Source organism: Acomys minous (genome assembly GCF_964271855.1).
Source record: "Acomys minous genome assembly, chromosome: 12".
Lineage (NCBI taxonomy): Eukaryota > Metazoa > Chordata > Mammalia > Rodentia > Muridae > Acomys > Acomys minous.
In genome coordinates, this window is record NC_140493.1 from 91,920,509 (window position 1) to 92,064,687 (window position 144,179).

The 144,179-nt window shown below is 43.2% G+C and overlaps 6 protein-coding genes and 1 long non-coding RNA gene across 14 annotated transcripts; 1 reads left to right on the forward strand and 6 right to left on the reverse strand.

Annotated features, from left to right (window-relative positions):
- Window positions 1-4,329: 4,329 nt before the first annotated feature.
- Window positions 4,330-14,867, forward strand: LOC311578856. The gene is made up of 3 exons (XR_014772977.1): window positions 4,330-4,454; window positions 13,106-13,269; window positions 14,839-14,867. It is a non-coding gene; the product is annotated as an uncharacterized lncRNA (long non-coding RNA).
- Window positions 4,702-5,490, reverse strand: LOC311578832 (keratin-associated protein 2-1-like). Its single transcript, XM_084748900.1, has one exon. It carries the CDS (start codon window positions 5,451-5,453, stop codon window positions 4,953-4,955), a length of 501 nt encoding a protein of 166 aa, XP_084605026.1. The 5' UTR covers window positions 5,454-5,490; the 3' UTR covers window positions 4,702-4,952.
- LOC311578835 (keratin-associated protein 2-1) lies at window positions 8,387-9,227 on the reverse strand. Its single transcript, XM_084748902.1, has one exon. It carries the CDS (start codon window positions 9,148-9,150, stop codon window positions 8,755-8,757), a length of 396 nt encoding a protein of 131 aa, XP_084605028.1. The 5' UTR covers window positions 9,151-9,227; the 3' UTR covers window positions 8,387-8,754.
- Window positions 14,868-15,716: 849 nt separating the features above from the next.
- On the reverse strand, window positions 15,717-16,586 carry LOC311578830 (keratin-associated protein 2-1-like). Its single transcript, XM_084748898.1, has one exon. It carries the CDS (start codon window positions 16,569-16,571, stop codon window positions 16,071-16,073), a length of 501 nt encoding a protein of 166 aa, XP_084605024.1. The 5' UTR covers window positions 16,572-16,586; the 3' UTR covers window positions 15,717-16,070.
- A 7,415-nt stretch (window positions 16,587-24,001) lies between these two features.
- On the reverse strand, window positions 24,002-38,724 carry LOC311578847 (uncharacterized protein). Of its 6 annotated transcripts, none has more exons than XM_084748924.1 (2): window positions 31,199-31,553; window positions 24,002-24,790 (listed from the first exon to the last, which is right to left on the reverse strand). In XM_084748924.1, the coding sequence occupies exons 1-2, from the start codon at window positions 31,504-31,506 to the stop codon at window positions 24,454-24,456; spliced, it is 645 nt and encodes a 214-aa protein (XP_084605050.1). In that variant the 5' UTR covers window positions 31,507-31,553; the 3' UTR covers window positions 24,002-24,453. The 6 variants fall into 6 exon arrangements, with proteins under 6 accessions (XP_084605050.1, XP_084605052.1, XP_084605053.1 ...); XM_084748926.1 differs by having other exon boundaries at window positions 24,002-24,900; window positions 31,174-31,553; XM_084748927.1 differs by having other exon boundaries at window positions 24,002-24,911; window positions 31,119-31,553.
- Window positions 38,725-43,731: 5,007 nt separating this feature from the next.
- LOC311578805 (uncharacterized protein) lies at window positions 43,732-70,496 on the reverse strand. Of its 3 annotated transcripts, XM_084748862.1 has the most exons (3): window positions 70,118-70,496; window positions 69,692-70,027; window positions 52,026-52,862 (listed from the first exon to the last, which is right to left on the reverse strand). In XM_084748862.1, the coding sequence occupies exons 1-3, from the start codon at window positions 70,432-70,434 to the stop codon at window positions 52,529-52,531; spliced, it is 987 nt and encodes a 328-aa protein (XP_084604988.1). In that variant the 5' UTR covers window positions 70,435-70,496; the 3' UTR covers window positions 52,026-52,528. The 3 variants fall into 3 exon arrangements, with proteins under 3 accessions (XP_084604989.1, XP_084604988.1, XP_084604987.1); XM_084748863.1 differs by lacking the exons at window positions 69,692-70,027; window positions 70,118-70,496 and adding an exon at window positions 43,732-44,494 and having other exon boundaries at window positions 52,628-53,144; XM_084748861.1 differs by having other exon boundaries at window positions 69,692-70,496.
- A 9,811-nt stretch (window positions 70,497-80,307) lies between these two features.
- LOC311578398 (uncharacterized protein) lies at window positions 80,308-87,599 on the reverse strand (the record flags this gene model as incomplete). The annotated part of the gene is made up of 3 exons (XM_084748222.1): window positions 80,308-80,904; window positions 83,510-83,594; window positions 87,482-87,599. 3 exons carry the CDS (start codon window positions 87,597-87,599, stop codon window positions 80,622-80,624), a joined length of 486 nt encoding a protein of 161 aa, XP_084604348.1. The 3' UTR covers window positions 80,308-80,621.
- Between the last annotated feature and the right edge of the window lie 56,580 nt (window positions 87,600-144,179).

The following is a 144,179-nucleotide window of genomic DNA, read 5'->3' on the forward strand; positions in this document are numbered from 1 at the left end:
AGTCACCTCAGTGGCAATTAAAACATAATTTAACGACTTTAACAGGAACTGTGGTGCAGTTGGTAGCATGCTTGCCTAGTACTCACAAAGCCCTAGGTTGGATCCCCAGGGCCACATATACTGGGCATAATGGGGCAAAAGTTATATTCCCAGGGCTTGGGTGGTGGAGACAAAAGGATCTTGAGTACAAGGTAATTTTCTGCTACGTAGCAAGTTCAAGGTCAGCATGGGCTACATGAGACACCACCTCAAAGTTAAAAAGTGTGTATTGACTGAATACCTTGCCATAGCCAGGGAGATAGAAGAGGGCGGGGAATGTACACAGGTCCCATGGCTAACGGTGTTTCACAATCTTTCGTTTGTTCCTATGTGTGAAGTGTCACCTTCTCTTCCTCCTCCTCCTCCTGTTCTTCTTTCTCCTCTCCTTCCTCCTCCCCTCCTCCTTCTCCATCTCTTCCTCCCCCATCTCTTTGTCCTTCTCCTCCTCCTTCTCCTCTTTCTTCTCCCTTCCCTCCTCCTCCTTTCCCCTCCCCCTCCTCCCCTCCCTCCTCCTCCTTCTCCCTCCTTCTTCTCCTCCCCTCCCTCCTCCTCCTTCTCCCTCCTTCTTCTCCTCCCCTACCTCCTCCTGCTTCTCCCTCCTTCTCCCCCTCCTCCCCTCCCTCCTCCTCTTCCTTGTCAAAACAGCAACTCAAACAGACAGTTGTATCCCTGGTGCACTTTAATAATCATATTTCATGTTGCTGTGGAATCTCATGGTTAAATTATTATTGTTTTCTTTTTTGCGGTGTGAGTCTCCTCCAAAGATGCAAAACACCAACTTCACCAGACAGTTTTTTTTCTGGTACATATACTTCTCATCAGTCATCCCATAGGGAATTTTTTTTCTCACTTTTATATAAAGAGACCCACAAGGATAGAGTCTGAGAATAGTTCAGTTAAACTCTTCAGATGATCTCCTGGCTCCCTAGCCCATCCTCACTGTGAGGCAGAGGACATATGGTTCATGATGCCATTATCCATGATGCAGGACTGCGAGGACTCAACTGCTTGCTCTGGCATTGGTATCAAGACAGAGGGTGTTTTTCTGAAACCACTTACCTGTAACACTCAGCACTCCCATGATGCTCCGCCACTTATTGGCTTTGTGTCCTTGGGTCACATAATTGTGCATGTCTGGGTTAGCGTGGTGATTAAATGAGCTAATACCAGTCATGGACCAAGAGCAGAGTCAGACACTTAGTGTCTTATTCTTGTTAGATGACTGAATGTATTTTAGCTAGCTTTGTTGGCCTGTAATCCTAGTACTCTGGATGCCGAAGCAAGAGCATTTCCAGTTTGAGAAGAGCCTGAACTGTGTAGTGAGACAGTATCTAAAAAATGTATTTTCTACATAATAAAATGAAAGGTGAAGTCATTACACTATTGGCATTATATCATTATATACATATATCTATATATATGACTCTTCATGACATTTCTGTTTTAAACACTAGAGGGATTTAATGGGCAGTCCAGTTTTTAAAAATCCTGGGATAATATAATGTTTCAATTTATTTAGATAAATTCAAATCTTATACAACAAAATATTAAAATCCATGTAAAGCATAAAAAGTGTATTTTAAAAGATTACATTATTGGAAAGGGAGATGGCTTAATGGGTAAAATGCTTTGCTTTGTAAGCATCAGGACCTTGGCTAAATTGCCAGAACCACCGTTTTTTTTTTTTAAAGCAAAGTGGGATAGCATATGATCATAATCCTGTGCTGGGGAGGAAGAGATGGGCAGATGCCCTGGGCTACCTGGCCATCCAGCCTGCTTTAACCAGTGGTGGACGGCACCTAAGAAGTCACATCCAAGGCTGATCTCTGGTCTACTTGTGCATGGACACACATGTTCATGCTCCACATAATACACATATGAGTGCATGCTCAGGCAAATACACACACACACACACACACACACACACACACTTTTTCTCTTTCATCAGGAATGGAAGAATGGCAGGGTCTTATGTAGCCCAGGCAGACCTCAAACCACGCAGCCAACGCTGGCTTCACACTGATCCTCCTGTTTCCAATTCCACAGTGCTGGCATTACAGGTGTGCACCACACCACCATGCTTAGTTTCTTTTTCTCTCCCTCTCTTTCTTTTTCTTCATCCTTGTCTCTCACAGGATCTCACTATATAGCCCAGGCTGTCCTCAAAGTTTTGGTGGTCCTCCTGCCTCCACCTCCCAAGTTCTGGGATTATAAGCCTGAATCACCTTGCTTATATTTTGTTGCCTATGGTATATAGTTTGGCTGTTTAGGTTTTTACACATCATCTCCTAAGTAGGGTCTCTTGTTTCATCCGTGGTGTGTCCTTTAGTGTGGTGAGCTCAGGGCTCATTGTAATAGTTGTACAGTAAAAGCATGCCAATTGACAGTGATTAGCTTGAAGAATGTCAATATCATGCGATGTCTGAGCACAAAGGTAAACAGGCCCAGAAGTTTACTACAGACTTCACATCCAGCACGGTCAGTAACATTTTGAATGTCACATCTGAAGCTTGTAGAAGGAGATTCATCATTGAAAGCAGCAGCCACATTGGCAACAAACAAAAGAGACAAAAAAACTTTGTCATGAAATGGAAAAAGCTTCTGTAAAGCGAAGGACACAGTCAGTAAAACAAAGTGACAGCCTACAGACTGGGAAAAGATCTTCACCAACCCTACATCCGATATTTGATATATATATATCTGATATATATATATATATATATATATATATATATATATATATATATATAACTTAAGAAATTAAACACCAAAACCCCAAATAATCCAATTAAAAAGGAGGTACAGAGCAAAACAAAGAATTCTCAACAGAGGAATATCAAATGGCTGAGAAGCACTTAAAGAAATGCTCAGCGTCCTTAGTCATCAGGGAAATGCAAATCAAAACAACTCTGAGATTCCATCTTACACCCCTCAGAATGCCTAAGATCAAAAATTCAAGTGACAGCACATGCTGGTGAGGATGTGGAGAAAGGGGAACACTCTTCCATTGCTGGTCGGAGTGCAAACTTGTACAACCACTTTGGAAACCAATCTGGTACTTTCTCAGAAAATTAGGAACAGCTCTACCTCAAGACCTGGGCATTTACTCAAAAGATGTTCCTCCATACAACGAGGACATTTGCCCAATGATGTTTATAGCAACACTATTCATAACAGCTAGAAACTGGGAACAACCCAGATCTCCCTCAACCTAAGAATGGATAAAGAAATTGTGGTATATCTACATAATGAAGTACTGTTTAGTTATATATATAAAAAAATAAGAACACCATGCAATTTGCAGGCAAATGGATGGAGCTGGAAAAGATCATCTTGAATGAATTAACCCGGATAAAGAAGGACATACATGGTATATACTCACTTATAAGCAGATATTGGCCATATAATACAAGATGACCACACTACAATCCGCAGACCTAAAGAAGCTAAGTAACAAGGAGGGCCCAAGGGAGGATGCTTACCTCTCATTCAGAAGGGCAAATAGAACAGACCCTGGAAGCTGTTGAAGAGAGCTACAGGACAAGAGCCTACCATAGCTGTCCTCTGAAAGACTCCACTCAGCAGGGGATAGAAGCAGATGCTGCATCTTGCACCCACACTTTGGGCAGAGCATAAGGAGTCTCATGGCAGAGCGGGGAGATAGAAGGACCTGGAGGGGACATGAGCTCCACAAGGAGACCAAAGGAGCCAACAGATCCACCAAACAAGGACCATGCATGGAGAGGACCTAGGCCCCCTGCTCAGATGTAGCCGACAGGCAGCTCTGTCTCCATGTGGGCTCCCTAGTAAGGGAAGCAGGGGCTGTCTCTGCCACGGACTCTGTTGCCTGTTCTTTGACCACTTCTCCCTGGCAGTGTGCCTTTCATGCCACAGAGGAAGAGGATGCAGGCAGTCCTGATGAGACTTGGTAGGCTGGGGTCAGTTGCTAGGGGAGAAGGGCTCCCCATCTCTGAGGACTAGGGGAGGGGTATAGGGGGAGAAGGAGGGAGGGTGGGGCTGGGAGGAGAGGAAGGAGGGGGCTGTGATTGGAATGTAAAGTGAATAAATTTAAAAATAAATAAATAAAACAACTTTGGCATGATGAATAAATTTCTACTATTCTACCATATGGAGAACAAGTGTTGACTTCAAGGTTGAGTTTTGGGAGATGCCTATCCTCTGGGGTAATTTATTGGCATCTCTAACTATAATTACATTCCATCTCTAGTAGTAATCAACTCATTTCACAGCCATTTACTAATTTTCTTTTTCAGAAGCAGAGGCGGTTCACCAGATGCAGTGTGAGGTTTCCCCCACCTCTGTGCTGCAGACTTCCATGAGGTACCAACAGGTGTCCTCCACAAGCCACCAGGCTGGCATGCGGAGGTCACCCAGACACAGCTCCTAACAGGCTGGTCAGTGCGAGCAGGTTCTAACTTGGCTGGGGAGGGCAGAATTTGGATTATGTGATGAACAGGTGGGGACTGGGTAGCAGCAGTCTCATCAGCTGGCATGCCCAGTATGTCATTTACAGTGGACCCAAGAGACCAACTCAGACATGTATCTCAGAACAATTGAAAACAATTCTGAATCTTGTCTTGAAAAAAAATGTCTCTGGTAATTGAGACAATAGACCTAAGGAAAATATCACAATACCCATGATTTCTGTGCTGAGAATGCTGAGTTTATTAGAAAACAGACAATATGACATAAGTTAGATCACAGTTCAAAGAGGGGACAGTGTTTTCTAGCAGAAAGGGACCTTACAGGTCCTTTCGTATATAGGCTGAAATAGTTTGAAGAAGAGACTTTTCAAGAAGAAATAGTATATCTATATGTTTTATGATGTCCCAAGTGGCAGCAGGATAAACCTGGCCATCTCCCAGGGATCCTTAGTGTTAAGGTTTGTTGGCTCAGCAGCAGGTGTTGCATGGGGAGGTCCTGCAGGTGGTGCGGCAGGGGGCAGGCTGGCAGCAGGGGGGCCTGCAGCAGGGAGCCTGAACAGAGATGGGCTGGCAGCAGGTGGAGGCCCAGCAGCAGGGCCTGCAGACCACAGCTGTGCAAGAGGTGGGGCAGCAGGTGATGGGGCGACAGCAGCCCTGCTGCAGGCTGCAAGGGTCACAGCAGATGGGGCGGCGGCAGGGCTCACAGATGGGCCTGGTGTAGTGGGGCACACAGGTCACAGGGCGACACACTGTGGTCTGGCAGGACACTGGGCGGCAGCAGCAGGGGTCGCGGCAGCAGCAGGGGTGGAAGCAGCCTCCTCCACAGCTGTGGGAGGAGAAGGATCCGCAGCAGGAGCCAGTCATGGTGAGGTCTGGGCTGGAGGAGTGGGGCTGAGAAGTGAAGAGTGCTTGGGTGTTCTCAGGTGTGATGTGTCCCTTGGTTCGGGGTCCCTTTATATACCTGGCCATGTCTGATGACCCCTAGGACAAGCAGCCATTTCCTTGTTTTGGTTTATCCCTCCTGTAATGGCATTGATGGGTTAGTAAGTTCTCTTGACATGTCTTAGGTGCTCAGGTCCTTGTAAAAGATTATTTGTGTCCTTTATTTAATGACAGCTCATTATATTTTGCTATTTATGGTTCAAATATGGACTTAATGACTCTAACTTCAAAGTCAACAATTACCATCGTAGTTTGATGATGCTTTTGCCAAGTGGAATTTTGATGGCACAAGAGAGCCGCCATGCCTTTGGGTTTACTTACTAATAGTGGAAGTGAAGTCAGCAAACCATTGTGCAGGTTCACCTCCACTGCTCAACTTTCTGGACAAAACAAGGCAAGAATGTTGTAAGAATCTGTCAAAATGCGTTAATAAGAAAGGAATTTTCCCTCTCCCTTGAGAGCTCTAGGAACACATCTTAATAGGCCTCATTTTCAGTGGCTTTTTCTTTGGATACACATTCAATGATTTTTCAGGGTCTTACCTTTTTAAGTCAATGGGAATTTCATTTTTTTCTATCTTAATTTATTATCACCAAATTCCAACTGTTTCAAACATCATGCTTAACTAATAAATACATGAAATTATTCTTTATACATTCCTCCAAGGTAGGGATCATTATAAGCTTCAATTTCCCTATACCAGACCAGATGAGTGATTTTCCCAATGTCACACACTAGTAGATGCTGCAGCCAATCCTCAGCCCCCAAATATTGCCACAGTATTGTCCATAGTTATATGAAGGCCACATGACCAAATCTTATGGAGTATTTGCTTTATTTAGGAATTTTAATGGGGAGTTGACTTTTACGACTGTTATTTTTGACCTTCCCAGAGTCATCTGCACACATTCTCTCTTACCAAATATCCCCAGGAGGCTGAGTTCCACATAATTTAGGAATTCTAAAAATTCCAAAACATTCCTCCAAACATAGTGTCACAACTGAGCATAATTTTATAAAAAAAATGGCCATGGAACACTCTAAACAAAGCCACCAAAAGGGCGAGGAAGACAAAGAGCCTGAGCCCATGCCGGGAGGCGTCCATCTTCTGGTGTAACAGTCCTAGGTGGCTCAACACAAAGTGGCCTTAGGTCCTCACTTGTCTGTATCCAGCACCTCCAGCACAGCCCTGTGTATTAGGCTTCATGAAGTTCGTTCGCACCAATAGGACCAATTGTGGCATTCAGATGCCTCAAGCTATCAGGATTTCTAAAAGAGTTACATCACTGTTCTGTAGCTGTTGTGTCTGCCCCTTTCTTCATAATGATATCTGCTCTAGATCTGTGTTTGAAGGCCCTGTCACCCCTTTTCATTCGTCATGCCACTCGCAAAGTTCCTACTAGGGGTACCCAGCACCATGGCCGTCTCTGTAGCTGACACGGGCATAAGGGGTTACCACAGCAACAGGCAAGTGCCAATAAAAATAATGTGCTTGGAAGAAAACAACATGTTGTTGATCTAAGAAAACACAGTAAGATTTTAAAAAAAGTTCCTATAAGTCTAAAAGGGAAAATGCTGAGGGGAGTAAAGTAGAGGTAATTTAGAGGTTATTTTTAAAAGGATCGGTAAAGAAACACAGAAAGAAATCTGACTAATAAGCAGGGGTCTAGCTTAGTGGTAGAGCTTTGCTTACTGTTCAGAGGGCCCCATGCACAGCACTGCAAAAGCAAAACAAAGAAGCGGCATTTGTAAACCAAAGGTCTGCCGGGGGAACGATTACCCTCCCTAACAATAATTTTTTTTTAAAAAAATCCATTGTACGCATGCTAAGAATGTATTGCTATCAAATGATCCCCGGAAGTCCTTAGCCCCTTCTTGGGGCAGCACTGCGTGATGATGAGGCAGCTTGGTGGTGTAAGAATTCACGTGACAGAAATGAGGAGCACGGGGCTGGGAAGATGTCGTCCTTCTTCGTGTTTATTTATTTTCAATATAATTCACTATATTCTATGTGCCACACATATATTGTGCAGGCGAATCACTATCCATCCTTGACCTTCCCCTCACAAAGCTGCCTTACCTGTCTTCTCTCTACATACAGCTGGCAGGACAAGCAGCACGTCCCAGAGACTCATTTAGATTAGAGTCCAGGCACTCAAAAGTCTTACATCACTGGTTTTTTTTTTTTTTTTAGCCCTTGTTCTGTAGTTTGTCTATGTCCTTTCTCTATAATGACTTCTGCTGTGAATGACATTTTTTTCTTTTGAGGGAGGAAAGAAAAGCAAAACAATAAAAAGTAAACCCAAACCCAATGGTTACTGTTTCTGACTGGCCTAACACATACCTGACCGCAGTGAAGCCGTGCCATAAAGGCTGACCGTAGTCACCTGATTGCATTATTTATTAGTGATTAATGTATCCCGTCTGAAGCCACGCGGACACTGTTCTAGGGACCCTGCATGCGAGGTTCTAACACAGGCTGTATTCCTCGGTCACAACCACATTGGAAACTTAGCTGCTGTGGTGATGCTGGTTGGGGGAGACGAGAGAGTGGCTGATTCAGTAAATAAAAAGGAATTCAATAACGAGGAGCGCCTGGTTACCAGGTAATATGATCGTTTCATAGTTTCCTATCTTGGGAAACTAATGGGCCTGTAACGTGGACTTTCTTCCTTTTCTCATGTGTATGGACCATTCCTGAGTCAAAGACCTGCCTCACTGTTTTTGTCTTATTACCACGAAAGTCTGTGTCTTTAAATATGAAAACCTACCAGAGAGATGATCTGAACTGTTTGAATTCTATTCACAATTATGGACCGTGCACCTCAGATGCTCTTGCGAGCAGGAATTCAAAATACAGCCCTTAGGAACATTTTTTTTTCTTGATTCTCCTCATTCTGAACACAGCCACTTATTCACAAAGAGGCTGTAATATCAAGAAAGACAACAAAATGCCTATGTGTGCTTCATCAGAAATAAAATTTTATTTTTTATCATGCAAAACCACAGCATAAAAATGTCATGCTGAAAATATATCCCGGCTAACCCTTGAAAGGGGAAATAAAAACTGAAGTGACTCCATGGGATCAAGCATCATTAAGGAACTTGATCATTGCTTACACGTGGTTTTGAAGGCAAGAATTCATCTGAGGAGAACTAGAATAAATCTAGAGCTATGCAGATAACCAGCTGCATATACATGTGGACATTTTCATAGGCTTGAGTGAGCTGTGGAAGAACAGATGGGTTGCGAAAGTGTCGTCTCTCTTCTGCTCCAGAAGAAGTAGGAAGAGTTGCGTCCACCTGGCAAAGTTACGCACTAGAAGACTCAGCAGCAGGTGTTGCATGGGGAGGTCCTGCAGGTGGTGCGGCAGGGGGCAGGCTGGCAGCAGGGGGGCCTGCAGCAGGGAGCCTGCACAGAGATGGGCTGGCAGCAGGTGGAGGCCCAGCAGCAGGGCCTGCAGACCACAGCTGTGCAAGAGGTGGGGCAGCAGGTGATGGGGCGACAGCAGCCCTGCTGCAGGCTGCAGGGGTCACAGCAGATGGGGCGGCGGCAGGGCTCACAGATGGGCCTGGTGTAGTGGGGCACACAGGTCACAGGGCGGCACACTGTGGTCTGGCAGGACACTGGGCGGCAGCAGCAGGGGTCGCGGCAGCAGCAGGGGTGGAAGCAGCCTCCTCCACAGCTGTGGGAGGAGAAGGATCCGCAGCAGGAGCCGGTCATGGTGAGGTCTGGGCTGGAGGAGTGGGGCTGAGGAGTGAAGAGCAGTTGGGTGTTCTCAGGTGTGAAGTCTCATTTGGTTTGGGGTCCCTTTATATACCTGGCCATGTCTGATGACCCCTAGGACAGGCAGCCATTTCCTGGACTTGTGGTTACCCAATTAGAAGAGAGTCCTGGATTCAGTTGCCAGGCAACAGTTCCAGTATCGGCAAGGATGCTTTTCTTCTACTCTTTCCCTTGGAATGAACACCTGATAGTTTGTATCATCAGAACTATTGCTCACCGGTCCACCAATTTCCCAGGGCTAGGCCATGTGACAGACTGAAAGTCTGGAGGGCACACTGCTGATGTCACTTTCCCTTCGTTCACAGTCTCTGAGGAGGTGTGATGCTGTAATACCCATGAGTCACGAGCCTCGTTTCTGATTGCCGTCTAGACAGAGCGACGAATGCCGAAGAGCCAAGATGGCTCATAAAAGTGGATGTGTGTCTATTCTGTTATGGAAAATATGACCCAAGGCCTTTGGGAAACAGACTGTTGCCTTGCCTTGCCCATGGAGAGATAATCACCAAAGCATCAGAGTGGCGTTTGAGAAAGGATCCTAAATTGTCCTGTAATTCACAACCTCTCATGAGACACTTATTATGTAAACAGGGCAATTAGGAAGGCAGAGAAGGAAAACTAAACCCTGACATTTCTTACCACATAGTAGCTACAATTTGTAGGGGACAAGCTAAAACTAAAGGGGATTATAGGTGAAGAGCTTTTTTTTTCTTTCTAAAAAATATTTAATCACTTTGTGCAGGCCCTGTCGGTCTTGATAGTCTTCTTGTGGAGCGACCGACAACTCCCCCTGGTCCTTTCACCACGCCTCCCAAGGCTTCCATATAGCTCACAGGGCTTTTCCTAGAGTCTGGCTGCAAGTCCTAGTATCTGTCCCAATCCGTCACTGGTGGAGTCTCTCAGAAGACATCTATGTTGGCCTAATATCCACTTATAAGTGAGTATATACCCTGTGTGTCTTTCTGGATCTGGGTTATCTCACTCAGGATGATCTTTTCCAGTTTCATTCATTTGTCTGCAAATTCCCTTGCTTTTTTTTTTTTTTGGATAGCTGAATAACATTCCATTGTGTAAATGTGCCACAGTTTCTTTATCTATTCTTTGGTTGAGGGACATCTAAGCTGTTTCCAGATTCTAGCTATTATGAATAAAGCTGCCAAGGACATTGCAAGCAGAGAACCTTAGACCCTCTGTTTAGATGTAGCCAATGAGCAGCTCATTTTCCTCGTGCCTGAGATTTGACCACTGCCCCTTGGCGGAGAGGCGCTGTGGGAAAACAGAGGAAGGGGATGCAGGGGAGGAGGACCCCACCTGTCAGAGGTCTAGGGGAGGGAAAGAGGGAGGGCGGGAGGGAGGAAGGGTGGGGGAACAGAAAGATAGGAACAAGGGTATTACAATCAGGATGTAATGTGAATAAATTATAATAGAGGAAAAAATGTAATCACTATACGGTCTGATACCAGCACCCTCTCCCCCTCACCACCCAGTCCCACCCTCACACGCTGTCCCCATTCCTTCTTCTACTTCTTTTCAGAGAAGTGGTGGGGGGGTCCTTAAGGGGTACCAACCCATCCTGGCACCTTAAGTCACAGCAGGACTAAGCACATCCTCTCCCACTGAGGCCAGATAAGGCAGCCCAGCTAGGGGAGAGGGATCCAAAGGCAGGGAACAAAGTCAGGGACAGACCCTACTCCCATTACTAGGGGACCCACATGATGGCCTTGCTGCACATCTGTTACATGTGTTATGTGCTGAAGGACCTTTTAAGCGCTGGTCAGATTAAACCAAATGAAGATTCCATACATGTCTGTCTGTTGAATTCATTTCTCGATCGCTGTATTTCTTGCTTTCTAAGTATGACATGAGCACCACATGTTAAACTCTTTAAAAATCTATCGTAGGGCTGGTGAGATGGCTCATGGGGCAAATGCTCCTAGGCCACCAAGCCTAACAACCTGAGTAGTCAGGGGCCATATGGTGGTAGGAGAAGACAGACTCCTACAAATTGTGCTCTAAACTACACACACACACACACACACACACACACCCCATAACACAGCTGCACCCACAGACATGTGTGCGCACCCAAACACAAAAGAAAAACATGATAAAAATCTGTTGGAAATATCCGAGAAGGAATTAATCTACCAATACTTTGGGTTGGTGGCTGAAAAATTTGATTGTTTACAACATATGAGATAAGATTATTAAAAAGTGGAAGGAAGCTTAGCGGGGTGGTGGCTGAATGAAGAACTTTGGGTGTCACCACCAGAACAAGGGGATAGAGGAGACAAATGAAGGTTTGAGAGGCGGCTGTAAGCATTGGGCAAGGATTGCTGAGGACTTTGGGGTCATATTTGCCTCTGAGTGTGTGCGATGCTTAGTTTCCATCGTCAAAGAGTCAGTGATGGGGAATCAACCTGGGAAGGGGTCACAGTGAGGCATTGTCTAGATTAGGTCAGCCTGTGCCTATGCCTGCGGGTCGGTTCCTTAACTGAGTTAACTGTGGTGGGAAGACGGACCTTGAATGTGGTAGACTGACCCTGACTGTGGGGAGACTGACCCTGAATGTGGGGATACCAACTCTGAATGTGGGGAGACTGACCCTGACTGTGGGGAGACTGACCCTGACTGTGGGGAGACTGACCCTGACTGTGGAGAGACTGACCCTGACTGTGGGGAGACTGACCCTGACTGTGGGGAGACTGACCCTGACTGTGAGGAGACTGACTCTGACTGTGGGGAGACTGACCCTGACTGTGGGGAGACTGACCCTGACTGTGGGGAGACTGACCCTGACTGTGGGGAGACTGACCCTGACTGTGGGGAGACTGACCCTGACTGTGGGGAGACTGACCCTGACTGTGGGGAGACTGACCCTGACTGTGGGGAGACTGACCCTGACTGTGGAGAGACTGACCCTGACTGTGGGGAGACTGACCCTGACTGTGGGGAGACTGACCCTGACTGTGGGGAGACTGACCCTGACTGTGGGGAGACTGACCCTGACTGTGCGGAGACTGACCCTGACTGTGGGGAGACTGACCTTGACTGTGGGGAGACTGACCCTGACTGTGAGGAGACTGACCTTGACTGTGAGGAGACTGACCCTGACTGTGAGGAGACTGACTCTGACTGTGGGGAGACTGACCCTGACTGTGGGGAGACTGACCCTGACTGTGGGGAGACTGACCTTGACTGTGGGGAGACTGACCCTGACTGTGAGGAGACTGACCTTGACTGTGAGGAGACTGACCCTGACTGTGAGGAGACTGACCCTGACTGTGAGGAGACTGATCTGACTGTGAGGAGACTGACCCTGACTGTGGGGAGACTGACCCTGACTCTGGGGAGACTGACCCTGACTGTGGGGAGACTGACCCTGACTGTGGAGAGACTGACCCTGACTGTGGAAAGACTGACCCTGACTCTGGGGAGACTGACCCTGACTGTGGGGAGACTGACCCTGACTGTGAGGAGACTGACCCTGACTGTGGGGAGACTGACCCTGACTGTGGAAAGACTGACCCTGACTCTGGGGAGACTGACCCTGACTGTGGGGAGACTGACCCTGACTGTGAGGAGACTGACCCTGACTGTGGGGAGACTGACCCTGACTGTGGGGAGACTGACCCTGACTGTGAGGAGACTGACCCTGACTGTGAGGAGACTGACCCTGACTGTGAGGAGACTGACCCTGACTGTGGAGAGACTGACCCTGACTGTGAGGAGACTGACCCTGACTGTGGGGAGACTGACTCTGACTCTGGGGAGACAGATCTGAATGTGGGTGGCACCACTTCATAGGCTGGGCCCTGGAGTGAAAGAAAAGGAGACGGTGAGCTGGGCACCACCCTGTGTACCCTAACTCATTGCTCTTTAATCTTGACCGCAGATGTACTACGACCAGGTGCTCCAACTTCCTGCCACCTTGACTTCCCCACCATGATGCACTGGAGCCTGGAACTGTGCTCCAAAATAAACCTCTGCTTCCTCAAATGCCATAGTCGAGAATATTGTCACGGCATAAAGTAACTAACACAAGACCCCAAATTTCAGGTAGGAGATGTACAGTTGTAATAGTGCCCTGGATATGCACCACATCATGTCCTGTGGAAGAGGGGTCTTATGTCTGTTCCACAGCCCATGTTAGCGTTGGATCTTTTGTAAACAGTCATGCTCAGTTTACCCAGACACTGCAATGATGGCAGAATGCCACCACCACCAGTTCCTGTGACGACTCTTGGTGTTTTGTTGTGTGGCGGCACCCTTGCTGACACACACTCAGAGACAGATTTGTTGAAAGGAAGTGTCCCTGAACTTTATGACAGGAGCTTTTTTTTTTTTAAATACTTATTTATTATGTATACAGTATGCATCAGATCACATTATAGATGGTTGTGAGCCACCATGTGGTTGCTGGGAATTGAACTTAAGACCTTTGGTAGCACAGTCAGTGCCCCTAACCTCTGAGCCATCTCTCCAGCCCTAACAGGAGCTTTTAATGTCATATTATTCCCGTTCCAAGCACTCTGCGAGAGCATACTGAACATTTTAACAATGATGATATTTAATTGTGGGACTTCTGTGGTTCGATTAGAAAAGAACATAATGATTGATGGTGGCTGTCGGTCCCGTGGCCATGTCCTCATCATGATGGGCTTATGATTGTGTTTTGTTAGGAACTAGTTTGGAGGTCTCTAGATGTCAGGAGGTGTCTAAAAGTCTGAAAGCAGAATATGCTTTTCATTTGCAATCCATGCTTGGTAGCAATCCTTAAAAACACCCTCCAGTCATATGAGCCAGACTTGAGCATGGGGAGGGCTGAGGGAAAAGGGAGCTGTGTATCTCAGGAAAATGGCATCTTCACAGTCTTGATTTCCTCATCTTTGAAATGGAGTCATCAGTATCTGGGGGCTCTTCATGGGCTGTTTTATGATAACATCCACACAAACACAGAAGACAGAGAGATGCATACAAATAAGCAAAAAGAGAAAATAGTCAAATTGGAAAATACAGAAAAGCGGTGTCATGGAACTGGCGGAATTTGTGAATTTATTTCTGTAACTAATATGTGAGTGTGAGTGAGTGTGTGTGTGTGTACAATATACACACAATATTATAGCTATATATGTGTACATACATATATATATTACACTATAGAAGTATAATCTATCTACCATATATCTAACGAATCTCCCTTAAGTGTAACTATTCATTTGTCAAAAGTCAGGACAATTAAACCAATCTCTTGCTGCTTTTAGATTTGAAGTTCCCTTGAATTGGTAAGTACAAGAAAAAAAAAAAGCTTTCAGATACACGCAGTGCGTACTGCTCTTTGCTCTTGTTATTAAATTCACCGTGGAAGTCCTAGAGTCTAGAGCTCATTTCTGTTGATTTTAAAACTGTAATAAGATTTAAATATTTCTTTCATTCTGAGGCCATATTAATCTGTTATCAATGTATATGGACATCAATTAGAAAACTATTTCTTTTGGTGACTGTGAGGTATCTCAGAAAAAAAAAATATTTTGAAACATGTGAATGAAGTCTTCCCCTGAATCCTCTCTGACCCTTGATGACTTGATTAGAACTTGAGAACATTTTTGTTTTAACTTTCCTTGACAGAGAGATGCTCAGACACAGTAAAACCAGCACAAGTAATGGCAATGGGCACTTAAAGTGTGACCCGTAGGAGTTCATCTTTTCTGGAGATGTATACTGAGAAGTGGTAAATTTCCCGTTTTACGGTTCCATCCTGGGTAGGTGGAAAGGTAGGTGCGGAAGCCAGAGGGAGCCGGCCAGTAAGCAGCACTCCACCATGGTCTCCGTTTCAGGTCTCGCCTGGAGCACCCGCCCCTCGATGGAGACTAACCTGGATGAGGAAACAATCACTTTCTTCTTCAAGTTGTTTTTGGTCATAGTGTTTGAAGCCAATTAGAGCAAAAACTCAAAGGTATAGAAGATAAGTTCTATACGATGGTAACTTCTTTTATATATGACGGGGGCTGCTTTTGCTTTAAGTAAATATCTCCTTGTTTTGTTTTGTTTTTTAAATTTTTGTAAAGACAATTCCTTTGGCAGCTTAGTTTCGTTTAACCGATGGGTGTCAAGCCCTAGCTCTGTACTGGACACTGAGCTGTATCTGTGCAGCCAAAGATAATAAATGGCAGTCTCCTCCTCACTGGCAGAGAAACGGATGACCTCAATGCAGGTCTTTTTTGGGGAGTGAGATAGCAAGGATGCTACAGGAATACACTGGGACACCTAATGTAGCCTGATTTCCTGCAAGCGGATGTGCACATGCACCTGCGTGGTATGAGGTTCAGGACACATCTTCTGGGGAGCCTAGAAATGAGTCAGAGCTAAATACATGAAAAGAGATGCAAGAATATTTGAGACAAATATACTTTTTTTTGGTGGTTGTTGTTATTGTTCAGAGTCTAGACTCCTGACATCTACACACACTAATAGCACATACTAACGAATGAATCAGGAGCATGGCATTTGTTATGTCAGGAAAGTAATTTTTATTCAAACAGTGAGCAATACATGGCAAAGATACTAGTGAGAATTTGATCTTCTGAATCAAAAGAGCTCAAGGTGAACTTGTCCAGTCCACTCTTGGGACCTCTGAAGGTGATTTACCATCCAGGATGAATGACGTCTGCTGATACAGATGTCTGGGAATTTGGCATCAGCAAGAGTAACAATCTCCTTATTTCACACAGTATCCAGTTTGTAGGCTGTTAAATTGTTACCACCTTTGGGGGGAGGGGATATTTTCTTTCAGTTTGATTAAAAGACCAAATAAATAGGTGTGTAGGTGATGGCACATCCTTGGTGGGAATACCAGGAGCTCAGCAGCAGGTGTTGCATGGGGAGGTCCTGCAGGTGGTGCGGCAGGGAGCAGGCTGGCAGCAGGGGGGCCTGCAGCAGGGAGCCTGAACAGAGATGGGCTGGCAGCAGGTGGAGGCCCAGCAGCAGGGTCTGCAGACCACAGCTGTGCAAGAGGTGGGGCAGCAGGTGATGGGGCGACAGCAGCCCTGCTGCAGGCTGCAGGGGTCACAGCAGATGGGGCGGCGGCAGGGCTCACAGATGGGCCTGGTGTAGTGGGGCACACAGGTCACAGGGCGACACACTGTGGTCTGGCAGGACACTGGGCGGCAGCAGCAGGGGTCTCGGCAGCAGCAGGGGTGGAAGCAGCCTCCTCCACAGCTGTGGGAGGAGAAGGATCCGCAGCAGGAGCCGGTCATGGTGAGGTCTGGGCTGGAGGAGTGGGGCTGAGGAGTGAAGAGCGCTTGGGTGTTCTCAGGTGTGATGTCCTCTTTGGTTCGGGGTCCCTTTATATACCTGGCCATGTCTGATGATCCCCAGGCACATGATCATTCTCGTAAATCCTCTGGCTAATTAACAGAAGAATTAGCATCGACTAATGGTATTTTTTGTCCCTACCCATTTACATATCATGCATATATATCACAAATATCTCTACATTTTCTTCTGTGGTTCATGCTTACAGAATCTAAACACTGGATTCAATTGTGATGAGTTTGAAATATTTCTAAACCATCAAAGAGGAAAAATTTTGTTTTCCAAACAAGATATGATCTAACCACTCTCCCTTTGGCTGTGATGTCATCATTTTGCCTTCAAAGACTCCCTGGGTTGCCACCCAAGAAGCCTCTTATATCATTAGTGCACATGGACATGACAGCAGCTGATTATTAGCACCACTATAAGCAGGCCATCCTCATCTGCTTCCCAGAGAACTTCCAGGATGCATCTCTGATAGGCCTGTGGTTTCATGGGTGATAAAGGACCACATAGACATTTCCAACTTGTCACACTGGTTTGGTCACTCTCTCTTCTGCTAATGGTCAGGGCTGTCCAGTCCTGGCTATTGTTTTACTGACCTGGAATGCCCTTCTTGTCCTTAGAACCTGAAGTCAACTTCCACCTCGACTGTAAAACATACTTCAAAGACTTATTTAGGATTTATTTAGGATTAGTCATTGCATCTGTAGAGTCCAGGAAAGGATTGTGGAGAGTCTGTGGGCCCATCCCTTCCCTCATTTTTGCAGCTGAAGTTGTCCGGTTTATTGAGGTCGCCCAGTGAGGTTGCAGTGTGAGCACTGAGCTCTGAGTTTCCCCTTACTCATCAGTAAATTGTCTCTGCCCTGGGTCTGTGCTTACTCCTTTGTAAACCATGATTTTATCGGAGTAAGTAGGAAGTTTAATTTTATCTTAGTAGCATTACTAGCTGATGCCATAGACGGAGGAGGGAACTTTCGACCACAGAATAGAACCATAGACCTTCTAGGTGAGGACCAAGCCCAGAAATTTCTCTCTGAAGGTCATCAAAGCACAATGTCTTTTTGGTACTTTATTTCCTGGGTTTTAGCCTCAAATGTAGTTCAATTGCCCTTGCTGGAGACATTAAGAAGCTGGGAGCTCTGCCCTGGTCACAGTCCTTCTCTGCAGTTAATGATGGGCTCTGTTACCTTTGCTTTTGAACTAGCTTTATCCTCCTCCTTTGTAAATGATTAAAAGTATCCTATTCCATCAACCTTCTTACATTTTGGGAGCATCAAGGGGTCGTGGGTGGGAAGAAGGACAAATAGCCTTTAAAACCTAACTCAAGAGCCAGCAAGATGGCTCAGCAGATAAAGATGCCAACATCAAAGCCCAAAGGCCAGAGTTCTAGTCTCAGGCCCCACGTGGTGAAAGGAGTAACTCAACTTCTACAGCTGTCTTCTGACTTACACACACACACACACACACACACACACACACCCGATAAATGTTAAAAATGAGAAACAACCTGACTCAAATGTTCTTTAAGTGTACTTTATTCCGTAATGACTCCTCTCATGTTTTAATGGTGAGGATTTTTTTTTGACATCGTGAGGATATTAGCTTTATCGTACATGAAAGACATCATGGAAACATAGCTGTGAGTTTTATCAAGTCTATTGCCTTGGTCTTTCCTTGTGCAAAGCTTTTTCTCTCTACGATCTGGTAGAAGAAAAAACAGTTCCCAGTTTGTTTACAAGTCATCTTTTTATTTGTGACCAGCTTGTATGGACATTTTTGTTGGCCTTCCTTAGTCATCTGAACTGATGACTCACATCATAGTATTGTAGGGAATCCCATTTTTCTTTTATAACAGGTTTTTACCCAAAGCTTCCACTTTAAGCACAGCTTATGACAGTTACCCTCTTCAATGTACTCCATCCACTGGTGTCGGTTTTAGCAGCTGTTTTCCTGCCTACCACATGAGGTTTTAAGTTATCATTTAGCCAATACTTCGTCTGCCCTATGGGTTGCAACAGACGTTTTCATAACTGATTAACTGCCGTGATAATCAGTGGAGGTGGGTATTATTACCTCCACCCTTAAGAAGAGTAAACTGAAGCTTAGAGGGGTTGACTAACTTGCCTGAGATCACACAGCTGTTTATCAATAGAGTCTGTGTACAAAGTCGGATGTGCCTCACCTGGTAAGTTTATGTTTAAGCAAAGGTGCCTACAAACGAACGGAATTGTCCTACAACTTAACATTAGTAAGTTGACTTTACACTACTCCTATAAGCTCGATTTTTATCTATTACCCTCCAAACTTAATAATTTTTGGTCACAAAATTTAGCAAGCCTCCAAATATAACCAGTCTTGGCGCATCTCCTTAGACATCACTTAATTTGTACTGTCTTTGTGGAACACCGGCTTCTCATCTTTGCACCCTGGCGGGCGTACTAGGTTAGTTTACTATTACCATGTTTGTGGGACTGTAATGGCCCAGGACTAATGGGGGAAAGATTGAGGAGAGTTTCAACCCTGGATACCTCATGAGGACTGCAGATGTTGGCTCCCTCCCTTCTCTCTCAACTTGGTACCAGAAAGTGAGCTGCCCCGCCATCAACCCTCATAAAAATGTGTTACCTTGACAGCTGTCAGGATCCACTCCATGTTTGGTCTTATAAGGTTTTCCCCCTTGGTAGGGGTACCTACAAGGTACAGCCCTATTCTGGCCCCTGAGACTCTGCCCATCTCCCCAGGGCCATAAAGACTTCCCCCTTCACCTACAGTAAACTGAGCCAGTCTCCGAAGCTGTTCCTGGGTGGGTGTACTATGCCTTTGCACTCACTGCCGACGGAGGCCCTCCACGGCATTCACACTCCTGGGTTAAGTTTCACTCGCTCCGGCCCAGGCCGGTGTGCAAAGGGGAGAAGTGAACCCAGAGGAGAGGCACATGATTGAGTTAGTTACATTCAAATGTGGTGTATAGCAAGCAGCCACAAACTAACTCTTAAGTACAATAATAAGTGTTTATTTCCTCATCACCAGTCTGCAGGTCGGTTTGGCTGATATAAAACTAGACGTGGCTTCTGGTTACAGGTTAGAGTGAGACTTCTTTAGGAATTAAGGGAGCCACATTTCAAAAATGAAATTATGTGTTTTCTAGATACACACGAATGTAGGATAAAGTATAAATGATTTTATAATAATTGTATCTGAGTGTAAATGACCTATATTTACATTTTAAAGCATCTGTTGTTTACTTGAAGTTAAAACCTAACAAGCTGTCTTGTATTTTAGGGGCCAGCCCTACTTCTGCTAGCAGAGAGGAGCCCGCGGACACATGTCAAGTCTTTGAATGGGAGAGGAAAGAGAGCAGAGTCAGTGTGAATGACAGAGGATCTAATAAATTTGAGAATCGACCACTTTAGTGATCTCTGCTGTGATGCTTAGACAAGGCCTTTTAGAGAGTGAGCGCCTCCTTCCAGACAGTCAAGAACCCTCAGTTATTGACCAGACACTGCGTAACTCCTCTTTGAAGTTCATATTGTCTATCTCCTGTTAGTCTGGATTTATTTGTGATCTGAAAAACAGAACAAAATGCAAAATAATGGGAAGAATTCAATTTTATGAAAGCAGATATCTCCCTCCTGCCTTCTCTCTCTCTCTCTCTCTCTCTCTCTCTCTCTCCCTCTCTCTCTCTCTCTGTGTGCGCTCGCACACGCGTGTACACATGCATTGAGGCAGAAGGACAACTTTGACTGTTGTTCCTCAGGTACCGTCTACCTTTTGCCCTTTTGATGTTCTCTCACTGGCCTAGAACTTGTCAAACCAGATAGACCAACTGGCCAGTGTGGACCAGGGATCTTCCTGTCTCCACCTGCTACTGGGATTACAAGTGGGTTCCACTACACCAAGCTTTTTCTCCATGGGTTCTGGAAGCTGAACTCAGGTCCTTGTGCGCCTAGCAGTTTCTCCATTGTGCTTTCTCCTTTACCCCCAAAGTAGATGTTTTCTTAACATTACGTTCGAACTTCTATTTCATTGCTTAAATTAAATATAAATGGTTCCAAAGATGGACAGGTGAAGTTTTCTCTTGGGAAAATCATAGTTGAGAGATGGGTTAATAGTTTCTGCTTGCCAGCGGAATTAAAGAAAGTACGTGTGTGACTTGTAAAGGATACTTTTCTGAGCTGAAAGGAAAGACAATCAGGAAAGCAGAAGGAAGAAGAAAGTCAACCTCTGTTCTACGGGCTGTGTAGCGAACTGGAGATCAGACTGTTGGGCTGGTGTGAGCTGGTCTTCCAGCTTCTCGGTGGGAGTTGTCCGCTCAGGGCTGGGATTTTGCCAGCTTCTTATGAAGCCATATAACATTACTTCAAGCCTACGAAAAGCTGGGACTTTGATGTGAATCATCTGTCACAGACAGGAGAACTAGAAAAGTTAAACCCTGCTCTATGGAGAAAGTAAATAAAAGAAGAGTAAGCCGTGTGCTTATACTGAGATCCAGAAGCTAATATGGGTTTCAGATCCATCTAAGACAGTTGTAATGTCAGCATCTTAAGCTGAGACATTCATTTGTCTCAGGCCAGAGAGCCTGCAGCAAACTGAAAGCCATTATCAATCATGATTTAATACTCTACAGGGCTTTATCCACTACAGGAGTTTCATATTTCTTTGTTACAGAACTATACTTATGTTTTAATTTTTGTTAATCAATGAATTGCTGACCTCAGTTATGACTGAAGTTTAAGATGTTCCCTCCAGTTAGTGTGCTTGGTGTTATAGTGGTGGACACGACTTCCCCCTCTTACCCTCACAGCCACACAGATCATGTAGGTGGCATCCAACACCAAGGCTTGGGCACTCCTTAGTGAAAGCACTTTTTAGAGAGAAAAGGGTCCTTTTAAGCCATAGCAACCAATGGGCTTTGGTGGGAGTTATTTGTCCAGTTTCAGTAAATCTCAGTTAAATAGCTATTCCAGGCTTTCTGTCCTTGCCGGCCTGAGAGCTGTGCTACATCCTTCATCTTTTAGGCTTGCTTGAGTTTCTCGTACAAAATCTCAAGCTATCATCCGTAGATCAAGGAAGCAGAGAAGACAGTGCAATTTCTATGTTTATTCATGGTTATTTTGTGTCGTGCCACATCCTCAGTGTGTGGGGCAGTCCAGATTCTAACTGACAAGACGTTCCCACCTCCCATGAGCAGCTGGTCTCAGGTGCTCAAATCTATAGTCAATCTGGGGCTCTCACTGTCCCCATTTCGTCTTTCTTCAATGTGAAAAGCATTTGATACCTGCGATCTCTCCTGCATGAGCAACCACAGCTACAGTTTTCTGATCACAGCTCTTACAAGTGAGGATCCAACTCACCCACACGAAGAGCTGCTGTTAGTTACTTTCATAAGCAAGACAGAAAGGAAAGGTCCAGAAGGACTATCTTCAGCTTAGCACAAGTGCCAGCTGGCTAGAGGTATCTCATCTGCTCTTGTTTAACAGTTTGCTGTGACCAAAAGCACATGGCAGAAGTGATGGCAGGTGAGTTATGGGACCTGAGCCTTAGGTGTTGAAGTGTCATCCTTCTTGTTGGAACAACTGCGGCAACCCACAAAGAAGCTTGGGAAAATCCACGAGGAGATGAAAGGACAAGCATCCAGGTACCAAATGGTTTGGGCGTGTATCCCTCAAAGACCCATGTGTAAAATAGAGTGAGTGCCACTCATAAAAGGCTCATGGGTTAGGAGTTGGTCCCCAGCTGTGGTGCTATTAAAGCATAAATTGACCATGAGAATAAAGTGCATCACTACGTGTCTTAGTTAGGGTTTCTACTGTTGTGAAGAGACACCAGGACCATGGTAACTCTTATAAAAGAAAACATGTAATTGGGAGTGGCTTACGGTTCAGGGATCTAGTCCATTATCAACATGGCTGGAAGCATGGTGGTACGCAGGCAGACATGGTGCTGGGGAAGGAGCTCAGAGTTCTACATCTGGGCAGGCAGGAAACAGGAAGAGAGAAAGCCACTGGGCTTGGCTTGACCTTCTGAAATGTCAACGCCCATTCCTAGTGACACACTTCCTCCAACAAGGCCACACCTCCTAACAGTGTCACTCCTTATGAGGCCCTGGGAACCATTTTCAAAGCGCCACACTGGGCTAACTCATTGATGAGCTCTGTGTCTTAAAGAGCTCAAGTTAAAATAGGGCCTGGGTGGAATAGATGTGCACTACCACACCTGGCTACTATGACCTAATAGATAAACTCCTCAAAAAGAGAGTAGAAATGTAAGAATCCCAGCACTGAAGGATGTGTTCCTGTTAATATATTAAGAATGAAAATGCTTGGGATACCAAGAAGATACCGAAAGACCATGTTCAGAAACATTAGCCAGATGAGTCATTTGTCCATAAAAACACAACAAAACAAAATGTGAATTTCTTCACAGTGAAATTCAATGAGTAATACAAGTCAACTGTGGTTATACATTCTGAAATTCTACTTTAGTAAATGAAATAAATCGAGCACATTATTTTTATAGTAACTGGTCAATTAATTAATTGAGGCATGGCCTTGCTATGTAGTGATGCTTGGTCTAATACTCATTGTGTAGCCCAGTTGCCTTAAACTTACTATGATTCTTCTGCCTCAGCTATCCTGAATACTGGCATTAAAAACATTTACTACCACACATGGGTCACAAAATTCTTAAAGGAATATTTCCTTGATTTCATTAGTATGTACTTTTTTTCCCCTCAGAAATTTGGTTTTACATTCATCGACAAAATTGAGCCAATGGGATTAAAAAATATAGTATAACAAGAGCATAAGTATTTTAATTAAGAATGAAGATGTATGTTAAAAAATTGCTAATTTTAAATATTAAGACCCACACATATAGACAAATGCACACAAACACAGACATACCATTTTCATGCTTACTTCTCACATAGCATTTATTTTTAAAATGATTTGGATATGGTTTAAATTTCCAGTGTTTTGATATAAATTGCAAATCTTCAACCATTATGTGATGATTTATTTTATTTTTAGTTATGTATCTGTGTGTGGGTACATACATGTGAGTGTAAGTGTTCACTGAGGCCAGAGGCATCAGATCCTCTGGAGCTAGAGTTGCAAGTAGTTGTGAACCGTCCAGTGTGTTTGGAGGGGATCAAGCTTGGGTCCTCTATGAAAGCAGCATATGCTCTCAATAACTGAGCTGTTTCTTCAGTCCTCTCAATTATTTTTTAAAGGTTGATTTTTTTGTTTTAAGTGTGTGTGTGTGTGTGTGTGTGTGTGTGTGTGCAGTTACCTATGGAGGCCAAAGGAGGGCAGCAGCCAGTTCCCTGGAGCCATACTGCAAGTAGTCATATGCTGCTCCGCATAAACTCAGGCCCTTTGCAAGAGCAGTAATTGCTCTGAATCATCCAGACCTAAGTGCTCAATTATTGAGTAAAATTGTTTTGGAAGACACAGAGGCCAGAACTACTGAATTCTTATATGCAAGAAAGTTTATTAGAAAGAAGAGAAGCAACAAAACAAAAATTTCATTTTACAAAAAGAAACATACAGCATATCCCCCAAACCCCCAGATCTGGAGTTCTAAAGCCAATACTAAGACAGGGGCTGTAGAAAATGTCTAATTTATGGAGGAAGAATAGTTTAGAGTCACAAAGTTAATCAATTTGGATAATTCAGCTAAGTTCTTAGACCCTGAAGTACAGATTAATTTCTACCTAGTACTAACATTAGAAATACATGGTAGCAAAAGAGAGAACGTAAAGTGAGCCAGATGTGCTGACTGAGTCCAGGGAGGATGGCAGGCTCACTGGAACTGTGCAGTCCATCCTGCTAAATGACGTCAAACAGATTCCACAGGTCTTAAGGGTTCACATGAGAGAATGATATACATCTGCTGAGGGGAGATGAGCATAGAGCAGGCATCTTAGCAGCAGGGGATGGCACAGCACATGGGGCGGGGCCAGGTGGAGATGACACAGGTGGGGCGGTAGCAAGTGGTTTGGCAGCCGACCTGACCACAGACTGGACGCAGGCAGCAGCAAGGGCGGCAGCAGGGGCGGCAACAACCGGAACCACCACAGGAGGGTTGACAGCAGCTGGAAATGCAGCAGCTTGGGCGGCAGCAAGTTGGCTGGCAGCACAGAGACTGGCAGCACTGGGGCCTGCAGCAGCTAGACACACAGCAGCTGGGTCTGCAGCAGCTGGGTCTGCAGCAGCTGGACACACAGCAGCTGGGTCTGCAGCACTGGGGCCTGCAGCAGCTAGACACACAGCAGCTGGGGCGGCAGCAAGAAGGCCTGCAGCAGCTGGACACACAGCAGCTGGGGCGGCAGCAGGTGGTCCTGCAGCAGGTGGTCTGGCAGCAGCTGGGCTGGCAGCAGCCTTGGCCACAGCCCTCCTCAGAGCAGACAGAGCCACAACAAGAGTTGACCATGGTGTTAGAGTGGAGGTTCTGGGTGAGTTTTCAAGAGAGTGAAGGTATTGGGTTTGGAAGTCTCCTTGCCACACAGCCCCTTTTATACCCCAAATGAACATTTCATATGACTACGTCATTATTTCCTTGTTCGTATTTACCTTCTTGGAAAACTTAATCATTTAATTACATAATTGAAATGTTTCTAGTTAAATACCCCAAAGGAAAGAAAACAAGACATTTTCTTTTCCTGGTGGCCCCCATGTTTGCAACTGAAACACTGGTCACATATTTTTCATAGTGGGTCACCCTTGTCCCTTTTACCAATAACATTCTGGCATTTTGTTTTCTAAATGTGACACTCCCTCCTAGATGTGCACTGCTCCTTGCAAATTATAGAAATGTTTTGACCACAAATTCCAGCCTGTCTTTTGCTGTCAAGGAATGTTCTATCCCACTGAGATTCAGTAAAGGAATTAGAAAGAGTTCCAAGGGGGGCTGTCCCGTGTCTTCTGGGATGATGGTGGTTGTGTGTGTGTCCATTAGAGGATCAGGGAGATGGTCAGACCTGGGAAAGTCCTAAGTTGTCAGATCTCAATCCAAACCGAAGAGCCTGGCAGTGCTTCAACCACTTAGAAATAATAGAAACTCAGGGTGTGTGTATGTGTGTTCCCAGAGAACGATTAAGAGTGGGGACATTTTTATTTATCTTTTAATTATGAAACTGCACAGTAGACAGTCACTAAGGCATTCAAAAATTTACAGAGAAGGTACTATACTTTATTAGCATTTAATCACATCTATCTATCTATCTATCAATCATCTATCTAGCCATCAATTATCTATCTACCATCTATCAATTATTTACCTAGCTATATATCTATCTATTTATCTATCATCTATCTATTTATCTATCATCTATCAATCAATTATCTATCTATTTATCACCTATCTACCATCTATCAATTATCTCTCTCTATCTATTTATCTATCTATCATCTATCTACCTACCTACCTATTTATTTGTTTAGTTATAGAGTGCTTGCGTGTGGGTGTATCTACCATGTAGATCCCAGGGATGGAACTCAGGTCATTCAGCTTGGCAGCAAAACATAAATATTTTGAGTTTTAACTTTGGCAATATATAAGGAAGAGTTTCTTCTGTCTGTTCTAGGCACAGAATGGGCAACTTCTCCCTCCTTTCTTTAAGTGGTTAGAAAAGACACAGGCAGACTCACCTTGACCATGTCCCCTGGAGGGGGAGGCCTGGTGGCACTCAGAGGAAGGACAGCAGGTTACCAAGAAGAGACTTGATACCCTATGAGCATATACAGGGGGAGGTAGTCCCCCTCAGGGACAGTCATAGGGGAGGGGAATAAGGGGAAAATGGGAGGGAGGGAAGAATGGGAGGATACAAGGGATGGGATAACCATTGAGATGTAACAAGAATAAATTAATAAAAAAAGAAAAAAATCAAATAAAGGACTAAAGAAATAAAAAATGAAATAAAATAAAGACCTCCCCCAAAAAGACACAGGCAGAGGGAGTCATCTGGCACAAAATAAAGATTCCCAATGACTTTAATGAAACAATCAAAATCAAAATATGGAGTGCATGGATGTGTTGCACACACACTTGGTGGGGGGTATAGTCTGTAAAATGTTGTTGTGTATCAGACACTGTGTGGGTTGTGTGTGTGGAGGGTGCAGTTTGTGACATGTCACTATGGGGCAGACATTATGTAGGTTGTATCGTCGTTGTTTTGTTTTTAATGCAGTTCTATGAGGTTCCATTCATTTCTTCTTCTTGTTCTTGTTCTTCTTCTTCTTCATCTTCTTTTTGAGATAGAGTTTATCTGTGTAGTCTTGGCTGTCCTGGACTTTGTAGACCAGGCTGGCCTCAAACTCACAGAGATCCGCCTGCCTCTGCCTCCCGAGTGCTGGGATCACAGGCATGCACCATGTCACTTGGCCATTCATTCTTCTTTTGATGGAAGGGCTTAAAAGAACACAGAGAGACTAAAACCAAATTATATGCCCAAGAGGAAACACAAAGTGAGTCAAACCTGCCTCTGAGTAACAGAGGAAGTGCGAAGAGTGAAGCTTGCAAGCCTTTGCTGGACATGTTTCATCTTCTCGGCATGCTACGTCCAACAGGACTCTGTGGTGATGTTTCCTCCTGCCTGCTGTCTGTCCTGATAAAGGACCCTCTTCATATGTCACAGCTCCCTGCATCATGCTTCTGGCTTGGCACATTCTACTTTGTGATAGTGGTTTGTGGAGTGGACACAAGTGTCGGAGCAGGCCATTGTACATAGTGGGGAAAAACAGAAAACAGTTTAAAAGTGAATCACTCACTGTCTTCTTTGAGGAAAAAATTACATTTATCTAATCTGCTATTTAGTCAAATAGTCATATTATTTATGAGGCATTTAGAGTGGTGTGTTGCCAGATGAAAGATTTGTAGAAAGCTGCAGAAGACTGAATTTGCAGAGAGAGACTTGTTGGCAGATGTCCACTAACACCGTGTTCAACTCACACGTCTATGGCCACAGAGAGGAGGGGAGGCAAGAAGAAGACACTTATTAAAACATTACACATATTCTCCTTTGCTCCTAGACTTCACAGTCTTATTCTTAGTGCTAGGAAAACTATCAATTTGCTTGAATTTTACACACTACAGAACACTGGACAAAGACTCCATCCCACGAGGTATGAGAGAGGAATTGGGGAAAATGGTCAGAAGAGAAGAAAAAAAATCCAAAGTATTTGTATTAATGGCATTGTAATAATGTATTAATGTGCAAAAGCTAGGCATGTGAGGGAATGATGTTTATTCACCATGTTTACAAATGTCTTTAATAAGGCTGTAATGCATGCCGATGGATCTTGGATGAGATTAGCAATGACTCACAAAGGGGAATTTAGTTTTGGCCACAGACTCTTTAGCTGTTTTAAATTTTAAAGACTGTGTGTGTGTGTGAGAGAGAGAGAGAGAGTGGGAGTGGAGAGAAGAGAATTTACTAGAAAGGAATAAATATTTATATAAACTTTACAATTTTCTTCCTCGAGGTGTGTGCAACATGTTTCTACCATTGTGTTTATATTCTTATTTCTTCTAGGCATCGAAAGATTGAACATTCCTTTTTTCTTTATTTTTTTTCAAGACAGGGTTTCTTTGTGTATCCTTGACTGTCCTGAACTCTCTCTCTGTAGACCAACCTGACCTCAAACTCACAGAGATCCGCCTGCCCCTGTCTCCCAAGTGCTGGGAATAAAAGCGTGCACTACCACCACCTGGATGAACACTCCTTTTAATGATGGTTCCAGCTCTCAAGTCATCTACCATGAATGGGTTTTGGGAACAGGTGGAACTCTCCAGGAAGCATGTGCTGAGACAGAGATCAGTGTGTTGGAGGCTCACAGAGAGAAGCTCTGGGGATCAACTCTCACATAAGGGAAGGGAAGAGAGTGGGATTTGGAGGCTGGGGGAAAAAACCAACAAACTGAAAGGCTACCTCATGGGCAGGCTTAGTCGGTCTTCTGGGAAGTTAAGAACATGGAATGACATGTTTGCAACATCTCCAAATGGAGGAAGAGAGTGTGACTTCCTATCATGCCATCCTGGAAAGACACAGCCTTGGGGAAAAAGCCACCACCTCCAGCAATAGTAATGGGCTTCAGCCAGCCCTCATCTGCAGCAGCACCTGCCTGCCTCAGAAGTGGTCTCTCCATACAGGAGTATGAATGCCCTGTTGACAGTCTGCCCCCATGAAGCATGCATGTGGAAAAAAGGTTCACCTTACTTGACTCTGGAGTGTAATGTATACGTAAAGATTTTGCTAAGGCATTTTCTTGGCTGTTTTTATTCTTCCCCAAAGAATCTTAAAGTGGTGTGAATTGTGTTCGGTCTTCCCAAATAATTTCCCCTGGTATATATTCTTGACGGTGCCATCATTTTTATTTTAATTTTCCATAACAACCACAAAGTGATTAATTTGCCTGAGACAAAAGAGACTTTCTAGAGAAAGCTAGGCAATGATTGATGCCATTTCACTTCTGTCAGAAGTTTGACTGACGTATGTTGTCTGCTTTTTAAGTGTAGTCAAAACACAATTCACATTTAGGAAGTCATCTTCATGAGATTTATGGGTGTAGTTTTTAAAATGAATTTATTTATTAATTCCCTTTATATCCTGGTAGTAGCCCCATCTTTCCTCACCTCCAAGTCCCACCTCCCTTCCTGTCCCCCACCTACCTCCCCTATTCCTCAGAAAAGGGGAACTCCCTCTTCCCATTTATCCCAGCTCATCAAGTCATATCAGGGCTGAGCATGTCCTCTTCCCCTGCAGCCTGGTACAGGATAAACATACTACAACACACAGACCCAAAGAAGATACGTAACAAACAGGATCCAAGGAGGGATGCTTGTATCTTACTCAGAAGGGGAAATAGAATAGACAGAGGTCATAGTTGAAGAGAGGGAAAAAAGTAGGAGAGGAAACACAGAGAGATATGAAGGTGGAGATCAGACCTTGGCAGGGCTTGGGAGAGGAGGACAAAAGGCCTGTAGCGAAAAGAGAAATTGTGTGTGTGTGTGTGTGTTGGGGGGGCATCTCTGTGAGAAGCTAGAGACCTAAGTCAGGGTAGGAATGCTGGCAGGGACTCCTAGTAGCAGGGGTCATAGAGACTGAAGAGGACATTGTAACTAGACAAGTCCTCTAGGAGAGAGAGGGAGGGAGGGAGGGAGAGAGACAGAGGGGGAGAGAGAGAGAGAGAGAGAGAGAGGGAGAGAGAGAGAGAGAGAGAGAGAGAGACTTTGAAACCTTTGCATATGCTTCCTGGGTAAGTGTGTGTGTGTGTGTGTGTGTGTGTGTGTGTGTGTGTGTGTGTGTTTATCTTCAGTTAGCTGGTTAGTTCAGTTTGGGGATTGTATATTCATTATGCCATTTCTCCTTCCAAATCCTTCCATACACCCCTCCCTACTCTTCAAATCCATGGCCCCTTTTTTTCATCAGTTGTTACCTCACGCATATATTCCCAGATATAATCTGTTGAGTCTACTACAGAAAACCACAATCAATCACTATTCAGAGTTGTGGAGCCCAGTCTCAATCGTTACAGCTATAAAAACTCTCCCATACCCAAGGCTCAGGGAACGCTGTGGAAGAGAGGATGGAAAGATTTTTAGGAGTCAGAGGATCAGGGAATTTGCAGTTAGATTGTGTCTCCTAATAAAGTTAAAAACTACTTTCCATATCTTGTAGGCAGGGTGAATTTTGAGCCGGAGATTTTGTAGATGGGTTGCTGTTCCCCTCTCTCTCTGTACATATGTGTATGTATGTATGTATGTACACACATATGCATGCATGTATGTAAGTGCATATATGTGTGTTCACAGTTGCCATACCATACATGTAGTCAGAGAACAACCTGTGGAAGTCAGTCTCCTCTTACCATGTGGATAGCAGGTTTGGAACTCTGATTTTCAAGTTTACTAATTAAATGCCTTTTTATCTACTCAACCACTTTGTTTGTCCCCTTTTTATTTACCTGTTTACATAGCTTAAAAAAGAAAGTAACGACCACATTCAATTTTCAGCATCCATGTGTTGGATATTTATTTTTGTTACACAGAAATAGCAAAGCATGAAAACCTTTGCAAAGGCTATAAAAGACACTTTATTGGATTTTTATTCAGAAGGGTTAAAAATGTGTGCATGTCTACAAATGCCAGGGATAATTTAAATTCCTCCAGCATGAATAATAGATAAAAAATACAAGGTGAGACATGTTGAGGGAGACTTGCTAAGGTATTGGGAAGTTTTTGATAAATTCATTCTAAGAGGAAGAACTTTGGACAGAAGTCAGAATGTGCACACAGAACAAATGCAAATGGGACTGACTTCTGGGACTCTGGAAATCAAGTTCCTAGAACATTACACCTTTTTCTAGAAGGACAGACTTCATCTGCAGAGACTGAGGAGAAAAATGGTGTATTCAAAGAGAAAATTTAGCAGCAGGGGGTGGCACAGCACATGGGGCGGGGGCAGGTGGAGATGACACAGGTGGGGCGGTAGCAAGTAGTGTGGCAGCCGACCTGACCACAGACTGGACGCAGGCAGCAGCAGGGGCGGCAGCAGGGGCGACAGCAGGGGCGGCAGCAGCTGGAGCCACAGCAGCTGGAACCACCGCAAGAGGGTTGGCAGCAACTGGAAATACAGCAACTGGGGCGGCAGCAGGTGGGCTGGCAGCACACAGACTGACAGCACTGGGGTCTGCAGCAGCTGGACACACAGCAGCTTGGCCTGCAGCAGGTGGGGCGGCAGCAGGTGGGCTGGCAGCACACAGACTGGCAGCACTGGGGCCTGCAGCAGCTGGGTCTGCAGCAGCTGGACACACAGCAGCTGGGCCTACAGCAGGTGGTCCTGCAGCAGGTGGTCTGGCAGCAGCTGGGCTGGCAGCAGGTGGTCCTGCAGCAGGTGGGCTGGCAGCAGCTAGGCTGGCAACAGCCTTGGCCACAGCCCTCCTCAGAGCTGACAGAGCCACAACAGGAGCTGACCATGGTGTTGGAGGTGGAGGTTTGGGGTTGGCTTACAAGAGGTTGAGAGTTCCTAGTCTGGTTTCTTCCTTTACTGTCTCTTGCTTTTTATACCCTGCTAGGGGCTAACCACATGACTCTTGTTTATACTACAGAAGATCAATTAGCGTTAGTTAATTAGTTATGTTTATTTATATAGAGAAAAGGCACTTCTTCCTTTTCCTGCTTTATTTTGAGCTATCTAATTTGGCAAAGCCAAGGGAATCAGCTTTCATTTTCTCCCTTTGATAAATTCCCCAAAAGTACACACAGTTCATGATTTGTCCCCTTGGGTTGAGTGTTAATTCTTTATTTCTGGCCTTATCCTGGGGTCATATGTTCAGAATGGACTTTATGGTGACTATATCTCTAGCAGCAATAGGATAGAAGCAAGTCTTATGGGACACTGGTGGGACAACAGAATGAAATCTTGGTATTTTGGCAGTGGGAGGAAGGTAACTCACACACACACACACACACACACACACACACACACACACACACAAAAAGAATATTGAATTTCTCAAATGGTGGGTCTGGTTTGAGCAAGCTTAGTGATGGTCCTAGCAGACTTGTCTTATTTAATCTCTCAAAGGTAAAACAATTTTGCAGTGATAATTACTTTTGAACAGCAAAAGCATGTTGGCATGATGGGGCCTTAAACATTATTAAATTATTAGTGTCCTGTTCTTCACAGTAGAGTGACTTAAAGGCACATTTTGATCAACCTTTTGGTAAGTCGGCACACCCAATGAGTATGTGCAAACAATAATCTTAATACATTGTCTACCTGCATGAAATTCCCAAAGAATAAATCAAACATAATTTTAAAAGCTATGTCCTTTCTATATTGTGAGCTATTTTTCCTCAATAATGTATACTGGAGACAGTTTTGCTTGAGATAAGATAGAAATAAAGACTTAAACTTTCATCTGCATTCTACAAATGGTTAAGGGAACAGGCTATAAACATCAGAAAGGGCTGGTCTGGTATTCCCAGGGTTGTTAGACTTAGTCAATAAAGTAACAATTACGTATTTAAATCTGTGCACTCCCATTGGAAGGAGAGATAACACTGACAGTTAAAAATGCTGAACAGCTACAGTGTGCCAGGAGTTTCTGGAGTGCTGTGTAATTGTTACCTTATTTACATTTCTCAAGGGCTCTGTAAGGCGGGTGCAATTCTTGTTAATTCCTTACACATGAGGTAACCGAGGCCCCAAAGGGACTGAAGAGTCACAGGCAGTCTCTCATGGCATATGAAGAATGACAATCCGCTGTCACTTCCTTTTCCTAGATTGTTTTCTTCTTCGTCAAATTAGCAAGCTCTCACCCAGCTCACTTCTAATCCTTTTTTTTTTTTTTTTTTTTTTTTTTTGCGTTTACTACGCTCCATGGCCCTTCCTTTCCCTATTGCCTCTGTCCTAGAGCATCACGTCATATCAGAACTGTTTGGTTTTCAATCCCCTTTTCCAAGGTAAAGCCTAAAAGGTCTCAGTCTCAAGGAAAAGTCTCGATTGCTCGCATTGTTAGTGTGGTGCCAGTCACGGGTGAGAGGCCACTGGAGTGAGTGCGGGGACTGATTAAATGCAAAGGCGGTTGCCATTGACAGAGATAACCTAGTTGAGTGGAGAAGGGAGGGAGGACCAGTCAGATGATGAACATGAGCTTGGATGGCCCTATGCTTCAGACTTTGATGGGCTTCCCTAGCCTGCCCAACCCTGGGTGGAGACTGCAGAGGAAGACAATACTCAGTGAGTGCGACGGAGAAAAACCTAAGGCCTTACTTGACTTTTATACTGAATGTTGTGCCATCGCTCAGCGGGGAGAAAAAGCGGGAGCACCATGCAGGCCTTGCAAACATTTGGGAGTGTGAGGATGACAGGAAGCAGGGGGAACGCTGAGGTGGTGGTTGTAACACGGGGGCGAGAGGTGAGTGCCTGAGTAGGGCTGTGGGAAGAAATGCAGAGAGGAAAGCCTCGAGGCACTAGGTACTTCAGTGAAGTTGGCTGGAACTGTTTACAAAGCCAACGGAGATGGGGAAGAGTCTCAGTTTAACGCCCTCCTATCTCCTACACGTGAACTCACACACTTTCACAGTCAAACCCTTTCCCGATAGTTTTGGCATGAAAAATGTACACTAGCAATCAGTAATACGTATTATACATCTATCACATTGTCAAAGAGCAAAGCCAATAAAAAGTTTTAAAAATACTGCATACTAAGCCATCAAAAACAAGATAAAAACAGAAATGGCAAGGAAAAAAGCCACACACACACACACACACACACACACACACACACACACACAGCGAGAGAGACAGAGAAAAGGAGAGAGACAGAGATGGAGACAGAGACGGTGAGACAGAGGGAAAGACAGAGACAGAGATAGGCAGGCAGACAGACAGACAGACAGAGAGACAGACAGACAGACAGACAGAGGGGATAAGTACAATATTGTTTAGCTAAATTGATGTAGACACAAACTGTTGCCTCGGTGTGTGTAAGCATACCTGTAGACAATTGCTTAAGCGGAGAAACTTCTCTTGTAGCCAATAGCAACACAGGCAGAGAGGTACAGCTGAGGATTGGTGACAGCTCGGTGCTCAGCCTTAAGTGTGATTCTTACACCACACCCTCTAAGGCTCAGGGAACACCGCCAAAGAGGGAACTAGAATGTAAGATCAGGAAGACAGAGAGGAGGCTATTGACCTTCATCCTCTACACAAGGCACAGCCTTTGCCAATACAGACGCCCCCCCCCCCAGCAGTGGTTTTTATCCGTTCTGATCTTGCACAGGACTGCCCCTCCTTTCAGCAGTCAGTCATGGGCTCTGATCATTCCTGCTGAGCTATTGACCACTGGTAGATCCTGGGCGAGATGGGGGTCCTAGCCTTTTTTCTTTTCTTTCTTTTTCTTTTCTTCAACTTTTTATTGCCTCTTTGTGACTTTGACATGATGCACCCCAATCCCACTCATCCCGCTCTCCCCTCGTACCCACCCTCCGCCTTCGCAAGTGCTCCCAACAAAGAAGAAAAATTCTCGAGCGGAAACCGTAGTGTGTCACAATATGTTCCACAGTTTACCTCTTTGTTCATGCTTCTGTCTTTACAAATGTTCACTGCAATGACTTGTTGCTCTGGTATGAGGCCTCTGGCTTCTGCTGTTCTATCAATACTGAAACTTACTGGGTCTCCTCTTGGATATCGTGCTATTGCCCTGTGTCGTGGAGATCCTGTAGTTTGGGATCTGTAGGATCGGCTCCTTTGCGCACCCCAGCAGTTCTTCAATAGGGTAGATGTTCATGTGGGGCAACTCAGAGCCCTGGATCTAGGCCTGAGAGGTACCTGAGCTGCTCAGCCCACTGTCTCACCTGCTCTCTCACTCTTGGGGGAGGCTCACCCTGCAAGCTCTGCAAGCAGGGCCAATTCTACCCTGCTGCCCTGTGTTGCAGCTGGTGAGGGACAGGGCCAGTTCTCCCATTCTCACCATCCCCGGGGCCCACCTGCTATTGGTGGCAAGGGATGAGGGAGGGGTGGAGGGCATTTCTCCATCATCCACACTTCTGTACAGCAGACAAAAGGCAGGGATGGCTCTTCTGTGCTCACACATTCAGGCCGGCTCACTTGAAACCCCCATGCCTAGTGCCAGCTCTACTGTGCTGCTCAGGCAAAGTGCAGGACATGCTCTCCTGAATGTTACAGCAGGTGAGGGGCAAGGCCAGTTCTCCCTATGTCATGACCTTGGGGCTAGCTCTACCATGATGCCCAGGAAACAGATAGGGACAGTTCTGCACAGACCTCAAATATCAACATGGGCCTGCCTAGGCATCAGCCCAGAGCAGGGTCGTCTGCATGGCCTTTGGTGGTAACATCCCCCTACGGTAACAGACCTTGGCTGCTGCAGAGCCATGGACCCAGACATAGCCTTAAGTAGCATCACTGGCTACTACATCAGGCTGTTTCTACCCTCAAGTCTCCAGTTCCTCCTCTCTTCATTGTGTGCACATCCTTCTGGTTCTCTTTATCTTCCATCTCTCCACAACTTACTCTCTTATCTTAGTGCCTTTCCAGGCCTCTGGGTGTCTTGGGTCACCTTAGGAGTGCTATGCCCTCCTGTGCCATGTGGCACCAGGCAGAGGCTGTCTTGGGTGTGGTCTGCTAACCCTGACCATGGGAGCATTTTTTTCTTCTTTAAAGAGAGGGAGGACCCAAAGTGGAAAGGGAAATGAGGAGGATCTGTGAGGAGCAAAAAGAGAGGAAAACTTCAAACTATTTTGAATGAAAAAAATTAAATAAGGGGAGAGAGAGAGAGAGAGAGAGAGAGAGAGAGAGAGAGAGAGAGAGAGAGAGAGACAAAGACAGAGAGAGAGAGAGACAGAGAGAGAGACAGGGAGAGAGAGAGACAGAGTGAGCGAGCCAGTAACTAAACAAAACTCACTGATTTCTGAGGTGGAGGAATTAATTCTAATTAAATAGAATCAATTATTTAAAGTTAAAAATATACTAGGAAAAGATCAGCTGCTTATGCATTTTGCATGAAAACGAGAAGAAGAAAAGTGTGAACAACATCAAGACCTTGCAAATATTTGGAGGTGGCAGAATAACAGGAAGTGGGGTACACCATACTCCCCTTCATGCATAATAAAAGAAATAAAATAGTAAGAGATGCAACTTTTCATCGTTAGGTGGTTCAAAACTCAAAACCTGACAATATAGAAATAAGCATGTTCATGATTTTCTTGTGAAGATTTGCCAGTGAATAACATCATCATTCTTAGGCTTAGCTATCCCAAATCTATAAACTATCTCCATATATAATCCAGAAAAATATGATGGTAATTTTTACAAGATTATTTTTACCAGTTCTATTCATAGTGGGAGATAAAATAACAAGACAAGTGGACACAGCCTTGGCATCCGTTAATAGTATGCTAGGGAAGAAATGCTGGCATTTGTCTATAATATAGACTACACAGGCCTAAAAGTGAATAGGGTGCCCCTCTCTGTGCTACTGTGAGGTAGTATGTTGTTAAGTAATGGTAAAGCAAGTGTAGTAAGTGAGCATCACACTCTATAGCATTTCTTAACAGCCCAGATGCAAATATAGAAACACACGTGGGCTGGGGAGATGGCTCAGAGGCTACAAGCACTTGCTGCTCTTCCAGAGGACCTGGGTTTGATCCTTAGCACCCACATGGTACCTCACAACCATCACCAGAAACTCCAGTTCCAGCAGACCTGATGGCGCCAGGAACACTTGTGGTACACAGACATACAGGCAGACCACATATCCCCCAACACACCAAACAAATACATAAGAATGAAAGCATTGAACTCACACATATTTGCTTACATTTTCAGATGAGAAAATAGAGGAAGGGAGGACATAAGAAAGAAAGAACCTCTGCTCAAAGCCAATACAGAGTACTAGCGATGTGCTTGCTTGCTTGTCTGAGGCAACTGAAAAGCCAAACAGAAAGGGAACATGGCCTTGAAGACATTGGCTGTTAGGTAGGGCAGGAGACAAGGCCTTTTGGTGTGTGGCCAAGAGAAGAGGCCAAGAGGAGAGGGAAAGGATGTTGCGTTATCTGTCAAGACTGGGCACCTACGTCGTCTTTAAACAAAAAGTTATCTTGCCCTTCGACAACAACAATAAAGCCTTTTCTGCTCCAGAGAGCTCAGGGACATTCGGAGACCTAAGAGCTTTAGTTGCATGACAAGGATGCTACCATTGCATATCTTGGTGTCTTCCCTTCTCCTTAGGGACTCTGTCTTGGTGTGGCAGAACAGTTTAAACCAGGAGAAGAAGCATCCTGGAGCCTGGTTACTTTAAGTCACAGAATCATTTTTTGGCTTCATCTTTTCACTGTTTGCAAAGGAGAGTTTGCACCCTAATGTAAACCACTCTCTCTCTCTCTCTCTCTCTCTCTCTCTCTCTCTCTCTCTCTCTCTCTCTGTCTCTCTCTCTCTTTCTCTCTCTCTGCCTCTCTCTCTCTCTCTCTCTCTCTCTCTCTCTCTCTCTGTCATTCTCTGATTCCACATTTGTCACTCTTAGCTTCCGTTGAATTTTTAAAGCCACTTGCCCCTCAGCTACCTCAATTCTACTACCCTTGTAGTGGGCTGGTGAGATGGCTCAGTGGTTAAGAAAAAAGCAAATGTAGTTAAGTTTTTTTTTTTCACCCAAAATACCTTGTCATTCATCCTATATATCTATATACGGACAAAAGGCAAGGTTTCCCGGAGGAAGGAGAATAATCTTAGAGACTGACACAATCACACTGGGTTTTCTATGTGAGCATAATGGTTTATTGTGACACAACACAGCAGGAGGAGTAGGAATGACCAAATTACATCTGCATTGAAATATTGAAATCTACCTGTGAGCCATCGAGCTTTGGGACCTGGACCTAAAAGTTAAGAAGAATGTGGTGAGCATTCCGTCCAACAGCTGGCACAGTACAGGCAAATTCACCCTTTGATGGGAAGGAAAGGCCCACATAAGGAGGTTTGAATTGAAACCAAAATAGCTTTTGTTGGGCCAATAAAATACAAAGATGTAACTCAACAAACGAATATTGAACCCATTCTGTATGTCCTTGTGGTTAGCTGTGAGGGCAGAGGTGAAACAGATGCTGGATCAAGGGATGAAGGCTCAGCAGCAGGGGGTGGCACAGCACATGGGGCGGGGGCAGGTGGAGATGACACAGGTGGGGCGGTAGCAAGTGGTTTGGCAGCCAACCTGACCACAGACTGGTCTCAAACAGCAGCAGGGGCGGCAGCAGGGGCGGCAGCAGGGGCGGCAACAGGTGGGCTGGCAGCAGCTGGAGCCACAGCAGCTAGAACCACCACAAGAGGGCTGACAGCAGCGGGAGATACAGCAGGTGGGGCGGCAGCAGGTGGGCTGGCAGCACACAGACTGGCAGCACTGGGGCCTGCAGCAGGTGGGTCTGCAGCAGCTGGACACACAGCAGCTTGGCCTGCAGCAGGTGGGGTGGCAGCAGGTGGGCTGGCAGCACACAGACTGGCAGCACTGAGGCCTGCAGCAGCTGGACACACAGCAGCTGGGCCTGCAGCAGGTGGTCCTGCAGCAGGTGGGCTGGCAGCAGCCTTGGCCACAGCTCTCCTCAGAGCAGACAGAGCCACAACAGGAGCTGACCATGGTGTCGGAGGTGGAGGTTCTGAGTGGGTTTACAAGTGAGTGGGTTTTGAGAAATTGAAGGTCTCCTGGTTGGTGTTCTCTTTTATACTCTGCTCAGCAACTGGTGTCACTGTGAGCAAAGCTCCTTTCCTTGTTTTTCTTTCCAGGACATTAATTGGAGTTATTAAGACATAATTATGTTTGCAAGGTTCAATATTCCAACATGTAGACAAGGCATCATTTTCTCCTTCTGTAGTGTCATGATTCATTGAATGAGGGCATGTGAAGTGACATTTGTGCTTCTATTTCTGCCTGTGTACCTTCTAAACTGGGAGTAGCACATGATAAAATGGGTCACTCTATGCTTACCTGATAATATTTTGAGAATGGCTCACAAAATGTTGTCTCCTTTTCTGTGTATAAGCCTCGGCTATTGACTGGTAAAATGCTGGCAAAGAAAGAGACAGGAGGAAAGATCCATCCATGCAGTTACTTGTGCACAATTAGGGACAACTGCATTCATAGCTTGCTGTAATGATTGTACTGGATGGTTAGCTTTATATGAGTGTTTTTCAATGCCAAAGACTCATTTAAGAAGTCTAGGGATCCTCTGTGTATGATATATGAAATGCGGATAGGTTTGATCCATCTTCTGATAAGCCAACTGGCATGTACGGCGGCGGCCTCTGCTTTCTATAAAAAGTCTTGTGTGAAGCATCCTTCCCTCAATAATTATGGGTTCGAGACATCCTGCTTGGATAATGAGGGCATAGTAGACTCAGCTCTTTCTCCTGGAAACACTAATGTATGGCATGTTGTTACAAAGGAGATTCCGACAGAAGTTTAAATCTCTTAAAACCAAATCAAGACCAAATCAAGAATTATATATATATATATATATACATCCTAGGTACTTTTCAGTGAAAAAGTGAGATCACAGAGACTGTCACTGTTAGTGAGTGCTGGCCACGCTCCAGATCTCTTGCTTCTGCTGTGTGGTTAAGTGGTGAGTGGCCGTGGCCTGAGTTTACTCTTCATAGAACCCACAAAGCACCCAGTTGCTATAGCTCATGCAGGAATGAGTTAAGGTTGTTGTAGCCTTCAGTAGTCTACAAAGCAGAAACATTAATCATTTCCATGCCTCTGGTTGTCCTGTTTAGTCTTAGAATGTACCTGCTTCGGCTTCTTTCCAGAAAGTTCTTTTGCTTCAAGTCAATCACCACACTCAGCCTTTCTTCCCTGGTGTTTTCCTTGGCATTATTTTATTAGTTTATGGGAGGTCCATCTGCTGCTTTTGCTTGTCTTTGTGCTTGGGATATCCCTATATGAGCCCAAAGGATGAACCTAAAAGTGTTCAATCATCTCATCCCAGACAGTAGACTCTTGACATGAGTAACTATAACAACGCGTTACCACATCATCACCATTCTTGGCGTGACATCAGTTTTCATTGACAACTTGATGGGCTTCAGCATCTCCATGGCAACTCACATCTGGGTGTATCAGAGAGAGTGTCCAGAAAACATTAACAAAGCAATGAGGATCCTGCCTCAATGTTGGTGACATGCACCATAGCTTGTGGTCCCATACAGAATAAAGGGAGAAAGGCATGGGAGAAGCATCGTTCATCTCTCTCTGCTTCCTGACTGCAGATGCAATGTGACCAGCAACTTCATACCCTCACCACGAGTCTTTCCCATCACAACGGACCCAAGCTTACACTCTTCCTTAAAAGGTTTTCCTTAAGTTGTGTTTGCAGGTATGAAGAAAAAACCCTTGAAACTGATTACACATTCCATGTTTGTTTCTTATAGTCCTAAAAATTACTTCAAAAATTTAATTGTTTTACAACTATGTAAATTATTTTGGGGTTGCAAAATAATTTTTGCAAAATGAGACATCCAAGGAAGTCTTGTTTCTGTCTTCTCTGCACACACTCTTTCTCTCATCTATGAATAGAACTTGCTTTTGATTGACTCATGCTATTTGTGTGTATTTATGAGGTACAGTGCAATTTCTTGGTTCCTGTGTATGTTGGTTAGTGGTTAATTCAGACTAATTGGCATATTTACCAACTAAAATATTTATCTTTTTTTTTAATTGAAGGGTGTCTTCACATGATTGTCTTGTTGTAAGTTCACATTTACTGCCGGCTCTGTTTGATAACTGGTCTTATTCTGGGCACACTTGGTTGCAGATTGCTTTGGTTCACTCTGCACCACAGCAGTGGCATCTTACTGTGTGTTCTACAGTAGTGGCTCCAGATTTTTCTCACTGCATTTCGGCTATACAGGACCCAATTTTGTGTATACAATATAGTCTATTTGGCTAGTCTTTTGCTCAGAAATATTTGGGTTATTCCAGGTTTTTGTTATAAAAATGATACTCTATATTTGCGAACAATGAGTATAAGCTCTGCCTTACAGATTATTTAGTTATTTTAAATCCATTCAACCTTCCTTTGTGTTCTATCTTTAGATGCACAGTATATTGACCTTTATTCTGACCTTGCATTGCCTAGAGCTGTGGTTCTCAACCTTCCTAATGCTGTGACCCTTTGATACTATTCCTCATGTCTTCATGTTCCCCCAATCACACAAAATTATCTTTGCTGTTGCTTCATAACTGTAATTTTGCTACTGTTTTGAACTGTAATGCAAATAGTTGTGTTTTCTAACTCTCTTCAGTGATGACTGTAAAAACGTCATTTAACTCACAATGGGGTCATGACCCACAGGCTGAGAATCACCATCCTAGCGTTTCAGCTGTGAGGTTTTTATCTATTCTTATATATTTTTTATCACCATCAGCATAATGGTGCATCTCACTTTGTTTCCTGCAATGCCTTTTGGGTTAAGTTCAGCCCATTTAGTTTTTATGCTAAGCAAATCCGCCGAGGGTTTATCTCCATTTTGTCCCTTGTCCGTGGCCTGCACTTCCGGCTTCCTCTCCAAGCTATGAGATTTCAGGATCTCATAGAATGGAGAGGTAGGGACACGACATTAGTAAAAATATTGTTTTGGAGGGAACATTTCCCATTTTTATCTAAAGTAGAACCCTAAAGTTTAATTTCATCCCCATGAACAGAATTACAAGCAAAAATATTATGTACAAACTGCAGAGGACAAAGGCTTTATGTTTTATTTGTTTTGTTATGATGTGTACATGGGTCTTCTGGCAGCCCTTATGTCCGTGAACTATGTGTGTACCTAGTGCCCACGGAGGCCAGAAGAAGATGTTGGATTCCCTGCAACTGGAGCTACAGTCCGTTGTGAGCCACCATGTGGGTGCTGGGAATCTGGAAGAGCAGCCCATGCTCCTAACCACTGAACCATGTCTCCAGGCCCTGGACAAACACTGGAAAGGGAACACATCAGGCACTTTATTGAGAAACTCCGCCATGAGGTAGACTCAAGAGCTGAGTCTCCTGTACGCCGGCTCCTGTGGTTGCCTCATCACTTAGGACGAGCTGGGTGCTGGAAACATTCAGTAAATGTATGAAGAGACTGGAATCAGAGAGGACCAACGGCAACACACTCCACATGTCTAAGGGACACAGAAACACTCCCCAGGAGCCCTGTGGGACTTTCCCATGTGGGCACGCAGCCTGCTGTTGGCCACAGTTTACAACAGACCACGTTTTGCTCCTGTGTTTTTCTGACAGCATCTCCTCCCTCCACTAGGTGACGTTTTCATCCTCTGACTGTATTTGGATTTGAAAACTTTCTATCAAAAGTAAAGGCGAGTCACGGATAAAACCCTCCCCTATTTCAAATACATTTTTAATCTGATTAAATGGGCTATGCCTGCTGTATTCCTTTTAAGCCAATATGTGAGGTTAGCACACAAACCATTGAGTTTCATCTTGGCGTGTGTCCATGCAGTTTGTTCGCACAGTGAAGCCTTGTTCCACATGGAGCCGGAAGTGGTACTGGCTTGCAGCATCTGGATCCCAAAGATGCAGGCAGCCTGGTACGAAGGGTGAAGCACCAAATTGTGTTTTTCATGCTCTTGCATTCATGGAGTCATGCAAGCATTGGTGCTTTTCCCAGCTTTTCTTCCCACCCCCACCAAACTGACTCATGGTGTTAGGTAGTTCGATTGTGAAATAGCAAGCCACCAGGGAAAAAGTCAGGCAGTGACTTTTTAGCAAAAAAAATTTTTCCTTGTGTGCTCTATAGGTAAAAATACACTTGCAGTGTGTGTGTGTGTGTGTGTGTGTGTGTGTGTGTGTGTGTGTGTGTGTGTGAGAGAGAGAGAGAGAGAGAGAGAGAGAGAGAGAGAGAGAGAGAGAGAGAGAGAGAAGGCCAGAGGTCAGTCTCTGATGTCATTCATCAGGGTCTGCACATTTTAGTTTTTGAAACACAGTCTCTCCCTGAGACCTGGGGTTCACCAGTTAGGCTAACCTGGCTAGCCCAGGAGCAACAAGGGACTCACTCATTCTGTCTCCCCGACACTGAGTTTACGAGCATGTCCCACCACAGCTGGACTGATTGATTGATTGATTGTCTAATCACTTTGCAGCCTCATCCCAGCCCCCTCCCTCCTCTGCTCCCACCCCCACCCTACACACTCCTCCTGCCATTCTCCTCTTCCTCCTCCTCCTCCTCCTCCTCCTCCTCCTCCTCCTCCTCCTCCTCCTCCTCTTCTTCTTCTTCTTCTTCTTCTTCTTCTTCTTCTTCTTCTTCTTCTTCTTCGAGAAGGGGAGGCTCCCAATGGGTATCAACCCACCTTGGGATCTCAAGTCCCATCAGGACTAAGTACATCCTCTCTCAGTGAGGCCTGGCAAGACAGCCCAGCTAGGGGAAAGGGATGCAGTGGCAGGCAACAGAGTCTGAGACAGCCTCTATTCCCATGCTAGCTGCCCCAGATGTTGAGCATGCTGTGCATCTACTCCATATGTGTAGGGCGTCTCGGCCCAGTCTATGCTTGCTCTCTGATTGCACCCCTGGATTTTTACATCAGTTCTGACTCTAGAACTCAGACCCTCGTGCTTTGCTTCACGTGCTTCACTGACAGAACTTTCTTACAACCTCCCCCACACACTTGTTAAAGAAGAGCAGACGCTACCTTAAAAGAGTAACAGTTACACTGAGTTTTTATTGCATAGAAATGTGAGGTTTCCTTTGGTCCACAAGTATATTAGGTTACTGCAACTGCAAAGTCCTGTGGGGAGGGCACGAGAAGAAGTATTTTTCCAGTTGTCTGCTGGCTGAGTAAAATCTGTTGCCCCGGTCAGATCCAGATTTCAGACACCATCCATGGCCTGGCTAAATTATCAAACCACTTGGTGTGTTTCCAGTTGAAACACATGCACAAAAGATCTGAATTTATAGAGAGGAAAGTGGATCCATGCAAGAGGCTCAGCAGCAGGGGGTGGCACAGCACATGGGGCGGGGGCAGGTAGAGATGACACAGGTGGGGCGGTAGCAAGTGGTTTGGCAGCCGACCTGACCACAGACTGGTCTCAAACAGCAGCAGGGGCGGCAGCAGGGGCGGCAGCAGGTGGGCTGGCAGCAGCTGGAGCCACAGCAGCTAGAACCACCACAAGAGGGCTGACAGCAGCTGGAGATGCAGCAGCTGGGGCGGCAGCAGGTGGGCTGGCAGCACACAGACTGGCAGCACTGAGGCCTGCAGCAGCTGGACACACAGCAGCTTGGCCTGCAGCAGGTGGGGCGGCAGCAGGTGGGCTGGCAGCACACAGACTGGCAGCACTGGGGCCTGCAGCAGCTAGACACACAGCAGCTGGGCCTGCAGCAGCTGGACACACAGCAACTTGGCCTGCAGCAGGTGGGGCGGCAGCAGGTGGGCTGGCAGCACACAGACTGGCAGCACTGGGGCCTGCAGCAGCTGGACACACAGCAGCTGGGGCGGCAGCAGGTGGTCCTGCAGCAGGTGGGCTGGCAGCAGCTGGGCTGGCAGCAGCCTTGACCACAGCTCTCCTCAGAGCAGACAGAGCCACAACAGGAGTTGACCATGGTGTCAGAGGTGGAGGTTCTGATTAGGATGGGAGTGAGTGTAGTGAATCTGAAAATCCTCATTCTGCATGTCTCCTTTTATACTCTGCTGAAAATGCTGTGACCACAGCCTAGAGGATTTCCTAGTTGTTTTTCTTTTCCCTAGAGAAATAGTCATCATTACGCCAGACCACTGGTTTTCCTTTTTACATACTTGAGGAAAAGATTTGCGTTTCCTTGTGCATTAAGGTTATTTAGTCTGGACTTTGTCAGGGAATTACCCTCCTGGCTTCCTTGTTTGTCCATGGGTGGGTTCATCCCATGGAGTCGGTCACTGGTGTATGCCTGTGGTTTGTGTATCACTCGTGATGCTATTTAAGCCAATTTGTCTTGTGATGCGCACATCCCTTTTGATGTCTAAAGAGAAACACAATTATAGTAGGGAGACGGGGAGGAAAGCTTATCTTTGTGAGATAGTTCCCTGTGAGCTATGAGGAAGAGTCTTGTCTGTGAATCATGGGTGTTCATTGGATGGTGTGCTGCCCAGACTACTCCAAGGTTTGCAGCAGAAACAAGACTTCCTTTACCCAGTTTCAAACTGGCACTAATGACTCACTGTTCTAAATATGGAAAGTCACTTTGTGCCACCTTGGCCACCTTGAAGGGACTCTCACTGGCCCAGTAGGGAACCACCTGAACACCAAAACAGTGACAGCAATGGACTGCCACACATCAAGTAAAATTAAAAAAAAAATAACCAGTCTATACTAAGGTGAAGTAGAGAAATAAAAAAGAAGGCAAAGATCTAGTCACAACAGTGGAATGATGCTTAGTTAAATCATGGCTTTGACTAGGAACATGATATTCATATATTTTGAAATATGTCTTTATCAATAATTTGTTCATTTCAAAATGGAAAACTACTAACTCACTGGGAACAAACTCTTAATCTGGGGATGAGATTGGTTTCAGGGCTGTGTAGGTGGCTCAGTGGGTAAAGCGCTTGCCCTGCTGGCCTGAGGGCCTGAGCTCAAGCCTCAGAAGCTATTACAAGCACAGTGGCTTGCACTTGTTATCTACACACTGGGGAGGCAGAGAGAACCAGTCAGGCCAGTGACTGATTTTTCTCTCAAAAAAACAGAGTGGCAGATGGAGCCTGAGGCATGGCATCTGAGGTTACCCTCATCCCCACAACCATAAGCATACACTTCCATCTGTACACACATGGGTGTGCAGGCACACACACACATACATTCACACACACACACACACACACACACACACACACACACACACACACCATAAATGCAGTCACTTTCTGAGAAGACACCTTGTTTATTATTCCTGTAGGTGGCATACCTTGACTGTAGCTATAGGAAAACAGAAGAAAAACGAAGGCTGAGTAATTCTCCACACAATGACTGGCTCACCCTCTTTAACATATAGTGACAGGATCAATGAATGTTTTAGATTTAAGGAAATCAGAGATGCACTATGGAAATGTAATGTGTAGGTATGCATAGAAATTCCTGTTTAGGACAATATTTAACAATATTTGGATCTGGAATGCACATTAGACAATAGACAATAGTATTCTTTAAACACAATTTAAGTGCATATCTCTACTGCAGTTATATAAAAATGTCCCTAGTCCATAACAATGAGTCATGACTCATTGGAGTCTGTACAGGATATAACCAGACACTAAATTCTTAGCACAAAGGAGATGGATTATTCTGGAGGGGAAATCCAGGGGTCAGACAAAGGTAGACAGAAAGCAGCAACAGGCGTTGTTGTTGCTGTTGTTGTTGTTCAGGAGTGAATTTTTCAGGAGAAAAAAGGAGTCTGTGCTAGAGTAGGTTGGTGAGTCCCAATTGGACATGCTAGCCAGTGTAGCCAAATAACAAATTTTGATTGCTGGACATTGGCCTTTAGTCTTAGGAATGAGGCAGTGGCTATAAGGGAACGGGTTGGAGGCTTAGGGATGTGATATAACAGTTTTTAGCAAGGGAAAGAGAAGGGTAATGGGAAAAACCTGTCAGTGTCACATTTGCCATGCTTGGGCCTGCCAGAGAGCACTTCTTGCCCTCCTTTTTGTTTTATTATTGGGGCACTGGGTGCTGAGCTCTCTGTCTGCTTACTGATGATATTGGGATGTTGTTCTTAGGGACCCAAGGAAGCTGGAATGTTGGCCAAGGACAGAAAGTATAGGCTGTGTCAGTTGATGTCCAGGCTCTGCGGAACCATCTGGGGCTAGGGAAGCAAGGAAGCATTGGAGCAGTTTGTGGGGCAGAATCAGTTGGGTCCAGCCACTTTGACATTGTCTAGGATGCAGATTCTGAGGCAACATCTGGGGCTGGTGAGTTGCTGGAATAGTCTGCAGTTGATTTGAAATCTGTTGGGACAAATAGACTAGGAAGGTAAAGTTAAGGAATTTAGGGAACATTTTTTTCATCTTGGATGTACATTTGAAATGTTTAGGCCCATGGTCCAGGTAAATGGGGGAGGGAAGTCTCAAGACAAGGGAAATGAGAAAGGACCAGGAAAAGGAGGAGAGGCATCACTGTCAGGAATAGACAGATGAGGAAATTTAGGGTGTTGGTTGACAGGAGTTACTTGTCAACCTTACCTGGAGTCCACTTAACTTGTGACTGGTAGATTTAAGTTGATTTCCTAAAAATTATAAAAATGTTTTAAGCTTATATCTTTCTATAAAAAAGTTTTAGATATGTTAGCACTGAAATTTACGTGGTAGAAAGGGCAGTCTATTCATGTAACACAGAGAGAGGGAGGGAATCTGAAACAACTTTTCATCTGCCTTAAATAATTTTCTCAGACTCATTCCTTAAATCACATTCTCAGACCCTCACAATTTACTTAAGCTTTCATACCCTTAGACCTTAACACATTTTCTTAACTTGCATTTACAGGTGTTTACAACTGAGTTTTTTTTTTTTAAGCATTCTTGGACCTTCATAACTTGTGGCTGCATACCTAAAAATGTTCTTAAACTCTTACAATTTCAGGCATTTACAACTTGGAGAGTGGGAAAGATAGAGGGTTGTATAGTGGCGGTGGGGTTAGTTTGCTGATACGCATCGTAGGTTTAGGTTCCATTCTATAAAATAGTCTAATCTGCTGCAGTGAGAGACAGGTGCGTTTGGAGAAAGGATTTAGTATCAGAGTGAAATAAGTAAATAATGATGCTCTGGGTTGAAGGAGGGTTAGGTATGGTGATATCTGGGTTATGTAGTAGGGTATCCTGTAGAGAAGTGGGGTGAGTCTTGAGGGATGAAAAGGCAGCTTGACAGGTGATCATGTCAGCACAGTTATTGTTTCACTGACAATGGAGGAGTCAGTCTGATGTGCATTACAATGCACCATGTCAATTTGACAGGGTGGAAGAGAGGCCTTAGGATGTTATGAATATATGAAGAATTAATAATTGAGTTTTCTTTCATGTTTAGAAACCCTTGTTCCTTCTAGATGGCTACATATGTTATCAAGGTATGGAAAGCATATTTGGAATCTGTGAACACCATTAATGGTGTAATTTTAGCAAGTTGGAAAGCTCTTGTGTCTGCTGATTGGTAGAGTGTGGGATCAGGAGGAGGCCTTGGTGATGGCATCATCTGAGACTACACACAACATGGTGGCCATCTGACAGGAAGGAGCTGCCATCTGTATAAAAGGTATAGGCAGAAATAGCTAGAGGACCCCTCTTGTATGTGAGAGGGATGGGGAAGGAGGTCTTCTAATGTCTCTGGGCAAGAGTGAAGAGTGCCTGGAGAATGTTGGGGTAAAGGGATAACTGTGAAGGAGTTGAGGGGATGACAGATAAAGAGTGTGAGTGATGAGTTTTTGACAAGAGAAAGGGATTGGGAGTCCTCTGTAAGTTAAGAGGAGAGAGAGAGAGAGAGAGAGAGAGAGAGAGAGAGAGAGAGAGAGAGAGAGAGAGAGAGAGAAATAAATTGCGAGGGAGAAATCCCAGAGTTAACTGTTAGATTTAGAGATAAGCAGAAAAACTGTGTCAAGAGAGTGTAGACAGGGAGGTCAGCCACAGAAGGTTTTGGAGAGGTAAGTGACAGGAACAAAGGCGAGTCCTAGAAAGTGTTCTGAGACCTCAGAAGCATGGTTTGTTTTGTTTTGAAGCGTAAAGATGGAAAGGACTACATAGATTTGGGAGGCGAAAGGCCAGGGCTAAAAGGAGAGGGAGAGTAGGTTTTGTTGTTGTTGCTGTTTTGTTTTTTCCATTTAAAGAATTATTTGTCGGCTGGAGAGGTGGCTCAGTGGTTAAGAGCACTGAATGTTCCTCCAAAGGTTCAGAGTTCAATTCCCAGCAACCATCTGGTGGCTCACAACCATCAATAATAAGATCTGGTGCCCTCTCTTCTGGCCTGCAGGCACAAGTGCCGGCAGAATACTGTATAAACAATAAGTAAATAAAAATCTTAAAAAAAAAAAAAGAATTGTTTGTCACTAGAGGAGGAGGCTCATGGGAGATCCAAAGGCAGCTTGGTGTACAGGATATACTAGGAGTGAATACCCAGGGAGTGGAGGAGGCTGGCCAGCCCAGAAAAGGAAAGCGGTTTGGATTTTGTTGAAGGTGGAGATGAGGAATGGAGATGGGCGAGGTGGTCCAAGGTGAGGTGTGTATGGATTGGCGTGGGAGAGAATCCTGGATAAACGAGTTAAAGAGAGGAGAACTGGACTCCAGAAGATGACATCTGGTAACCATTGGAGCTGAAGAAACTGAGGAGTGAGGCGGGGTCAGATTGGCTCTCGGAGAGGGAAGGACTGCAAAAGAGGAGGTCATCTACACACTGAAGCAGGCAGAGGGGCAAAAGGGAGAGGCCAGGCCAGGTCCATGGTGAGTGCCTGGCTGAAAGGGGGGCATGGGGGGGGGAAGCGGAAGCTGTCATTGAATCCCTGGAGATGGTGGTGCAAGTCAGTTGTCAGGATTGTCGAGTACGGGGTCTGTCCAAGTGAAGGCGAAGAGATCTTGAGAATGACTATCTAGGGGTGTTGAGAAGAAAGCATCTCTAAGGTCTAGGACTAAGACATGAGTAGTGTTTCCAGGGATATCAGATAGGATGGTGTAAGGGCTGGGGACCACCAGGTGGAGAGAAGCAATGACAGTGATAATGGAGTGAAGGTCTTGAACTAGGGGGAGGTTTTGTTAGTTTTTTTTTTTTGACTGTTGATATGGGGGTATTGTAGGGTGAAGACCTGGGGCATAGAAACCACATGATTAAAGGGATTGAATGATGTGTTTGCTGCCTGGCTAAGGATAAGGGGTATAGGAGTGTGAAGATGTAGGCAAAGGGATCTTTGAATGTAAGAGGAAGAGTTTTGAGATGTTTAGGAAGGCCAGGAGAGAGAGGGGGCTTTGGGATTTTGGAGTGTGTGAGAGTGCACATACAAACGGAGGCCAAAGAAAGGAGGAGGATGTAGGGGTGGTTTTGGAGCTATTGTTGGGGTAGAAGGTGAAATGTGTATTAGTCTTGGGAAGAGCATCCCTTTTTAGTAAGGGAGTAGGATATGAGACCATGAGGAGAAAGGAGGGGGGAGGAAATACCTTTAAAGGAGCAATTCAAGGGTGGGGGGTTTGGAGAGGTCTGAGGGACTGGCTCTGTACACATTTCATGAATGTTGTCCATTTTACGCTATCTGGAAACACCCCAGAATGGCAAGTTTGTCCTCCAGGGAAGGTAATTTTCCTATGAATGGATGGGAGCAAAACTGAGTGGAAGAATGTGGGGAAGATAAGTCTAGAAAGTTGGAGTCTGTGACTCTGCTTCTTCACACCCGAAAATTAGTCTTCCCAGGGTTTTATGTTTTGGGAAAATGCCATGCATCGGCTTTTTAAAAATGGATTTTCCTCCATGTTTCCATGTCACCTCACTCACTTTGAAGTCCATGCAGATGTTTTTGATATTCAAAGAGATGACAGGCTTGAAAGCGTTATCGTGACTACTTTGGCAAGCTGGCTACAAGTAGTTTTAATACTTGGGTTCTATATTATTATATATAATATCATATATTATTGTCATAATTCTTTTTGTCAGTTAAAGTATTCTTTTACTTTTGTTTATCTCTTATTCTTTGTCAGGTTCAGTCCAGTGTGTAGCGGGATTTAGTTTCTCTCATTTCCTGTCACCCAGTCTCTTCCCCTCCTCAGACCCAGAGCTGTCTCCTGATAAGCCAGCTTCCTTCTTTCATGCCTTTGTCTGTGGGTGTGACCTGCTGGGTGTAAGCAGGGCTGCCTGCAGGAGCATGGCTAGGAGGCCAGTTCTTAGGATGTGGGCAACTTATTAGCGACTGTGTCTCTGAAGAAAGTAGGTACCTCTCAGCCCTCATCAGAGAAGCTTCTTTTTTGCAGTTGACATGGGCAGTTAATGCAGACTCACAAACACCAAGGTAGAGAATAAGGGACTGTGAAGAACTCAGGCCTAAACAGAACATTTTATCAGGCATGCACGTGTGCAGGCACACACACACACACACACACACACACACACACACACACACACACACGCACACACATGCACACATACACATGTACACCCCCACACATGCACACACTGCTCAGGAAACATTATGAAAAAGAAAGTGATAGGACTGCAAAAGCCAGTGTCTTCTAGACATAGCAGGTTGATGTGCTCATGAGCTCCCTGAGACCAACTATAATGACTTCCTTTTTGTAAAAAAAAAAAAATTAATGATTTATTTTATTTTCAATGTGTTCACTTTACATCTTGATTGCAGTCCCTTCCCTTGTTGCCTCCTGGTCCCACTCTCTCTCCCTCCCTCCCTCCTTCTTCCCCTTCTCCTCCCCCCTAGTCCTCAGAAAGAGGGAGCCCCCCTTCCCTAACATCTGACTTCAGCCTATCCAGTCTCATTTGGACTGCCTGTATCCTCTTCCTCTGTGTCCTGGGAAGGCTGCCCTACCAGGGGGAAATGATCTACGAGTGGGTACCAGAGACCATGTCAGAGGTAGTCCCTACTCACCCTATTATGGGACCCACAAGGAGACTGTGCTGCCTATCTACTACATATGAGCAGAGGTTCCAGGTCCTCACCATGCATAGTCTTTGGTTGGTGCATCAGTCTCTGCAGCACCCCCTCCTCCACCTGGATTTGTTGGCTCCATTGATCTCCTTGTGGAGCTCCTGACCCCTCCAGGTCCCTCTATTCCTCAACTCTTCACTCTTCCATTAGACTCTCTGCGCTTCACCCCAGAGTTTGTCTGTGAGTCTCAGCATCTGCTTTGATTTTGAACTCACCATGTTGGAAATCTTCTGAAGCTTTGAGAGCAAGATCCGGAAAGTTTGGGGGGCAGTTGTGCTTTGTATATGATTTCCATTTAATGAAGACAGTCACTATAAAGCAACAGATGCAAGAGATGTGTATTTCTGTTCCAATTAAATGAGGTTTATTTAGAAGTAGCAGTGGCAAAGGTACAGAAATGTCATAGTTAAAGGGAAAACAAGATGACACCATGAGACTTTCAGCTCTGAAGGTTTGATCTAACTCTATAGGTGCTGAACGTATTTCTATCTGTGAGTCGAGAAGCCCTGCACTCTTACTAATTTCTTTTTAAAACATTTTGTATGAATTATTTCAGAATTTCATACATGCATGCAATGTATTTGATCATTTTAACACCCGCATTCCTCCCTCATAACTCTTTCAAGATCCACTCCCACCCTCCTCTATACTAATTCCTTACCCTCCAATTCCACATTTTGTCATGAGATGACGTAGAAATTACCAGAGGCAGCTTTCCTAAGTCTGGGGTATAAACACCCAATCAAAAGGAAAGGCCTCTCTCAAGATGGTTCTGAGGTACATAAGGTGTATTTTCATAACAAAGGATGTGGGAAAAAGTGGGCATGTTCAGGAAAGGTCTCAGCAGCAAGGTGTAGCACAGCACATGGGGCGGGGGCAAGTGGAGATGACACAGGTGGGGCGGTAGCAAGTGGTTTGGCAGCCGATCTGACCACAGACTGGTCTCAAACAGCAGCAGGGGCGGCAGCAGGGGCGGCAGCAGGGGCGGCAGCAGGTGGGCTGGCAGCAGCTGGAGCCACAGCAGCTAGAACCACCACAGGAAGGTTGACAGCAGCTGGAGATGCAGCAGTTTGGCCTGCAGCAGCTGGGGCGACAGCAGGTGGGTTGGCAGCACACAGACTGACAACAGCTGGGTCTGCAGCAGCTGGGGCGGCAGCAGCTGGACACACAGCAGCTGGGGCGACAGCAGGTGGGCTGGCAGCACACAGACTGGCAGCACTGGGGCCTGCAGCAGCTGGGTCTGCAGCAGCTGGACACACAGCAACTTGGCCTGCAGCAACTGGACACACAGCAGCTGGGGCGGCAGCAGGTGGTCCTGCAGCAGGTGGGCTGGCAGCAGGTGGGCTGGCAGCAGCCTTGGCCACAGCCCTCCTCAGAGCAGACAGAGCCACAACAGGAGCTGACCATGGTGTCAGAGGTGGAGATTCTGGGTGGGTTTACAAGTGAGTGAGTTTTATGTTTTGGAGTCTCCTTGCTGCAGGTCTCCTTTTATACTCAGCTAAGTCGTTTCTGTAATTATGAAAATAAATACTATTTCCTTGTTTTTGTTTATATGATACAAATGCCACTTAGTAAGTTGTAGTATTCTAGTAATTACTACCACTGTGTAGGAAATAATTACTTCACTTTTCTCATGCTTCCTGGTATTCTCCGTGAATCATCTCTTGAATTTTCCTCTTACTTGGAGTATTACATGCCCTCAGTCCCTGCTTGTCATATGACATGTGAGAGTCATCATCCGTGCTGCAGTTGTCATCCTGACATGATTTCAAGAGAGCTTCTGAGAGATTTGGAATTTGCACTGAATAAATGCTGCTTTCAGTCAGGTGTACCACTGGAAAGAAAACAGGAAGCTGCCCTTTTGTCAAGTGTGGGAATTCAGGTTGCCTAGGACCCATGTATGCATCCCAGATACTCACTGAGCTAGTGAAATTCTTAGGACATTCCACCATGTGGTCAGTCTCAGGACCTCTGTGCACTGAGAAATGTGTTGAAGGATTATTAGTATTTAATATTGAATTAGCATTTTAGTAATATCAGCAGTTACTCCTTAACCAGCTTTATACCCAAATAACCACCTAGAGAGACCAGGATCTATTTAAGTAGCCTATAGCACAAAGCTGAGCAATAATTACTTCACCCTAAACCTCCATGCTAGGATAGCTTCTTCCCATTCAGATTTCCCACATTATACTTGCTTTTACATCATCTCCTAGGCCCAGGTCATTTCTCTTGATGTTGCCTGGTCTTCTCCTCATGGCTCCATCCTCTTCTTTCTTCCCTTTCTTCTCCTCTCCCTTGATCAGGTTGTCCTACCCTATTCTCTGTTATTGCTCAGCATTTGGCTAGTTTGTTTTATTGGCAATACAGAGAAGAAATGGTGACATGCTCACACAAACTTGAAACAGGAGATACTTAGAATAAACATCACAATGTGATGTCCTGATTGAGACCGAAGAGTGGGGTTGACAAATCAACAGTTGAATGAACAAGGGTAAACTGTACACAGTCCACAAGAGCATTATGCCAATAGAAATGGCTAAGAAGGACTCAGTATTTTGATGTTTCCCAGATCTGTGGGATTGAGATCTGTTTTTAGAGTTGCCTCCAGGCTGAGATATAATAATATACCCAATAGTTTAAAATGCATTTTCTGGAACATTAAGCCTTCTCGTTGCTGTGCTTTATTGACATTCTACCAAATATTTTCATATGTTCTAAAAGTTTTGTAATCTGGTTTATGCTTAATTTTTATAAACATTTAGATGAATACAAGACTTATTCCCAACCTTACATGCGCTTATAGAGAAATTACATACATAGAATTTACACCAGACACCAGAATTCCAGACAAATGCTGCTTTCAACCTTGGTGTGGTGGTTTGAATAGGACTGGCCTTCATAGACTCATGTATATGAATGCTTGTCCCACAGGGAGTGACACTAGTAAGAAACATGGCCTTGTTGGGGGTAGTATGTCACTGGGGGTGGGCTTGGAGGTCTTCTGTGCTCAAGATACACCCAGTGTGGTTCACAGTCTCCTTCTGCTGCCTGCTATCAAAATGTAGAACTCTCAGCTCTTCCTCTAGCACCATGTCTGCCTGCACACTGCCATGTTTCCCACCATGACTATAATGGACTTAACCTCTAAAACTGTAAGCCAGCCCCCAATGAAATGTTTTCCTTTATAAGAGCTGCAGGTCATGGTGTCTCTTCACAGCAATCAAACCCTAGCTAAGACACTTGGAAGGAGAAGCTTCTCAATAATGGGTGACAGTTAATGCAATGACTCATAGCTCCAAATAGGACATTCATATTACCACATCCAAGCCCCAAGGAACATCCTGGAAGAGGAGATGGAGAGAATGTGACAGCTGAAAGAAGGAATGGAGGACGATAGTCACTGTCTTCTGTACATGACATAGCCGTTGCACTCATGAACCCACAGTGGCCATGATTGCCTGCACAAGACTCATACAGCCCACTGTGGATGAGGGAAGGGCATCATGAGGCCTCACCCCTCCCGAAAGATCCACTCACAGTTAAAGGCTGCTGGAGGAGGCAGAGTCATTTTCTGTTAGTGGCATAACCATTGACAAGTTTTCCATGCTCCAGTAAATAACCTCCACACTCAAGCTTACGCAAGCCACCCTAATGAAGCTCAGTGGTGGGTCACAAAAACAGATAAGAAACTATGAGAGGCGCTAAGGAAGAAAGAAGCATCAGGTTAGTGGGTGTAGGTGGATATAAGAGAGGACAACAAGCGGTGAACATATGATCAAAATACAGCTAGATGTGTATGAAAGTATTAAAGAATAAATAAAAAGTTAATAACTCATGGGTCTGACTTAGGTCCCCTGCATAGATGCTATGGTTGTGTAGGTGGGTGTTCTTATGGGACTGCTAACAGTGGGAGTAGGAGGGCGTCTCTGACTCTTTCGCCTGCTCTTGGGACCCTTTTTCTATGAGGATGCCTTGTCTGGCCTGGATGTGAGGGCTTATGCCTAGTCTTGTTGTAACTTGTTATGTCATGTCCAGTTGATATCACTGGGAGGCCTGCTATTTTCTGAAAGAGAAGTGCATCTGAAGGGGAGGGGAGGTATATATGTGGCAGGGACTAGGAGTAGAGGGAAACTGTGGTCTGGACATAGTATATGTTGGAATAAAAACAAACAACAAAGTAATGAGGTTCAAGGCAAAGCTTCATATTATGATGTTATCTTTTCTGATGCTACAAGAATTCATGTTTAAAGTTACTTAAGGGGCCAGTAGATTGCTCATCTGACTACCACAGGTGGCTCTTCTTACATCAATTAAAACAATCAAGACAATTTCCCACAGACACATCCACAGGCCAATTTGATCTAGATAGTCCCTCATGCAGACTGTCTTCCTAGATGATTCTAGACTAGAGTATAAAGTTGACAATTAAAATAGATTATTATAGCCACCACTAAAAGAAGAGTAAGTTAAAAAATATTATTCTGGTATATCTCTGGAATTGATTTTCAGTCCACTAATACTTTTCATGTACCAGTGTCACAGCAGTTAATGTATAGAATTAACTTGCTTGTCATGGTTCTCAAATCCAGCCTGCTGTTATGGCAACATGCTAGTGAACTCAAAATAATATGGGCAAAAATAAGAAGCACAGTAAGGCCTTTGCCCTGAGAATGTGACTGGCCCCTGGCTTGGCTCTACCGACACAGCAGTTTCTCTAGGATTACAATTCTTATAAAGTCTTACACATTAGGGCTAGTGAAGTAACCATGGGAACCACCTTGATTGTTGACAGAGAATATTTCCTTAATCTTCAGGAGCTGTCTTTGTTACATTCTGACTACTCCAGAGAAAAAGGATTTAGGGAGGATTAAAACTCCCCTTCCAGAGAGGATGCCAAGATGGCAGTGCCTAGTGAGCACAGTGTCTGGGTTTCTGGAGCTCATTGACTGCGGAACAAATGAGTGGCATGCTGCTGACTGCAAAATGCCAACATCTGTGTTTTCCCCAGAGAACACTGGGACTATCCACCTTCCTGAGGAGGACACCCCAAGGCTACAGGGACACAAAGTTCCAGCCTCCTGCCCCCATCCCCCCCCAGTGCTACCCCCTATACCAAGGAGGCCTCCTGGGCTCTAGGGACAAAGGGTTCCAGTGCTCTTCTCTCCCAACCCAAGCATTATCTGCCTTTCTGAGGAGGACTCCAAGGCTCCAGAGGCACACTTCTTGATGAGACCTGCCAGGACCCCAGGGACATACAGCTCTAGCCTCTAACTCACAGACTTACCCACCTTCCTGGGGTGACCAGCAGAACCTCAGGATCATACAGGTTAGACACCTCCACCCCAATCCCCTGCATGTGGGTCCAACCAGGACACAGACAGCAGAGAAAAGTGGAGGGCTAATCCCTGAGATCCAGCCTCTGGCCCACAGATCTCAGGAACAACCAGCCTCTGGTTTTCAGATCAGGGCTCTTCCTGCCTTCCTAGGAGGTCTGGTGGGCAACAGAGACAACCAGCCAACACTAAAGACAACCAGATGGCTAAAGGCCAGTGTAAGAACACAATCAACAAGAGCCAGGGTGATATGGCACCACTGGAAGCCACTATCCTAATACATCAAGCCCTGGATATACTAACAAAGCTGAAACACAATAAAAATGACCTTAAATCTATTCTTATGAAGATGATAGAAGCCTTTAAAGAGGAAATGAATAATCCCCTTAAAGAAATAGAGGGAAATACAATCAAACAGGTGAAAGGAATGAATAAAATGGTTCAAGACCTGAAAATAGAAATGGAAACAACAAAGAAAACACAAAATGAGGAAACCCTGGAGATGGAAAACTTAAGGAAGAAAATGGGAACTACAGAGATAAACATCACCAACAGAATATAAGAGATGGAGAACAGATTATCAGACATAAAAGATACGATTGAAGAAATCAATATATCTGACAAAGAAAATGTTACATCTAAAACATTCCTGACACAAAACATGAAGGGGAGATAAACATGAATTTTATTTAGATCACAGGTGGTGGATGAGAAAAGACTTGTGAGACAGCAGATGATGTTTATCCCCTTAGAAGTCGGACCACAATTGGTGTAGATTGGTTATTAACCAGCTGAAAAACATCCTTGAATAAATTCTGAGAGGAGGTATAAAAATGAGCCAAGAACAAGAGGCTGGGCCTTTGGAGACTTTAGGTAGTTTTGGCTGTTCATCACTCCACTTTGAGACGCTCCTAGAGAGAACCACTTAAGGGAAGGCTTGGGGCTCCTGGCTCCAACTGAGACTCTGGGTTCTGGCTGCTCCAGGTTCCAGCAGAAGAAATCCAGCTGATTATGCCAGGAGAATCATTCCTAAGAACTGATATCCTTATGGTTTCATTATTCTATTCTTTAATCTTATTTTCCTATTGTTTAAGTTAGTCGGATTATAAGTAAGGTACTCTCAGTTAATAACTTCCTAATAAAATATATATGATAAGAAAATTGAGCCTACAAAAACATCCAGGAAGTCAAGAACACTATGAAAAGACAAAACCTAAGAATAACAGGAATAGAAGAAAAAGAAAATTTCTAATTCTAAAGACTAGAAAATATTTTCAAAAAATCATAGAAGAAAATTTCCTCAAATTAAAAAAAGAGATATCTGGCCAGTGCAGTGACACATGCCTGTAATCCCACCATTGGGAAGATAAAGACAGGTAGGTCTCTGTGAGTTCAAAGTTAGCCTGGTCTACAAAGTAAGTCTAGAGCAGCCAAGGATACACATAAAAACCGTGTATCAGAAAAAAACAAAAACAAAAACAAAAGAAAGAGATGCCTATAAATACACACAGGGCTTACAGAACACCAAATAGATTATACCAGAAAAGAAATTCTTCCTGTCACATAATAATTAAAACACTAAGTGTACAGAAAAATGAAAGAATATTAAAAGGTGCAAGATGAAATGGCCAAATAACATATAAAGGCAGACCTATTAGAATTATATTTGACTTCTCAACAGAGACTCTAAAAGCCAGAAGGGCCTGGGCAGACATCTTGCAGATATTAAGAGATCACACATGATATCCCAGACTACTACACCCAGCAAAACTTTCAATCACCAGAGATAGAGAAAATGAGATGTCTCATGGCAAAATCAAATTTAAACAATATCTATGCACAAATATACTCCTACAGAAGATACTAGAAGGAAAAGCCCAACCCAAGGACGTCAGCTACACCCAAGAGTACATAGGAAATAAGTAACACCATTACAGCAAAGCCAAAAGAAGAGAAGCACACACTCTATCACCAACATTTAAATTACAGGAACTAAGGAGCATTGATCATTAATATATCTCATCATCAAGTGACTCAATTCTCCAATAAAAAGACACAGATTAACAGAATAGTTGCATAATCAGGGCCCATCATTCTGCTCCATATAAGAAACACACCTCAACAACAAAGATAGACATTACCTTAGTGTTGGAGGAAGGTCCAACTGTGTTTTCAAATGCTGAGTTCAGTGCTTTGAGGTCTGGTTACTGCCCTGTCATGGGCATTGTTATGAATGTTGAACTATCTCGTGTAGCCTTGTAATGATAAGGAATGTTTCCCAATGATCTCTGATTGGCTAAATAAAGACACTGTAGCCTATGACTGGGTAGAAGAGAGGGAGGTGCAGTTTTAGGTGCCTGGTCTTGGGGTTGAGGAAGGAGAAAGCAGCAGAGGAAGAGGAGAGAGAGGAGTCACCATAAGGAAAGATGGCACTGATCATAAGGCTGAGGAACAGACTGATGGAGCAGAAGCTGCGCAGGAGCCATCAGATTGGCAAGTATTTTATTTTTATGTGGGTTTTAAAGGTACTAGGATGAGAGTAGCTCAGGATCTTCCCAGGATAGCAGTTACAGCTTAAAAATAAATCATAGTCTTTCTGTGTCAGTCAATAGAAAACTATTGCTGTAATAATTTACTGTGTTATTTAATATAGAAATAATAATTTATCCTTCTACAACACCTGAGAATAAAGAGGTAGAAAAAAAGATTTTCCAAGCAGATAGACCCAAGAAACAAGCTGAAGTAGCCATTCTAATGTCTAATAAACTAGGCTTTCTGACAGAAATTAATCAAAGGAGATAGGGAAGGACACTTCATACTCATCAAAGGATAAATCCACGAAGACGACACTTCAATTCTGAATACCTATGTCCCCAATACAAGGGCAACCACGTTTGTAAGAGAAACATTACTAAAGCTTAAATCACACATTGATTGCCCACACATTAATAGAGGGAGACTTTACCATCCACCTTTCACCAATAAACAGGTCATCAAGACAGAAAGTAAACAGAGAAGTAATGAAACTAACAAATGTCATGAATCAAATGGACATAACAGATATCTACAGAACTTTTTACCCAAACACAAAAGAATACACCTTCTCAGAACCTCATGAAACATTCTCCAAAATTGACTGTATAGTCTGTCACAAAGTAAGCCTCAACCAATACAAGAATATTGAAATAACCCCTTATATTTTATTAGATCACCATGGATTAAAGCTCAACTTCAACAACAACAGAAATAATAAAAAGCCTACATAGTCATGGAAACTGAATGACTCTCTACTCAACGACCAGTGGGCCTGGAAATTAATTAATTGATTGATTAAAGACTTCCTAGAATTCAATAAAAATTAAGATACAACATGCCCAAACTTATGGGCATGGACAAAAGGAAAACAATGCTAAGAGGAAATTTCATAGCATTAAATGCATTCATAAAGAAATTATTGAGATATCATACTAGTTACTTGACACACCTGAATGCTCTTGAACAAAAAGAAGTAAACACACCGAAGAGGAGTAGATGGCAGAAAATAATCATACTCAGGGCTGAAATCAATAAATTAGAAACCAAAGGGAACAATACAAAGAATCAACAAAACCAAGAGCTAGTTCTTTCAGAAAACCAACAAACAAACACCTAACCAAACTAACCAAAAGGCAGAAAGACAATATTCATATCAAAATCAGAAATGAAAAATGGGGACATTACAATTAACACTGAAGAAATCTAAAGAATTTTTAGGTCTTACCTCAAAAGCTTGTACTCCACAAAATTGGAAATCTAAGTGAAATGGACAATTTTCTTGATAGATTTTACTTACCAAAGTTAAATCAAGATCAGGTAAACAAGTTAAATAATACTATAACCCCTAAAGAAATAGAAGCAGTCACTAAAATTTTCCCAACCAAAAAAGGCACAGGGACAGATGGTTTCAGCACAGCGTTCTACCAGACTTTCAAAGAAGAGCTAATACCAATACTCCTTAAGCTATTCCACAAAATAGAAACAGAAGAAACATTGCCAAAGTCCTTTGATAAGGCCACAGTAACCCTGATAACTAAATCACACAGAGATCCAACAAAATAAGAGAATTTCAGACTAATTTCCCTTATGAACATCGATACAAAAATACTCAACAAAATACTCACCAACCAAATTCAAGAACACATAAAAAATATCATCCAGCACAATCAAGTAGGCTTCATCCCAGGGATGCAGGGATGGTTCAACATATGAAAATCCATCAATGTAATCCATCATATAAACAAACTGAAAGAAAAAACCCACATGATCATTTCATTAGATGCAAAAAAGCATTTGACAAAAACCCAACACCCCTCATGTTAAAAGTCTTAGCTTAACTAAACAAAATAAAGGCAGTATACAGCAAGCCTATATAGCCAACATAAAATTAAATAGAGAAACATAAAGCAATTCCACTAAAATCAAGGACAAGACAATGCTGCCATTCTCCCCGTATTTATTCCATATAGTACTTGAATTCCTAGCTAGCACAATAAGACAAATATAGGAAATCAAGGGGATAAAAATTGGAGAGGAAGAAGTCAAAGTATCACTATTGACAGATCATATGATATTTTATATATACGACCCAAAGATTCTACCAGAGAACCCTCCCATCTGAAAAACACCTTCAGCAAAGTGGCTGGATACATTAACTAAAAAAGAAAGAAGGAAAGAAAGAAAGAAAGAAAGAAAGAAAGAAAGAAAGAAGGAAGGAAAATCAAGAGAGGCCCCCTGTATACCAATGACAAATGGGCTGAGAAAGAAATTAGGGAAACAACACCCTTCACAATAGCCACAAATAATTTAAAGTATCTTGGTCTAACTTTAGCCAAGCAAGTCAAAGACCTGTAAGAAAAGAACTTCAAATCTCCAAGGAAAGAAATTAAAGAAGATATCAGAAGATGGAAAGATCTCCCATGCTCATGTATCTGTAGGGTTAACAGTAAAAATGGCCATCTTATAAAAAGTAATCTACAGATTCAACACAATTCCCATAAAATTACCAACATGATTCATTACAGACTTTGAAATAACAATTCTCAACTTCATATAGAATAAACCCAAAATATATAAAACAATCTTTTACAATAAAAGAACTTCTGGAGGAATCACCATTCCTTATTTCAAGCTGTACCACAGAGCAATAATAATAAAATACTCATGGTATTGGTCTAGAAACAGACTGGTTGATCAGTGGAATTGAATTGAAGACTCAGAAGTAAACCCACAGAACTACAGACACTTGGTTTTGGACAAAGAGGTCAAAACCATAGAATGGAAGAAGTAAAGCATCTTCAGCAAATGGTGCTGGTCTAACTGGATGTCTGCATGTAGCAAATAGATCCATATTTATCACCCTGTACAAAACTCAAGCTTAAGTAGATCAAAGACTTCTACAGAAAGCCAGATATACTAAATCTATTGGAATAGAAAGTGGGGAACAGCCTTGAACTCATTGGCACAGGAGACAACTTCCTGAATAGTAAACCACAATTCAGGTTCTAAGATCAACAATTAATAAATGGGACCTCATGAAACTGAAAAGCTTCTCTAAGGCAAAGGACACTATCAATAGAACAAAATGACAGCCTACAGATTGGGAAAAGATCTTCACCAACCTACATCCAACAGAAGGCTAACATCCAAAATATATAAAGAATTCAAGAAACTAGACACCAATAAACAAAATAATCCATTTTTAAAAATGAGGTACAGAGCTAAACCAAGAGTTCTCAATAGAGGAATCTCTAATGACCAAAAATCACTTAAAGAAATGTCCAACATTCTTATTCACCAGGGAAATGAAAATCAAAACAAGATTCTATCTTACAATTGTCATATTGGCTAACATAAAATATTCAAGTGACAGCACATGCTGGCAAGGTTGTGGAGAAAGAGGAACACTACTCTATTGCTGGTGGGAATGTAAACTTATACAACCACTTTGGAAATAAATCTGGCACTTTATCAAAATATTGGGAATAGTTTTGTCTTAGAACCCAGCTATATAATTCTTGGGCATATACCAAAAGATGCTCCACCATATGGCAAGGATATATTCTCAACTGTGGTCATAGCATCTTTATTCATAATAGCCAGAAACTGGAAACAACCTAGATGTTCCTCAACAGAAAAATGGATAAAGAGAATGTGGTGCATTTACACAACAGAATACTGCTCTGCTATTGAATACAAGTAAATCATGAAATTTGAAGGCAAATTGATGGAACTAGAAAAGATCATCCTGAGTGAGGTAACCAAGACCCAGAAAGACACACATGGTATGTACTCATTTATAAGTGGATATTATCCATATAGTACAGGATAACCACACTACAATGCACAGACTGAAAGAAGCTAAGTAACAAGGAGGCCCTAAGGAAGGACGCTTAATCTCACTCAGAAGAGGAAGTAGAATAGACAGCAGAAGTGGATGAAGAGAGGAAACTGAGTAGGAGGTGTGTGGGTGGGAAGGGAAACTAGGGTAGGCATCAGATGTGGGGAGAGCAGGGAGGACGGTGAGAAGGCTGGGAGAGAGAAGGTATACTGAATGGGGGAATCTCTTGCAAACGCTGGAGGCCTGAGATGTTGTAGGTATGAGGGTGACTCTACTTGAGACTCCCGGCAGTGGAGGACATGGAGACTGAAGGGGACACCTTCTAGCCTGGCAATACTTCTAATGCAGAGAGGGGAACACAAATCCACCCACAAAACTTTTGTCCCAAAAGTTTACCCTGCACACAAGATGTGCGGGGATAAAGATGGTGCAGAGATTGAGGGAAAGTCCAACCTACGACTGGCCCACCCTGAGAGCCACGCCATGGGAGAGAGCCACTGCTAATGATACTCTGCTATGTTTGCAGACAGGAACCTAGAATAACTATTCTCTGAGAAGCTCCACCCAGCAGAAAATGGAAACAGATGCTGAGACTCACAGCCAAACATTGGGTGGAGCTTGGGGAGTCCTGTGAAAGAGTGGGAGGTGGGAGATAGAGGGACCCATAGGAGACAAGAACTCAACAAGAAGACCAATAAAGTCAACTAACCTAGGCACATGGGGATTTATAGAGATTAAAGCACTAACCAAAAAGCATGTATGGACTGTTCCTATGGTCCCCTAAACATATTCAACTGATGGACAGCTTGATCTTCAAGTGGGTTCCCTAGCAAGTGGAGTAGAAGCTGTCTCTGTCATGGACTCTATTGCCTGCTTTTGAGTCACTTTCCCCTAGCTGGGCTGACTTGTTTGGAAGAGGATGCTCTTAGTTCTGATGTGACTTGATATGCAGGGGGGGTTGGTTTGTGGGTGTGCCCCTTTTCTGAGAAGAAGGGGAGGGGAAAAGGGTAGGAGAATGGGACTGGGATGAGAGGAGGGAGGGGGCTGAAAGAAGGATGTAAAGTGAATTTTAAAAAATCCATTTTCAGTTATTGATCAGAACATCTTTTGTTGCCCTTTATAACTTACTGTTTATTATCTAGATGGACTTGAAAAACCCCAGATGTACTTATTAAGAATTACAAATTAAACAAAATGATAGCTAGGGATAGTTAACATTTTATTAATTTATGAAACATTCTTAGTATACATTTAGGCAAAGCTGATGTGGCCCATGACAATAAATGGACTCAGTAGGTTGTATCTATCTATGTATCTATCTATCATCTCTCTCTCTCTCTCTCTCTCTCTCTCTCTCTCTCTCTCTCTCTCTCTCTCTGTGTGTGTGTGTGTGTGTGTGTGTGTGTGTGTGTAAAGAAAAAAAACATCGATTTGAAAGAGTGGGAGGGCATGAAATGGTTTGGAGGAAGAAAACATTGATTGGAGAGGAGGGAGGAAAAGCAAAGGGGAAATGATTCAATTACATTTAAACTAAAAGTTAAAATTTGCCTGTTTTTGTTTGTTTGTTTGTTTTGTTTTTTTGGGTTTTCGAGCCAAGGTTTCTCTGTGTAGCCTTGGCTGTCCTAGACTCACTTTGTAGACCAGGCTGGCCTTGAACTCACAGCGATCTACCTGCCTCTGCCTCCTGAGTGCTGGGATTAAAGGTGTGCACCAGCACTGCCCAGCTTAAAAGTTAAAATTTAAAAACCAAAATAAAATTGAAATAATCTTGAAAAATAAAATTGAAGAAAAGAAATAAAATAAATATAGTTTCATTTGTTGTTTGTAAATAGAACATCGCCAACTGCATAATGCACAGAAACTTTGAGCTTAAAATGTTTTTTATATATTTTTATGAACCAACAGTTATAAATCTTTTTGCAAACATGCAACTTATGTACATGCTGTAAGGGACATAACCATGGTCATTTTGTGGTTTTGTGGTGAGAAATATGAATGGGCAAAAACGCCCATTCCTGATCATCCTCAGAAAAACAGAGGGAGTGAGAAAAGGTCTTAGGAGACTATAAAAATGCACAGGCTTTGGCAGCATGATTGTCTGAAGCAATGAAGGCATTTCTCTCTGGAGGAACTAGGCTTTTCCTTATCTGCTGATGGTCATTTTATTTTCATGAGGAAGTTGGCATAAAACTCACGCATCTCCAGAGATTTGGGGTTAAGAAGTCATCTTTGGATTCCAAATGAGAGTTATGTGTTTAAAGGGGAAGATAAAACAGGAAAGATATGAGGAAAGATGCTCAGATTTTATGCAGCCAATAATAGATGATACTGGGACAAGAAATAACAAGTCAGGTGGAATTTCCATAACTTCATGATTTTGAATCCACTGCAACCATTAGAGGACACTTGAGATGCTGAGCAATGCTTCATTTTAAATTATACAGGAACAATCAAAGAGTGACACGTATTTTCCTAATATTTACCAAGGAGGATGTTATGATAAGATATTGTTTTTAGTCCTAGGAAGTACTTCAATAACATTAAATACACTTTCAGAGAGCCTATATTATGTGTCAGGCCCTGTGATAAGCATGTTACAGGTCTTTAAATCTTTGAGAGTTATAGTGCATCACCCATATTTTTTTCTTTTTTCTTTTTAAAAATTTTTATTAATTTATTCTTGTTACATCTCAATGGTTATCCCATCCCTTGTATCCTCCCATTCTTCCTTCCCTCATATTTTCCCCTTATTCCCCTCCCCTATGACTGTTCCTGAGGGGGATTTCCTCCCTCTGTATATGCTCATAGGGTATCAAGTCTCTTCTTGGTAACCTGCTGTCCTTCCTCTGAGTGCCACCAGGTCTCCCCCTCTAGGGGACATGGTCAAGTATGAGGCATCAGAGTACGTGTGAAAGTCATACCCCAGTCTCCACTCAACTGTGGAGAATGTTCTGCCCATTGGTTAGATCTGGGTAGGGGTTTAAAGTTTACCACCTGTATTGTCCTTGGCTGGGCATCACCCATATTTTACAGACAGTCTGGACCTGAAGATGCCAATGGCTTCTTCTGGGTCACACTGCAAATGCCTTGGGCTGTTCTGACTCCAGCCCAGGTAAGAGGGACAAAGAGCCCATGATTCTAAGCATGTACTTCTACATTGGTAATGAGAAAAGCGGTCTTGGTATGACGTGAGAGCTAAACACACACACACACACACACACACACACACACACACACACACACACACATTTATTTAACACATCAGGAGATTTTCATCCGATGGGAAATAGCTCTTAATTGAGAACTGGAAACAAGGCTTTATGAAACCATTATAATAAGCCAGCACTCAGGATGAAAATATGACCTGTCTAAAAATAGACACATTGAGCTTGGGTTAAAATATCTTGACATTTATATTGACTCTTGCTATTCCCCGTAGGAACTGAACTTAACTCTGAATGTTATACCAAACAGGACTTAGCAGCTGAGAATCCATCTTTCCAGCCACTGTGTAGCTAAATTGCATTTTATGTGACTAGTGAAAGCAGACATTGGTGTGACAAGTATTCCAAGCAGTGTAGTGTTGTGCAGGGTGGGGGTGAGGGGGGCAGATGATGTAGGTTGGGCAGTGGTAAGGAGTCTAACAGGAGATTTGGTCATATGCTTCACAGAGCAGCAGGGTAGCAGCAGCTGAGCCATAGCAACTGGAGCCACCACAGGTAGCTTGGCAGCAGCTGGAGATGCAGCAGCTCCCCTGTCGGCAGCTTCCATGCTACAACGCCACACCAAGCACACAGAGGAACCACAGCAGGAGTTGACCACAGTGTCTATGGCTGGGACCTGGCATGGTTTCTAAAAGAACCAGGCTCTGGGGTTTAGAAGCCTCCTGCATCACAGACAGCCTCTTACACACTGTGTGAGTATGCTTTCCTTATTTTTTTATTTGCTGCCTAGATGAGTAATTATCACTTTGAGTAACAGCATTTACCCACTTAATGGCTTAGTTTGTTAGAAACAACATTTTTCTTGTCCACTTGTAATAAATTCTACTGGTCTGGTCTGGTCTCCTCCTGACTCATTTTGGATTCTGATTGCTTCTGGAGTGTGTTCTTTCCATCTCCCTCACAGAGGGCTGTCACACAAGTCTCTGCATTTGAGATTACAGCCTTTACCCTCTCCTGCAGTATCTTTTACCATAATGATCGCTGTCCAGAAATATTTATTATCATGTAATTGATTTCCCTAACCAATGGGAATGATGCCCATTGTTGTGGCATTGTGTGAGGCAAGAGGAAAAGGTCTTCATACTTCAGGTCATTTTTCAGTAATTAGCATATTGATGTATACATGTGTAATGATGACACATGAGCTACTGAAGCAGATGTTTGCCTGATGTTGCAGGTTTTGCCTGGCAAGCAATTCATTTGTATAGCTAGCTTTGTGGGAATGTCCTATCATCTTTCTCTCTGTCTTTCAAGCATTGTTTGACAATGTTTTGTTTTTACTTAAATACTTTTTTAAAAAAAGATTTATTTATTTAGTACACAGTGTTCTGCCTGCGTGTAACACCTGCAGTCCAGGAGAGGACACCATATCTCACTGTAGATGGTTGTGAGCCATCATGTGGTTGCTGGGAATTGAACTCAGGACCTTTGGAAGAGCAGGCAGTGCTCTTAACCACTGTGCCATCTCTCCAGCCCCTTAAATACTTCCATATCATGTATTTGGAGCTTATTCTTCCCCCTCCTCCCAAATCTTCCCTGGTACCTCCCGTCTCCCTAAATCCTCAGCTTCATTCTCTCTTTGTCTCTTGTCCACATGCTAGCATAAGGCACAATGCAAGTGGCTTTTTGCTTTCCCGGTGCTTGTCCTCAGTGGATGGAAGCACCATCATAGAAGCTACGTGCTGCATAGGTACCTCTACCCACATACTGTGGAGGCCTAAGCAGTGACACTGAGGAACAGAGCAAAAGCCACTTTGTGTGCAGGAAAAGCATGCCATTCCCGAGCCTGCTGGAGACTGGAAAGGTGGGTGTCACTGAAGTCAGATTTGGGCTTCTCAGTTTCTAGGATTCTGACTTGTTTCCATGACTGTCTTCCGGGATGCATTTGAAAGGATGTCCTTATTCTATTTTTTTCTCTGTGTCTGGCTGTGCTTTTAGTGACTCCCACTTAGCTCTGATGCCATGAGGTGGCATCCCCTTTAAACACAGCCTCTTTTAGAGTGTTACTGACATGGATATTGCTTTCTAGGGCACAGGTACAGTAATGGGACAAAGCGGACAAATAAAGACTAGTATATAAAACAATGGTGCAAAACTTGTAAAGAAGAAAGAGAAAAATGTTAGAAGATTTGCAGTTAAGTGGAAGCAATCCGAAGGTGACACCATTCAGGGTGACCATGTGTTTGGATAAAAGTGTGTGGAAAGTCAGCAACACTGACACTGGGAAGACAAGGCCTGAGATGAGGTAGCTGTCTTGAGAAAATTGCTCTAGGATGGAAAGAGAACCAGTGCAGAGCACATGTGAGCAGGACACTGCTGATTGGGGCTGGCTTCCATTTCCACCCAAGAACATGGGACTGAGACATGTTCGGTGGCAGGTGCTAATGGGAGCATGTGCTCACTAACATCTACTGCTCACTCTGGGTCCCAGGCTTCAGCTTCTGTGCCCAGCTCTTCTCTGTGTGCCAGAGAGAGACCCAGTAAAGGGAACCACATGACTGCTCCAAGGAACACCTCCCTGTTCTCTCAGAAGAACAGAGGAAACAAAGGGCACAGATAAACTCATCCACCATGGGATTTTCATTATTTTGAGAGGGGCTAAAAAAAAAAGTTGAGAGCTGCAGGCAATTAAAGGAGATATAAGGAGATGGATATATTTTCATTTGGATATCTAAAATTCAGATTTATTTGATGTATAGAAACATTTCTACTATAGAAAAATGACAGAAAATAAACATCAGTGTGGGAATGGCATGATAGATTACAAAGAAAACCCATTTTTATTATTTATTTATTTATTTTTATTTGAGAGAGAAAGACCTGGTTGGGGGAAAAACAGTGAGTGTTTAGGAGGCCAAAAATCATGTTCAAAGATAGGCTTTGATTGACCTCTTGGGGTTCAGCTCACACATGGTCTACATCATGAATGGTGAGTGATGAAGGACAGGAGACTGTAGGTGACAGTGCTCAGCAGCAAGAACCACTAGAACAAGCTGGGCGGCAGCAGGTAGTCCTGCAGCAGGTGGTCTGGCAACAGGTGGGGCGACAGCAGCTAGAGATGCAGCACTGGGGCCTGCAGCAGCTGGACACACAGCAGCTGGGGCGGCAGCAGCTGGAGATGCAGCAAGAGGGCCTGCAGCAGCTAGGGCGGCAGCAGCTGGAGATGCAGCAAGAGGGCCTGCAGCAACTGGGGCGGCAACAGCTGGAGATGCAGCAAGAGGGTCTGCAGCAGCTGGGGCGGCAACAGCTGGAGATGCAGCAAGAGGGTCTGCAGCAGCTGGGCCGGCAGCAGGAAGGCCTGCAGCAGCTAGAAATGCAACAGCTGGGCCGGCAGCAGCTGGAGATGCAGCAAGAGGGCCTGCAGCAGCTAGGGCGGCAGCAGCTGGAGATGCAGCAAGAGGGCCTGCAGCAACTGGGGCGGCAACAGCTGGAGATGCAGCAAGAGGGTCTGCAGCAGCTGGGGCGGCAACAGCTGGAGATGCAGCAAGAGGGCCTGCAGCAGCTTGGGCGGCAGCAGGTAGGCTGGCAGCACACAGACTGACAGCAGCTGGGTCTGCAACAGCTGGACACACAGCAGCTGGGGCGGCAGCAAGAAGGCCTGCAGCAGCTAGAAATGCAACAGGAAGGGCGACAGCAGCTGGGTCTGCAGCAACTGGACACACAGCAGCTGGGCCTGCAGCAGCTGGACACACAGCAGCTGGGGCGGCAGCAGGTGGGCCTGCAGCAGGTGGTCTGGCAGCAGCTGGGTTGGCAGCAGCCTTGGCCACAGCCTTCCTCAGAGCAGACAGAGCCACAACAGGAGCTGACCATGGTGTTAGAGGTGGAGGTTATAGGTGGGTTTACAAGAAGGTAAGTTGGACAGTTTGGCAGTGGGGGTCTCCCCACCCACATCCCCTTTTATACCCTGCTGAGGGGCTGTTATCCTCATATGCAACATTCCTTCCTTGTCATTGCTTATGGTAATTAATAGGTCACTATCAAGTTATGTAAGTTTATTTTCCTGATTACATTTTCAAGGTGAATGGAAAATATTAATTTCTTCCTGGTGTGTTAGGGCTCACTGACAGTTCTTGATGAACCATCTCCTAAATAGCTTTTTTGTTGTTTTAATTCCTTCCAAGAGAGCTGTCACCTGACATTCTGTGTCCTGGTCCCACACATTTTAGTGTCATTTGGGTGGCACTTCTTACCTTCCTGTATATAGTCACATTCCTACTTGATTATAATTGCTTCTGGTGACCCTGGAAGAGAACGTGCTTTAGACTGATGGCTCATACATAATGGGTCAGGTGAGCACAAAAGGTCTGGTTGTGGGAGACCACTAGCTTGAGAATAGGAAAACATCAGAACAGTGTCTGTCCTTATTGGCTGTTGTTAATGGGGAAGGTGTTGCAGACGTCAGCTCTCTAGGGATGATGGCAGTGATGAGACCGTAGAGAATCACAGCCCAGATGACATCATTTAACCAGAACGAATGTATAATGACTTATGTATATATAGTAATTACTGTACAGCATTGTGCCATAGGCTAATTAAATATATCCTGGTCTTTCTGTGTAGTTATTTGGGTATAAAGCTGATTAAGGAGTACTGGTAATTTCACTAAAATAATAATTCATATATATACACATTTAAATATATTAGTAGTATCAGAAAACCAATTAGTATGCTCTTCCCTGGGAAAAAAAAACTATTTCCCTCACTCCCAGCATTCCTTTGTTTTCTGTAGTTCTTTGTGTAGGGTTGAGGCCCCATGCACATTCCCTTATGCACTTAAATGTGTCAAATATGTCTACTAGTGTTGTCTTTGTTCATCTCATGTTCAGGTAGCTATGCTGGTAAGACCTGAAAATATCCATACAAGTAACATTATGCATGCTGAGCAGATTGTACTTATGTGTGCTACACACATACAAAGTACATGTAACAACAATAATGAAAAAAGGGGCCATGAATTTGAAAAGGGGAAAGGGATGGTATAAGAGACGGTTTGGAGGGAGGAAAATGTTGAATGACTATTAATATTGAATCTTAAATTATTATTTTAGTGAAATCAGCAGTACTCCTTGACAGCTTTATACCCAAATAACCACCCAGAGAGACCAGGATCTATTTAAGTAGCCTATCGCACAATGCTGTGCAATAATTACTCCACCCTAAGCCTCCACGCTAGGATAGCTTCTTCCCATTCAGATTTCCCACATTATACTTGCTTTTAAATCATCTCTTAGGCCCAGTTCATTTCTCTTGATGTTGCCTGGTCTTCTCCTTATAGCTCCATCCTCTTCTTCCTTCTCTTTCTCCTCCCCTCACTCGATCAGGATGTCCCACCCTATTCTCTGTTATTGCTCAGCATTGGCTAGTTTGTTTTTATTGACAACACAGAGAACAAATGGTGATATGTTTACACAAATCTGGAACTGGGGATACTTAGAATAAACATCACAATGCAATCTCTGGATTGATCCAGAGAGTGGGGTGGAGAAATCAGCATTTGATTGAGCAAGGGTAAACACAGTACACAAGAACATTATGCCAATAGGAAAGGGAAGGGGGAAATTCTGTAATAATATCAAGGGGCATGTCCCAGGAAAGCCTTCACTTACCAGGAAACTGGGACAGAGGGGAGGACATCCTATTGGGACTCTAGATGAGAGAAGCATGGGAGAATAGCAAAGTAGAAGGATCCAGAGGGTCCTAGAAACCTACAAATAGAACATTATAATAGGCAGATTTGTGCCCAGGGGTCCCGCTCAAACTAAGGCACCAGCCAAGGACAATACAGGCCGTAAACTTTAAACCCCTACCCAGATCTAGCCAATGGGCAGAACATTCTCCACAGTTGAGTGGAGAGTGGGGTATGACTTTCACACGAACTCTGGTGCCTCATATTTGACCATATCCCCTGGAGGGGGAGACCTGGTGGCAGTCAGAGGAAGGACAGCAGGTTACCAAGAAGAGACTTGATACCCTATGAGCATATACAGGGGGAGGTAATCCCCCTCAGGAACAGTCATGGGGGAGGGGAATAAGGGGAAAATGGGAGGGAGGGAAGAATGGGAGGATACAAGGGATGGGATAACCATTGAGATGTAACAAGAATAAATTAATAAAATTTTAAAAAAGAAAAAATTTTTAAAAAGAAAATCTAAAAAAAAAAATCTCAAAAAATAAAATACATAATTTTAAAACAGAAAACTGAAGGAGAGTTAAATCTGTTTTTGTTATGATCCTAAGTGTGGGATGGAGAACGGTCTCGTGAGGGAACAGGTGAGGTTAATCCACTAGAAGGCAAACCACCTCGTGTGGAAGCTTGATTGTTGCCAGCTGAAAAGATCTTATGAACAAACTCTGGGAGGAGATATATAAATGAGCCCAAAACTGGAGGCGGGGCCTTTGGAGACTTGGGATAGTTTTGGCTGTTCATCGATCGAGCTCAGCTTCAAGAAGCTGCTAGAGAGAACCCCTAGAGGGAAGGCTTTGGGGCTCCTGGCTCCTGCTGAGGTTCCAGGTTCTGGTTACTCCAGGTTCCAGCAGAAGAAATCCTGCTAGCAATGCCAGGAGAATTGTTCCTTGGAACTGATATCCTTACGGTTTTGTTATTCTTTAATCCTCTTTTTCTATTGTTTCGGTTAGTTGGGTTATAAGGGACATGCGCTCAGTTAATAAGTTCGTAGTAAAATATATTTGTGAAGAAAACTGAACCTACGGAAAACATCCTAACAGTAAGTAAAAAAGTGGATGAGATGAGTTGTTGCAATGAAGGGAATCCAGTCTTGACATAGTACTTAGACCTGTGACACATCAACTATAAAAAGGGTTAGTTCTCTGAGTTGAAAGTCCTCAGCTAGTGCATACAACAAGAACTTCTTCACTCCTTTATTATAAATGTGCATTTAGATGCTGTTAGATAGTAGATCAGAGCTGAAACTTGGTCTGAGAATGCTAACATGGACCCCATTACAACCTGTCAGTGATGATCAGAAAAGGAACGCGGTTTTCCCCAAGTCAGTCTCACAGTCTGTTCACTGTGTCAACAGGTGAGCCTGAGGGTCACTTACTCAGTCTTCACGTATGAATGTCAGCAACTTCTTTTCCCTGAGACACGGGGTAAAAAGTATGCAACACAAAGGCCACTTGAGACCCTTGAAACAACCTTAACCCTCATCGTCATACTGCAGCTGAGGTAGAAAATCATGACCAGATACAACAGCTATTTTAAAGACATAAAAATGTAGGGACTGTTAATCTCGTCTATGTCCCTGTACTTAAGTCCTATGTACAGAAGATGGCGGAAGACAGACAACAATGGACGAGCCCATGGCCTAGCAATAGCAGTGCATGTGCTGTGTGGCTTAAAACAAATTCTTGATGTCTAGACTGAGAAGTAGAAAGTGGACTGGCAGAGGAATGTCTTAAACTACCCAAGCAAGGAGAGGCAGAGGTACAGCCACTGCCGTCATACGCATTCACTGCCTAAACTCAGGGCAGTGTTACGTCTCCTCTCCATCATAGCATGTCTCAGTGGCCTCTGAACCTCCGGACACCTACAGAACTCTACATTGTCCCATGATATCAACGGGATCATTTTGGTCCGATCTAATGAAGAAGAAGCTGAATATTCTGGACATCTCCCGGAGACGCAGGGAAATCTGACAGAGACTTTGGGGGTGTTCAACCCAGGTGCTGTGTTTTGTGTGTGTGCTAATTTTCTACTATTGGTAATATGAACAGACAGTGCTATCATTATTGAAAACCAAATCACCAAAATATTGATGATAACAAAATAATCTAAACTTTACAGAAACTGAAATGAAGATACAAGAGCATACGCTACAAACGTGTCCTTTTAAGGGGGCAGGAAATACAAGATGAATATCTGTAGCATGGCAACCCTCATATAGAAGGGAAAAATGTGTTCAGTGTCAGCAATATTTAAGGTTAGGGCAGTGAGTGTCTGGGGATGTGTGGTCCCTGGAGTACACACAGTACTAAGTAAACAAGTCTATGCAGGAAATAATTGGAGAACATGTTGTGAGGATAGAGTTATTGAGGGCAGGGACCGAAGCCAGTAGAGAATGCTATAATGAACTGGGCAGATTTGCATGTGGCAGGGTTCCAAGCAACTCATGATCTATGGGACACTGGGAGGATTTTTTTTTTGCATTCAAGGGCAAAGGAGCAAGTACTCACCCACCCTCTCCCTGCTTGGGTGCTCTGCCCCAGGGACTTCTACCTAAGCTTCATCTTTAGTCAAAGAGTGTCATTAGGGAGTGAGTTTCATGCCTGGGGACCATAAAACCCCCGTTGCATATTAGGAGGGGGGATACAGAAGATACAAAGCTAGCATCTCAGAAGTCAACTGCCAGAGTCTGTTCATTGTGTATAGAGGAAATAAAAATAAAATACTGGCAGACGAGAGCAACCATTGGAGCAGAAGACATGGCAGACTACTATTTATACACTTGAAAATTCAGATTTATTTGTGAATGGCAAATGTTCCCGATTTGAAAACATGGCAAAGAACAAATTGTTCAATGGCATGAAGGAAGAGTATAAAGATTCCAGAGAAGATTCACGCTAGTGCACATTTTAAAGGTAGCAAGAAGGCAGGAGTGCAGGCAGCATGAGTGATGTCCCAACTAATGTCAATTGTATTGGGGGCTTTAGGGTAGGCTGTGCAGGATTCATCTCACGGGAGTGGTGGTTGATGAAGAACAAGTGACTGGGTGAGAGTGCTCAGCATCAAGGACCACCAGAACTCCAGCATGCTGGTGGCAGGAGGTGGGCAGCCAGCCTTGGTCACAGCGGTGAGACTCAACCATAGTTGACCTTGGTTTTACAGGTTGGAGCTTCTAGACTGGCTTTGTAGAAGGTGGATTGGAAGGTTTGGGAGTCTCCCTGCCCACATCAGCTTTTACACCCTCATGGGGCACTGTTTTCCTCACATGCAGCATTCTTTCCTTGTTACTGTTTGTGTTAACAAACAAATTGTAAAATTAGGTAAGGTTCTTTTCCAGAATAAATGCTCAAGGCGGGTGGGAAAAACACTGCGCAATGAACCTTTTTGCCATGAAGATTCATGGTAAATGCTGGATAAACAATATCCCAAGCAGCTTTTGTGTTTACATGTCCTTCCAGAGTTCTCAACAGGCTAGAGAAGCCACCAAAACAAATAAACAAAACCACTGAGATTGATTGGAACATGACACAGAATGCCCCGCTGAAACTATCCAACTCATGTTTGATTGCTCCCTATTCCCTGTAACTCTCCATCTATGGGATAGGACCCTCTAATATGGACTCAGAGGGACCTGTATTCGTTTCTGCCACAGACAGAATTCTGCCTAAAAATGGACAAGTTTAGATGCACATAGAGTCAACAGCCAAACTCTGCCAAGACAGGGTAAGCAAGTCCTCAATAGTTCCTGCCTCACAAATATGTCTGTCAGATATATTGGGCCAGAAGGCTTAAGATGATGCTCCAACGTTATAGAGAGTGTTAGGTGACTGCCCAGGCAGTAAACTGTCTCAGTCTTTTTTTTTTTTTTTAAATTTTGGAAGCTGCTAACCTGCACTCTGGGTTCACTCAGGCATTTAAGTTGTATTCCTTCTCAAGTCTCTGATGGGTTTGAAGACTAGATAGTTTAGTCTTTCAATTAAGCTTAGGAGGTTAGGGGTTAAGATGTTTTTAGATCAAGATAGATGTTTTAAGTTAATAGAGGTGAGATATGATAGATATTAATCTCCATTCAAAAATTTAAACCCAAGAAGATAGGAAAGATGTTTACTTCAAGTTTGTCCAATATAAATAGCCAAATCACTATGAATGTAACATTTATATAATTCCTGATTGTCTTATGGTTCTTCCTGCTGTATGTAGTTTATTTTAGTCATGTGTAATAATATAAATGTATATGTTAGAAAAGAAACATAATAAAAATATTTTAAAGAGAAGGGACCTGTACTAATATGTGCATTAACATCAACAATCACACATGTATGAATGAAAATTGTGTGAGATAATGAAACATCAAAACCTACCTTGATTTACAAAACTCCTCCAACTGGTACAAACATCAACATCTTTTTCCAAATAGCCAAATTTATTTAAATAACCATAATATCTCCAGTTTTCAAAACATGGGAAAGGATGAATTGTGTCATGAGGACAATAAGAGAGCTCTCAGTGTATGGAGAAACATTCAGGGATGCCTACATTTTAGAGATGGGAAAAGAAGTGTAGGGCAGCGTATGTTTTGGACAAAACCAGTATCATCTGGGACAGACGATTTGGAATAGCTTTTCAGGACTTCATAAGCTGTTGACGGATATCATTATATTTGTTGAGTTATATGAGAGGAGTGGGTGAAAACCTTCAGATGCATTAAGTAGGAGAGCAGGCTGGCCAGAATAGGTGTGTCTATGGTAGATGTTCTTGCAACAGGTGCTCTAACAGCAGCCAGAATGGCAGCAGTTGGGCCCACAGCAGCAGGGACGGCAGCAGGTGGTCCTGCAGCAGGTGGTCTGGCAGCAACAGGGTTGGCAGCTGCATGGCTTGCAGCAGCATGGGCCACAACAGCACTTCATGGTGTCAGAGGCTGGAGGGTTGGTCTGAGTTTCTAAGAAGATGGGGTGGATGATTTGGAAGCCTCCATGCCCAGATGTGCTTTTATACCCTGCTGAAGAGACTCTGTCCTAACGCGCAGCATTCCTGGTGGTTAGTAATTTAATTATCAAGTGATGCGAGGATTTGCATGAATCAATATTCAAGGTGAATGCAAATCATTTCTTCTTACTCGTGATGTGTTAGCAAGCAATGGCAATGGCCACTGAGGCTTATGGGAAGTGCTTTCTTGGAAGTTTGCTTCCAAGAGAGAAGTCAGCTGATGTTCTCTGGTATTGAGCCATAACTTGCCTCCTTTCCAGAATGTTGGGTCTCATTAGTCTGATGGCTCAGATATAATGTATCAGGTACATATACAGAGTGTATATGTGCAAGTTATTGGCATAACAACACAGTGGCCTTCAAGATCTTGCCCAGTCCTGTTTGGCTGCTGTTAATGAAAATACTGTGCAATGTAGCTATGGTGGGGTCATGGTAATGACAAGATTGTTGAGAACTAAAATCCATGTGAGACCTGTTAACAAAGAGAATTTCTCCCCATTAAAGCTGAAGGAACATGACTGGCTAGGGCAGATGACTACAGATAATCATTTCACCTCTCATACATAAATAACATACAGTATGCGTGCTTACACCAGATGTTCAGTCTGTGGCATGAATGTAAAAACAAAAACAACAAAGCAAGCCCCGTGGATCCTTCATCAGTGAGTGGACCAGCTATATCTATAGGGTGTCCCTCTTGAAGAAGTATACACCAGCAATTTTCTCTCAAGCATGTGCAACACCTCCTCTAATTCACCCATTTGAAGTGTGAAATCTCTTCTTGGTAACCTGCTGTCCTTCCTCTGGGTGCCACCAGGACTCTAACCACAGATAGCTAAAGGGTATTGGATCAAGGAACGGTCCTTAGCACATGGTTTCCCTTAGGTCTCTGAAATCAGAAGCTAGAGAGCCATGTGTAAGATGCACTTGCTGAGGAAGATATGGCAGGCAAATATGTTAAAAAATATTAGGTTTGTCTTATGCTGAAGAGTCCAGCCAAGGGAAACTAGGACACTTTCTGTGGACGACAGTGTCTGCTGCCAAGGAATAAACACTGGATCTCTAAGGACTTGTCCTTCCTCAAGAGCATTAACCAGATTCTTACCTTAGCACTAGATGATGCTCTGTCTCTGGAATTACCTGCCTGCTTTGTTCTGAAATCAGCTACTCAGCTTCATTAAACAAAATCTCTCCCGTGCTGGAACTCAATAGTAAAAAGACCAAAGTACAGACAAGTTGCATGGAGTGGAAAATATTTCCATGATACCTAATAGTCCCCCTTAAGTGCTGCATAAAAACCTGGGTGATTCAGCAGTGTAGTGACTTCCATTTGATTCATTGGGAATGGGTGTCCAGACAGTATAGGTTTGAGTGTGGGAGCATGGGCTGAATACATTAAACTTCCGGCTGCTCTTCTTGAGCATGCAAGTTCTGCTCACAGAGCATTTATCTGTTTCTTTAGTTAGCCATCAAGTTCTCTAGACCCTTAAATATGGAATATATGAATGTCTGTATTCACTTCTGAAAAGACACACACACACACACACACACACAAATCCATTTTCAAAAAGAAGATACAGCACCATTTGTGGCAGGTTGGAGTGTCTCTCCCTAAAGTACAACACTCTAATACCGGAAATTAATGTGTCCAATGATAAAGGACAATACTGAGCCACTCTTTCCCTGATACACCATGTATATAGGGGTTCTATGGATGTGGATGTTTTGGATTCCATGAGAAGAGTATCTACCTGTGTTCGGATTGTAGCCCCTGAAAGGATATACCCCTTGTTGTCTTAATACAGGTGTTGGGTGATTAGAGGGACAGTGTTTAAAATACATTGATGAATAAAGCAAAGCATTCAATGGGGAAAGGGCCTATTGTGCCATTTGAATTTATATTCTAATATGACTATTCCTAATTAAGAAGAAGGTAGTGAAAACAAGTAGGTGAAATTGTATTGTGCACACATTGATGAGAGAAATATGGTCCATGTTCTTCCACCACAAGAGTTGACAGAAAAGTCACAGGTGACAAGTTGACATGGGGCTGCACAGCAATAAGTGCATTGTGTTGAATGGCAGCAATACAGAGATAAGGGGCGTGATATTGTGGCTCCTCATGATTTTTTGGGTCGTTGGCACTTGGTCTTAAGGAAAAAGGGTATAGAAGCTATGAATGGGGGCTTAGATTGCCTGCAAATTGGACTGAAAGACCAAAGGAGCTCCTCCAACAAGAGACCTCACATGTATTCAGTGTGAACAAATGTTATATTTTCGTGGGGGTGGGAGTAGGGATTCAATAGTATAGGTGTATATTACTGGTGAGGCTATGAATATCAGGGATGACTTATTTGCATTTGGCAGCAGGGTTCTATCATATGAATGGGAACACAGTGCCTTGTTATATTATAGGCTCATGGAAGATAACAATAACATAGTATTGAAGCACGGACACATGCAAGCACATCTCTATTCCCCAGATAAGACCTCGTCACCAAATCACCTAAGAGAATAAGTCATTTATTGAGAGATATGATTTCAGAGGATTAGAAGTTGTGTCCCTATCATTGTAGCAGTGGATGCAGGCAGCTGAGCATGGCTCTGGAGGAAGAACTGAGGCTGCAAATCTTAAGCTGACTCAATAAGGCTGGACACCAATTGAGAATGTCTTGTGCTTATGACAATCCAAAACCTGTCCCCGATGTATACCCAATTAGTGAGATTCCCTCCCCTTAATCATTCCCAGACATTTCTAGCATTTGAGATCAAGCCTTCCACATATGTCTGTTGTGACATGTTGTTCATTCAAACCGACAGATGTGGCATTATGGGAAGGGACGCAACAGCAACATTTGTAGTTCTAGAGCCAATACATTACAGTTTCCCATAAAAGGGTAACTAGAAAAAGAAGAAATGAAGATTCATGACACTCATAGCTGTGTGTTTGTTCCAAGATCACATTTATTTAATTAGCACTAAATTCCCACATCTCAAAACTATGGCAAAAGTCATAAGATTTCTTTGTTCCCAAATGAGAGTGCCCAGTGCAGAGACACATTCTGTGTTGTATAGAAATCAGAGATGGAAACTAAGTTGTGGGGCAACACATTTGTTGCACAAAAGAATAATAGTTAGAACAGACTCTTTGGAATAGCCTACTCGGTATGAACAAGAATTGACCTTCACGATATCTATTTGAGGCTTTAGGGCAGAGGAGTAGGGAAAGACACTCCACTCAAGATCATGAACAAGTAGAGCAGGCTGGTTTTAAGCAGGTGGATTCATGGCAGCTGGTCTTGCCCCAGTTTGTCTAGCATCATCCAGATTAGCAGCAGTTGGACCCACAGCAAGAAGGTTGACAGCAACAGGGGCGGCAGCAGGTGGTCCTGCAGCAGGTGGTCTGGCAGCAGCATGGCTGGCAGCAGCATGGCTGGCAACAGCATGGCTGGCAACAGCATGGGCTACAACCGCACTGCATGGTGTCAGAGGCTGGAGGGTTGGTCTGGGTTAGCAAGATGGTGGGGTGAATGGTTTGGAAGCCTCCATTCCCAGATGTGCTTTTATACCCAGCTGGGGAGACTCTGTCTTCACGTGCAGCATTCCTACCTCTTGATGGTTTGTTAGGCATTCAATTATCAAATCAGGTGAGAGTCTTTGCTTGACTCAATAGTCAACGTGAGTCTAAATCATGCCTTCCCAAAGTGATGTGTTTGCAGTCAATTCAATGGCAACTGAAACCTGTTGGAAGTGCTATAGGTGTTATTTTCGACCAATGGAGCACTCAGCTGATGTTCTCTGGGCTCATATCCCATGCTTTTGAGTGGGTTTTCTGGCATCTCTTGCCTCCCTTCAAGGGCGTCATGTGTTATTAGCCTTATGGCTCATACATAATGGGTCATGTGGGAACAGAAAGTATGAATAGGAAAGGTCATTGGTTTGATATCACAGAGGCCTTCAGAATCTTCCGTGTTCTGTATGGCTGTTCTTAATGCCAAAGCTGTGCGATGTAGCTCTGCTGGGCCAGTGGTTATGAAAAGACTGTGGAGAAACAGAATCCGATGAGACCTGTAACCCATTAGAATCTATCCCAACTGAAGTTGAAGGGACATGACAAGCTCCGGCAGATGACTACAGACATTCATTTCACTGGCTATTTGATTCATAAGAATCTCAGGTTACACGATATTTTTGGTCTATTGAGTGAAATGTAAAGCAAATAAATCACAAATAAAGTTCTCCAGACCTTTGGCCATTGAGAGGATGTGGTGTGTGTAGAAGTTGATCCTTCTGCACAAGTATAAACTGGCCATTTCCTATCAGTGATGTGTCACAGCTCCACTTAGGCCTCAAGTTCAAATGTGGCTTCAGGACTCTAACTTTAAGTTATCTAGAGAGCCTTTGACAAAGAAATGATCCTGAGCCCATGGTTTTCCTCCGTTCTATGAAACAAGGAGCTAGAGAGCCATGTGTAAGATGCACTTCCTGAGGAGGACGTTGCATGCAAATCACTTACAGAATATCAGGACTATCTTATATCTGTTATGCTGAAGATTCCAGCCAAGAGAAACTAGGACATATTCTGTGGACCGAAGTGTCTGCTGTCAAGGAATAAACACTGGATCTCTAAGGACTTGTCCTTCCTCAAGAGCATTAACCAGATTCTTACTTTAGCACTAGATGACGCTCTGTCTCTGGGACTGCCAGTTGCCTTTGTTCTGAAAACAGCTACTCAGGTTCATTAAATAAAGTCTCTCTAGTGCTGGAACTCAATAGTAAAAAGGTCAACGTACAGACAAGATGCAATGCATGGAAAGCTTTGCCATCTTAGCTAAACTCTCACCCTCAAAAGCTGTATTCCAACCTGGGTGATTCAACAGTGTAGTGGCATCCAGTTTGATCCTTTAGCAATGGGGGTTTGGACAGTATATGTTTAAGTGTGGGAGCATCAGTTAAACACATAAAACTTCATGCTGGCCTCCCTGAATATGCAAGTCCAGCCCACAGAACACATATTTGTTTCTTGAATCTCCCACCAAGTTCTTTAGACTCTTAGATATAGAATATATGAATGTCTATATTCACTTGTGTAAACACACAGACACACATACACACACATTGAAGAGAGAAATATGGCCCATGCTCTTCCACCACAGGAGTTGACAGAAAATTCAGAGCTGACAAATTGACATGAGGCTGCACAGCAATACGTGCACTGGCACCAATGGGCAGAAGAGGAGCATGGCATTGTGGCTCTCCACGGTTTCTTGGGTCATTGGCCACTGGTATTAAGGATCAAAGGGGTGGAAGCTATCAATGCAGGACTAGATTGCCAGCAACTCAGAGTGAAAGACCAAAGAAGATTCTTCAGGAAGAGATCTCAAATCTATTCCGTGTGAACAAAACTTATATCTTGTTTGCAGTGGGAGTGGGAATTTCAAGCACATCTCTATTCCACAGAGAAGAACTCATCACCAAATCACCGAAGAGAAGAAGTCATCTATTGCGAGATATGCTTTCAGAGAATTAGAAAGTGTGTCCCTATCATGGTGAGAGAGGATGGAGGCAGCTGAGGATGGCTCTGGAGGAAGAAATGAGGCTGCAAATTTTGACTTCCTCAATGAGGTGGGGCACCGATTGAGAAGGTCCTGTGCTTCTGACAATCCAAATCCTGCCTCAGGTGTATATCTAAATAGAGAGTTTCCCTTCTCTTAATCCTTCCCAAACAATTCCAGGGCTTGAGATCAAGGCTTCCCACATATGTCTGTTCTGTCACATGGTTCATTCACACTGACAGATTGGCATTGTTGGAAAGGATGCTACAGCTACAGCTGTACTTCTAGAGGAGATATATAACAGTTTCCCATATTATGGCAACTAGAAAAAGAAGAAATGAAGATTCATGACACTCGTAGCTGTGTATTTGCTTCAAAGTCACATTTATTTAAGTAGCACAAAATTCCCACATCTCAAAGTGATGGCAATGGTCACAAGGTTTCTTAGTTCCTAGATGAGATTGCTAAGTGTGGAGATGCATTCTGGGATGTATACATTTCAGAGATGGGAACTAAGCTGTGGGGCAACAGATTTGTTGCTCAAAGCATATTAGTTCGCCTTAACTAGTAGAGCAGTCCGGTCTTAAGCAGGTGGATCCATGGCAGCTGGTCTTGCCACAGTTTGTCTAGCATCATCCAGATTAGCAGCAATTGGACCCACAGCAGCAAGGTTGACAGCAACAGGGGCGGCAGCAGGTGGTCCTGCAGCAGGTGGTCTGGCAGCAGCATGGCTGGCAGCAGCATGGCTGGCAACAGCATGGGCTACAACCGCACTGCATGGTGTGAGAGGCTGGAGGGTTGGTCTGAGTTGTCAAGAAGGTGGGTTGAATGGTTTGGAAGCTTCCATTCCCAGATGTGCTTTTATACCCAGCCAAAAGGACTCTGTCCTCACGTGCAGCATTCCTACCTCTTGATGGTTTGTTAGGCATTCAATTATCAAATGAGGTGAGAGTCTTTGCCTGACTCAATAGTCAATATGAGTCTACATCATGCCTTCCCAATGTGATGTGTTTACAGTCAATTCAGTGGCAACTGAAACCTGTTGGAAGTGCTTTAGGGTGTTATTTTCTACCAACACAGCACTCAGCTGATGTTCTCTGGAATCTTATCCTTTGCTTTTGAGTGGGTTTGTGGCATACCTTGCCTTCCTTCAGGAGTCACAGGTCTCCTTAGTCTTTTGCCTCACATATAATGGGTCATGTGGGTATAGAGAGTATGTATGGGAAAGGCCCTTGGCTTGAATCACAGAGGCCTTCAGAACTTTCCCCGTCCTGTATGGCTGCTCTTAGTGGCAAAGCTGTGTGTTGTAGCTCTGCTGGGCTGGTGGTTATGGAAAGACTGTGGAGAAACAGATTCCAATGAGACCTGTAACCCATGAGAATTTATCTCACTTGAAATTGAAAGGACATGAGACGCTCAGGCTGATGACTACAGACATTCATTCCGCTGCCAATTTGAATCATATAGAATCTTGGCGTATACTAGGTTTTTTGTTTTGTTTTGTTTTTTGTTTTTGTTTTTTTTTGTAAGTTGAGTGAAATGTAAAACAAATAAATCACATATGAAGCCCTCCAAACCCTTGATTATTGAGGGGACATGGTTTGCGTAGAAGCTGATCCTTCTGCACAAGTATAAACTGGCCATTTCCGCTCAAGGATGTGTCACATCTACTCTCAGCCCTTCATTTCAAATGTAGAATCAGGACTCTAACTTTAAGTTATCTAGAGAGTCTTGTGCAGAGAAATGATCCTGAGTCCATGGTTTTCCTCAGTCTATGAAACAAGGAGCTAGAGAGCCATGTGTAAGATGCACTTGATGAGGAAGACATGGTGCGCAAATATGTTACAGAATGTCAGGAATATCTTATGTCTGTTATGCTGAAAAATCCAATCAAGGGAAACTAGGACATTTTCAAGGACTGCAGTGTCTGCTGTCAAGGAATAAAGACTGGATCTCTAAGGACTTGTCCTTCCCCAAGAGCATTAACCAGATTCCAACTTTAGCACTAGAGGATGCTCTATCTCTGGGACTGCCAGTCTGCTTTGCTCTGAAATCAGCTACTCAGCTTCATTAAATAAAGTGTCATCAGTGCTGCAGCTCAATATTCAAAAGGACAAAGTACAGACAAGTTGCATGAAGTGGAAAATCTTGCCACGGTACCTAATTGTGCCCCTCAAATGCTGCATTTCAACCCAGGAGATTCAAAAGTGTAATGACATCCAGTTTGATCCTTTAGTAATGGGGGTTTCAACATTTTGTGTTTAAATGTGGCAGCATGGGTTGAACACGTTAAACTTGTGGTGGTCTCCATAAACATGCAAGTCCTGCACAAAGAACACATATCTGGTCAAATGTGAGGCACCAGAGTATGTGAGAAAGCCATATCCCACTCTCCACTCAAGTGTGGAGACTGTTCTGATCATTGGCTAGATCTGGGTAGGGGTTTAAATTTTACCACCTGTATTGTCCTTGGCTGGTGCCTTAGTTTGAGTGGGACCCCTGGGCCCAAATCTGCCTTTCATAATGTTCTACTTGTAGCTTTTTAGGGCCCTCTGGATCCTTCTACTTTGCTATTCTCCCATGCTTCTCTCATCTAGAGTCCCAATAGGATGTCCCCTGGAGGGGGAGACCTGGTGGCACTCAGTGGAAGGACAGCAGGTTACCTAGAATGGACTTGATACCCTATGAGCATATACAGTGGGAGGTAATCCCCAACAGGAACAGTCATAGTGGAGGGGAATAAGGGGAAAATGGGAGGGAGGGAAGAATGGGAGGATACAAGGGATGGGATAACCATGAGATGTAACAAGAATAAATTAATAATAAAAAAGTATATGAAAAAAAGAAAAGAAAAAGGAATGACAAATCTGAAAAAAAAAGAACACATATCTGTTTCTTAACTCTACCACCAAGCTCTCAAGGCCCTTAAATATAGAATATATGAATGTCTATATTTACTAGTGTAAACGCACACACACATCCATTTTAAAGAAGAAGATACAGCATCATTTATGGCAGGTAGGAGTGCTTCTCCCTAAAGTACAACACTCTGAACTAGGATCTAATGTTTCCTATGATAAGGGACAGTACTGAGCCATACTTTCCCTAATCCACCCTGTACATAAAGGTTCTATGAATATGGATGTTGTGGTTTCCATGAGAGGAGTATCTACCTGTATTCATATTGTACCCCCTGAATGGATATATTGGGTGATTACAGGGACAACATTTGAAATTCGTGGACAAATAAAGAAAAGCCATTCAAAGGTGAAAGGGCCTATTCTGTCATTTGAATTCATATTCCTAATAAGACTATTCTTAACTAAGTAGGAAAAGGTAGTGAAAAGAAGTTGGTGAAACTCTATTGAGTACACACTGAAGAGAGAAATATGGCCCATGCTCTTCCACCACAGGTGTTGACAGAAAATTCACAGGTGAGAAGTTGACATGGGGCTGCACAGTAATCAGTGCACTGTGTTGAATGGCAGCAATACGCAGATGAAGAGCATGGCATTGTGGCTCTCCATGGTTTCTTGGGTCATTGGCCACTGGTCTTAAGGATCAAAGGAGTGGAAGGTATCAATGGAGGACTAGATTGCTGGCAACTCAGAGTGAAAGACCAAAGAGGATTCTTTAGGAAGATATCTCAAATCTATTCTGTGTGAACAAGTGTTGCTCAGGGTGGGAGTAGGGATTTCAAAGGATAGGTGTGTATTACAGGTGAGGCTATGAATTTCAGGGATGATTTGTTTGCATTTGGCAGCAGGGTCCTATCATATGAATGGGAACACAGTGCCTCATTGTAGTATAGGCTCATGGAAGGTAACGTTAGCAGAGAACAGAAGCATGAACTCCTACAAGCACACCTCTATTCCCCAGATGAGACCTCATCACCAAATAACCGAAGAGAAGTCATCTATTGAGAGATATGCTTTCAGAGGATTTGTAAGTGTGTCCCTATCATGGTGGCAGAGGATGGAGGCAGCTGAGCATGGCTCTGGAGGAAGAAATGAGGCTGCAAATCTTGGGCTTCCTCAATGAGGCAGGGCACCAATTGAGAAGGTCCTGTGCGTCTGTCAATCCAAACCCTGCCCCAGGTGTATATCTAATTAGAGAGATTCCCTTCTCTTAATCCTTCCCAGACAATTCCATGGCTTGAGATCATGGCTTCCCTCTTATGTTAGTTCTGCCACGTTGTTCTTTCAAACCAACAGATTGGTGTTGTGGGAAAGGATGCTACAGATACAGTTGTACTTCTAGAGGAGATATATAACAGTTTCCCATATTATGGCAACTAGAAAAAGAAGAAATGAAGACTCATGACACTCGTAGCTGTGTGTTTGTTCCAATGTCACATTTATTTAAGTAGCACAAAATCCCCACATCTCAAAGCGATGGCAAAAGTCACAAGGTTTCTTAGTTCCCAGGTGAGATTGCTCAGTGCAGAGATGCATTCTGGGATGTATACATTTCAGAGATGGGAACTAAGCTGTGGGGCAACAGATTTGTTGCCCAAAGCATATTAGTTCGCCTTAACTAGTAGAGCAGTCCGGTCTTAAGCAGGTGGATCCATGGCAGCTGGTCTTGCCACAGTTTGTCTAGCATCATCCAGATTAGCAGCAATTGGACCCACAGCAGCAAGGTTGGCAGCAACAGGGGCGGCAGCAGGTGGTCCTGCAGCAGGTGGTCTGGCAGCAACATGGCTGGCAGCAGCATGGCTGGCAGCAGCATGGGCTACAACTGCATTGCATGGTGTGAGAGGCTGGAGGGTTTGTCTGAGTTGTCAAGAAGGTGGGTTGAATGGTTTGGGAACCTCCTTTCCCAGATGTGCTTTTATACCCTGCTGAGGGGACTCTGTTCTCATGTGCAGCATTCCTACCTCTTGATGGTTTGCTAGGCATTAAATTATCAAATGAGGTGAGAGTCTTTGCCTGACTCAATAGTCAACGTGAGTCTAAATCATGCCTTCCCAATGTGATGTGTGTGCAGTCAATTCAATGGCAACTGAAACCTGTTGGAAGTGCTTTAGGGTGTTATTTTCTACCAATAGAGCACTCAGCTGGTGTTCTCTTGACTCACATCCTATGCGTTTGAGTGGGTTTGTGGCATATGTTGCCTTCATTCAGGAATGCCAGGTTTCATAGTCTAATTGGTCACACATAATGAATGGGCCATGTGGGTACAGAGATTATGAATGGGAAAGGCCATTGGGTTGATATCACAGAGGCCTCTTGAACCTTCCCTGTCCTGTATGGCTGTTCTTAGTGCATATGCCGCATGATGTAGCTCTGCTGGGCTGGTGGTTATGAAATCACTGTGGAGAAACAGAATACAGTGAGCCCTGTAACCCATGAAAATTTATCCCAATTGAAGATGAAGGGCCATGACAAGCTCGCACAGATGACTACAGACATTCATTTCGCTGCCTATTTGAATCATATAGAATCTTGGCATACACTAGTTTTTTTTTGTTTTTTGTTTTTTGTTTGTTTTGTTTTGTTTTGTTGATCAATTGAGTGAAATGTAAAACAAATAAATCACAAATCAAGCCTCCAAACCCTTGATCATTTAGGGGATGTTGTGTGTGTAGAAGTTAATCCTTCTGCACAAATATAAACTGGCCATTTCCTCTCAGGAATGTGCCACTTCTCCTCTTTGTCATCAATTTCAAATGTGACTTATGGACTCTAACTTTAAATTATCCAGAAATTTTTTGACTCAGAAATGATGCAGAGCTCATGATTTTCCTCTGTTCTGTTAAACTAGGAACTAGAGAGCTATGTATGTACTTGATGTACTTGATGAGGAAGACATCGAACGCAAATCACTTAGAGAATGTCAGGACTGTCTTATCTGTTATGCTGAAGATTCCAGCCAAGAGAAACTAGGACATATTCTGTGGACCGAAGTGTCTGCTGTCAAGGAATAAACACTGGATCTCTAAGGACTTGTCCTTCCTCAAGAGCATTAACCAGATTCTTACTTTAGCACTAGATGATGATCTGTCTCTGGGACTGCCAGTCCACTTTGTTCTGAAATCAGCTACTCAGTTTCTTTAAGTAAAATCTCTCCAGCGCTGGAGTTCAATAGTAAAAAGACAAAAGTACAGACAAGTTGCAATGCATGAAAAATCTTGCTATCTTATCTAACTGTCACCCTGACATGATCCATTCCAACCCGGGTGATTCAACAGTGTAGTGGCATCCAGTTTGATCCTTTAGCAATGGGGGTTTTGACAGCACGTGTTTAAGTGTGGGAGCATCAGTTAAACACATAAAACTTGATGCTGGCCTCCCTGAATATGCAAGTTCAGCCCACAGGACATATATCTATTTCTTGAATCTGCCTCCAAGTTCTTTAGACCCTTAAATATACAATATATGAATGTCTATATTCACTTGTGTAAACACACACACACACACATACAGACACTCACAAACACATACATTTTCAAAAGGAAGACACAGCACTATTTGTGGCAGTTGGAGTGCCTCTCCCTAAGGTGTGATACTCTGATAACATGTTTCCAATGATAAGGGACAGTACTGAGATACACTTCCCTAATCCACCCTGTAGATAAAGGTTCCCTGGACATGGATATTTTGATTTCGATGAGAGGAGTATCTACCAGTAATCAGCATATATCCCCTGAATGGATATATTCCTTTCTGTTTTACTACAAGTTGTGTTGGGTGATTACAGGGACAATGTTTAAAATATGTGGATAAATAAAGCAAAGCCATTCGATGGTGAAAGGGCCTGTTATGTCATTTGAATTCATATTCCTAATAAGACTATGTATAACCAAGAAGAAGAAGGTAGTGACATCAAGTTGGTGAAACTATATAGTGCCCAGGGTGAAGAACATATATGGCCCGTGCTCTTCCATGACATGAGTTGACATAAACGTCAGCGGTGACAAGTTGACATCGGGCTCACAGAACTAAGAGTACTGTGTTGAATGGCAGCAATACAAAGATGAGGAGCTTGGCATTGTGGCTCTCTATGGTTTCTTGGGTCATTGACCACTGGACTTAAGGCTCAAAGGAGTAGAAGCTATGAATGGGTGGATTAGATTGCCTGCAAATCAGACTGAAAGGCAAAAGGAGCTCCTTCAGGAAGAGAGCTCAAATGTATTCAGTGTGAACAAACTTTTCTTTTCCATGAGGTTGAATGGATTTTTCACAGGATGGGTGTATATTTCTGGTGATTCAGGGATGATTTATTTGCATTTGGCAGCAGGGTCCTATCACATGAATGGGAACACAGTGCCTCATTATAGTATAGGCTCATGGAATGTAACATTAGCAGAGAACAGAAGCATGAACTCAAGCACATCTCTCTTCCCCAGATGAGACCTCATCACCAAATCACTGAAGAAAAGAAGTCATTTATTGAGAGATATGCTTTCAGAGGATTAGAAGGTGTGTTCCTCTCATGGTGGCAGTAGATTCAAGAAACAGAGCATGGCTCGGGATCAGGATGTGAGGCTGCAAATCTAGGGCTGCCTCAATGAAGTGGGGCACCAATTGAAAATGTCTTGTGCTTATGATAATACAATTGCTTCACCAAATGTAACCCGATTAGTGAGATTGCCTCCTCTTAATCATTCACAGACAATTCCAACCCTTGAGATCAAGCCTTCCCACAAATGTCTGTTCTGACACATGCGTTCATTCAAACCATCACAGGGGGCATTGTAGGAAAGGATGCTACAGCTACGGTTGTACTTCTAGAGGAGATACATTACAGATTTCAATTTTAGGACAACTAGAGAAAGAAGAGAGGAAGGTTCATGACAGTCATATCCGTTTGTTTGTTCCAATGTCACATTTATTTAAGTAGCACAAAATTCCCACTTCTCAAATCTATGGCAAAGTCACAAGGTTTCTTAGTTCCCAGAAGAGACTGACCACTGCAAAGATGCACTCTGGGTTGCATAAGTTTCAGAGATGGAAACCAAGTTGTGGGGAAACACATTTGTTGCACAAAAGATTATAACAGACCCTTTGCAATAGCCTACTGGGTATGAGCAAGAATTGATCTTCACGATATTTGTCTGAGGCTTTAGGACAGAAGAGTAGAGAGGGACACTCCACTCAAGATCATGAACTAGTAGAGCATGCTGGTCTTGAGCAGGTATGTCCATGGCAGCTGGTCTTGCCCCAGTTTGTCTAGCATCATCCAGATTAGCAGCAGTTGGACCCACAGCAGCAAGGTTGGCAGCAACAGGGGTGGCAGCAGGTGGTCCTGCAGCAGGTGGTCTGGCAGCAGCATGGCTGGCAGCAGCATGGCTGACAGCAGCATGGCTGGCAACAGCATGGGCTACAACCACACTGCATGGTGTGAGAGGCTGGAGGGTTGGTCTGGGTTGTCAAGAAGGTGGGTGGAATGGTTTGGAAGCCTCCATTCCCAGATGTGCTTTTATACCCTGCTGAGGGGACTCTGTTCTCATGTGCAGCATTCCTACCTCTTGATGGCTTGTTAGGCATTCAATTATCAAGTGAGGTGAGAGTCTTTGTCTGACTCAATAGTCAACCTGAGTCTAAATCATGCCTTCCCAACGTGATGTGTTTGTAGACAACTTAGTGGCAACTGAAACCTGTTGGAAATGCTTTATGGTGTTATTTTCTACCAATGGAGCACTCAGCTGATGTTCTCTGTGCTCATATCCTATGCTTTTGAGTGGGTTTTGTGGCATTTGTTGCCTTCCTTCAGGAGTGTCAGGTCTCATTAGTCTTTTATCTCACATATAATGGGTCATGTGGGTACAGAGATTATGAATGGGAAAGTCCGTTGGTTTGATATCACAGAGGCCTTCAGAACTTTCCCTGTCCTGTATGGCTTCTCTTAATGCCAATGTTGCATGATGTATCTCTGCTGGGGTGGTGGCTATGAAAAGACTGTGGAGAAACAGAATCCAGTGAGACCTGTAACCCATGAGAATTTATCCCAATTGAAGTTGAAGGGACATGACAAGCTCGGGCAGATGACTACAGACATTCATTTCGCTGCCTATTTGAATCATATAGAATCTCGTGTTACACAAGATTTTTGGTTAATTGAATGAAATGTAAAACAAATAAGTCACAAATAAAGCTCTCCAGACCCTTGATCATTGAGGGGATGTGGTGTGCGTAGAAGTTAATCCTTCTGCTCAAGTATAAACTGGCCATTTCCCCTCAGGGATGTGTCACAGCTCCACTTAGGCCTCAATTTCAAATGTGGCTTCAGGACTCTAACTTTAAGTTATCTAGAGAGCCTTCAACAGAGAAATGAACCTGAGCCCATGGTTTTCCTCCATTCTCTGAAACAAGGAGCTAGAGAGCCATGTGTAAGATGCACTTCCTGAGGAGGACTTTGCATGCAAATCACTTACAGAAGGTCAGGACTGTTCATCTGTTATGCTGAAGATTCCAGCCAAGAAAAACTAGGACATATTCTGTGGACCGAAGTGTCTGCTGTCAAGGAATAAACACTGGATCTCTAAGGACTTGTCCTTCCTCCAGAGCATTAACCAGATTCTTACTTTAGCGCTAGATGACGCTCTGTCTCTGGGACTGCCAGTTGCCTTTGTTCTGAAAACAGCTACTCAGGTTCATTAAATAAAGTCTCTCCAGTGCTGGAGCTCAATAGTAAAAAGGCCAAAGTACAGACAAGATGCAATGCATGGAAAGCTTTGCCATCTTAGCTAAACTCTCACCCTCAAGAGCTATATTCCAACCCAGGTGATTCAACAGTGTAGTGGCATCCAGTTTGATCCTTTAGCAATGGGGGTATGGACAGTATATGTTTAAGTGTGGGAGCATCGGTTAAACACACACATAAAACTTGATGCTGGCCTCCCTGAATATCCAAGTCCAGCCCACAGAACACATATCTGTTTCCTGAATCTGCCATCAAGTTCTCTAGACCCTTAAATATACAATATATGAATGTCTATATTCACTTGTGTAAACATACACACACACAGAGACACTCACAAACACATACATTTTCAAAAGGAAGACACAGCAGTATTTGTGGCAGTTGGAGTGCCTCTCCCTAAGGTGTGATACTCTGATAACATGTTTCCAATGATAAGGGACAGTACAGAGACACACTTTCCCCAATCCACCCTGTAGATAAAGGTTCCCTGGACATGGATGTTTTGATTTCGATGAGAGGAGTATCTACCAGTAATCAGCATATATCCCCTGAATGGATATATTCCTTTCTGTTTTACTACAAGTTGTGTTGGGTGATTACAGGGACAATGTTTAAAATATGTGGATAAATAAAGCAAAGTCATTCGATGGTGAAAGGGCCTATTATGTCATTTGAATTCATATTCCTAATAAGACTATGTATAACCAAGAAGAAGAAGGTAGTGACATCAAGTTGGTGAAACTATATAGTGCCCAGGGTGAAGAACATATATGGCCCATGCTCTTCCATGACATGAGTTAACATAAACATTAAAAGTAACATGTTGACATCAGGCGCACAGCAATAAAAGTAGTGTGTTGAATGGTAGCAATACAGAGATGAGGAGGTTGGCACTGTGGCTCTCTATGGGTTCTTGGGACATTTGGCCACTGGACTTCAGGAACAAAATAGTAGTATCTATGAATGAGTGGATTAGATTGCCTGCAAATCGGATTGGAAGACCAAAGGAGCTCCTTCAGGAAGAGAGCTCAAATGTATTCAGTGTGAAGAAACATTATCTTTTTCATGGGGTTGAATGGATACTTCACAGGATAGGTGTATCTTACTGGTGAGGCTATGAATTTCAGGGATGATTTATTTGCATTTGGCAGCAGGGTCCTATCATATGAATGAGAACACAGCACCTCATTATAGTATAGGCTCATGGAAGGTAATGTTTGCAGAGAACTGAAGCACGAACCATACAAGCACATCTCTCTTCCCTAGATGAGACCTCATCACCAAATCACAGATGAGAAAAAGTCATCTATAGGGAGATATGCTTTCAGAGGATTAGAAGGTGTGTTCCTACCATGGTGGCAGTGCATGCAGGGAGCTGATCATGGCTCCGGAGAAAGCAGGGAGGCTGCAAATCTTGAGCAGGTCTTGTGCTTATGACAATCCAAATGCTGGCCAGATGTTGCCCTATTAGTGAGATTCCCTCCTCTTAATCATTCCCAGACAACTCCAGTCCTTGAGATCAAGCCTTCCCACATATGTCTGTTCTGGCACGTTGTTCAGGCAAAACAACAGAAGTGGCATTGTGGGAAAGGATGCTACTGTTGTCTTTTTACAGGAGATATATAACAGTTTCTCATATTGGGGCAACTAGGAAAAGAAGAAATGAAGATTAATGAAACTCATGGCTGTTTGTTTGTTCCAAGGTCACATTTATTTAAGTAGCACTAAATTCCCACATCTCAAAACTATGGCAGAAGTCATGAAGTTTCTTTGTTCCCAGATGAGAGTGCCCAGTGCAGAGACACATTCTGGGTTGTATAGATATCAGAGATGGAAACTGAGTTGTTGGGCAACACATTTGTTGCAAAAAAGAATAATAGTTAGAACAGACTCTTTGGAATGGCCTAATGAGCAAGAACTGATCTTCACAATATCTGTCTGAGGCTTTAGGGCAGAGAAGTAAGGAGGGACACTGCACTCAAAATCATAAACTAGTAGAGCAGGCTGGTCTTGAGCAGGTGTGTTCATGGGAGCTGGTCTTGCCCCAGTTTGTCTAGCATCATCCAGATTAGCAGCATTTGGACCCACAGCAGCAAGGTTGGCAGCAACATGGGCGGCAGCAGGTGGTCCTGCAGCAGGTGGTCTGACAGCAGCATGGTTGGCAGCAGCATGGCTGGCAACAGCATGGCTGGCAACAGCATGGGCTACAACCGCACTGCATGGTGTGAGAGGCTGGAGGGTTGGTCTGGGTTGTCAAGAAGGTGGGTGGAATGGTTTGGAAGCCTCCATTCCCAGATGTGCTTTTATACCCAGCTGAGGGGACTCTGTCTTCATGTGCAGCATTCCTACCTCTTGATGGCTTGTTAGGCATTCAATTATCAAATGAGGTGAGAGTCTTTGCCTGACTCAATAGTCAACCTGAGTCTAAATCATGCCTTCCCAACGTGATGTGTTTGTAGTAAATTCAGTGGCAACCGAAACCTTTTAGAAGTGCTTTAGGTGTTATTTTCTTCCAATGGAGCACTCAGCTGATGTTCTCTGGGCTCATATCCTATGCTTTTGCGTGGGTTTTGTGGCATATGTTGCCTTTCTTCAGGAGTGTAAGGTCTCCTTAGTCTTTTGTCTCACATATAATGGTCATGTGGGTACAGAGATTATGAATGGGAAAGTCCCTTGGCTTTATATCAGAGAGGCCTTCAGAACTTTTCTTGTCCTGTATGGCTGCTCTTAGTGGCAAAGCTGCGTGATGTATCTCTGCTGGGCTGGTGGTTATGAAAAGACTGTGGAGAAACAGATTCCAGTTAGAATTGTAACCCATGAGAATTTATCCCACTTGAAGTTGAAGGGACATGACAAGCTCATGCAGATGACTACACACATTCATTTTGCTACCTATTTCAATTATATAGAATCTCAAGTTACACAAGATTTTCGGTCAGTGGAATGAAATGTTAACCAAGTTAGTCACAACTGAAGCACTCCAGACCCTTGATCATTGATGTGACACGGTGTGCGTAGAAGTTGATTCTTCTGCACAAGTAAAAAATGGCCATTTCCTCTCAGTGATGTGTCACAGCTCCACTTAGGCCTCAATTTCAAATGTGGCTTCAGGACTCTAACTTTAAGTTATCTAGAGAGCCTTGGACAGAGAAATGATCCTGAGCCCATGGTTTTCCTCTACTCTGTGAAACAAAGGTTAGAGAGCCATGTGTAAGGTACACTTCTTGAGGAAGACATGGCATGCATATCACTTATGGAATGTCAGGACTGTCTTATATCTGTTATGCTGAAGATTCCAGCCAAGAGAAACTAGGACATATTCTGTGGACCACAGTGTCTGCTGTCAAGGAATAAACACTGGATCTCTAAGGACTTGTCCTTCCTCAAGAGCATTAACCAGATTCTTACTTTAGCACTAGATGACTCTCTGTCCCTGGGACTGCCAGTCAGCTTAGTTCTGAAATCAGCTACTCAGCTTCATTAAATAAAATCTCTCCAGTGCTGAAACTCAATTTTAAAAAGACCAAAGTACAGACAAGTTGCATGGAGTGGAAATTCTTGCCATGGCACCTAATTCTGCCCCTCAAGTGCTGCATTCCAACCCGTGTGATTCAACAGTGTAGTGACATCCAGTTTCATCGTTTAGTAATGGGGTTTCAACAGTATGTATTTAAGTGTGGCAGAAAGGGTTGAACACATTAAACTTCTTGCTGGCCTCCATAAATATGCAAGTACTGCACACAGAACATATATCTGTTTCTTTACTCTGCCACCAAGTTCTCTAGACCCTTAAATATACAATATATTAATGTCTATATTCACTTGTGTCAAAAAACACACACACACACACATCCATTTTAAAACGCATGATACAGCATCATTTGTGGCAGGTAGTAGTGCTTCTTCCTAAAGTACAACACTCTGGTACTAGAATCTAACATTTTCCAATGATAAGGAACAGTACTGAGCCATACTTTCCCTAATCCACCCCGTATATAAAGGTTCTCTGGATGTGGATGTTTTGGTTTCCATGAGAGGAGTATCTACCTGTATTCATATTGTACCCCCTGAATGGATATATTCCTTGCTGTCTTAATAGAAGGTGTTGGATGATTACATGGACAAAGTTTAAAATACGTGGACAAATAAAGAAAAACCATTCAAAGGTGAAAGGGTCTATTCTGTCATTTGGTTCATATTCCTAATAAGACTATTCCTAACTAAGTAGGAAAAGGTAGTGAAAAGAAGTTGGTGAAACTATATTGTGCACACATGAAGAGAGAAATGTGGCCCATGCTCTTCCACCACAAGAATTGACAGAAAATTCACAGGTGAGAAGCTGACATGGGGCTGTACGGCAATAAGTGTACTGTGTTGAATAGCAGCAATACGCAGATGAGGAGCATGGCATTGTGGCTCTCCATGGTTTCCTTAGTCATTGGCCACTGGTCTTCAGGATTAAAAGAGTGGAAGGTATCAATGGAGGACTAGATTGCCGGCAACTCAGACTGAAAAACCAAAGGAGCTCCTTCAGGAAGAGAGATTGAATGTATTCAGTGTGAACAAAAGTTATATCTTGCTTGGGGTGGGAGTAGGGATTTCAAAGGATAGGTGTATATTACTGGTGAGGCTATGAATTTCAGTGATGATTTATTCGCATTTGGCGGCAGAGTCCTATCATAATGAATGGGAACACAGTGCCTCATTATATTATAGGCTCATGGAAGGTAATGTTAGCAGAGAAGTGAAGCACGAACCATACCAGCACACCTCTATTTCCCAGATGAGACCTCATCACCAAATCACAGAAGAGAAAAAGTCATCTATTGGGAGATATGCTTTCAGAGGATTAGGAGATGTGTCCCTCTCATGGTGGCAGTGGATGCAGGCAGTACAGCATGGCTCTAGAGGAAGAATTGAGGCTGCAAATCTTGAACTGCCTCAATGAGGCAGGGCACCAATTGAGAATGTCCTGTGCTTCTGACGATCAAAGGCTTGCCCCAGGTGTATATCTGAATAGAGAGATTAACTCCTCTTAATTCCTTCCATGCAATTCCAGCACTTGAGATCAAGGCTTCCTACATATGTCTGTTCTGACACGTTGTTCATTCAAAACAACAGAAGTGGCATTGTGGGAAAGGATGCTACAGCTACTGTTGTACTTCTAGAGGAGATAAGGAGATATATAACAGTTTCCCATATTAGGGCAACTAGAGAAAGAAGAAATGAAGATTCATGACAATCGTAGCTGTGTGTTTGTTCCAAGGTCACATTTATTTAAGTAGCACTAAATTCTCTCTTCTCAAAACTATGGCAAATGTCACAAGGTTTCTTAGTTCCCAGGTGAGTTTGCTCAGTGCAGAGATGGATTCTGGGATGTATACATTTCAGAGATGGAAATTAAGCTGAGGGCAACACATTTGTTGTTCAAAGGCATATTAATTGGCATAAATTGCAGAGCAGGCCAGTCTTGAGCATGTGTGTCCATGGCAACTGGTCTTGTCATAGTTTGTCTAGCATCATCCAGATTAGCAGCATTTGGACCCACAGCAGCAAGGTTGGCAGCAACAGGGGCAGGAGCAGGTGGTCCTGCAGCAGGTGGTCTGACAGCAGCATGGTTGGCAGCAGCATGGCTGGCAACAGCATGGCTGGCAACAGCATGGGCTACAACCGCACTGCATGGTGTCAGAGGCTGGAGGGTTGGTCTGGGATGTCAAGAAGGTGGGTTGAATGGTTTGAAGCCTCCATTCCCAGACTGCTTTTATACCCAGCTGAGGGGACTCTGTCTTCATGTGCAGCATTCCTACCTCTTGATGGTTTGTTAGGCATTCAATTATCAAATGAGATGAGAGTCTTTGCCTGACTCAATAGTCAACATGAGTCTAAATCATGCCTTCCCAACGTGATGTGTTTGCTTTCAATTCAATGGCAAGTGAAACCTTTTGGAAGTGCTTTAGGGTTTTATTTTATACCAACGGAGCACTCAGCTGGTGTTCTCTTGACTCACATCCTATGCTTTTGAGTGGGTTTTGTGGCATCTCTTGCCTCTCTTCAGGAGTGTTAGGTTGCATTAGTCTTATGGCTCACACATAATGAATGGGTCATGTGGGTACAGAGAGTATGAATGGGAAAGGCCCTTGGCTTGATATCACAGAGGCCTTCAGAACCTTCCCTGCTCTGTATGGTTGCTCTTAGTGCCAATGCCACATGATGTAGCTCTTCTGGGCTGGTGGTTATGAAAAGACTGTGGAGAAACTGAATCCAGTGAGCCCTGTAACCCATGAGAATTTATCCCAATTGAAGTTGAAGGGACATGACTAGCTCGCACAGATGACTACACACATTCATTTTGCTGCCTATTTGAATTATATAGAATCTCAGGTTACACAAGATTTTTGGTCAATTGAGTGGAATGTTAAACAAATAAGTCACGAATGAAGCTCTCCAGGCCCTTGATCATTGAGGGGATGTAGTGTTCGAAGAAGTTGATTCTTCGGCACAAGTATAAACTGGCCACTTCCTCTCAGGGATGTGTCACAGCTCCACTTAGTCCTCAATTTCAAATGTGGCATCAGGACTCTAACTTTAAGTTACCTAGAGAGCCTTGTACAGAGAAATGATCCTGAGCTCATGGTTTTCCTCTGTTCTGTGAAAAAAGGATTAGAGAGCCATGTGTAAGATGCACTTGATGAGGAAGACATGGCACTCAAATCACTTACAGATTGTCAGGACTGTAATATCTGTTACACTGAAGAGTCCAGTCAAGGGAAACTAGGACACTTTCTGTGGACAGAAGTGTCTGCTGTCAAGGAATCAACACTGGATCTCTAAGGACTTTTCCTTTCTTAAGTACGTTAACCAGATTCTTACTTTAGCACTAGATGACTCTCTGTCTCTGGGAATGCCAGTCTGCTTTGTTCTGAATTCAGCTACTCAGCATCATTAAATAAAATCTCTCCAGTACTGGAGCTTATTATTAAAAAGACCAAGGTATTGACAAGTTGCATGGAGTGGAAAACCTTGCCATGGTACCTAATTGTCCCCCTCAAATGCTGCATTCCAAACCCAGGTGATTCAGCAACGTACTGACATTCAGTTTCATCCTTTGGTAATGGGTGTCTGGACAGTATATGTTTGAGTTTGGGAGACTGGGTTGAACACATTAAACTCCTGCTGGTCTCCATAAACATGCAAGTCCTGCACAAAGAACTAATATCTCTTTCTTTTGTCTGCCAGCATGTTCTCTAGGCCCTTAAATATAGACTATATGAATGTCTATATTCACTTGTGTAAACACACATGGATGCACACACACACACACACACACACACACACACACACACACACACACACACTTACACACATTCAATTATAAAAGGAAGATACCGCATCATTTGTGGCAGGTTGGAATGCTTCTCCCTAAAGTACAATTCTCTGAACTAGGATCTAATTTTTTCAATGATAAGGGACAGTACTGAGCCATACTTTCCCTAATCTACCCCATACATAAAGGTTCTCTGGACATGGATGTTGTGGTTTCCATGAGAGGAGTATAAACCTTTATTAGAATTGTACCCAATGAATGGATATATTCCTTGCTGTCTTATTACAAAGTTTTCGATAATTACAGGGACAATGTTTAAAATATATGGACAAATAAAGAAAAACCATTCAAAGGTGAGAGGGCCTATTCTGTCATTTGGTTCATATTCCTAATAAGACTATTCGTAACTAAGGAGGAAAAGGTAGTGAAAAGAAGTTGGTGAAACTGTGTTGTGCACACATTGAAGAGAGAAATGTGGCCCATGCTCTTCCACCACAGGTGTTGACAGAAAATTCACAAGTGAGAAGTTGACATGAGGCTGCACAGCAATACACACACTGTGTTGAATGGCAGCAATATGCAGATGAAGAGCATGGCATTGTGGCTCTCCATGGTTTCTTGAGTCATTGGCCACTGGTCTTAAGGATCAAAGGAGTGGAAGGTATCAATGAAGGACTAGATTGCTGGCAACTCAGAGTGAAAGACCAAAGAAGATTCTTCAGGAAGAGAGCTCAAATATATTCTGTGTGAACAAAAGTTATATCTTACTTGGGGTAGGAGTACAGATTTCAAAGGATAGGTGTATATTACAGGTGAGGCTATGAATTTCAGGGATGATTTGTTTGCATTTGGCAGCAGAATCCTATCATATGAATGGGAACACAGCGCCTCATTATAGTATAGGCTCGTGGAAGGTAACGTTAGTAGAGAACTAAAGCACGAACTCCTACAAACACATCTCTATTCCCCAGATGAGACCTCATCACCAAATAACTGAAGAGAAGAAGTCATCTATTGAGAGATATGCTTTCAGAGGATTTGTAAGTGTGTCCCTATCATGGTGGCAGAGGATGGAGGCAGCTGAGCATGGCTCTGGAGGAAGAAATGAGGCTGCAAATCTTGGGCTTCCTCAATGAGGCAGGGCACCAATTGAGAAGGTCCTGTGCATCTGTCAATCCAAACCCTGCCCCAGGTGTATATCTAATTAGAGAGATTCCCTTCTCTTAATCCTTCCCAGACAATTCCACGGCTTGAGATCACGGCTTCCCCCTTATGTTAGTTCTGCCACGTTGTTCTTTCAAACCAACAGATTGGTGTTGTGGGAAAGGATGCTACAGATACAGTTGTACTTCTAGAGGAGATATATAACAGTTTCCCATATTATGGCAACTAGAAAAAGAAGAAATGAAGACTCATGACACTCGTAGCTGTGTGTTTGTTCCAAGGTCACATTTATTTAAGTAGCACAAAATCCCTACTTCTCAAAGCGATGGCAAAATTCACAAGGTTTCTTAGTTCCCAGGTGAGATTGCTCAGTGCAGAGATGCATTCTGGGATGTGTACATTTCAGAGATGGGAACTAAGCTGTGGGGCAACACATTTGTTGCCCAAAGCATATTAGTTCGCCTTAACTAGTCGAGCAGTCCGGTCTTAAGCAGGTGGATCCATGGCAGCTGGTCTTGCCACAGTTTGTCTAGCATCATCCAGATTAGCAGCAATTGGACCCACAGCAGCAAGGTTGGCAGCAACAGGGGCGGCAGCAGGTGGTCCTGCAGCAGGTGGTCTGGCAGCAGCATGGCTGGCAGCAGCATGGCTGGCAGCAGCATGGCTGGCAACAGCATGGGCTACAACTGCACTGCATGGTGTGAGAGGGTGGAGGGTTGGTCTGAGTTGTCAAGAAGGTGGGTTGAATGGTTTGGAAGCCTCCATTCCCAAATGTGCTTTTATACCCAGCCAAAAGGACTCTGTCCTCACGTGCAGCATTCCTACCTCTTGATGGTTTGCTAGGTATTCAATTATCAAATGAGGTGAGAGTCTTTGCCTGACTCAATCATCAACATGAGTCTAAATCATGCCTTCCCAATGTGATGTGTTTACAGTCAATTCAATGACAACTGAAACCTGTTGGAAGTGCTTTAGGGTGTTATTTTCTACCAACACAGCACTCAGCTGATATTCTCTGGACTCACATCCTATGCTTTTGAGTTGATTTTGTGGCATTTCTTGCCTCCCTTCAGGAGTGTCAGGTCTCATTAGTCTTTTGCCTCACACATAATGGGCCATGTGTGTACAGAGAGTATGTATTTGAAAGGACCTTGGCTCGATATGAGAGAGGCTTTCAGAACCTTCCCTGTTTTTTATGGTTGCTCTTAGTGGCAAAGTTGTGTGATGTAGCTCTGCTGGGCTGGTAGATATGAAAAGACTGTGGAGAACCACAATCCAGTGAGCCCTGTAACCCATGAGATTTTATCCCAATTGAAGTTGAAGGGACATGACAAGCTCGGGCAGATGATGACAGACATTCATTTTGCTGCCTATTTGAATCATATAGAATCTCAGCTTACACTAAAGTTTCATTCAATTGAGTCAAACATAAAACAAACAAATCACAAATGAAGCACTGCAGACCCTTGATCATTGGAGAACATGGTACGTTTCAAAATTGATCCTTCTGCACAAGTATAAACTCACCATTTCCTCTCAGGGATGTGCCACTTTTGCTTTTAGTCCTAAGTTTCAAATGTGAGTTCAGGACTCTGTCTTTAAGGTATCTAGAGAGCACTGGACGGAGAAATGAACCTGAGGGCATGGATTCCCTCCATTCTGTGAAACAAGAGCAAGAGAGCCATGTGTAATATGCACTTGCTGAGGAAGGCATGACATGCAAATATGTTGCAGAATGTCAGGACTGTCTTATATCTGTTATGCTCATGAGTCCAGCCAAGGGTGCCTAGGACATATTTTGGGTACTGCAGTGTCTACTGCCAGGGATTCAAAACTGGGTCTCTCTAAGGACTTGTTCTTCCTCAAGAGCATTAACCAGATTCTTATTTAGGACTAGATGACACTCTGTCTCTGGGACTGCCAGTCTGCTTTGCTCTGAAATCAGCTACTCAGCTTCATTAAATAAAATTTCTCCAGTGCTGGAGCTCACTATTAAAAAGACCAAAGTACAGTCAAGTTCATGGAGTGGAAAATCTTGCCATGGTACCTAATTGTGCAGCTTAACTGCTCCATTCCAACTGGGTGATTCTACAGTATAGTGAAATCCAGTTGAGTCCTCTGGTAGTGGGGGTTTGGACAGTATATGTTTAAGTGTTGGAGTGTGGGTTGAACCCATTAAACTTAATGCTGATCTCCCTGAACAAGCAAGTCCTGCTCATAGAACACATCTGTTTTTTAATCTGCCATCAAGTTCTCTAGATTCATAAAAATGGAATATATGAATATCTATATTCACTCGTGTAAACACCCATATACACACACAACACACACACTCACTCACATACACAGCCATTTTAAAAAGGAAGATACAGCACCATTTGTGGTAGGTTGGATTGCCTCTTCCTAAAGTATAATACTCTGACACCATAATCAAATGTTTCCAATAATAAGGGAAAATACTGAGCGACAGTTTCCCTAATTCACCCTGTACATAAAGGTCCTCTGGACATGGATATTTTGGCTTCAGTGAGAGGAGTATCTACTAGTATTCGGCAAGTAACCCCTGAATGGATTTCTTCCTTGCTGTCTTAATACAAGGTGGTGGGTGATTAGAGGGATAATGTTTAAAACATGTGGACCAATAATGCAAAGCCATTCAGTGGTGAAAGGGCCTATTGTGTCACTTGAATTCATATTCCTAATAAGACTATTTCCATCTAAGAAGAAGAAGGTAGTGAAAAGAAGTTGCTGAAACTCCATTGTGCACACAGTGAAGGGAGAAAAATGGGCCATGCTCTTCAACTGCAGAAATTGACAGAAAAATCAGAGGTGACAATTTGACATGCAGCCTTACAATACTAATGGTACTTTGTTGAATGGCAGCAATACTGAGATGAGGAGCATGACTTTGTGGCTCTTCATGATTTCTTGTGTCATTGTCCATGAGTCTTAAGGAACAAAGGAGTAAAAGCTATGAATGCAGGGATTAGATTGCCTACAAACAGATTGAACGACCAAAGGAGATCCTTCAGGAAGAGAGCTCAAATGTATTCAGTGTGAACAAAAGTTAGATCTTGCTTGGGGTGAGAGTGAGGATTTCACAGGATAGGTGTATATTACTGGTGAGGCTATGAATTTCAGGGATGATTTATTTGCATTAGGCAGCAGAGTCCTATCATATGAATGGGAACACAGTGCCTCATTAAATTATAGACTCATGGAAGGTAATGTTAGCAGAGAAGTGAAGCACGAACTTCTACAAGCACATCTCTATTTCCCAGATGAGACCTCATCACCAAATCACAGAAGAGAGAAAGTCATCTATTGGGACATATGCTTTCAGAGGATTAGGAGATGTGTCCCTCTTATGGTGGCAGTGGATGCAGGCAGTGGAGCATGGCTCTGGAGGAAGAACTGAGGCTGCAAATCTTGGACTGCCTCAATGAGGCAGGGCACCTATTGAGAAAGTCCTGTGCTTCTGACAATCCAAAGCCTGCCCCAGGTGTATATCTGATTAGAAAGATGCCCTCCTCATAATTATTTCCAGACAATTCCAGCACTTGAGATCAAGGCTTCCCACATATGTCTGTTCTGGCACGTTGTTCATGCAAAACAACAGAAGTGGCATTGTGGAAAAGGATGCTATAGATAAATTTGTCCTTCTAGAGGAGATACATAATAGGTTCCCATACTAGGGCAACTAGAGAAAGAAGATATGAAGATTCATGACACTCGTAGCTGTGTGTTTGTTCTAAGGTCACATTTATTTAAGTAGCACTAAATTCCCTCTTCTGAAAACTATGGCAAATGTCACAAGGTTTCTTAGTTCCGAGATGAGATTGCTCAGTGCAGAGATGCACTCTGGGATATATACATTTCAGAGATGGAAACTAAGCTGTGGGGCAAAACATTTGTTGCTCAAAAGCACATTAGTTGGCATGAACTAGTAGAGTAGGCTGGTCTTGAGCATGTGTGTCCATGGCAGCTGGTCTTGCCACAGTTTGTGTAGCATCATCCAGATTAGCAACAGTTGGACCCACAGCAGCAAGGTTGGCAGCAGCAGGGGCGGCAGCAGATGGTCCTACAGCAGGTGGTCTGGCAGCAGCATGGCTGGCAACAGCATGGCTGGCAACAGCATGGGCTACAACCGCACTGCATGGTGTCAGAGGCTGGAAGGTTGGTCTGGGTTAACAAGAAAGTGGGTTGAATGATTTGGAAGCCTCCTTTCTCAGATGTGCTTTTTTACCCAACGAGGAGACTCTGTCCTCATGTGCATCATTCCTACCTCTTGATAGTTTGTCAGGCATTCAATTATCAAATGAGGTTAAAGTCTTTGCCTGAGTCAATAGTCAACATGAGTCTAAATCATGCCTTCCCAACGTGATATGTTTGCAGTCAATTCAATGGCAACTGAAACCTGTTGGAAATGATTAGGGTGTTATTTTCTACCAAGAGAGCACTAGGCTGATGTTCTCTGGACTCACATCCTGTGCTTTTGAGTGGGTTTTGTGGCATATCTTGCCTCCCTTCAGGTATGACAGGTCTCATTAGTCTTACGGCACACACATGATGAATGGGTCATGTGGGTACAGAGAGTATGAATGGGAAAAGACCTTGGCTTGATATCAGAGAGGCTTTCAGAACGCTCCCTGCCCTGTGTGGCTGCTCTTAGTGCCAATACTGCATGATGTAGCTCTGCTGGGCTGGTGGCTATGAAAAGACTGTGGAGAAACAGAATCCAATGAGCCCTGTAACCCATGAGAATTTATCCCAGTTGAAGTTGAAGGGACATGACAAGCTCAGGCAGGTGACTACAGACATTCATTTTGCTGCCTTTTTGAAGCATATAGAACCTTGGCTTACTTTAGATTTTCAGTCTATTGAGTGAAAAGTAAATAGAATAAATTGCAATTGAAGCACTCCAGACCCTTGATCATTGAATATGCATTGTGTGTGTAGAACTTGATCCTTCTGCACCAGTATAAAGTGGCCATTTCCTCTCAAGGATATGCCACATCTCTTCTTCCTCCTCAATTTCAAATGTGACATTAGGACTCTAAGTTATTCAGAGATCTTTGGACTCAGAAATGATGCTGAGTTCATGGATATTCTTGGTTCTGCGAAACAAGGAGCTAGAGAGTCATGTGTAAGATGCACTTGCTGAGGAAGACATGGCACGCAAATCTGTTACAGAATGTCAGGACTTTCTTGTATTTTTTATGCTGAAGAGTCCAGCTAAGGGAAACTAGGACATTTTCATGGACTGCAGCATCTGTTGTCAAGGAATCAACACTGGATCTATAAGGACTTGTCGTTCCTCAAGTGCATTAACCAGATTCGTACTTTAGCACTAAATGACGCTTTGTCTCTCAGACTGCCAATTTGCTTTGCTCTGGAATCAGCTACTCAGCATCATTAAATAAAATCTCTCCAGTTCTCGAGCTCAATATTAAAAAGACCAAAGTAGAGACAAGTTGTATGGAGAGGAAAATCTTGCCATGGTACCTTTCCAAACCCAGATGATTCAACAGTGTAGTGACATCTAGTTTGATCCTTTAGTAGTGGGGGTTTGGACAACATTTTTTCTTTTTTATTAATTTATTCTTGTTACATCTCAATGGTTATCCCATCCCTTGTATCCTCCCATTCTTCCCTCCCTCCAATTTTCCCCTTATTCTCCCCCCTATGACTGTGACTGAGGGGGATTTCCTCCCCCTGTATATGCTCATAGGGTATCAAGTCTCTTCTTGGTAACCTGCCATCCTTCCTCAGAGTGCCGCCAAGGACAGTATATTTTTAAGATTGGGAGCATGGATTGAATACATTAAACTTTATGCTGGTCTCAATGAACATGCAAGTCCTGCACACAGAGCATATATCTGTTTCTTTAATCTCCCAGCAAGTTGTCTACATCATTAAATATAGAATACATGAATGTCTATAATGACTTGTGTAAACAGACATACACACACACACACACACACACACACACACACACATAACCACACACACACATCCATTTTTAAAAAAAAAGGTAAAGCACCATGTTTGACATGTTGGAGTGCCTTTCCCTAAAGTACAATACTCTGACATCATAATCTAATGTGTCCAATAATAAGAGACAATACTGAGCCACACTCTCCTTAATCCACTCTGTAGATAAAGGTTCCCTGGACATAGATATTTTGGTTTCCATGAGAGGAGTATCTACCTGTATTTGGAAAGAATTCCTTGACTGAATATATTTCTTGCTGTCTTAGTACATGGTATTCGATGATTACAGGAGCGATGTTTAAAATATGCAGATGAATAACACAAAGCCATTCAATACTGAAAGGGCTGATTGTGTCATTTGACTTCATATTCTTTTTTTTTACTTTTTTTCTCCTTTATTAATTTATTCTTGTTACATCTCAATGGTTATCCCATCCCTTGTATCCTCCCATTCTTCCCTCCCTCCCATTTTCCCCTTATTCCCCTCCCTTATGACTGTTCCTGAGGGGGATTACCTCCCCCTGTATATGTTCATAGGGTATCAAGTCTCTTCTTGGTAACCTACTGTCCTTCCTCTGAGTGCCACCAGGTCTCCCCCTCCAGGGGACATGGTCAAAGGTGAGGCACCAGAGTATGTGAGAAAGTAAAGTGGAGAGTGTTCTGTCCATTGGCTAGATCGGGGTAGGGGTTTAAGGTTTACCACCTGTATTGTCCTTGGCTGGTGCCTTAGTTTGAGCGGGACCCCTGTGCCCAAATCTGCCTATCATAATGTTCTACTTGTAGGCTTCTAGGACCCTCTGGATCCTTCTACTTTGCCTTTCTCCCATGATTCTCTCATCTAGAGTCCCACTAGAATGTCCTCTCCTCTGTCTCAGTTTCCTGGTAAGTGAAGGCTTTCGTGGGACATGCCCCTTGGGCTAATATGCAGATATAAGTGAGTATATACCATTTGAGTCTTTCTGCTTCTGGGTTAACTCACTCATTATGATCATTTCTAGCACAATCCATTTATCCACAAATTTCAGAAATTCCTTGTTTTTAATAGCTGAATAGTATTCTATAGTGTATATGTACCACAGTTTCTTTATCCATTCTTCTATTGAGGGACACTTAGGCTGTTTCCATGTTCTGGCTATTATGAATAAGGCTGCTATGAACATGGTTGAGCAAATTTTCTTGCTGTGTGCTGGAGCATCTTCTGGGTATATTCCAAGGAGTGGAATAGCTGGGTCTTGAGGAAGCCCTATTCCCAGTTTTCTGAGATAGCACCAGATAGATTTCCAAAGTGGTTGTACTAGTTTGCATTCCCACCAGCAATGAAGGAGTGTTCCTCTCTCCCCACATCCTCGCCAGCATGTGGTGTCGCTTGAATTTTTTATCTTAGCCATTCTGATGGGTGTAAGATGGAATCTCAGAGTTGTTTTGATTTGCATTTCCCTGATGATTAAGGAGGTTGAACATTTCTTTAAGTGTTTCTCAGCCATTTGATATTCCTCTGTTGAGAATTCTCTGTTTAGTTCCATGCCCCATTTCTCAATTGGGTTATTTAGTTTGGTGGTGTTTAATTTCTTGAGTTCTTTATATATTTTGGATATTAGACCTTTGTCAGATGTGGGGTTGGTGAAGATCTTTTCCCAGTCTGTAGGCTGTCGCTTTGTTCTCTTGACAGTGTCTCCTGCCTTACAGAAGCTTCTCAGCCTCATGAGGTCCCATTTATTAATTGTTGACATTAATGCCTGGGCTGTTGGTGTTCTGTTCAAGAAGTTGTCTCCTGTGCCAATATGTTCCAGGCTCTTTCCCATTTTTTCTTCTAAGTGACTTAGTGTCTCTGGTTTTATGTTGAGGTCTTTAATCCACTTGGATTTGAGTTTTGTACAAAGTGACAAATATGGGTCCAGTTGCATTTTTTTACACATAGACATCCAGTTAGACCAGCACCATTTGTTGAAGATGCTATTCCTTTTCCATCGAATGGATTTGGCTTCTTTGTCGAATATCAAATGACCATATGTGTGTGGATTCATATCTGGATCTTCGATTCGATTCCACTGATCAATCAGCCTGTTGGTGTGCCAGTACCATGCTGTTTTAATTACTATTGCTTTATAGTACTGTTTGAGATCAGGTATGGAGACTCCTCCAGAGCACCTTTTATTGTACAAGATTGTTTTAGCTATTCTGGGTTTTTTGTTTTTCCATATGAAGTTCAGAATTGAACTTTCAATGTCTTTAAAAAATTGTGTAGGTATTTTGATAGGTATTGCATTGAATCTGTAGATTGCTTTTGGTAGGATGGCCATTTTTATTATGTTAATTCTCGCGATCTATGAGCAAGGTAGATCCTTCCATCTTCTCATGTCATCTTCAATCTCTTTCTTTAGGGTTTTGAAATGTTTTCAAACAGGTCCTTCACTTGCTTAGTTAGAGTAACTCCTAAGTACTTTATACTGCTTGTGGCTAATGTGAAGGGTGTAGTTTTCCTAATTTCTTCCTCTGCAAGCTTGTCATTTGTGTGTAGGAAGGCTACAGTCTTTTTTGAGTTAATTTTGTATCCAGCCAATTTGCTGAAGATGTTTATCAGCTGTAGGAGTTCTCTGGTGGAATTTTGAGGGTCACTTATGTAGACTATCATATCATCTGCAAATGGGGATAATTTGACTTCCTCCTTTCCCATTTGAATACCCTTGATCTCCTTTTGTTGTCTTATTGCTCTGGCTAGAACTTCGAGTACTATATTGAAGAGATATGGAGAGAGTGGGCAGCCTTGCCTTGTTCCTGATTTTAGAGGAATTTCCTTGAGTATCTCACCATTTACTTTGATTTTGGCTATTGGCTTCCTATATATAGCCTTTATTATGTTTAGAAAATTTCCTTGTATTCCCAATCTCTCAAAAACTTTAAACATGAATGGGTGTTGGATTTTATCACATGCTTTCTCTGCATCCAAAGAGATGATCATGTGGTTTTTTATTTCAGTTTGTTTATGTGGTGGATTACATTGATGGATTTCCGTATATTAAACCATCCCTGCATGCCTGGAATGAAGCCTACTTGGTCATGATGAATGATATCTTTGATGTGCTCTTGTATTCGTTTTGCAAGTATTTTATTTAGTATTTTTGCATCGATGTTCATCAGAGAAATTGGTCTGAAATTCTCTTTCTTTGTTGAGTCTTTGTGAGGTTTAGGTATCAATGAGACTATGGCCTCATAAAATGAATTTGGTAATGTTCCATTCATTCCTTTCTATCTTTTGGAGTAGCTTGAAGAGTATCGGTATTAGCTCGCCCTTGAAGGTCTGGTAGAATTGACTTCATATTCTTAATAAGACTATTTCTAACTAAGAAGAAGAAGGTAATGTAAACAAGTTGGTGAAACTATACTACACACACATTGATGAGAGAAATATGGCCCCACAGGAGTTGACAGAAAATTGAGAGGTGACAAGTTGACATGGGCCTGCACAGCAATAAGTGTATTGTATTGAATGGCAGCAATACACAGATGAGGAGCATGGCATTGTGGCTCTCCATGATTTCATGGGTCATTGGCCACTGGTCTTAAAGATCAAAGGAGTAGAAGCTATGAAAGTCGGGATTAGATTGCCTGCAAATCGGACTGAAAGACCAAAGGAGCTCCTTCAGCAAGAGACCTCACATATATTCAGTGTGAACAAATGTTATATCTTCCTGGGGGTGGAAGTTGAGATTTAACAGGATAGGGTTATATTATTTCTGAGGCTATGCATATCAGGGGTGATTTATTTGAATTTGGCAGCACAGTCCTATCATATGAATGGGAACACAGTGCCTCATTATAGTATAGGCTCATGGAAGGTAATGTTAGCAGAGAACTGAAGCACGAACTCCTACAAGCACATCTCTATTCCCCAGATGAGACCTCATCACCAAATCACTGAAGAGAAGAAGTAATCCATTGGGAGATGTGCTTTCAGATGATTGAAAGACATGTCCCTCTCATGGTGGCAGTGGTTGAAGAGAGCTGAGCATGGCTCTAGAGGAAGAACTGAGGCTGCAGATCTTGGGCTGCCTCAATGAGGCTGGACACCAATTGAGAAGGTCCTTTGCTTCCGACAATCCAAAACCTGCCCTAGATGTATATGCAATTAGTGAGATTCCCTCCTTTAATCATTCCCAGACAATTCCAGCACTTGACATCACTCCTTCCCTCATATGTCTGTTCTGGCACATTGTTCATGCAAAACAACAGAAGTGGCATTGTGGGAAAGGATGCTACTGTTGTCCTTTTAGAGGACATATATAACAGTTTCTCATATTAGGGCAACTAGAAAAAGAAGAAATGAAGATTCATGACACTCATGGATGTTTGTTTGTTCTAAGGTTACATTTATTTAAGTAGCACTAAATTCCCACATCTCAAAACTATGACAAAAGTCATAAGGTTTCCTTGTTCCCACATGAGATTGCTCAGTGCAGAGACACATTCTGTGTTGTATAGTTGGCAGAGATGGAAAATAAGTTGTGGAGAAACACATTTGTTGCACAAAAGAACATTAGTTAGAACAGACTCTTTGGAATAGCCTACTGGGTATGAGCAACAGTTGATCTTCACAATATCTGTCTGAGGCTTTAGGACAGAAGAGTAGGAAGGGAAACTCCACTCAAGATCATAAACTAGTAAGGCAGGCTGTTCTTCAGCAGATGTGTCCATGGCAGCTGGTCTTGCCACAGTTTGTCCAGCATCATCCAGATTAGCAGCAGTTGGACCCACAGCAGCAAGGTTGACAGCAACAGGGATGACAACAGGTGGTCCTGCAGCAGGTGGTCTGACAGCAGCATGGCTGGCAACAGCATGGCTGGCAACAGCATGGGCTACAACCGCACTGCATAGTGTGAGAGGCTGAAGGATTGGTCTGGGTTGTCAAGAAGGTGGGTTGAATGGTTTGGAAGCCTCCATTCCCAGATGTGCTTTTATACCCTGCTGAGGGGACTCTGCCTCATGTGCAGCATTCCTACCTCTTGATGGTTTGTTAGGCATTCAATTATCAAATGAGGTGAAAGCCTTTGCCTGACTCAATAGTCAACGTGAGTCTAAATCATGCCTTCCCAACGTGATGTGTTTGCAGTCAATCCAATCGCAACTGAAACCTGTTGGAAGTGCTTTAGGGTGTTATTTTCTACTAACACAGCACCCAGCTGATGTTCTCTTGGCTCTCTTCCTATGCTTTTGAGTGGGTTTTGTGGCATATCTTTCCTCCATTCAGGAGTGTCAGGCCTCTTAGTCTCTTGGCTCACACATAATGGGTCATGTGGGTACAGAGAGTATGAATGGGAAAGGCCATTGGCTTGATATCAGAGAGGCCTTCAGAACCTTCCCTGTCCTGTATTGTTGCTCTTAATGACAATGTTGCATTATGTAGCTCTGTGGGCTGGTGGTTATGAAAAGACTGTAGAGGAACAGAATCCAGTGAGACCTGTAACTCATGAGAATTTATCCCAATTGAAATTGAAGGGATGTGACAAGCTCAGGCAGATGAATACAGACATTCATTTTGCTGCCTATTTGAATCATACAGAATCTCTGGTTACACAAGATTTTTCCTCAGTTGAGTGAAATGTCAAACAAATAAATGGCAAATGAAGCTCTCCAGACCCTTGGTCATTGAGGGGCATGTTGTGTGGGGAAGTTGATCCTTCTGCACCAGTATAAACTGGCCATTTCCTCTTATGGATTTGTCACTTCTCATCTTCATCCTCAATTTCAAATGTGACATCAGGACTCTAACTTAAAGTTATCTAGAGAGCCTTGGACTGAGAAATGATTGTGAGCCCATGTATTTCCTCCATTCTGTGAAACAAAGAGTGAGACAGCCATGTGTAAGATGCACTTCCTGAGGAAGATATGGCACACAGATCTGTAACAGAATGTCAGGACTGTCTAATATCTGTTACACTGAAGTTTCTAGCCAAGGGAAACTAGGACATTTTCATGGACTGTAGTGTTTACTATCAAGGAATAAACACTGGATCTCTAAGTACTTGTCCTTCCTCAAGAACATTAACGAGATTCTTACTTTAGCACTAGATGACGCTCTGTCTCTGGGACTACCATTCTGCTTTGTTCTGGAATCAGCTACTCAGCTTCATTAAATAAAATATCTCCAGTGCTGGAGCTCAATAGTAAAAAGACCAAATACAGACAAATTCCATGGAATGGAAAATCTTGCCATGGTACCTAATTGTCCACCTCATGCTGCATTTCATCCTGGGGGATTCAACAGTGTAGTGACATCCAGTTTGATGCTTTGGGAATGGGGGTTTGGGGAGTGTGTGTTTGAGAGTGGGAGGATGTGTTGAACACACTAAACTTGATGCAGGTCTCCCTGAACATCCAAGTCCTTCTCACAAACACATACCTGTTTCTTTAATCTGCCACCAAGTTCTCTAGACCCTTAAATATAGAATATATGAATGTCTATATTCATTTGTGTAAACACACACACACACACACACACACATTCACATACACATCCAATTTAAAAAGGAAGATACAGTACCATTTGTGGCAGGTTGGAGTGCCTCTCCATAAGAAACAGTCCTCTGATACCAGAATCTAATGTGTCCAATGATAAGGGAAAATACTGAGCCACACTTTCCTAATCCACCCTGTACATAAAGGTTCTACAGACATGGATGTTTTGGTTTCCATGAGAGGAGTATCTACCTGTATTCAGCATGTACCCCCTGAATGGATCTATTTCTTGCAGTCTTACTTCAAGGTGTTGGGTGAAAACACAATGTTTAAAATATGTGGATGAATAAATCAAAGAATTCCTTGATGAAAGGGTCTATTGTGCCATTTGAATTCGTATTCCAAATAAGACTATTTCTAACTAAAAAGAAGGTAGTGAAAACAAGTTGGTGAAACTATATTGTGCACACATTGAAGATAGAAATATGGCCCATGCTCTTCCACCACAGGGGTTGACAGGATATTCAGAGGACAAGTTGACACGAGTCTGCACATCAATACGTGTACTGTGTTGAATGGCGGCAATATGGAGTTGAGGATCATGGCATGTGGCTCTCCATGATTTCTTGGGTCATTGGCAACAAGTCTTAAGGGACTAACAAGTGGAAGCTATGAATAGGGAGACTAGATTGCCTGCAAATCAGACTCAAAGACCAAAGGAGTTCCTTAGCCCAAATTTATTCAATGTGAACAAAAGTTATATCTTCCTATTGTTGGGAGTGGGGATTTCACAGGATAGGTGTATATTATTGGTGAGGCTATGAATTTTAGGGGTGATTTATTTGCACTTGGCTGCAGGGTCCTATTATATGAATGGGAACACCGAGCCTAATTATATTATAAGCTCATGGAAGGTAACGTTAGCAGAGAACAGAAGCACAAACTCCTAAATGCACAACTCTATCCCCCAGATGAGACCTCATCACCAAATCACTGAAGAGAAGAAATTTTTATTGGAACATGCTTTCACAGGATTACAAGGTGTGTTCCCATCGTGGTGGCAGTGGATGCAGGCAGCTGAGGATGGCTCTGGAGGAAGAACTGTGGCTGGACATCTTGAACTGCCTCAATGAGGCAGGGCACCAACTAAGAAGGTCCTGAGCTTCTGACAATCCAAAACGTGGCCCAGATGTATACCCATTTAGTGAGTTTCTCTCCTCTTATTCCTTCCGAGATGATTCCTGCACTTGAGATCACAGCTATCCACATATATCTGTTCTGGCACATTGTTCATTCAAACCAACAGAATTGGCATTGTGGGAAAGGATGCTACAGCTACAGTTGTACTTCTAGAGGCATTATATAACAGTTTCTCATTTTAGGGCAACTAGAAAAAGAAGAAATGAAGATTCATGACACTCATAGCTCTGTGTTTGTTCCAAGGTCACATTTATTTAAGTAGCACTAAATTCCCATATCTCAAAGCTATGGCAAAAGTCATAAGGTTTCTTAATTCCAAGATGAGATTGCCCAGTGCAGAGAAACATTCTGGGATGTACAGGTTGCAGAGATGGAAACTAAGTTGTGGGGCAACACATTTGTTGCAAAAAAGAATAATAGTTAAAACAGACTCTTTGGAATAGCCTACTGCATATGAGCAACAATTGATCTTCATGAAATCTCTTTGATGCTTTAGGATAGAAGAGTAGGGAGGGACACTGTACTCAAGAACATGAACTAGTAGAGCAGGCTGGTCTTGAGCAGGTGGGTCCATGACAGCTGGTCTTGCTGCTGTTTGTCGAGCATCATCCAGATTAGCAGCAGTTGGACCCACAGCAGCAAGGTTGGCAGCAACAGGGGCGGCAGCAGGTGGTCCTGCAGCAGGTGGTCTGACAGCAGCATGGCTGGCAACAGCATGGCTGGCAACAGCATGGGCTACAACCGCACTGCATGGTGTCAGAGGCTGAAGGATTGGTCTGGGTTGTCAAGAAGGTGGGTTGAATGGTTTGGAAGCCTCCATTCCCAGATGTGCTTTTATACCCAGCTGAGGGGACTCTGTCCTCATGTGCAGCATTCCTACCTCTTGATGGTTTGTTAGGCATCCAATTATCAAATGTGGTGTGAGTCTTAGCCTGAGTCAATATTCAAAGCAGGTATAAATCATACCTTCCCAACATGATGTGTTTGCAATCAGTTCAATGGCAACTGAAACCTCTTGAAAGTGCTTCAGGGTGTTGTTTTCTTCCAATGCAGGACTCAGCTGATTTTCTCTGGGCTCACATCCTATGCTTTTGAGTGGGTTTTGTGGCATATCTTGCCTCCCTTCAGGCGTGTCAGGTCTCATTAGTCTTATGGTTCACACATAATGGGTCACGTGGGTACAGAGAGTATGAATGAGAAAGGCCCTTGGCTTGATATCACAGAGGACTCAGAATCTTCAATGTCTTTTGTGGCTGCTCTTAATGCCGAAATTGTATGACGTAGCTTTGCTGGGCTGGTGGTTATTAAAGACTGTAGAGAAACAGAATCCAGTGTGCCCTGTGGCCCCTGAGAATTTATCCCAATTGAAGTTGAAGGAATATGAGAAGCTTGGGCAGATGACTACAGACATTCATTTCGCTGCCCATTTGAATCATACAGAATCTCTGGTTACACAAGATTTTCATTCAATTGAGTGAAATGTACAAGAAATAAATCACAAACAAAGCTCTCCAGACCCCTGATCCTTTAGGGAACGTGGTATGCATAGAAGTTGATCCTCTGCACATGTATAAACTGGCCATTTCCTCTCTGGGATGTGCCACTTCTCCTCTTCATCCTCAATTTCAAATTTGACATCAGGACTCTAACTTTAAGTTTTCTAGAGGACCACGGAATGAGCGATGATCCTGAGTCCATGGTTTTCCTCCGTTTTATGAAACAAGGAGCTGGATAGCCATGTGTAAGATGCACTTGATGAGGAAGACATGGCATGCAAATATGTTATGAGTATCAGGGTATCTTATGTCTGTTATGCTGAAGTTTCCAGCCAAGGGAAACTAGGACATTTTCGTGGACCGTAGTTTCTGCTTTCAAGGAATAAACATGGGATCTCTAAGGACTTGTTCTTCCTCAAGAGCATTAACTAGATTCTTACTTTAGCACTAGATGACACTCTGTCTCTGGGACTGCCAGTCTGCTTTGCTCTGAAATCAGCTACTTAGATTCATTAAATAAAATCTACGCATTGCGAGAGCTCAATATTAAAAAGACCAAAGTACAGACAAGTTGCATGGAGTGAGAAATCTTTCCATGGTACCCAATTAACAGCTCAAATGCTGTATTCCAACTGGGTGATTCAACAGCGTAGTGACATCCAGTTCAATCTTGATAATGGGGTTTTGGACAGTATATGTTTGAGTGTGGGAACCTAGGTTGAACACATTAAACTTAATGCAGGTCTCCTTGAACATGCATGTCCTTTTCACAGAACACAGAGCTATTCCTTTAACCTTCCACCAAGTTCTCTAGACCATTAAGTATAGACTATATGAATGTCTATATTCACTTTGTAAGCACACACACACACACACACACACACACACACACACACACACACACACAAACATCCATTTTAAAAAGTAATATAAGGCACCATTTGTGGCAGGTTGGAGTGCCTCTCCCTAACATACATTACTCTGATACCACATTCTAGTGTTTCCAATGATAAGGAACAATACTGAGCCACACATTCTCTATCCACCCTGTACATAAAGGTTCTCAGGACATGGATGTTTTGGTTTCTTTTGGAGTAGTATCTGCCTGTATTCAGCATGTACCCCCTGACTGAATATATTCCTTTCTGTCCTACTAGACGGTGTTGCGTGATTACAGGGATGTTTAAAATACGTGGATGGATAAAGCAAAGCCATTCATTGGTGAATGGGTCAATTGTGTCAATTGAATTCATATTCCTAATAGGATTATTTCTAACTAAGAAGAAGAAGGTAGTGAAAACAAGTTGGTGAAACTTTATTGTGCACACATTGAAGAGAGAAATGTGGGCCATGCTCTTCCCCCACAGGAGTTGACAGAAAATTAAGATGTGACCAGTTGACATGGGGCTGCACAGAACTAAGAGTACTGTGTTGAATGGCAGCAATATGGAGATGAGGAACATGTCACTGTGGCTCTCCATGGTTTCTTGGTTTATTGGCCACTGGTCTTAAGGAACAAAGAGTAGGAGCTATGAATGTGGTGATTAGATTGCCTGCAATTCAGACTGAAAAACCAAAGGAGCTCCTTCAGCAAGAGAGCTCAAATTTACTCAGTGTGAACAAAAGTTATACCTTGCTTGGGGTGGGAGTGGGGATTTCACAGGATAGGTGATATTATTGGTGAGGCTACGAATTTCAGGGATGATTTATTTGAATTTGGCAGCAGAGTCCTATATATGAATGGGAACACAGTGCCTAATTATTTTATAGGCTCATGGAAGGTAATGTTCACAGAGAACTGAAGCACAAACTCCTAAAAGCACATCTTTATTCCCAAGATGAGGCCTCATAACCAAATTACCAAAGAGAAGAAGTCATCCATTGGGAGATATGCTTTCAGAGGATTAGAAAGCATATTCCTACTGTGGTTGCATTGGATGCAGGCAGCTGAGCATGGCTCTAGAGCAAGAAATGAGGTTGCACAGCTTGACCTGCCTCAAGGAGGCAGGGCACCAATTGATAAGGACCTGTGCTTTATACAATCCAAACCCTGCTCCAGATGTATACTCAATTAATGAGATTCCCTCCTCTTAATCCTGCCCAGATGATTCCAGCTCTTGAGATCAAGGCTTCCCACATATATCTCTTCTGGCACGTTGTTCCTTCAAAGCAACAGAAGTGGCTGTGTGGGAAAGAATGCTACCAATACAGTTTTATGTCTAGAGGAGATATATAACAGTCTCCCATATTATGGCAACTAGAAAAAGAAGAAATGAAGATTCATGACACTTGTAGCTGTGTGTTTGTTCCAAAGTCACATTTATTTAATTAGCACAAAATTCCCACATCTCAACACAATGGCAAAAGCCATAAGGTTTCCTCATTCCCAGATGAGATTGTTCAGTGCAGAGAACCATTCTGGGATGTACAGGTTTCATAGATGGAAACTAACTTGTGGGGCAATACATTTGTTGTTCAATAGAATATTAGTTAGGACAGACTTTTTTGGAATAGCCTACTGGGTCTGAGCAACAATTGATCTTCAGGAGATCTATTTGATACTTTAGGACAGAGGAATAAGGAGGGACATTGCACTCAAGAGCATGAACTAGTAGAACAGGCCGGTCTTGAACAGGTGTGTCCATGGCAGCTGTTCTTGCCACAGTTTGTCTAGCATGAGCCAGACTTGCAGCAGTTGGACCCACAGCAGCAAGGTTGGCAGCAACAGGGGCGGCAGCAGGTGGTCCTGCAGCAGGTGGTCTGGCAGCAGCATGGCTGGCAGCAGCATGGCTGGCAACAGCATGGCTGACAGCAGCATTGGCTACAACTGCACTGCATGGTGTCAGAGGCTGGAGGGTTGGTCTGGGTTGTCAAGATGATGGGTTGAATGGTTTGGAAGCCTCCATTCCCAGATGTGCTTTTATATCCAGCTGAGGGGACTCTGTCTTCACGTGCAGCATTCCTACCTCTTGATGGTTTGTTAGGCATTCTATTATCAAATGAGGTGAGTGTCTTTGCCTGACTCAATAGTCAATGTGAGTGTAAATCATGCCTTCCCAACGTGATGTGTTTGCAATCAATCCTTGGCAACTGAAACTTATTGGAAGTGCTTTAGTGTGTTATTCCCTACCAACAGAGCACTCAGCTGGTGTTCTCTGGACTCATATCCTATGCTTTTGTGTGGGTTTTGTGACATATCTTGCCTCCCTTCAAGAGTGTCAGGTCTCATTAGTCTTATGGTTCACACATAATGGGTCATGTGGGTACAGAAAGTATGAAAGGGAAAGGCTATTGACTTGAAATCACAGAGGCCTTCAGAACTTTCCCTGTCCTGTATGGCTGCTCTTAATGCCAATGTTGCATGATGTATCTCTGCTTAGGTGGTGGTTATGAAAAGACTGTGGAGAAACAGAATCCAGTGAGCCCTGTAACTCATGAAAATTTATCTCAATTGAAGTTGAAGGGACATGACAGGCGTGGGCAGGTGACTATAGACATTCATTTTGCTGCCTATTTGAATCATATAGAATCTCTGGTTACACAAGATTTTTATTCAGTTGAGTGAAATGTCAAACAAATAAATCACAAATGAAGCTCTCCAGACCCTTGATCATTCAGAGGCATGGTATGTGTAGAAGTTGATCCTTCTGCACAAGTATAAACTGGCTATTTCCTCTCAGGGATGTGCCACTTCTCCTCTTCATCCTCAATTTCAGATGTGATATCAGGACTCTAACTTTAAGTTCTCTGGAGAGCTTTGAACTGAGAAATGAACCTGAGTGCATGGTTTGTCTCCATTCTATGAAACAAGGAGTGACGAGCCATGTGTAAGATGCACTTCCTGAAGAAGAAATGGCACACAAATCTTTTACGGAGTGTCAGGATTGTCTAATATCTGTTATGCTGATGAGTCCAGCCAAGAGAAACCAGTACATATTCTGTGGACCGCAATGTCAGCTGTCAAGGAATCAACACTGGATCTCTAAGGATTTGTCCGTCCTCAAGAGCAATAACCAGATTCTTGCTTTAGCACTAGATGACGCTCTGTCTTTGGGACTACCATTCTGCTTTGTTCTGGAATCAGCTACTCAGCTTCATTAAATAAAATATCTCCAGTGCTGGAGCTCAATAGTAAGAAGCCCAAAGTACAAAGTACAGACAAGTTGCATGGAGTAGAAAATCTTGCCATGGTACCTAATTGTCCACCTCATGCTGCATTCCATCCTGGGGGATTCAACAGTGTAGTGACATCCAGTTTGATCCTTTAGTAATGGGGGTTTGGGCAGTATATGTTTGAGAGTGAGAGAATGTGTTGAACACATTAAACCTGATGCAGGTCTCCCTGAACATCCAAGTCCTGCTCACAAACACATATCTGTTTCTTTAATCTGCCACCAAGTTTTCTAGACTCTTAAATATAGAATATATGAATGTCTATATTCATTTGTGTAAATACACACACACACACACACACACACACACACACACACTTCAAATTTAAAACCATTTGTGGCAGATTGGAATACCTCTCCATAAGAGACAATCCTCTGATACCAGAATCTAATGTGTCCAATGATAAGGGAAAACACTGAGCCACACTTTCCTAATCCACCCTGTACATAAAGGTTCTACAGACATGGATGTTTTGGTTTCCATGAGAGGAGTATCTACCTATATTCAGCATGTACCCCCTGAATTGATCATTTCCTTGAAGTCTTACTTCAAGGTGTTGGGTGAAAACACAGACAATGTTTAAAATATGTGGACGAATAAAACAAAGAATTTCATGATGAAAGGGTCTATTGTGCCATTTCAATTCATATTCCTAACAAGACTATTTCTAACTAAAAAGAAGGTAGTGAAAATCTGTTGGTGAACCTATATTGTGCACACATTGAAGATAGAAATATGGCCCATGCTCTTCCACCACAGAAGTTGAGAGAATACTTAGAGGACAAGTTGACATGAGTCTGCACAGCAATAAGTGTACTGTGTTGAACGACAGCAATATGGAGATGAAGATCATGGCATTTGGCTCTCCATGATTTCTTGGGTCATTGGCAACAGGTCTTAAAGAACTAATGAATGGAAGCTATGAATAGGGAGACTAGATTGCCTGCAAATTGAACTGAAAGACCGAAGTAGTTCCTTCAGCCAGAATGCTCAAATGTATTCAGTGTGAACAAAAGTTATATCTTCCTATTGTTGGGAGTGGGGATTTCACAGGATAGGTGTATATTATTGGTGAGGATATGAATTTCAGGGATGATTTATTTGCATTTGGCTGCAGGGTCCTATCATATGAATAGGACCACCGAGCCTAATTATATTATAGGCTCATGGAAGGTTATGATCACAGAGAACTGAACTATGAACCCCTACAAACACATCTCTGTTCCCCAGAAGACCTCATTACCAAATCACTGAAGAGAAGTAATTTATTGGGACATATGCTTTCAGAGGATTAGAAGGTGTGTCCCAGTCATGGTGACAGTGAATGTAGTCAGCTGAGCATGGCTCTGGAGCAAGAACTTTGGTTGCACACCTTGAATTGCCTAAATGAGGCAGGGCACCAATTAAGAAGGTCCTGAGCTTCTGACAATCCAAAACCTGCTCCAGATGTATACCCAATTAGTGAGTTCTCCTCCTCTTAAACATTCCCAGATAATTCCAGCACTTGAGATCAAGGCTTCCTACATATGTTTGTTCTGGCATGTTCTTCATTCAAACCAACAGAAGTGGCCTTGTGGGAAAGGATGCTACAGATGCAGTTCTACTTTTAGAGGAGATATATAACAGTTTCCCATATTAGGGAAACTAGAAAAAGAAGAAATGAAGATTCATGACACTCGTAGCTGTGTGTTTGTTCCAAGGTCACATTTATTTAAGTAGCCCAAAATTCCCACATCTCAAAGCTATGGCAAAGTAATAAGGTTCCTAGTTCTCAGAAGAGACTGCCCAGTGCAGAGAAACATTTTGTGATGTATAGGTTTCATAGATGGAAACTAACTTGTGGGGCAATACATTTGTTGCTCAAAAGAATAATAGAACAGACTCTTTGGAATAGCCTACTGCATATGAGCAACAATTGATCTTCATGAAATCTATCTGATGCTTTAGGACAGAAGAGTAGGGGGGACACTCCACTCAAGAGAGTGAACTAGTAGAGCAGACCGGTCCTAAGCAGGTGTGTCCATGGTAGCTGGTCTTGCCCCAGTTTGTCTAGCATCATCCAGATTAGCAGCAGTTGGACCCACAGCAGCAAGGTTGGCAGCAACAGGGGCAGCAGCAGGTGGTCCTGCAGCAGGTGGTCTGGCAGCAGCATGGCTGGCAGCAGCATGGATTACAACTGCACTGCATGGTGTCAGAGGCTGGAGGGTTGGTCTGGGTTGTCAAGAAGGTGGGTTGAATGGTTTGGAAGCCTCCATTCCCAGATGTGCTTTTATACCCAGCTGAGGGGACTCTGCCCTCACGTGCAGCATTCCTACCTCTTGATGGTTTGTTAGGCATTCAATTATCAAATGAGGTGAGAATCTTTGCCTGAGTCAATATTCAAGGTGAGTGTAAATCATGCATTCCCAATGTGATGTGTTTGCAATCAATTCAATGGCAACTGAAACCTCTTGGAAGTGTGTTGTTTTCTACCGACACAGCACTCAGCTGATTTTCTCTGGGCTCACATCCTATGCTTTCGAGTGGGTTTTGTGGCATATCTTGCTTCCCTTCGGGAGTGTCAGGTCTCATTAGTCTATAGCTCACATATAATGGGTCATGTGGGTACAGAGAGTATGAATAAGAAAGGCCATTGGCTTGACATCACAGAGGCCTTCAGAATCTTCCCTAGCCTCTGTGGCTGTTCTTAATGCCAAAAGTACATGATGTAGCTTTACTGGGCTGGTGGTTATGAAAAGACTGTAGAGAAACAGAATCCAATGAGTCCTGTGTCCTATGAGAATTTATCTCCACTGAAGTTGAAGGGACATGACAAGCTCAGGCAAATGACTGCAGACACATTCATTTTGCTGCCTATTTGAATCATACAGAATCTCAGCCTACACTAGATTTTCATTCATGGAATGAAATGTACAACAAATAAATCACAAATGAAGCTCTACAAACCCTTGATCATTGAGGGGTGTGGTGTGTGTAGAAGTTGATCCTTCTGCACAAGTATAAACTGGCCATTTCTTCTCAGGGATGTGCCACTTCGCCTCTTCATCCTCAATTTCAACTGTGATATCAGGACTCTAACTTTAAGTTTTCTAGGCAACCTTGGACTGAGCAATGATCCTCAACCCATGGTTTTTCTCCCTTCCATGAAACAAGTAGCTAGAGAGCCATGTGTAAGATACAGTTTATGAGGAAGACAGGGCACACAAATATGTTACAGAATGTCAAGAGTATCTTATGTCTGTTATGCTGAAGAGTCCAGGCAAGGGAAACTAGGACATATTTTGTAGACTCGAGTGTCTGCTGTCAAGGAATCAACACTGGATCTCTAAGGACTTGTCCTTCCTCAAGAGCATTAACCAGATTCTTACTTCAGCAGTAGATGACGCTCTGTCTCTGGGTCTGCTAGTCTGCTTTGTTCTGAAATCAGCTACTCAGCTTCATTAAGTAAAATCTCTCCAGTGCTGGAGCTCAATAGTAAAAAGACCAAAGTACAGGCAAGTTGCATGGAGTAGAAAATCTTGCCATGGTATCTAATTACCACCTCAGATGGTGGTAACTCAAACGGTGATTCAACAGCGTAGTGACATCCAGTTTGATCCTTTCAAAATGGGGTTTTGGACAGTGTATGTTTGAGTGCAAGAGCCTAAGTTGAACACATTAAACTTAATGCTGGTCTCCCTGAACATGTAAGTCCTGTTCCCAGACAACAGAGCTATTTCTTTAGTCTTCCACCAAGTTCTCTACACCATTAAATATAGAATATATGAATTTCTATATTCACTTTTTAAGCACAGGCCCACGCGTGCGCGTGCGCGCGCGTGCGCACACACACACACACACACACACACACACACACACACACACACACAAACATCCCTTTTTGTTTGTTATTTTATTAATTTAGTCATATTACATCTCAATGGTTATCCCCTCCTCTCCCATTTTCCCCTTACTCCCCTCCCCTATAACTGTGACTGAGGGGGACTTCCTCCCCGTGTATATGCTCATAGGGTATCAAGTCTCTTCTTGGTAGCCTGCTATCTTTCCTCTGAGTGCCACCAGTGGATGTGGTCAAATATGGGCCACCAGAGTACATATGAAAGTCAGACCCCACTCTCCACTCAACTGTGGAAAATGTCCTGTCCATTGGCTAGATCTGGATAGGGGTTTGAAGTTTACGGCCTGTATTGTCTTTGGCTGGTGCCATAGTTTGAGCGGGACCCCTGGGCCCAAATCTGCCTATCATGATTTTCTTCTTGTAGGTTTCTAGGATCCTCTGGATCCTTCAACTTTGCCATTCTCCCATGCTTCTCTCATCTAGAGTTCCAATAGGATGTCCTCCCCTCTGTCTCAGTTTCCTGGTTAGTGAAGACTTTCATGGGACCTGCCCCTTGGGCTAGTACGCAGATATAAGTGAGTATATACCATTTAACTCTTTCTGCTTCTGGGTTAACTCACACATTATGATCATTTCTAGTTCAATCCATTTGTCCACAAATTTCAGGAATTACTTTAATCAAGCAAGTGAAGGACTTGTTTGAAAAAAAATTCAAAACTCTGAAGAAAGAGATTGACGATGACATGAGAAGATGGAATGATATTCCTTGCTCATGGATCGGGAGAATTAACATAGTAAAAATGGCCATCTTACCAAACACAATCTACAGATTCAATGCAATCCCTATCAAAATACCTACACAAATTTTTAAAGACATTGAAAGTTTAATTCTGAACTTCATATGGAAAAACAAAAAACGCAGAATAGCTAAAACAATCTTGTACAATAAAAGATCATCTGGAGGAATCTCCATACCTGATCTTAAGCTGTACTATAAAGCAACAGTAATTAAAACAGCATGGTACTAGCACAGCAACAGGCTGGTTGATCAGTGGAATCGAATTGAAGATCCAGATATGAATCCACACACGTATGGTCAATTGATTTTTGATAAAGAAGCCAAATCCATTCAATGGAAAAAGGATAGCATCTTCAACAAATGGCGCTGGTCTAACTGGATGTCTATGTGTAAAAAAAATTCAACTGGGCCTATATTTGTCACCTTGCACAAAACTTAAATCCAAGTAGATTAAAGACCTCCACATAAAACTAGAGACACTAAGTCAGATAGAAGAAAAAGTGGGGAAAAGCCTGGAACATATTGGCACAGGAGACAACTTCCTGAACAGAACACCAACAGCCCAGGCATTAATGTCAACAATTAATAAATGGGACCTCATGAGGCTGAGAAGCTTCTGTAAGGCAGGAGACACTGTCAAGAGAACAAAGCGACAGCCTACAAACTGGGAAAAGACTTTTACCAACCCTACATCTGATAAAAGTCTAATATCCAAAATATATAAAGAACTCAAGAAATTAAGCACCACCAAACCAAATAACCCAATTGAGAAATGGGGCTTGGAACTCAACAAGGAACTCTCAACAGAGGAATATCAAATGGCTGAGAAACACTTAAAGAAATGCTCAACTTCCTTAGACATCAAGGAAATGCAAATCAAAACAACTCTGAGATTCCATCTTACACCCATCAGAATGGCTAAGATCAAAAATTCAAGTGACATCACATGCTGGCAAGGATGTGGAGAGAGAGGAACACTCCTTCATTGCTGGTGGGAATGCAAACTAGTACAGCCACTTTGGAAATCTATCTGGTGCTATCTCAAAAAACTGGGAATAGGGCTTCCTCAAGACCCAGCTATTCCACTCCTTGGAATATACCCAGAAGATGCTCCAGCAGACAACAAGAAAATTTGCTCAGCCATGATCATAGCAGCCTTATTCATAATAGCCAGAACACAGAAACAGTCTAAGTGTTTCTCAGTAGAAGACTGTATAAAGAAACTGTGGTACATTGACACTATGGAATACTACTCAGCTATTAAAAACAAACATCCTTTTTAAAAAGTAACATAAGGCACCATTTGTGGCAGGGTGGAGTGCCTCTCCCTAACGTACAATACTCTGATACCATAATCTAATGTGTCCAAAGATAAGGGACAATACTGAGCCACACTTTCCCTATCTACCCTGTACATGAAGGTTCTCAGGACATGGATGTTTTGGTTTCTATGTGTGGAGTATCTACCTGTATTCGGCGTGTACCCCCTGACTGAATATATTCCTTTCTGTTTCACTAGAATGTGTTGGGTGATTATGGGGACAATGTTTAAAATACGTGGATGGATAAAGCAAAGCCATTCAATGATGAAAGGGTCTATTTTGTCAATTGAATTCATATTCCTAATAAGACTATTTCTAACTAAGAAGAAGAAGGTAGTGAAAACAAGTTGGTGTAAATCTATTGTACACACATTGAAGAGAGAAATATGGGCCATGCTCTTCCACCACAGGGGTTGACAGAAAATTAAGATGTGCCCAGTTGACATGGGGCTGCACAGAACTAAGAGTGCTGTGTTGAATAGCAGCAATATGGAGATGAGGAACATGTCACTGTGGCTCTCCATGGTTTCTTGGTTCATTGGACACTGGTCTTAAAGAGCAAAGAGTAGGAGCTATGAATGTGGGGATTAGACTGCTTGCAAATCAGACTGACAAACCAAAGGAGCTCCTTCAGCAAGAGAGCTCAAATTTACTCAGTGTGAACAAAAGTTGTACCTTCCTGGGGTGGGAGTGGGGATTTCACAGGATAGGTGTATATTATTGGTGAGGCTATGAATTTCAGGGGTGATTTATTTGCATTTGGCAGGAGGGTCCTATCATATGAATGGGAACACAGTGCCTCATTATATGATAGGCGCATGGAAGCTAACGTTAGCAGAGAACTGAAGCATGAACTCCTACAAGCACATGTCTATTCCCCAGATGAGACCTTATCACCAAATTACCAAACAGAAGTCATCTATTGGGAGCTATGCTTTCAGAGGATTAGAAAGCATTTCCCTACTATGATTGCAGTGGATGCAGGCAGCTGAGCATGGCTCTGGATCAAGAACTGAGATTGCACAACCTGAGATGCCTCAGTGAGGCAGGGCACCAATTGAGAAGGTCCTGTGCTTCATACAATCCAAACCCTGCTCCAGATGTATACCCGATTAGTGAGATTCCCTCCTCTTAATCCTTCCCAGATGATTCCAGCTCTTGAGATCAAGGCTTCCCACATATGTCTGTCCAGGCACATGGTTCCTTCAAAGCAACAGAAGTGGCATTGTGGGAAAGGATGCTACAGATACAGTTTTATGTCTAGAGGAGATATATAACAGTCTCCCATATTATGGCAACTAGAAAAAGAATAAATGAAGATTCATGACACTTGTAACTGTGTTTGTTCCAAAGTCACATTTATTCAATTAGCACAAAATTCCCATGTCTCAACACTATGGCAAAAGTCATAAGGTTTCCTAATTCTCAGATGAGATTGCTCAGTACAGAGAACCATTCTGGGATGTACAGGTTTCAGAGATGGAAACTAAGTTGTGGGGCAATACATGTGTTGCTCAAAAGAATGGTAGTTAGAACAGACTCTTTGAAATAGCCTACTGGGTCTGAGCAACAATTGATCTTCATGAGATCTATTTGACTCTTTAGGACAGAAAAGTACAGAGAGACACTCCACTCTAGAGAATAAACTAGTAGAACAGGCTGGTCTTGAGTAAGTGTGTCCATGGCAGCTATTTTTGCCACAGTTTTTCTTGCATCATCCAGATTAGCAGCAGTTGGAACCACAGCAGCAAGGTTGACAGCAACAGGGGCGGCAGCAGGTGGTCCTGCAACAGGTGGTCTGGCAGCAACATGGCTGGCAGCAGCATGACTGGCAACAGCATGGCTGGCAACAGCATGGGCTACAACTGCAGTGCATGGTGTGAGAGGCTGGAGGGTTGTTCTGCTTTGTCAAGAAGGTGGGTTGAATGGTTTGGAAGTCTCTATTCCCAGATGTGCTTTTATACCCAGCTGAGGGGAGTTTGTCCTCAAATGCAGCATTTCTACCTCTTGATGGTTTGTTAGGCATTCAATTATCAAAGGAGTGAGGAGTCTTTGCCTGAGTCAATATTCAAGGTGAGTAAATCATGCCTTCCCAAGGTCATATGATTGCAAAACAATTCAATGGCAACTGAAACATTTTGGAAATAATTTAGTTTTTTTTTACTTTATTAATTTATTCTTGTTACATCTCAATGGTTATCCCATCCCTTGTATCCTCCAATTCTTCCCTCCCTCCCATTTCCCCCTTATTCCCCTCCCCTATGACTGTTCCTGAGGGGGATTACCTCCCCCTGTATATGCTCATAGGGTATCAAGTCTCTTCTTGGTAACCTGCTGTCCTTCCTCAGAGTGCCACCAGGTCTCCCCCTCCAGGGGACATGGTCAAAGGTGAGGCACCAGAGTATGTGAGAAAGTAATATCCCACTCTCCACTCTACTGTGGAGAGTGTTCTGTCCATTGTCTAGATCTGGGTAGGGGTTTAAGGTTTACCGCCTGTATTGTCTTTGGCTGGTACCTTAGTTTGAGCGGGACCCCTGGGCCCAAATCTGCCTATCATAATGTTCTACTTGTAGGCTTCTATGACCCTCTGGATCCTTCTACTTTGCCATCCTCCCATGCTTCTCTCATCTAGAGTCCCACTAGAATGTCCTCCCCTCTGTCTCGGTTTCCTGGTAAGTGAAGGCTTTCGTGGGACATGTCCCTTGGGCTAATATGCAAATATAAGTGAGTATATACCATTTGAGTCTTTCTGCTTCTGTGTTAACTCACTCATTATGATCATTTTTAGCTCAATCTATTTATCCACAAATTTCGGGAATTCCTTGTTTTTAATAGCTGAATAGTATTCCATAGTGTATATGTACCACAGTTTCTTTATCCATTCTTCTATTGAGGGACACTTAAGCTGTTTCCATGTTCTGGCTATTATGAATAAGGCTGCTATGAACATGGTTGAGCAAATTTTCTTGTTGTGTGCTGGAGCATCTTCTGGGTATATTCCAACTGGCACAGCAACAGGCTGGTTGATCAGTGGAATCGAATTGAAGACCCAGATATGAATCCACACACATATGGTCACTTGATTTTCGACAAAGAAGCCAAATCCACTCGATGGAAAAGGGATAGCATCTTCAACAAATGGTGCTGGTCTAACTGGATGTCTATGTGTAAAAAAATGCAACTGGACCCATATTTGTCACCTTGTACAAAACTCAAATCCAAGCGGATTAAAGACCTCAACATAAAACCAGAGACACTAAGTCACTTAGAAGAAAAAGTGGGGAAGAGCCTGGAACATATTGGCACAGGAGAAAACTTCCTGAACAGAACACCAACAGCCCAGACATTAATGTCAACAATAATAAATGGGACCTCATGAGGCTGAGAAGCTTCTGTAAGGCAGGAGACACTGTCAAGAGAACAAAGTGACAGCCTACAAACTGGGAAAAGATCTTCACCAACCCTACATCTGACAAAGGTCTAATATCCAAAATATATAAAGAACTCAAGAAATTAAACACCACCAAACCAAATAACCCAATTGAGAAATGGGGCTTGGAACTAAACAGAGAATTCTCAACACAGGAATATCAAATGGCTGAGAAACACTTAAAGAAATGCTCAACCTCCTTAATCATCAGGGAAATGCAAATCAAAACAACTCTGAGATTCCATCTTACACCCATCAGAATGGCTAAGATCAAAAATTCAAGTGACACCACATGCTGGCGAGGATGTGGGGAGAGAGGAACACTCCTTCATTGCTGGTGGGAATGCAAACTAGTACAACCAGTTTGGAAACCTATCTGGTGCTATCTCAGAAAACTGGGAATAGGGCTTCCTCAAGACCCAATTTAGGTTTTTTTTAACCAACAGAGCATTCAACTGATGTTCTCTGGGCTCACATCCTATGTTTTAGTGATGCTTTTGTGGCGTAGCTTGCCTCTCTTCAGTAGTATTAGGTCTCATTAGTCTTATGGATCACACATAGTGGGTCATGTGGGTACAGAGATTATGAATGGGAAGACCATTAGCTTATATCAGAGAGGCCTTCAGAACCTTCCCTGTCCTGTGTAGCTGCTCTTAATGACATTGCTGTGTGATGTACCTCGGCTGTCCTGGTGATTATGAAAACACTGTAGAAAACAGAATCCAGTGATACATGTACCCATGAGAATATATCCCATTGAAATGTAAAAGACATGACAAGCTCAGGAAGATGACTACAAACATTCATTTCGCTACCTATTTGAATCATATAGTAATTCAGCTTAATCTAGATTTTTGGTCTATTGAGTCAAACGTAAAACAAATAAATGGCAAATGAAGCTCTCCAGATCCTTGATCATTGAGGTGATGTGGTGTGTATAGAACTTGATCATTCACCGAAGTACAAACTGGCCATTTCCTCTCATGGATGTGCCACATCTCCTTGTAGTCCTCAATCTGAAATGTGACTTCTGGACTCTAACTTTAAGTTAACTAGAGAGCACTGGATTTAGAAATGATGCTGAGTCCATGGGTCCCCTCTGTTCTGTGGAACAAGGATCTAGTGAGCCACATGTAAGATGCACTTGCTGAAGAAGACATGGCAGGCAAATCTTTTACAGAATGGCACGATTGTCTTATATGTTATGCTGAAAAGTCCAGTCAAGGGAAACTAGAACGTTACCTGTGAGCCAGAGTGTCTGCTGTCAAGGAATTAACACTGGCTCTCTAAGGACTTGCCCTTCCTCAAGAGCATTAACCTGATTCTTACTTTAGCACTAGATGACTCTCTGTCTCTGGGACTGCCAGTCTGCTTTGCTCTGAAATCAGCTACTCAGCTTTATTAAATAAAATGTCATCAGTGGTGGAGCTCAGTATTCAAAAGGACAAAGTGCACACAAGTTGCATGGAGTGGAAAATCTTGCCATGGTACCTAATTGTACCCCTCAGATGCTGCATTAACCCTGGGCAATTCAGCAGTGTAGTGACATCTAGTTTGATCCTTTACTAATAGGGGTTTGGACAGTATATGTTTAAGTGTGGGAGCCTAGGTTGAACAGATCAAACTTTATGCTGGTCTCCCTGAACATGTCAGTCCTGCTCACAGAACACATATCTGTTTCTTTAATCTGCCACCATGTTCTCTAGACCCTTAAATAAAGAATACATGAATGTCTATATTCACTTGTGTAACACACACACACACACACACACACACACACACACACACACACATCCATTTTAAAATAGATGATACGGCACTATTTGTGGCAGGTTGGAGTGCCTCTCCCTAATGTACAATACTCTGATACCAGAATCTAATGTGTCCAATGATAAGGGACAATACTGAGCCACACTTTCCCTAATCCTCCCTGTACATAAAGGTTCTCTGGACATGGGTGGCTTGGTTTCCATGAGAGGAGTATATACCTGTATTTGGCATGTACCCTCTGAATGGATATATTCCTTGCTGCGTTAGTACAAGGTGTTGAGTGATTACACAGACAATGTTTAAAATATGTGGATGAATAAAGCAAAGCATTCAATTGTGAAAGGGCATATTGTGTCATTTGAATTCATATTCCTAATAAGACTATTTCTAACAAAGAAGTAGAAGGTAGTGAAAACAAGTTCGTGAACATATATTGTGGACAAATTGAAGAGAGAAATATGGCTCATGCTCTTCCATCACAGGAGTTGACACAATATACAGAGGTGATAATTTGACATGGGACTGCACAGCAATAAGTGTACTGTGTTGAATGTCAGCAATACTAAGATGAGGAGCATGACATTGTGGCTCTTTATTGTTTCTTGGGTCATTGGCCACTGGTCTTAAGGAACAAAGGAGTAGAAGCTATGAATGTGGGGATTAGATTGTGTGCTAAATGGACTGAAAGACCAAAGGAGCTCCCTCAGGAAGAGAGCTCAAATTTATTCAATGTGAACAGAAGTTATAATCTTGCTTGGGGTGGGAGTGGGGATTTCACAGGATAGCTATATATGACTGGTGAGGCTATGAATTTCAAAAATGATTTATTTGCATTTGGCAGCAGGGTCCTATCATATGAATGGGAAAACAGTGCCTTATTATAGTATAGGCTGATGGATAGTAACACAGCAGAGAACTGAAGCATGGACTCCTACAAGCACATCTTTATTCCCCAGATGAGACATTATCACCAAATCACTGAAGAGAAGTCCTCTATAGGGAGATATGTTTTCAGAGGATTAGAAGGTGTGTCCCTATCATGGTGGCATTGGGTGCAGGCAGATGAGCATGGCTCTGGAGGACAGACTGAGGCTGCAAATCTTGAGCTGCCTCAATGAGGCAAGATGCCATTTGAGAAGGCCCTGTGCTTCTGAAAATCCAACACTTGCCTCAGAAATATACCGAATTAGTAAGATTCCCTCCTCCTAATCCGTCCCAGATAATTTCAGTACTTGAAACCAAGGCTTCCCACATGCGTCTGACTGGTACAGTTTTCATTCAAACCAACAGAAGTGGCATTGTGGGAAAGGATGCTACATCTAATATTGTTCTTCTAGAGGAGATACCTTACAGTTTCCCATATTAGGGCAATGAGAAAAAGAAGAAATGAAGATTCATGACACTCATAGCTGTATTTTTGTTCCAAAGTCACATTTATTTAAGTAGCACAAAATTCCCACATCTCAACACAATGGCAAAAGGCATAAGGTTTCCTAATTCCCAAATGAGAATGCCCAGTGAAGAGAAACATTCTGGGATGTATAGCTTACAGAGATGAAAATTAAGTTGTGGGGCAATACATTTGGTGCACAAAAAATATTAGTTAGAAAAGACTCTTTGGAATAGCCTACTGCTATTGATCTTCATGAAATCTATTTGACAATTTAGGATGAAAGAGTACAGAGGGACACTCCACTCAGTGCATGAAGTAGTAGAGTAGACTGGTCTTGAGCAGGTGTGTCCATGGAAGCTGTTCTCACCGCAGTTTGTCTAGCATCATCCAGATTAGCAGCATTTGGACCCACAGCAGCAAGGTTGGCAGCAACAGGGGCGGCAGCAGGTGGTCCTGCAGCAGGTGGTCTGGCAGCAGCATGGCTGGCAGCAGCATGGCTGGCAACAGCATGGCTGGCAACAGCATGGGCTACAACTGCACTGCATGGTGTCAGAGCCTAGAAGGTTGGTCTGGGTTGTCAAGAAGGTGGGTTGAGTGGTTTGGAAGCCTCCATTCCCAGATGTGCTTTTATACCCAGCTGAGAGGACTCTGTCCTCATGTGCAGCATTCCTACCTCTTGATGGTTTGTTAGGAAATCAATTACCAAATGAGGTCACAGTCTTTTCCTGAGTCAATATTCGAGGTGAGTGCCTTCCCAACGTGATGTGTTTGCAGTCAATTCAATGGCAACTGAAACCTCTTGGAAGTGCTTTAGGGTGGTTGATTTCCACCAATGCAGCACTCAGGTGATTTTCTCTGGGCTCACATCCTATGATTTTAGTGTGTTTTATGGCATATCTTGCCTCCCTTCAGGAATGTCAGGTCTCATTAGTCTATGGCTCACACATAATGGGTCATGTGGGTACAGAGAGTATGAATGGGAAAGGCCATTGGCTTGATATCACAGAAGCCTTTCAAACCTTCCCTGTCCTATATGGCTGCTCTTAATGCCAAAGCTGTGTGATGTAGCTCTGCTGGGCTGGTGGTTATGAAAAGACTGTGGAGAAAGAGAATCCAGTGAGACCTGTAACTCATGAGAATTTATCCCAATTGAAGTTGAAGGGACATGGCAAGCTCAGGCAGATGAATACAGAAATTCACTTCGCTGCCTATTTGAATTACATAGAACCTTGGCTTATACTAGGATTTTGGTCCATTGAGTAAAATTTACAACATATAAATTGCAAAACAAGCAAGCTCCCCCAGACACTTGATTATTTAGGGGATGTGGTGTGTGGAGAAGTTGATCCTTCTGCACAGGTATAAACTGGCCATTTCCTCTCAGGGATGTGCCATAACTCTTCTTAGTCCTCAATTTCAAAAGTGACATCAGGATTCTAACTTTAATTATCTAGAGAGCATTCCACTGAGAAATGATCCTGAACCCATGGTTTTCCTCTGTTCTGTGAAACAAGGAGGGAGAGAGCCATGTGTAAGATGCAATTTCTGAGGAAGACATGGCACGCAAATTTGTTATAGAATATCAGGACAGTTTTATATCTGTTATGCTGAAGAGACAAGTCAAGGGAAACTAGGACATTTTCTGTTGACTGCAGTGTCTGCTGTCAAGGAATAAACATCGGATCTCTAGGGACTTGCCCTTCCTCAAGAGCATTAACCAGATTCTTACTTTAGCACTAGATGATGCTCTGTCTTGGAGACTGACTGCCAGTTTACTTTGCTGTGAAATCAACTACTCAGCTTCATTAAATAAAATATCACCAGTGCTGGATCTCAATAATAAAAAGACCAAAGTACAGACAAGATGCTTGTAGTGGAAAATCTTGCCATGGAACTTAATTGTCCCCCACAAATACAGCATTCCAACCCTAGGCAATTCAGCAGTGTAGTGAAATCCAGTTTCATCCTTTGGTTATGGGGGTTTGAACACTATATGATTAAGTGTGGGAGCCTAGGTTGAACACATTCATGCTGGTCTCCCAGAACATGCACATCCTGCTCACGGAACAGGTATCTGTTTCTTTACTCTGCTAGCACCTTCTCTGGACCCTTAAATATAGAATAGATAAATGTGTATATTCACTTGTGTAAACACACACACACACACACACACACACACACACACATACACACACATATTTAAAAAAGAAAGATACAGAACATTTGTGCCAGATTTGAGTGCCTCTCCCAAACGTACAATACTCTGATACCAGAATCTAAATCTAATGTGTACAATGATAAAGAACAATACTGAGCCACACTTTCTGTATCCACTGTGTACATAAAGGTTCTCTGGACATGGATGTTTTGCTTTCCCTGAGATGAGTGTATACATGTATTCGGCATGTACCCTGTGAATCAATATATTCCTTGCTATCTTACTGCTAGGTGCTGGGTGGTTACAGGGACAATGTTTAAAATATGTGGATGAATAAAGAAATGCATTCAATGCTGAAAGGGCCATTTGTGTAATTTGAATTCATATTCCTAATCAGACTATTTTTAAATATTAAGAAGAAGGTAGTGAAAACACATTGTACACACATTGAAGAGAGAAATATGGCCCATGCTCTTCCACCATAGCAGTTGGCAGAATGTTCAGAGGAAAAATTGACATTGGTCTGCACAGCCATAAGTGTACTGTGTTGAATGGCAGCAATATGAAGATGAGGAGCATAGCATTATGGCACTCTATCATTTGTTGGGTCATTGGCCACTGGTCTTAAGAAACAAAGGAGTAGAAGCTATGAATGGGGTGGGGGATTATATGGCCTGCAAATCGGACTGAAAGATCAAAGGAGCTCCTTTAGCAAGAGAGCTCAAATTTATTCAGTGTGAACAAGAGTTATAATCTTGCTTGGGGTGGGAGTGGGGATTTCATAGGATAGCTATATATGACTGGTGACGATATGAATTTCAAGGATGATTTATTTGCATTTGGCAGCAGGGTCCTATCATATGAATGGGAAAACAGTGCCTTATTATATTATAGGCTGATGGATAGTAACATTAGCAGAGTACTGAAGCATGAACTCTTACAAGCACATCTCTATTCCCCAGATGAGATCTCATCAACAAATCACTAAAGAAAAGAAGTCATTTATTTCGATATATGCTTTCAGAGGATTAGAAGGTGTGTCCCTATTGGGGTGGCAGTAGATGCAGGCAGCTGAGTATGATTCTGGAACAAGAACTGAGGCTCCAAACTTTGAGCTGCCTCAATGAAGCAGGGCCCCAATTGAGAAGGTCCTGTGCTTCTGACAATGCAAAACCTTCCCAGGTGTATATCAAATTAGAGAGATTCCCTCCTCTTAATCCTTCCCAGACAATTCCAGCACTTGAGGTCAAGGTTTCCCACATATGTCTCTTCTGGCACATTGTTCATTCAAACTAACAGAAGTGGCATTGTGGAAGGGATCCTACACCTACAGTTGTATGTCTAGAGGAGTTACATTACAGTTTCTCATATTATGGCAACTAGAAAAAGAAGAATTGAAGATTCATGACACCCATAGCTGTGTGTTTGTTCCAAAGTCACATTTATTTAAGTAGCCCAAAATTCCCACATCTCAACACAATGGCAAAAGGCATAAGGTTTCCTAATTCCCAAAAGAGAATGTCCAGTGCAGAGAAACATTCTGGGATGTATAGCTTACAGAGATGAAAATTAAGTTGTGGGGCAATACATTTGTTGCACAAAAGAATATTAGCTAGAACAGACTCTTTGGAATAGCATACTGGGTATGAGCAACAATTGATCTTCACGAGATCTATTTGATGCTTTATGACAGAAGAGTAGGGAGGGACACGCCACTCTAGAGAATGAACTAGTAGGACAGGCCAGTATTGAGCAGCTGTGTCCAGGGCAGCTGTGTTTGTTACAGTTTGTCTAGCATCATCCAGATTAGCAGCAGTTGGACCCACAGCAGCAAGGTTGACAGCAACAGGGGCGACAGCAGGTGGTCCTGCAACAGCTGGTCTGGCAACAGCATGGCTGGCAGCAGCATGGCTGGCAACAGCATGGCTGGCAACAGCATGGGCTACAACTGCACTGCATGGTGTCAGAGGCTGGAGGGTTGGTCTGGGTTGTCAATAAGGTGTGTTGAATGGTTTGGAAACCTCCATTCCCAGATGTGCTTTTATACCCAGCTGAGGGGACTCTGTTCTCACGTACAGCATTCCTACCTCTTGATGGTTTGTTAGGCATTCAATTATCAAATGAAGTGAGAGTCCTTGCCTGAGTCAATATTCAGAGTAAATGTAAGTCATGCCTTCCCAATGTGATATGTTTGCAATCAAATCAATGGCAACTGAAACTTCTTGGAAGTGCTTTAGGTGTTGTTTTCTATCAATGGAGCACTTAGTTTATGTTCTCTGGACTCACATCCTATGCTTTTGAGTGGGTTTTGTGGCATATCTTGCCTCCCTTCAGGAGTGTCAGGTCTCATTAGTCTTATGGCTCACACATAATGGGTCATGTGGGTACAGAGAGTATGAATGGGAAAGGCCCTTGGCTTGATATCACGGAGGCCTTCAGAACCTTCCCTGTCCTGTATGGTTGCTCTTAGTGCCAAGTCTGTGTGATGTAGCTCTGCTGGGCTGGTGATTATGAAAAACTGTGGAGAAACAGAAACCAGTGAGACCTGTAGCCCCTGAGAATTTATCCCAATTGAAGTTGAAGGGACATGACAAGCTCAGGCAGATGACAACAGACATTCATTTTGCTGCCTATTTGAATTATATAGAACTTTGGCTTACAGTAGAATTTTGGTCTACTGAGTGAAATGTAAAACAAATAAATCATAAATGAACCTCTCTAGACCCTTGATCATTGAGGGCAAGTGGTGTATGTAGAAACTGATCCTTCTGCACAAGTATAAAACAGTCATTTCCTCTTAGGGATGTGCCATTTCTGCTCTTAGTCCTCAATTTCAAATGTGATTTCAGGATTCTAACTTTAAGTTATGTAGAGAGCCTTGTGCAAAGAAATGATCCTGAGCCCATGGTTTTTCTCCATTCTGTGAAACAAGGAGGGAGAGAGCCATGTGTAAGATGTACTTCCTGAGGAAAATATGGCATGCAAATCTTTTACAGAATGTCAGGACTGTCTTATATCTGTTATGCTGAAGAGTCCAGGCAAGGGTGTCTAGGACATATTTTGTGGGCCTTAGTGTCTGCAGCCAAGGAATAAACACTGGATCTCTAAGGACTTGCCCTTCCTCAAGAGCATTAAACAGATTCTTACTTTAGCACTAGATGACGCTCTGTCTCTGAGACTGCCAGTCTGCTTTGCTTTGAAATCAGCTACTCAGCTTCATTAAAAAAAATCTCTCTAGTGCTGGAGCTCAATATTAAAAAGGCCAGACAAGGTGCTTGGAGTGGAAAATTTTGCCATGGTACCTAATTGTCCAACTCGAATACTGCATTCCAACTGGGTGATTTTACAGCATAGTGACATCCAATTTGATTCTTTGGTAATGGGGGTTTGGACAGTATATGTTTCAGTGTTGGAGCATGGGTTGAACACGTTAAACTTCATGCTGGTCTCCCTGAAGTTGCAAGTCCTGCTCACACAACACATATCTGTTTCCTTAATCTGCCACTAAGTTCTCTAAACTTAATATAGAAAATATGAATGTCTATATTCACTTGCATAAACACACACATGCACACACACACACACAATCACATACTCATCCATTTTGAAAAGAAGAAACAGCAGCATTTGTGGCAGGTTGGAGTGCCTCTCCCTTACTTATACTACTCTGATACTAGAATGTAATGTGTCTAATGATAGGCGACAATACAGAGCCACATGTTCCCTCATCCACCTTGTATATAAAGGTTCTCTGGACTTGGATGTTTTGATGTCCACGAGAGGAGTATCATCGTGTATTTGACATGCACCAACTGAATGGATAAATTTCTTGCTGTCTTACTACAAGGTGTTGAGTGATAACATGGACAATGTTTAAAATAGGTGGATGAATAAAACAGGCATTCAATGGTGAAAGGGCCTATTGTGTCTTTTGAATTCATATTGCTAATAAAAGAATTGTCTAACTAATAAGAAGAAGGTAGTGAAAACAAGTTGGTGAAACTTTATTTTGCACACATTGAAGAGAGAAATATGGGCCATGCTCTTCCACTACAAGAGTTGACAGAAAATTCATGTGTGACAAGTTGACATGAGGCTGCACAGAACTAAGAGTACTGTGTTGAATGGCAGCAATATGGAGATGATGAACATGGCATTGTGGCCCTCCATGGTTGCGTCAGTCATTGGCCACTGGTTTCAACTGACAAAGGAGTAGAAACTATGTATGTGGGGATTAGATTGCCTGCAAATCGGACTGAAAGACCAAAGGAGCTCCTTCAGCAAGAGAGCTGAAATTTATTCAGTGTGAACAAAAGTTATATCTTCCTAGCAGTGGGAGTGGGGTTTCCATAGGATAGGTGTATATTACTGGTGAAGGTATGAATTTCAGGAATGATTTATTTGCATTTGGCAGGAGGGTCCTATCATATGAATAGCAATGCAGTGCCTCATAATATTATAGGGTCATGGAAGGTAACGTTAGGAGAGAACTGAAGCATGAACTCCTACAAGTACATCTCTATTGCCCAGATGAGACCTCATCACCAAATCACCGAAGAGAAGAAGTTATCTATTGGGAGATATACTTTCAGAGGATTAGAGGGTGTGTCGCTATTGTGATGGCATTGGGTACAGGCAAATGAGCATGGCTCTGGATCAAGGACTGAGGCTGCACACCTTGAGCTGCCGCAATGAAGCATGACATCCATTTAGAAGGTCCTGTGCTTCTGACAGTCCAAAACCTGTCCCAGATGTATACCCAATTAGTGAGTTTCCCTCCTATTAATCCTTCCCAGACAATTCTAGAACTTGAGCTCAAAGCTTCCCACATATGTCTGTTCTGGCATGTTGTTCATTCAAACCAACAGAAGTAGCATTGTGAGAAAAGATGCTACAGCTACATTTGTACATCTAGACGAGATATATAACAGTTTCCCATGTTAGGGCAACTAGAAGAAGAAGAAATGAAGATCCATGACACTTGTAGCTGTGTGTTTGTTCCAAAGTCACATTTATTTAAGTAGCACAGAATTCCCACATCTCAAAGCTATGGCAAAAGTCATAAAGTTTCCTAATTCCAAGATAAGAATGCCCAGTGCAGAGAAACATTCTGGGATGTATAGGTTGCAGAGATGGAAACTAAGTTGTGAGGCAACACATTTGTTGCACAAAAGAATAATAGAACAGATTCTTTGCAATAGCCTACTGCATATGAGCAACAATTGATCTTCATGAAATCTCTTTAATGCTTTAGGAGAGAAGAGTAGGGAGAGACACTGCACTCAAGACCATGAACTAGTAGAACAAGCTGGTCTTGAGCAGGTGGGTCCATGGCAGCTGGTCTTGCCACAGTTTGTCTGGCATCATCCAGATTAGCAGCAGTTGGACCCACAGCAGCAAGGTTGGCAGCAACAGGGGTGGCAGCAGGTGGTCCTGCAGCAGGTGGTCTGGCAGCAGCATGGCTGGCAACAGCATGGCTGGCAACAGCATGGGCTACAACCGCACTGCATGGTGTGAGAGGCTGGAGGGTTGGTCTGGGTTGTCAAGAAGGTGTGTTGAATGGTTTGGAAGCCTCCATTCCCAGATGTGCTTTTATACCCAGCTAAGAGGACTCTCCCCTCATGTGCAGCATTCCTACCTCTTGATGGCTTGTTAGGCATTCAATTATCAAATGAGGTGAGAGTCTTTGCCTGACTCAATAGTCAATGTGAGTGGAAATTATCCCTTCTCCACATGATGTTTGCAATCAATTCGGTGGCAACTGAAACCTATTAGAAGAGCTTTAGGGTGTTATTTTCTACCAACAGAGCACTCTGCTGATGTTCTCTGGGCTCACGTTCTATACTTTTGAGTGGGTTTTGTGGCATATCTTTCCCCCCTTCAGAAGTGTCAGGTCTCATTAGTCTTATGGCTCATACATAATGAATAGGTCATGTGGGAATGAGAGTATGAATGGAAAAGGCCCTTGGCTTGATATCAGAGAGGCCTTCAGAACCTTCCCTGTCCTGTATGGTTGCTCTTAGTGGCAAAGCTGCGTGATGTAGCTCTGCTGGGCTGGTGGTTATGAAAAGACTGTGGAGAAACAGAATCCAGTGAGACCTGTAACCCATGAGAATTATCCCAATTGACGTTAAGGCACATGACCAACTGGTGCGAATTACTACAGATATTCATTTTGCTGCCTATTTGAATCATATAGAATCTCCACTTACACTAGACTTTCTGTCTAGTAAGTGTAATGTACAACAAAAAAATCACAAATGAAGCTCTCCAGACCCTTGATCATTGAAGGGACATGGTGTGTGTAGAAGTTGAGCCTTCTGCACCAGTATAAAACAGCCATTTCCTCTCAGGGATGTGCCACATCTCCTCTTAGTCCTCAATTTCAAATGTGACATCAGGAATCTAACTTTAAGTTATCTAGAGAAACTTGGACTATGCAATGATCCTGAGCCCATGGTTTTTCTCCACCCTGTGAAACAAGGAGCTAGAGAGCTATGTGTATAATGCACTTGCTGAGAAAGACATGGCACGCAAATCACTTACAGAATGTCAGGAGTATCTTATGTCTGTTATGCTGAAGAGTGCAGGCAAGGGAAACTAGGACATATTTTGTGGACTCCAGTGTCTGCTATCAAGGAATCAATACTGGATCTCTAAGGACTTGGCCTTTCTCAAGAGCATTAACCAGATTCTTACTTTAGCACTAGATGACGCTCTGTCTCTGGGACTGCCATTCTGCTTTGCTCTGAAATCAGCTACTTGGCATCATTAAATAAAATCTCTCTAGTGCTGGAGCTCAATATTAAACAGGCCAAAGTACAGACAAGTTGCATGGGGTGGAAAATCTTGTCGTGGTACCTAATAGTCCCCCTCAAATGCTGCATTCCCACCCAGGTGATTCAGCAATGCACTGACATCCAGTTTCATCTTTTGGTAATGCGTGTCTCGACTGTATTTGTTTGAGTGTGGGAGCCTGGGTTGAACACATTAAACTTCTTGCTGGTTTCCTTGAACCTGAAAGTCCTGCTCACAGAACACATATCTGTTTCTTTAATCTGCCATCAAGTTCTCTAGACCCTGAAATTTGGAATATATTAATGTCTATATTCACTTGTGTAAACACACACACACATCCATTTTAAAAAGTAAGATACAGCAGGATTTAAGGCAGGTTGGAGTGCCTCTCACTAAAGTACCATACTGTAATACCAGAATCTAATATGTCCAATGATAAGGGACAATATTAAGCCATTCTTTCCCTCATCCACAATGTACATAAATGTTCTCTGGACATGAATGTTTTTGTTTCCATGAGAGGAGTATCTCCCTATATTTGACATGTACCCCCTGAATGGGTATGTTCATTGCTGTCTTACTACAAGGTGTTGGGTCATTACAGGGACAACATTTAAAATATGTGGATGAATAAAGCAAAGTTATTCAATGCTGAAAGGGCCTATTGTGTCATTTGAATTCATATTCCTAATAAGTCTATTTCTGACAAAGAAGAAGGTAGTGAAAACAAGTTGGTGAAATTTTCTTTTGCACACATTGAAGAGAGAAATATGGGCCATGTTCTTCCACCACAGGAGTTGACAGAAAACTCATAGGTGTCAAGGTGACATGGGACTGCACAGAACTAAGAGTGCTGTGTTGAATGGCAGCAATCCTGAGATGAGGAGCAAGGCATTGTGGCTCTCCGTGGTTTCTTGGGTCATTGGCCATTGGTCTTAAGGTACAAAGGAGTAGAATCTATGAATTGGGGGATTAGATGACCCACAAGAATTTGAGATTAAGGCTTCCCACATATGTCTATTCTGGCCCATTTTTCATTCAAACCAACTTAAGTGTCATTTTGGGAAAGAATGCTACAATTTTCTTTCTAGAGGAGATATATAACTGTTTCATATATTATGGCAACTAGAAAGAGAAGAAATGAAGATTCATGACACTCATAGCTGTTTGTTTGTACCAAGGTCAAGTTTATTTAAGTAGCACAAAATTAACTTGTTTCAAAACTATGGGAAATGTCATAATGTTTCATAGTTCCCATATGAGAATTCCCAGCATTGAGGAACATTCTGAGATGTATAGGTTTTAGAAACAGAACCTAAGTTGTGGGGAAACATATTTGCTGCAAAAAGAATACTAGTTAGAATAGTCTCTTTGGAATAATCTACTGGGTATGAGTGACAATTGATCTATATGAGTTCTATTTGATGCTTTAGGACAGAAGAATGGGTAAGAACACTCAAGAGCATGAGCTAGTAGAGATGGCCAGGCACAGGTGTATCCATGGCTGCTGTTCTTGGACCAGTTTGGTCTAGCGTCAGTCTGACTGGGAGAAGTTGGACCCACAGCAGTAAGGTTGGCAGCAGAAGGGGCAGCAGCCAGTGGTTCTGCAGCAGGTAGTCTGGCATCAGCATGGCTGACAGCTGCAAGGCCTAAAACAGCAGTGGCCACAGCAACACTGCATGATGCCAGAGGTGGGTTTTGTTCTGGGTTTGCAAGAAAGTGGGATGAATGGTTTGGTCTTGATGCTCAGATGTGCTTTTTTACCCATCTGAAGGGACTCTGTCTTAATGTGAAATATTCCTGCAACCTGATGGTTTGTTAAGAATTCAATTATCAAATTAGATGACAGTATTTGCCTGATTCAATATTCAGGGTGAATGCAAATCATGACTTCCCAAGGTGATGTGTTTGGAAGCGTGGCAAAGGCCATTGAAGCCTATAGGAAGTGTTTTACAGTATTATTTTCTGTCAATGGAACAGTCAGCTGATGATCTCTGAGCTCACATCCTATGCCTCAGAATTGATTTTGTTGCATATCTGGCTTCACTTCAGGAGTGTCAGGTGCCATTAGTCTTGTGGCTCACACATAATGGGTCATGTGGGCACAGAGAGTGTGAAAGGCAAAGGCCATTGGCTTGAGATCACAGAGGCCTTCATGACCTTGCACTGTTCTATGGCTGCTTTTATGACAATGGTGTGTGATGTAGCTCTGCTGGGATGATGGTAATGAGAAGAATGTAAAGATACAGAATCTACCTGATACCTTTAAACCATGAGCGTTTATCACAGTTGAAACTGAAGGAAAATGACAGGAGACTTAGGATGACTTCAGATATCCATATCACTAACTATGTGAATGATATAGCCTTTC

What these genes read in the sequence shown, in the direction of transcription:
- LOC311578832 (XM_084748900.1), bottom strand. Translation starts at nt 5,453, where the DNA reads ATGGCCAGGTATATAAAGGGACCCCGAACCAAGGGACACATCACACCT.
- LOC311578835 (XM_084748902.1), bottom strand. Translation starts at nt 9,150, where the DNA reads ATGACCGGCTCCTGCTGCGGATCCTTCTCCTCCCACAGCTGTGGAGGA.
- LOC311578830 (XM_084748898.1), bottom strand. Translation starts at nt 16,571, where the DNA reads ATGGCCAGGTATATAAAGGGACCCCGAACCAAAGAGGACATCACACCT.
- LOC311578847 (XM_084748925.1), bottom strand. Translation starts at nt 38,681, where the DNA reads ATGGTCAGCTCCTGTTGTGGCTCTGTCTGCTCTGAGGAGAGCTGTGGC. An exon ending in TGAGACCAGTCTGTGGTCAG is followed by an intron (nt 31,429 to 38,261) that starts GTTGGCTGCCAA and finishes AGCTGCTGCCAG; the next exon opens with CCCACCTGCTGCAGGACCAC.
- LOC311578805 (XM_084748861.1), bottom strand. Translation starts at nt 70,434, where the DNA reads ATGGTCAGCTCCTGTTGTGGCTCTGTCTGCTCTGAGGAAGGCTGTGGC. An exon ending in TCCAGCTGCTGCAGGCCCCA is followed by an intron (nt 52,863 to 69,691) that starts GTGCTGCATCTC and finishes CTGTCGCCCCAG; the next exon opens with CTGCTGTGTGTCCAGCTGCT.